General features: G+C 45.2%; 4 protein-coding genes and 2 long non-coding RNA genes across 15 annotated transcripts; 1 reads left to right on the top strand and 5 right to left on the bottom strand.

The window, feature by feature from the left end:
• Positions 1–1,332: 1,332 nt before the first annotated feature.
• On the bottom strand, positions 1,333–9,072 carry LOC140647494 (uncharacterized). Its single transcript, XR_012040789.1, has 3 exons — positions 8,906–9,072; positions 6,567–6,844; positions 1,333–4,668 (listed from the first exon to the last, which is right to left on the bottom strand). It is a non-coding gene; the product is annotated as an uncharacterized lncRNA (long non-coding RNA).
• A 10,896-nt stretch (positions 9,073–19,968) lies between these two features.
• Positions 19,969–26,751, bottom strand: LOC140647493 (uncharacterized). The gene is made up of 3 exons (XR_012040788.1): positions 26,522–26,751; positions 22,778–26,391; positions 19,969–22,577 (listed from the first exon to the last, which is right to left on the bottom strand). It is a non-coding gene; the product is annotated as an uncharacterized lncRNA (long non-coding RNA).
• Positions 26,752–28,969: 2,218 nt separating this feature from the next.
• GDF6 (growth differentiation factor 6) lies at positions 28,970–42,493 on the bottom strand. Its single transcript, XM_072852153.1, has 2 exons — positions 42,035–42,493; positions 28,970–31,692 (listed from the first exon to the last, which is right to left on the bottom strand). The coding sequence occupies exons 1-2, from the start codon at positions 42,369–42,371 to the stop codon at positions 30,833–30,835; spliced, it is 1,197 nt and encodes a 398-aa protein (XP_072708254.1). The 5' UTR covers positions 42,372–42,493; the 3' UTR covers positions 28,970–30,832.
• Positions 42,494–77,208: 34,715 nt separating this feature from the next.
• On the bottom strand, positions 77,209–82,489 carry UQCRB (ubiquinol-cytochrome c reductase binding protein). 2 transcript variants are annotated; one of them, XM_072852152.1, is made up of 4 exons: positions 81,993–82,297; positions 81,011–81,082; positions 79,057–79,223; positions 77,209–77,889 (listed from the first exon to the last, which is right to left on the bottom strand). In XM_072852152.1, exons 3-4 carry the CDS (start codon positions 79,216–79,218, stop codon positions 77,812–77,814), a joined length of 240 nt encoding a protein of 79 aa, XP_072708253.1. In that variant the 5' UTR covers positions 79,219–79,223; positions 81,011–81,082; positions 81,993–82,297; the 3' UTR covers positions 77,209–77,811. The 2 variants fall into 2 exon arrangements, with proteins under 2 accessions (XP_072708253.1, XP_072708252.1); XM_072852151.1 differs by lacking the exon at positions 81,993–82,297 and adding an exon at positions 82,366–82,489 and having other exon boundaries at positions 77,212–77,889.
• A 1,349-nt stretch (positions 82,490–83,838) lies between these two features.
• On the bottom strand, positions 83,839–102,015 carry MTERF3 (mitochondrial transcription termination factor 3). Of its 7 annotated transcripts, none has more exons than XM_072852144.1 (8): positions 101,861–102,014; positions 100,966–101,320; positions 98,639–98,791; positions 97,436–97,625; positions 92,473–92,620; positions 91,136–91,207; positions 88,161–88,322; positions 83,839–85,894 (listed from the first exon to the last, which is right to left on the bottom strand). In XM_072852144.1, exons 1-8 carry the CDS (start codon positions 101,933–101,935, stop codon positions 85,700–85,702), a joined length of 1,350 nt encoding a protein of 449 aa, XP_072708245.1. In that variant the 5' UTR covers positions 101,936–102,014; the 3' UTR covers positions 83,839–85,699. The 7 variants fall into 7 exon arrangements, with proteins under 7 accessions (XP_072708245.1, XP_072708249.1, XP_072708244.1 ...); XM_072852148.1 differs by having other exon boundaries at positions 100,966–101,122; positions 101,861–102,007; XM_072852143.1 differs by having other exon boundaries at positions 100,966–101,335; positions 101,861–102,003.
• Positions 102,016–102,044: 29 nt separating this feature from the next.
• PTDSS1 (phosphatidylserine synthase 1) lies at positions 102,045–134,857 on the top strand. 3 transcript variants are annotated; one of them, XM_072852141.1, is made up of 13 exons: positions 102,048–102,396; positions 107,781–107,872; positions 109,423–109,467; positions 111,708–111,832; positions 114,936–115,094; positions 118,653–118,804; positions 120,800–120,941; positions 121,911–122,023; positions 123,556–123,621; positions 128,125–128,224; positions 129,407–129,475; positions 130,008–130,077; positions 131,429–134,856. In XM_072852141.1, the coding sequence occupies exons 1-13, from the start codon at positions 102,218–102,220 to the stop codon at positions 131,536–131,538; spliced, it is 1,422 nt and encodes a 473-aa protein (XP_072708242.1). In that variant the 5' UTR covers positions 102,048–102,217; the 3' UTR covers positions 131,539–134,856. The 3 variants fall into 3 exon arrangements, with proteins under 3 accessions (XP_072708243.1, XP_072708242.1, XP_072708241.1); XM_072852140.1 differs by having other exon boundaries at positions 131,426–134,855; XM_072852142.1 differs by lacking the exon at positions 114,936–115,094 and having other exon boundaries at positions 102,045–102,396; positions 131,426–134,857.
• Positions 134,858–142,008: the final 7,151 nt, after the last annotated feature.

The raw sequence follows: 142,008 nt of genomic DNA, 5'->3' as shown, positions 1-142,008 counted from the left end.
AAACTATTGTACAGTGGAGCAGGAAGCAACAGGTAATGTTTAGAGGAATTAAATTATTTTTGGATCTGATACTGATAATCAGTTTAGGCGAGGGGTATCCAGTGCAAATTTATCCAACATTTTTAAAAGACTGGGAGCACTCAAGAAGCAGATAAGTTAAAGTGCAGTATAAATGAACCATTCATGAACTCAAAGACTTCCTTGCCTGCATATAAAGCACATGAGAGCAGACCTTGTTGCCTGTCATCCTGGACTTTTTTTAATTAACAGTTGTGAGCCATTGTTGTGCAGTATGGCTGATACTGGCGAGAGAGCTTTATGCCTTTTACAGAGGAACAGAGAGCATATTAACATTTGCAGAGGAACAGAGAGCATATTCCCAGAAATACAGGAGAGTACTGGATATCATTCCATCTTCAAATATCTGAATTTCATCCAAATGATAATGTGAAGCCTTCACATGATATTCATCTATTAAAAACTGAGGCACTGGAAGTCAGGCTGATGTACAGCTATTTAAAACAGCTGCTAGAGCAATGCTTATTTAATTAATCTAAGCTTTGTGTCATTCTAGATGTCTGTGGACTGGTTCCCATCCAAAGCTATGCCACTTTTTGAGAGTGGCCACTATAGTGATCCAAACAAATACAGACCAGAGCCCCCATCACCTGTTCTAGGCAAAAAATGCTGGAATAACAGCGGTGTCAGTCAGTGCAGCTCTCTGCTCTCACAGCGTGTGTTTATTTACGAAATACCTGGGTCTGCAGCCCTCTCTGCAGGTCTGCTTGGCTGGAGCCCTCCTCTGCAAGGCTGTGCCGGGCACTGTCACCGGCCAGGCAGCCGGAGGGGAAGCAACGTTGACGCTTCCTTTCCAAGAGGGCAGGGGAGAAGAAAGAAAGCAGGCTCCCCCAGTTATCTGGTAGAAGCAATAAAGTGCTTTCTACAGCTGTCAGGACAACCCAGGGAGATCTACCAGACAGCATCAGCTCGACCCTGTTTTCTGTCCCAAAGCCGAACAGTTGACACGTCAAAACCTTGCTGCCAATGCCTGCACCAGCCCAGGTCTCCATAGGGGCTGATGCTGCAAGGTGCTGAGCACCCTTGAGCAAACAAACGCCTGGAAACCTTTTTGTCGGGACAGCACAATGCATTAGAAAGTATTATTTGCAGTCAACAGGGCACAAAATGAACTGTTATTTCCATCACCCCTGTTTTCACTGTCACTGTGTCGTGTTTGCATTTCATATGCATGTATTTTCTATGGGGGGTGTTTATCTGAGGTGCCCTGTCGTCTGCTCAAGGCAAAGCATTAACCTGGAACTATGTAACCAGACATTTGCTGAGCGAGGAGCAGCTCCAACATCTATTCCTCACATAGCTCCAAACAGCTATTGCAAATAAGGGGAATATTTGTTTGTGTGTGTTGTTTTCAGCTGGCCTTGCTCTAAGATATTATCAGTACACGTGTGTGGAGGAAGTTTGTTAGGACTGAGCTTGCGCTGTTGGGGAACCTGAGAAACGTGAGGGGAAATCAAGGAAAATTCTTAACAGATGCAGCCTGAAAACAAAGAGCATTTTTTTGAAAGAATGCAAAGGAAAAATCAGTTATTTTCTGAGGATCTGTTACGCCATGTCTGGAGACGTCAAAGTGTAAAACAGTTTTAATTCAACTTCAAGTGAAAATCTTGACTCAAACTTTAACACGGAGCTGCCACCAACATCTTCATTTTATAACATGTAAAGTACACATGCAACCACAGAGCTATTAATTTCCATGCGCAGAAACTTTTGAAGGCACAACACCAGCTGCTTAAATATGTCTATAATTATTCACGCATTAACACCTACTGAATTAGCAGCATTAGCACCTACTGAATCATCTTGTACGCATTTAAATAAATTAAGGCTGGGATTCAGTCACGCTGGCCCAGGAGGCTGTTGTTGCTGGGCTTAGGGATGCAGTGCTGCTTGACCTGCCAGGCCTGCAAAGGGGGTGAAAGATGTTACAAATGCCTTTTTAAAAAAGCCTGCCCTCAGCGATGGCAGTTGGCACTGGAATTTATTCCCTCTGATTCCTTGTTTTTGTTTCAATTGAGGAAGATTCTTGTTGCCTTTTTCTTTTCCTTCTGCACTCTTTTTACTAGGCCCCATTAGGAAACTCTCATTTCTCCATCTGTCTCAGAGCTTATTTTATGTGGAAATATTTCAAAACTCACGCAGCTCTTGTTCAGCCCCATGCAATTGAAAGAAGTTCAAAGTTGGGCAGGGCACCAAGTCAGCAGACATTAATAACATTACCTTGCAACCATTCAAAACCTGTCATTTGTTAAGTCTGTCCCTCTCTCATTCCAGCAGGCATAAATCATGTGTATAAATGAGCTCCTACCCACAAAGGAGAGCTGATTTTAACATCTAAGGCTGCGCTGTCACCATCAGAATTCTTTTTTTTTTTTTCACTGTTTTTATTTTTGAGTCCAAAACCAGAAGGGAGGCAACTCAATGCCAATACACCCCAGGAACATTTTGGGAAAAGGAGATGAGCAACTTCTGCATGAGAACCTCAGCCCTCCCCAGCCCTTCCCACTCAGATCCCACATACACATCCAGCACAGCAGAAGTATCCTCCACATCCCACCGTCAGCACCTGTATCAGCTGGGTGGGGAGAGGGGCTGCCCAAGGGAGGGCAGCGGGTGTCCACATTGCCCGAGCAATGACGGGGCTCCGGAGGGACCGTCCTCCCCCACAACTTCTCCTGCTCTTGGCAACTGCTCTTCTAGCACTGAAACGTCTGTGTCCAGTGGTGTCCTTCTGCAAAAGTCTTGACAAATCTGACGAGAAAGTAAATCTTTACATCACCACACCACGTTGTCATGGGGCTGAGGGTTGTGGGTCGCAGGAGAGGTTCCCACCTGCCAGGCAGCCCCTTGTCCCTTCCCTTGCCCCTCTCCTGCAGGCACCAACCTGCTGCTTCCTATGAGATAGCCTCACAGGCAATGTGGACTGATCCCACAAACTGAAACGCACAAAATTCCACTTAAAACATACATAAGAGAAAACTTTTTTATGGTGAGGGTGGTCAAGCACTGGCACAGGCTGACCAGAAAGGTTGTGGAGTCTCCATCCCTGGAGATACTCAAAGCCCAACTGGGCACGGGCCTGGGCAACCTGCTGCAGCTGACCTTGCTTAAGCAGGGGTTGGAGAAGACAATCTCCAGAGGTACCTGCCAGCCTCAGTTATTGTGTCACACTGTGACCCTGTCACTGTGCCTCCCAGCTGCCCTCAGACACCGTATACCCGCTGCGTGCCTCCCACCTCTAATGCAACGTTCCATCTCTAGTCCAAACCATCCTGCTGTGGCCAGAAAATGCCCTCTACTGTGCTGTGAGGCAACAGCCCTGAGAGTGCATTCCCCCCAGGCCGGAGTGCCTGCTGTCCTGCAGGTCATGGGAAGAGAGGAGGCATCCTTCCCTTTTTATGCTTTCGTGTATACACCAACTCCTTGCTCACCTCTGGTGCCCACAACTCGAGCCTGGAACCAGGCACTGGAATGACCTGGTGCCCAGGGCTGTGGGCACTGGAATGACCTGGTGCCCAGGGCTGTGCACAGCCACAGCCCTGCAGCACCGCCGTTCTCCCATACAGCCTCCGAGCAGCACATATGGTTGCAGACGATCATGGCAAGTGCTGTCCTAACCACAGGCTTCCTGCCACGAGAAATCATAGTGATTGGGAAATCATAGCTTTCTGGGACAAACCATTGCAAAGCAGCTCTTCAGAGCCTGCTTTGAGTCTTTTATCCACTGATAGGTCTGAATCACTCTGGCTGGCCTTTTCCTTTTTGAAAGCCACTTCAAACTGCTCTTTTTGTTCATACTCTCAGCCATGAATTTGATCTAATCTGCAAAAACACCTAAGGATGATTTTTGCTTCAGCAAGCATTGTGGAGTCTTCCTCCTTAGAGATAGTCTTTTCTATTTCACTGGAGCTAGGCAAGCTGACTCCTCAGGGCTCTATGTTATAAGTTAAGAAAGTGCTAAAAACCATCCTATTTATCACAGTAAAATCCAGGTACCATATGACCACTGTGAGTTCCAGTGTCCTTCTCAGAGCCATAATGCACCCTCTGGAGTCCTCACTTCAGTCTGTTTCTGCTGACAAGTTTCAAACCAGTTACAAGTTTCAAGTTGCTTCAGCTCCTTCCTTTTAGTGGAAAATCTTCTGGGGAGTATAACAATCAGGTTACCAAGAACCTCAGCAAAACCTTTGCAGACTAAAAACGATGCTTTGTAGATGCTGCCTTCAACAATTTCCTATCTAAGGCTTGTTGCTTTGCCTTTTTGGGAAACTTCCAGACACTGCTTTCATTTTTTTGTAAAGCCTCCAGCTCATATTTTATGTCCTCTTTTAATTCGTTCTCTGAAGTCTCCAGCTGCTTCAAGTCTTAATTCCTACTGCAAAATCCACAGGTCTTGTTTTATATCTTGTTTGTGATTTCTTCAGGTCTTTTCCTAACTCCAGTCAGGCCATTTTGATATCTCCATCATTTGCTTCTTCTCAGTTCAACGAGACCATCAACTCACAAGCCCTTTGCCAGGACTGCTTTTCTGCCTGACTCTGGGGTTGTGCTTCCCAACCCAGGCAGCACTGGGACTTCTCCTCCTCGTTTCTGTTAAGAAAAGTAGATGGCAGAATCAGGGATTTCACTGATGTGATCCCGTTCAGTTACAAAAATAAAAAGAGAAAACATGTTCTACAAACACATTTGGACTCAAAGTAGGAAGATACGATTTCTTATCTATTTCTGGCCCCCACTCCCAGGCAGTACTCTACTCCGGTCTCTCTCAGGATCACATTACAAACACTTCCCTCTGGCTGTCTTTAGCTGAACGCTGCCCTTTTTGCCTACTTTTCTGGTGATCTGGCTTCATTTTTCATGTCATGGTTCTACCGCAGGTAACACCCGGTCACTTGTTACCTGCCCCCAGTGAAACCTCTCTGCCCACAGAGCTTCCCTCCCCCCAGCCCTGCCTCCTGTCCACCGTTTGATCAATGAATTTTCTTGTTTTGCTTGTCATATACCTACAACAAGCTTCACCATTTCTAAGAAGTAATCTATAGGATGATTCATGTTGTTTTGTGTTATGACTAAGCCTGGAGTTTTCCAGCCCTAGGAAATGTCCCTGGGTGAGCAGCACCTTTGCCATCAAACAGCTGTACCCAACATGCCCTCTTTCCTACCACATCAAAAAGGGAGAACTGGAGGATACTCTTACCCAAAGGTAGCAGTCATCTCACTGCCTTTTCTCAGCTATCCTGGCAGAGTTTCTAGAAATGGAAATAATCTGTGGCCAGAAGTAACTGAGAAGAGGGATGGAGACACAGAGGAGAGGAAGGGTGAGGATGAATTCATCATTTGTTGTTTGTGGTGTCCATGCCAGCTTTCAAGGAAATCTTGTATCATGGCCTTTGCAGTCACAGGCTGTATTTGGACAGTCTGGGTCCAGCCAGTCCTGGGGCATGGACGGGCGGGAGTGCAATGGGGACAACGCTCACGTCTCGGGGCAGACTGCCAGGCGACGAGATAACATGGGCACTTTCCATGACAAGCCACTTCTGCTGGATCACCCTGTGCCCACCACCCTCAAGGGTCACCTAATGCTGCTCCTCCTTATGACCTGCAGCAGAGTTTGGGCTTGCTTGGGTCTACCTTGGGCAGCAGCACCATCTCCCAGCTCTTCACTCAGGCCATGTCCATGCAATTCTGGAATCTCAAATCAGGCACTGTCCTCCACAACTTCCTACTGCCTCCCACCAAGGTGGAACCACAGATCCATGTCCTACACTTGTCCCCCTCACCACCCCTAAAAGGTAGGAGCACATCTTCTCATGCCATCCTCACCTCCTGACTACTACACTTCTTGCTTTAGCTTCTGAACTCAACCCGTCCTTCTCCTCAGCCTGATATATAAATATCTGCAAAGGTCCAGGCAGCAGTACCAGCGCTGGACTCTGTCAAGGCACCAGCTTTTACTGGAGAGAAAAGACACCTGCCCCACAGCATCTGTAAGAGGCCGTATCAGAGTTAACAGCATCCATTGCCCCTAGCTTTAAGCTTTGAAGTGCTTTGGTGTCAGTCAGGGAGCAGTTTGGGACCCCCTGCTTCTCAGTAACCTATTTGCAAGTCTTTCAAAGATAAATATATTCCCAGAGCCAGATGTACAGTTTTTACAATATCTGCATTTTTACTTTACCCTATACCCTGTTCCTACTAGCCCAAAAGATAAAAAGCTGACTGCTACTGTCCTGGGAAACCAGAAGCTGACTGCAGACCCGATAGAACACAGTTTTCCTTTTCTTCTGAGCCTTCAGTAACAAAACTGAGTTTTGCACGGCTGCAAGAATACCAGAAAAACAGTATCAGATGCATCCAGATCTTAAAACACCCTTCTTCCACCCATGCAGGCACACACATACACAGAGCAGAGGCCAAGAGGAACAATAAAAAGCTCTGTAGAAATATTTATTTTAAAATAGAAGCTGTAGCTCAGCTCCGCACTGACTTACAGGACAGTCGCCTGTGTTGCTTCTCTGCAGGGGCCTGTGAAACATTGCCTGTAGCAGCCGAGCAGGCTGACAAAACCCTGGCGGTTCCTGCAGGGTTGGAAGGACTCAGCACAGCGCTTCTCGCAGCCAGGCAGCACCACCACTCCGTATTGACATTGGCAGCGCTGCACAGGTCCATCAGAGGGACGGAGGGAAACTGGTGACATCATGCAGCCTTCATCCCACCACGGTGACCCACATCAAAGGCAATTTAATCACTGCCCAGAGGAATGGACGTTCTGTAACACACAATGAATCACGTTTTGAAGTCCTTGGAGGTCAGAAACAGCTCCTGGCAAACCCAAAGGAGGAAGATGATGTGGATGACAACCCTCTACAGCAGACCCCAGAGAGACTGTAACCCTGATGATGAACTAGCCCCCTCAAAGGGTTAGCCCTCGCATTCTGTAATAGCTGGCTAACGTGGGGTTATCAGTAGCTCTGCAGGGACACTGATACACACAGCATGGTTATCCCAGGTGTTAACATGGCTCAAGAAAGAAAATCCTATTGTAAATATCCTTGGTCAGAAAGGATTAGGACAGTTAAATCAGTTGAAGATCCAAGTTGTGTGATTTAGCTGAGCACAGCTTGGTATCACAACAGTGCTCTAGGCTGCCTTTCCAGTCCTATCAATCCACGTCTGGTGGGTAAAAGCACGGTCCTTTAGCCACGCTTTCCACCAACAGCCAGCTCCCCTTGCTCTCCTTGCTTCAGCAGTACTTCTGCACCACCAAGGGTGTGATCATAGAATCATAGACTCACTTAGGTTGGAAAAGACCCTTAAGATCATAGACTCCAACCGTCATGGAGGACCATTACTTCCCTGGCTCCATCACACTGCACAGATGAGACCTTGGAGGCTGTATGCTGCAATCACTACATATCTACATCCTATTAGCATCTTGTGGCAAGCCCACTTGGCAAAGTCAGACAATTTGGCCTAGCAGCTTTAGAAGAGGTAGGGAAACCAAAGACTATGGCCAGATACAGCCACAAAAACTCATTACTTTTTTATGATTTTGTTAATAAAGAACATGTGTCTGAAAGGTTATCTAGCACTGATCAAGTTAAAGGTTGCCCTACCCCTGCTCTAGAACTGTATAATGTCTAATTGTATCTCAAGGCTAACTTGAAGTTGTACATGGCCATTTAAATATTATTCATTGTTGTCCACTTTTGCATGTATCAATTTTTACTTAAATGCTTACACACCCGCACACATACACACTCACATATATATACACAAATAATGCATTCTTTATGGTTGGATAGCAAAAAAACCATAAATTAAAATGTTATGAGACTCCCTTGTATTTCTAAACCTGTAAAATATTAATTAAAAAATTGCAAAATGTCCAAAATATGCAGGGGAATATAGTATTCCTAAAGTTCAGTCCTATTACTCACTGCTAGCTAGGCCTGTTCAGAAAACCAGAACTCTATTTCGTGCAAAACATGAAGGTTATCATATTTCATTTCTCTGTAGAATAAAATAAAAATACAACCTTCTCCATAAAAGTTTTCATGAAAAAACAGACTCACAAGACATCTGATGGCCCCACAGAGTGATCTGGACTCTCTAGTTTGGCTGGGGACTTGAACCTCAGTCTCTGATATCCCAGGCTCTCTCCAAGGAAAGGTGAAATTCCTTCTGGATGTGAGAGACTTACTCAGCAGCTTCAGCTAGGTACTGCTGTGTTTTAGCAAAATGTTCCACAATTATATTTTTTGACGAATCTGTGATTCTGTGAAGCATTTCACATTAAAAGCCTTGCTCAGCTGGACAGCAAATGCTTTATTCTGGTTAGTTCTTCGGATTAACTCATTGGAGACAAGGCTTTTCTGTCCATGGGTACCACCTCCACTTTAGTACATCTCTGGGAGGAAAGGTCATAAACACAGGAGAGACACAATGGGAATTTCTGGATGTCTGAAATCAATTGAATGTGTGTGGGAACCTCTTAGGATCCAAGTGGATCCACTCACTGGTGCAGCTCCCCCTCTCAAATCCAAGCCCTGCAAGGCCAGGGAGATGGTTCATTGGCCATGTACTGCCACCGTGGGCTTCCGAGCCCCACCAGCTGAAGCCACTCTGGATTCTCAGCAGCTGACAAAACATTACTTGCAGGTACTTCAATATATTGAACATAGTGAAGAGCAGGACATTTGTGAACAGCTGCTTGGGGGACAGAGGTGAGTGGAGACCTTTGCTTTTTTTTATGAGTATATTGCAGCTGCTGGCAGGTCTCTGTTCACAGTTGACAAAGGAGCAGAGGAAGACAGAGGTTGTTGCTTACAGAGGGGAGGAGGCCTGTGTCTGCATCTGCAAGGGATTGGGAATCCAGAGATTATTCACCGCAGCTGCAAGCTTCATCATGGGCAACTTCAGCAGAAAGTTTTCCTACGTGCCAAAAAGATAATCTCAGAGTGTTTAGTTGTCCCTAACTGTACTGAGCAAAGCAGAAATGTCATGATTTCTTTGATCAACCGTTCAAGGGAGTACTCGAAATGCTGAGGTTGTTTGCAGACTCATTTTCAGCTGAACCTAAAGAAGGTAAGGGCAGAGCCTGTTCAGAACTGATAGTTACCATGTGGTGATCCGCTCTCCTAACAATCTTCCAGACAGAAAAGTGAGGATTTTCTCTATAAACCTGCCAAGTTGCAGCTCCCCTAAGTCAAGTGAGAGAGCTCCCATTTGCATAAACCTCTTTGGAAGACCTTCTGTGTGTGAAGAGGGGTTTTTTTCTGGTCTGGATCTGACCAAATTGGAACATTGCAACTGCCCAGCAGACTCACTCAAATTTCTATGGCCATCTCAAAGGCAAAGCTGTTGGTTTGAGAGGAGCAAGGGACAGATTTCCCATTGACATCACTTTCCCGGCTGTGACAGGAAACCACAATGTCTTTATTGTTCAGGTGTTTAATGCAGTCAGAGCAGTCAGTAATAAAAAATAACGACTCTGTGTATGTATCACAGACCAAAATCCAGTGATATGCAATTCTGTGCAGTCCTCAGGCTTCCTCCATGCACTGCTGTCAAAGTCGTGTACCTCTGCTGTGCAATTCTAAAACATGTCTTTTTTTCTATTAAATTTAATTGCCCATGGCTTTTCCTGAAGATGGTGAGAAGATTTCTCTTCTCTAAGGACCTCCACAGAAAGCAAATATTGCAAAACAAGAATCCAGGATTATGCTGCCTCCAGGGACTCCAAACCACACCTACCTGTGGTGCACTGCTGCCTTCACTGAAATACCTTCTCAGAGCTCATGTCTTTTACTACCACTGTTAGTGTGAATCCTCCCAACCTTTCTCCTTTCCTGTGTGATTTGGCCAGCTTTTTCAGAAAGGCAGGTTTGCAAAAAGTTGCACTTCTGAGGGCATGTCTGCGCTCCTGGTTAGACCTAGACCCAGTCCTCAGGCCTGCAGACAGTACTGTACACATTGCACGACTGGGTCTACTGTGGGACTGGCCCCACAGTACATCTATCAATAACGCCCTTGGCCATGCCCTGTGCCATGATCAGCACTGGGCCAGGAAGCCCTCTGCAGTCCTGGAAAACAACTTCAGCTCCCTTTTAGAGAAATACTGAATAGGATGTGCGTTCACTTTTCGACACAGTAAGTAGGATTTCATTGCCTCAGCACTGGTGTTTAGGACTATTTCAGATGCCTCAGCCAGCCTCACCTGGTCCCCAGCAGTTAGCACAGTCTCCCATAAACCTTCTCCCCATCAACCACCAGCTGATGTTCCTGGTGTCTCACGACCTCTCAAATGGCACTAGACACCTACGGTTGGGAAACTGCACTGAGCTGGTTGGTGGCTTCCCTAGGAAACTCCCAAGGGGGGTTAGATCACACACCTAAATGCTTAAATAGGGACTCATGGTTTAAGGCTGAGCTACCCATTTTCTAAAATTATTTGGAAGTGATTTTGTTGTCTGACTCAGTTTGTAAATGCAGACAGCAGTGAGTGCATCTGCTTACATATAGAATCATAGAATCATAGAATCGTTTAGTTTGGAAAAGACCTTTAAGATCATCATGTCCAACCGTTAACCTAGCACTGCCAAGTCCACCACTAAACCATGTCCCTAAGCACCACATCTACACGTCTTTTAATACCTCCAGGGATGGTGAGTCCACCACTTCCCCAGGCAGCCTGTTCCAATGCTTGACAACCCTTTCAGTGATGAAATTTTTCCTAATATCCCATCTAAACCTCCCCTGGCACAACTTGAGGCCATTTCCTCTTGTCCTATCACTTGTTACTTGGAAGAAGAGATGGACACCCACCTTGCTACAACCTCCTTTCAGATAGTTGTAGGGACGGACAAGGTCTCCCCTCAGCCTCCTTTTCTCCAGGCTAAACAACCCCAGTTCCCTCAGCCGCTCCTCATTCCCTCATTCCCTCCCTGTTCTCCAGACCCTTCACCAGCTTCGTTGCCCTTCTCTGGACATGCTCCAGCACCTCAATGTCTTTCTTGTAGCAAGGGGCCCAAAACTGAACACAGTATTCAAGCTGTGGCCTCACCAGTGCCAAGTACAGGGGGATGGTCACTTCCCTAGTCCTGCTGGCCACACTCTTTCTGATACAAGCCAGGATGCTGTTGGCCTTCTTGGCCACCTGGGCACACTGCTGGCTCATATTCAGCCAGCTATTGACCAACACCCCCAGGTCCTTTTCCGCCAGGCAGCTTTCCAGCCACTCTTCCTCAAGCCTGTAGCGCTGCGTGGGGCTGTTGTGACCCAAGTGCAGGACCCAGCACTGAGCCTTGTTGAACCCCATACAATTGGCCTCAGCCCATCGATCCAGCCTGTCCAGATCCCTCTGTAGAGCCTTCCTCCCCTCAAGCAGATCTACACTCCCACCCAACTTGGTGTCGTCTGCAAACTTATGTATGTGAATGTTTATCTTGTTCTCTGTATGTGTGCCTGTCAGTGAGTGTGTGCATACCAGTCCCAGCACACAGATGACACTCAACAAGCACCAAAAGCAGGTGGAGATAGTGCAGCTCCTGGCTTGGCTCTAGATCTAGATCTGAACTCTTTCAAAGTCAGGAGGTGTTGGGATCTGAGGTTTTGCAGCAGACATAGCCCTGCAAACCTCAGCTTCACCTGCTCCCTCCTGCTGCCTCCCACCATGGAGCAGCAGAGGAAAGCAGGGAAAGCTGACTTTGCCAATTGGGCACAACCATGCATGAGGGGAAAATTCCTCCCTGGTCCCTGCAGGGGAGTTCGTGTGCACACTGGTGCAAGAGGTCTACTTACCTCAATCTTTGCTTGCCAAAGATTACACTTCCAAGTGTAATTAATTGACATAAAATTATCCAGCCATTTTTCAAATCCTAACCCATTGTTTGAATCGGTGACCTCCTGTAGTACCAAATTCCACAGGTTGACTACATACTGTGTGAAGTAATATTTCTATCCATTTACTAGCCATTAATTTCTGGCCTTTGGGAAATCTGAAATATGTCTGATCATGTGAACGATCTTGAGCCATTCATAGTTGTGTGTTGTGCGAAATACATTTGCTCGTTTAACTAACTCCCAAGCTTATTTGGCCTTGACTTGAGCACCAGGCAAGACAAATCAGCCCAGAAAGCAAGAGAAATAGCAAGAAGCAAACTGCCAGCTGTTAGATGAGCAAATGGGGAGCTACAGAGATTCCCAGAGCCAAATTCTTATCTTATTTATGCTAGCATAAATCTAAAGTAACTGCACTGAATTATTCTGGATTTACCCTTCTGTAAAAGAGATCAGAATCTGACACTCACTTTGGAAACTTCCTTCCTCCGATTTCCATTCTTGCTAGAAACAGAACGAGACACCAATGTGCCACAGCTTTTTCAAGTATTTCTTTACAGAAAAGGATCAAATAACCAACCAAAAAAAAAATCCTTTGCAAAACTTTCAGTAATCAAAAGAAATCTCACAATTTTACAAATCCAGAGGTGGCAATGCCAAGACAACTAGCCACAATTAAAGTTTTAAGTGTCCTTTGTCTCTTTGTCTGGCCCATACAAGTACCTGCTGTAAAATCCAATTGTGGGTCTCCGCTGATCCTGTGGAGCTGAATTTGATGAGTGGGAAATGCAGAGAGCAGGAACGGAGATGTTATAGATGAAAGGGAAAGAGTTGCAGGCAGGTTCGAGTGTGCACTAGAAATGCAAATGCTTACTCATTCTTTGCTTTTTCCCATCTTCTTCTTGTCCCTTATGACTGTATCATAAGGCTGCTGTGAGAGAGAAGCAAAACGCAAATGTTGCAAAAGAAATACGGGGCAGGCTGTAATGCTGACTTATGTAATAACATGTTGTTACAAACCAGACTGTCCTGAAAAGAATATTACTGCTTCCCTCATTTCTAGTAAAGCCCCCAGCTTCACTTTTCTAACACATACTATTTTATGGCCAGGGCGTTTTATGCAAGACATGCCTGATTTGCAAAATTAGGTCTGAAAAGTTTCTTAAACTATTACCTTGCAAAACATTCTGGGACATTTAACTGAAATGGCATCACTCTGTTTTAAAACATTATAGTGTTAAATAAACTTGACCTGTAGCACCAAAGCACTCATTTTTCTCCAGCTACATCATACCCCTGAAATGCATATGTACGTATGTAACACCCTGACTTCTCCAGCTGAAAGACAAATGCAAGCCCCCATTTAAAAATAATGATGCTCCCACCTTTCCTCTTGTCACGGAGACTAATGGAGGAAGAGGCTCTAAGAAAGAAGTGGCTTGATCGTAACTACCGATGGAGAATGAGATTGAACGAGACAGGTATTTTAACATACGCTTGTGCTGGGAGTCCAGCTCCCACTTCTGCAGCCCCCCGGCTGGCAGTCAGCACTGCCTGCACGTGTGCACTGGGGAGAGGGGGGCAGGAGCGGGGCAGGGGGGTCACACCGGCGACGTGGGGGTCAGAGCACCCCTGTGCGACAGGGCCGGGGGCAGCGAGGGGAGAAAGCTGCCGGCAAGGCGTGGGGCGAACCAGGGACGCTCACCATGGCGCAGCCAACGTGTGCGTGGCCTCCACCTCACCCTGCCCCTAACCAGGGCTGCGGGGGTCTTGAGCTGCCTGCCAGGAGCTGTCTTACAGCCCTTGCAAAGCTTGGTAGGGCAGAGTCCCTCATCCCTTCCCCCTCTCCAGACCCTGCCAGCCGGCCTTCCTTCGGCACACTTTTTTTGGGTCGGAATTGAAGAAGAGGAAGGCGCAGCTCAGCACAGTTACCCAAATGGCAGAGCTGTGCTGTGAGGACCAATAAAACTATTAGCTGCTGGCATCGAGCCAAGAATCCATTAATGACAGACTGGTATCTCTCCAGGAATGTAAAATGTTTTACTAAATAAACATTAAAAGCAGGAAGCATTCAACTTCTGTCACAAGGTAAAACTCCAGCGTGATTCTATCCCAAGGAGGGATAGCCAGGAGGTGAGCAAGAAAACTTTGTTTCACTGATAAAAAAACTATTTAGTACCAGGAGGAGCCGGTGAGATGTGATTTATAGTGCCTTACACAGCGTGATGAATGAGGCTCGACGCTTTCGTGGGATCAAGTCACTGACTATAAGGAAGGGGAAAAAAGGCAGCAGTCTGTGAGGGCAGAAGGCTCCATCATGCAGGATGATACTCAGAAATCAGCTCACCAAATTTTGTACCTTTTTCTGGCTATACAAGTAAAACTGAGAATGAATGAAAGGAGAAAAGCTTTTCTCCTTTGTTAAAAGCCTGCTAGGCTTTTTTTTTCCTTTTTTTTTTTAGTCTGGGGATCACTTCAGTGTGCTTGCACTGTTACACAAGGGAAACATGATGGAAAAGTTAACGTTCCCTTCCCCCAGCACATGAAATGTCCAATATGGATGGCCCGTATCAAGGTCCGCCCAGCACTAATATGTGAGATCTCCATTTGGGGGCAGAAATTACTGTTCTTTAAGCCAGCTGTCCAGTCTGACCCCAAAGAAGGTCCATGCCAAAGGCAGAGCACTGTGGCATCACTGTGCTCTTATTTGAGGTTTTCCAGTAAAAGAGACCTGAAAGATGGAAATAAGGATATTTAAGTTCCCACAGTCCACAGAGAGGCAACTTACTCTCATGTAGCTGAGACACAGATGGAATCCATCTCTCAGGATTCAGGAGGAAAAGAAAAAGCATGGTTAGATGGCTACAGGTTATGCATTAGAAGGATTATGGTGTACAGCAGGTAGAAGGCATGATTAATAAGGCTAAGGGAAGACTTAGATGTCAGGCAGCCAAAAGGAAAACACACAGCAAGACATTTTGAAGACTATCAGAGGCAAGACACTTGTAAGAAAACCTGTGGCTCCTCTAACCTCATGCAGAACCAAAGTCATTGCAGGAAAGTAAAAAATATGTATATGCTGCCAGCTAGAGCATTGCATAGAGATAAAAGGGCCTAAAGTGTACCGCAGTGCCCAGTGTAAGCTAATCTCATCCTTGTTGGAAAAAGGATGGGATTTCCCACAGAAACTGAAGTCTGTGGTGGCAATACCAGGTGCAGTCTCAGTGCTGGCCAGGGTAGACCCAGCTGCAGGAGTCCCACTGGGTGCTGTGCACCCTGTGCAGCAGCTCTGTCTCCAGAGGGCTCGCGGAGCAGAGTTTCTCTTGCCCTGCAGCCTGGGAGATAAGCTGTCCATGTGACAGCTGGTACTCCAAACGCGCACAGCCTCTTCCATCCAGGGCTGCCCCAGAGAGGGGACCTCTTTGGTGAGTTCAGAGCCCCAAACTCTTAGATTCTCAGCCCAGATCTGAAACTACTCCTGCAGCCTTGACAAATGTTCTCGTGTCTCTGGTTCCCATGCCCTGTAGAAGAAAAGTCTTCTAAATCATCTTTTTACACCAGATAGGGTCTTGACCTTCCCATCCAAACCTGAAATTAGAGAGCACACAGAAACTGGTCTGAGCTTGAGGCAGGTGGATGTGGTCTCACCAGCAGGCTGTGCGCGAAAGCCACCTGCAGCACATTTCCATCCAGCCTCCAAGCCAGCACAAGTGTCTGTTTCAGGAGCATACTCAAGGCATGAGAAGGCAGAAGGAGATGCTCTAGTAGGGTGAAATGCAGCCTGCCATCCCCAAAGGCAGCTTGCTGCTGCCAGGGGCGAGGGGAGGAGCTGCTGCTTGAGCAGAGGTTGACAAGCAGTGGCTTGGGGGGCTTGGGGGGCTATTTGCAAGGGGACAGGAGGGAAAAAACTCAGAGGAGGAGCAGCACAGAGTCTAGATGAAGTCCTGTGGCTGTTGAGATGGGACCATCCAGATCTACAAGGTGCAGATCACTTTGGTGCACTTTGGGCTAGAGGCAGGGGTTAGCTGAATGCTGACATTCATTGCTTGAAATTTTATTCCCCTATTTGCTCTCTGTTGGCTTTTACACAGGATGCTCATCTGCACAGACATGTACCAATGGGCTTGACTACGGCTACATCTATGTGGGAAGAAAAGAGTTTAGAGCCAGATCCTCAGCTGCAGTAAATCAAGCAGCTGTGGACTCAGGCCAACAGAGACCATACTTGAGATCTCCCAGTTTCTCCTCTCAAACTGTTATATTAAACTAAACATAAGATTCAGTAGCTCGCTATCTTTGCCTTAGTTTTGCACTCTGACATTTTGTCCGACTTCACGTGCCAGGGTAAATACAAGAAAGATGATCACACCAGAATTGCATCCAAATTGTCAGTGACTCACCCCCTCAGACAACTACCTCTGTAAGGAAATATGGGGATAGTTTTCACCTCTCACTGTTTTAGGAAAGCAGAGGCATAATCCACGTGGTCTTGCAGAGATATCATCCCTGGAAGAAGACCTTTATATTTCTAGAGAGCAAAAGAAAGCAAGCTCTGGTTACGGAGGTAAGAATCCTTGGTCCGCGGTGTGGTGTGCTGTTTTTCTGTTGCACACACAAGGTAAAACAGAACACAAAACCCCAACCTGTATCATGTTATGCCGCAGTGTGCGGGATCTCTGAGCCAGCCCTGCAGGTACGAGGGGGCCTGGGCAGCCCTGCTCAGGGGCCATCTCTCTTGAAGCTCAGTGGTGAAGAGGTGGTGCCACCCCCACAGGGCGCTGCCTGCATGGGACTGCCTAATGTCAGGATGGGAAAGCCAAGGCCCAGCATCCCCCCACTTTTCGGGGCTTCTGTAGGACACTGCCGCTCTCCGTGTCACCTCAAGCCACCTGAAGGCTGCTGTCACTTGTTTGGTAGTTTTTGCAGAGCTCCGTGCGCTCTGCAAGGCGTTGGTAGGAGGTGTTGCTGCTGCCCTTTCCATGAGCACACCTGTGGAAGGGGCTGAGATACAGCTTGTTCCAGCAACACAAAAGGATCCCTTGGCACCATGGGCACCTTCCACTGGTGAGGCAAGCCAAATAGCAAGGTGCTTTGCATAAGCAGACTCAAGCATAGAGTGGCCTTTGCAGCATTCAAGGTCTCGTACCTGGGATCAGAGAATGAGTGCTGTGGCACGCCATGACCTGGGCCCAACCACAGCCACCCCATGAAGGCACCCCCATCACCTGCTGCACCCAGGAGGGCACTCCACACCCCAACCCATTCCTCTGGGACTGGTTAAACTGGCTTTTATGCCCTTCTGACAACTTCTCAGGTGCACTGCATGAAAAGCATCACCTCTACATAAGGCTCAGAGCCAGCATTGGGGCCCTTGACTCAGATTCCTTCTGGACCCCTCCTTCAGTGAGGAACGGGTTGGAGATGAAAAAGAAAAAGATCCTGTTTTCTTCCCCTGAGAGCTTACAAATGGTACAGAAGCATGTACTGGCCCAGGCTTCCTAACTCCATAGAGATAATTCCTGCATACAGCCCATCTAACAAACAGATGAGCAATGGCTGTGGCATCTGAAGGTGACTGGTGGCTTGCTGTTCCGCAGCACTCATGGGAGGCTCTTTGGTTTTCACATCTGGGCCAAGCTGTTACATTTGTATGACCTTTCAAAATCTGGGGAACTTTCTGTGAAATACACAGGCAGCCAAATATTTAGGTCTGCAGAGTTACTGTGGGCCATTATTTACTTATCGCAAACACATGGCTCAGGAGAGACAGAGCTGTCCAAAGTTTGGCTTACATGTCAATTCTTCACATTAATGTACTTTGTCTATCATTAAAGAGCAATACTATTTTTCTCCAAGAGCTTAGTCAGAGTCCATTTTTGGTGGGAATAGATATCCAGCTCCCTCACCCTAAGGTATTGACCAGGGCTTTCCTACAGTCCCAATGACGGCAGCATCTATGTGCTCTAATTCCAGATAGTCCTCCCCCTGTAAAAGCTGTCCCTGTCACAACACCACCAAAAGGGTTAGGGAAATTGAAGCTTGCATCTCCTCACAGGGTCAATAACAGCACATTTCCTCCATGTACCACACTTATTTCCCTGCCTGGCGCAGGTGATATGACCCCCCCCTGCCCAGGGGGCCACAGAAGGCTTGCCACCAACTGAGCCTCACACAGACCTTCAGACAAGACTTGTCTGCCAGCCCTCAGCACAACAGTGTGTTTCACCTCCCGGGAACCCTCCTCCAGGTGAAAGGTTTCATGCTTGGTATTAAAAGGTTAAAATTGTTTAAGAGCTCTTAACTTCGTTATCCCCAAGGAACAAATCCAATGCTGGTTGTTGCTGGTTGATTTTTGGGTTGCGTGATTTGAGAGGCTTTAAGGGTGCATGACACACAAAATGTTCTGAGCATCAGAGCTGCTAAAAATCAAGTATTTTTAAAGGTGTATTTCAGGCTGGGGACACAGAAGCAGAAGACCCTAATATTGCTTCTGTTCGTGGCATCAGTTGCTCAGCGTTGTGCATAGCTGCAAGCACTCAGAGTTAACCCTTTGCTGTGTAGCCTTTGGATAGCTTCCAGTAACCATTTTATTCCCAAGGTCGCTTCAATGCATACACCACGCTTTCCAACAGGCATCGCTCTTCCTTGTTGATTGCATTCCTCACTTTCACGCAAGATGCTGTTCGCAGAGCTCGGACCTGCTTCGTTGCCCTGGCACACGAGCCATCATCTTCACACGGAGCATTTGCCATCTCAGAGAAGTGACACGCTCACCTCCTTCCAGCTTCTCCCACCCCGAACGGGCAGCAGAGCTTTCCTCTGCAGGGTCAGAGGACCAGGGAGGGCCAGGAAAGGGACGTGGCGATGAGCTCTTTGAACTCCCTCCACCGGAGCAAGAGCCGCTCGCAGTGCCTAGACACACTGCAGAGCCATCATCACCTCCTCCCGCTACCCCAGGGCCCTCAGGGAGACCCCACAGGCATCGCCCGGGGGCATGTCTGAGCCAAAGCCTGAAGCAGAGTGTTCATTACACTTAACTGACAAATGCTATGCCTTTTCTGCTCACTCGGTGTTTATGAGCAGCTCAGTCCCTCACACACCTCTGAGCACCACCCCTGCTTTTGCATTTTGATCTGATCACAGATATTCAGAACTGGGGCTGTGCTGCTGAGCCACTGCTGGTCACATAAGTGACATGATATCCTCCCTTCTCCCAGCAGAAAAATGCAAATCCAATGCACGAGAGCTCTGCAATTTGCTTTCTACCTGCTCTTTTTCTTTTTTCTTTTAAATTGTACATTTGATATTGTTAATAAGATTAACATTTTAAAATCTAAGGGTTTTGTTGCCTGTGGAACCCAGACTTCGCAATAATTGTGCAGGAAGGGGACAGGAATGTAACTACATTGGATCTGTTGCAAATTGCAACATGTAATGACAGAAAACGTGCTGCAATTGCCACACTCTCTGTGCTGGACAATGTTTGTCTTTGTGTTACTGTTTTCTGTCCTCATTGCAGCATGAAAAAACTTTTAGAAATATTCAGCGTAATTACAGCATTTGCCACATCGAGATACATCGTAGGCTATCTGCAAGAGGGAAATACCGAGCTGCTCCAGAGGTCTCCAGCACCGGAGCCACCTACGCCTGCCCTCAGGTCACATACATATTTCTCTGCTTCCCACAGCCTTCTAGGAGGAATCTCTTTGAATTTCTGAAAAGAGGGGATGGGTTGCACCGTGCAAGTTGTGTCAGGTTAGGTCAAGCAGGAGCCATCAGCGCACTCGGAAAAAGCCAGCGTGGCTGAGCGTGGCACCAGGGTTTATCGCTCAGCCGTGCCAGGAAGGTGTGCTCAGCGCAGGAAGGTGCCGACCCTGCTCCCGGGGCCACCGACACTTCCCGGGGAGCCCTGTGGTGCACCAGGGACCAGCACATTCACCTGCACCTGCTTCCTGCGGCACTGGGACCACCGGGTCCCCGAGCATCCTGGCTGCCGCAGCAGCTCCTGCTGAGGAGGGGAACAGCCGCTGATTTTGAAAAAAAATGAAACAAAACCACACTGGGGTGAGGAGGGTTGCTAAGTGGCTGAGTTTTTAATGAAATGAAAATGCTCACTTTGTTTATAAAAAATAACTTCAAGTCTTTAGGACTTTGTCTTTTCTCATTTTGCTTGGTGCTTGGTATTGAAAAAATGGAGAAGGCAGAGATGAAAAGTCACAGAAAGTGGTATTTTACCTCCATCCTTGCAAAAGCTTCTTTAATACCAACAGTGAAAATTTTTCAGTGATATTTTTCCCACATGAAAATCTCTTTTATTCTTCTTAGAAATCTGTCTTTTCCAGTGGGAGGAAAGAGCTTTGCGTCATAAAAATTGTAGCCATTTTTATGTACAAATGAGAAAGCAAAAAAAGGCACTGGGGAAAACAGGGTTTTTGCACACCAGAGACAGCCTCCACCTTCGCTATCAGCATTTTGCCATGTTAGTCTTGGAGGGGGGTGAATTGAACAAGCAGGATTTCAAGGGTACCGCGCTCCTGAAGAAAACGCAATTTTTGTAGCATGATGAGAGATTTGGGATCTGGGAGTAGGAAGGGGTGACTAACGTGGAAAAAGCCACAACTGGAGAGGGAGGGGCAGGAGGAACGAGCAGATGCCATCATCTCCAAGGGGGCTGGGGGACTGTGCCCAGAGAAACCACAACATCCAGACTGGTAGGTGGCTGCACAAGGTCTTGAAAGTAAAACTAAGCACAAAATGAACAGAGTCTGCAAAGGAAAAAGCGGAGGGAAGGGTGTGAAAGGGGGGTGTTGTTAGCCTGAGCAAAGGAGAGCGAGCGATGGTTATTTACTAGCTCTGTGCTTGGCTGGGACGGAATGGAGCGATGTCAGAGCCTGGATGGGTGCAAGGGAGCAGAGCGGGTGATCAGCAGGCATGGAACAGCAGCATTGAAAAGGATGGATCACTGCAGGGCAATGGTTTATACTTGCTTCATTATTTAAAAGTAGGCTGAGGCAGGTAATTACTCATGAGTCTGACCACGAGGTATTTAGCAGTTGAACCACAGGAGAAACTGCACGCACAGCCTACCTCTGCCTGGCAGGAGGCATAAGTTGATGATTAATACAGCTTAAGTCACTTACAGCTCACCTCTCCATGGGCCTGTTTTCCTTGAGGAATAGGCCTGCTGCGTACAGCTCAGCTCCTGCCAGCTTAGGGATGCTGCGAAATGATGCCCACACCTTGCGAGGACATACAGGAGCAAGGCAGAACCGCAGCCCCTCTGCCCAAGAGTCGGGGGCTGGTGCCTGGAAGAAGTGCTGCGGCCTGAGGCAGCGTGGGCTTCGTTTCCCCCAGGGACAGGAAAGGAGAAGGCATGGGCATGCCAGCCCAAAGTCACAGCCATGCAAAGTAGTCCAGCCTGTTTGCATCCGTTGGCTTCTCAACATGTACTTGGGGGACAGAGCTCAGCAATAGCTTTTTTTTCGGTTGTACTTTGCCTGTTGTGACAACAGGAGGCTTAATTCTGAACAGCATTATGAAACCAGTGAGACAGATGTAAGTATTAGCTGATACTCAATACCAGGAATGACCTGTCTTTTATGTCCTCTCACTGTTCTGGTAGAAGCCTACCAGAACGCAGGACACATGTTTTCCAACTCAATAGCAGGTATCCAGCTGGAGAAATGTGTTTCCCTGAATTATGGCCATATGCTATATATCCCACTTCAACATATCATATCATGTTCCATCTGCACAGAATTTGACACTGCATAAAACAATCATCTGCTTTGAATTTGAATGCATATACTTCCTCGCACAAAACAAAACTCTCTTGCTAGGCTATGAGTCTAAATGCCCTGGAGTTTCTAGTGAAGCTTGTGCCACAAGCAGAAAAGACCAGAAACAAAGCTGTAGGGAGGAGAAGGCATTACCACTGGGCTGTGCCATCTGAAACAAATTCCACCTTCACACCGAGGAGTTTGTCCTGGCGGCTGCTGAGAGTGGACAGAGCAGAACCCGGAGCAAGAAATATTAGCAGACACGCTAGGACTACCAAGCTATACAAAGCATGATATGTAGGAGTACATCGTTCAGGCTTTCTCTAAGCTGCTCTAGCCCTTTCACATCTGTAACAGTGCAATACTTAAAAGGCAGCTAGAGACTAGATGTCTCAGCAGTTTCTAATACTATAGCACTCAGAAGTATAGAAAAATTCAGAAAATGCTCATGCATGTTGAAGACAGCTTCTCCTTGCACAGACTAACTGCTATGACAAGTCAATCGGGCAACACAGAGTATTTTTTGGTTTTTTTCAAGAAAATGTGAATGCTTTCAAATTGTTTGCCACACTTCCAATGGCCCCAGGGTGATCCCATCTGCCTCACCCCCTCAGGCATTCATCTTCTCCTAAGGAGGCCCATTCCTCCTTAGGAAGAAATGTGAAGTCAGAAATACTTGAGAAGTCCGTAAATGATGAACACTTCTTCTTCTTTATTTCCTCTTTCTCTCTCAAAACCTTTCAGCCAGACTTGCTGTAGCTGCTTTACGTTTGATGGCTCTGCTGCCTGTTTCGTCAGTGATGAATTTGTTTGCATTGCCTCCCAGCAGACCAGCCTTTGGCAGAGGTACATCCCAGGTTAAATAGGTTTTTAGACTCTAGTCTAAAAGAACAAAAAGAAACAGCAACTGAATGATAAAGAAGGGTCAGCACAACTTCAGCACTGTTAATGAAAAGAGTCTGCTCACAGGGCTTGGTGTTAGGTATTGACAAAAGGGGACAGGAGTATGTTTTACAGAATTCCAGTTGTGGATGACGGTAGTCATTTATTTCATTCTAAAATAACAGAACAAAGCAACTAACATTTGGGAGCCTGCGGCATACTGGATGCTGATCTTCTTCGCTAGTGAAAGACGTACGTGAAGGGACTGATGACCAGGTACGCTGTATTCAGTTCACAGCTGTGCCGAGGGCCTGCAGACACACCCAAGAACCACTTCCTCTCAGGTCCGAAGGACTTCAGGTTCAAGAGGGACCACAGCTTTCTGTTGCTTTTATCTGGCTGATCACAACAAGATCCAAAACACCTCTCCAGAGATCTTCATCTGAACCAATATGAATAGTAAATGACAAACAGAACGCCAATGCCAAATTAAAGCTCTTGAAGACATAAAACCCAGTCTCTGAAAAGTATTTGGGAGTCAGCCGCAGGACACAACAGTGCTGGGTGCAGAATATGTGCTGGAAAGTGGAGATAACTGGTTTTAGGCAGATTGAGGTTTGGGACTTTTTTGGACAGCATAAGCATCAACAGCAGATCACGCCTAGTGAATTCACAGCAGCCCATCAAAACAGCACATTGTTGTCATGCCATGAGCCATTGTCTGGTTTATGATGGCAACAAGAAACTCTTGCCCAGCGCAGGACTCCACCGGAGTGGGAGCGAACAAAGTGTCTCTCTCATTCTGAAGCATTCAGCTGGCTGAATTAAACAGAATGCCTTATATAAAGTTATGGGAGACATTTATTCCACTCTGCTCAGTACTAATGACAGCCCAGCAGGAGTACTGTCCAGTTTAGGTGCCACAATAGGCATCGCAATAAATCCCCTTTTTCCCATTTTAAGAGCAAAATTCAGGCCTGTATTTCTCAAGGGAGTTAATTGCAGATGAGTGCATAACAGAGTTTTTAGGAGTACCATAGCATCCAGTTCTCCTTGGTCTCAGGCAGTTTATGATGAAAAGACCTCAGGCGCTGTGGCACTGCAGAGAGGGTTCTGTGCACTGAGCTCCACTCCTTCCTCTTCCGATGGTGAGGGACTGAGCAAGGCCCATCCTGGTAGACATATTTGAAAATACTTCTCAGAGCATAGAGACAAAGAAGCCAAAAAATGCCATGAGCTGCCCAGTCTTACATACGTATCTGTTGTGCCCAGATGTATTTAGGTGCCAGGCCCTGCTGGTCAGTCTGTGATCAGCAGACCACCAATGGTCCAGAAGACATCAGAAAATGATCTGCAAGAGCGTGACCTTAAAACTGGACACAAAACTTTACCTGAGCTCTCATCAGTCCAAAGCACTACAGAGCATTTCCCACATCTAACATCCCAGTTATTATATCCTGGAATATCCTGGGCAACAGCATCATTTATTACCTCATATTCAGAATTCATTCCACTATAAAGCCCTTATTCTTTCTTGCAGAACCATTATCTAGCCAGATTTTGCATCTTATGCCTGAGGTTATCCTTCCTTAAGTGTAATATTGTGCACTTGTTGCTATTACATTTTACTGTACTTCTGCCAAACCACCCCTTTAATGTAGCAAGATCATTTGGAAACCCATTTGCTTAAGTGCTCGAGTTTCATTTCACTCTTATCAAAGAAGTACATTAGACTAGTTCAGTATGATTATTTATCTGGATAAATTCATGTTGGATGTTTTTATCACGTTATCATTCTGCAGTTGCTACTATATGAAGCACTTGAATTTTTTGCAGTATTATTCAAAGTGTTTGAGATATCTGAGACAGGTTGGCTGATCTGTAATTCTTGGTACCTCTTAATTCTTCTGCATGTTCTTAAATACACATGTTAATATTTCAGAAATTACTGTGGTTAGTTCTTTAATTATACCAGAGCAAACGTCCCCAGGACTTCCTGCCCTGAGTACATACACTTTATTCAAATGTTCTTTCACTTCTTTTCTGTGGCCTGCGTTTCAATTCCCTTGCTAGCTCTAAGTGTGTTCGGCCTCTCATATCAGGTGTCCCCTACTTGCAAAGAAGGTGTTTCACACTTCAGCCCTCTCTGTTTGTCCTTTGTTCACCATCCCCGTGAAGTGATAACCCTTTTCCTTCTTTTCTTCTCATTTCTTTTTCTGGTCCCTTTTGCATTCTTTATACTTCAGCCCTTCTCTTTTACTTTTCCTAGTACAGTGTCTTTGCTCACTTTTTGTAAGGTGGGTTTTTGTTGTCAGATAACCAAGTGGCTCCTGCCTCGGCCTCCCGATTTCTTCCAACGCTGTCCTCCTTGCCAGCAGGATAGCTTCCTTCGGGATCTTTAAAGAAGGACTTTTTCCAAACTGGCTGTTTCCTTAAGCTCCTTTCTCCTTTTGGCTCCTCCACGCAGAACCTTCCCTATCAATTCCCTAACATGAGGAAATCTGCCTTACAGGAGTCATTTAGTCTTGTTCTCCTCCTCTCAATCCTCCTTTTCCAGACACATGAGCTCCAATTGTGTTCCAGTGTTTCTCTTTATTAGTCATATCTATCATAGCTTATCTGGCCATGTCTCCTGTAACTGCCTCCACTCTTTGAAACAAAAAGTTGTCCCAACACATTCCAAAAACTTGAGGAACTGTCTGTGCTCTGCTGTTGGATTGTGGGTTTTTTTTCTTACAGCAGATGTCTGGTTAGATAAAGTCCTCAATTACCACTACCTCATATCCTCAAGACACTCCCAGTAGTTGCTCAAAAAATGTGACATCGATGTCCTCCTCCTCATTAAGTAATCATTAGTAGATCTTTACAGTTCCTCTCTATTTTATCTCCAACAGCTCTGTCTCTCCCCTCTTTCTGGCCTTCTACACATTCCTAATATACCAGATAATACTCTTCCCTTTTTTCCTGCCTGTCCTTCCTACACAACTTATACTCTCTCTGCTAATATCGAAGTGCTGCAATTTATTCCACTGAGCCTGTGATGCTGATTAAACTGCCGCCTTTGTTGTGTCCCAAGACTTCTAGTTCTTCCTGTTTATTCTCCATACTCTTAGCATTAGTGTAAAGACATCTCAGATGTTTGGCAGTTTGCCCTTACGTTATCCCTTTTGTTCTTCTACGGCCCTCCTGCAATTTCCCACTTCCACTCTAGAAATGCGTTGTCAACCAGACCTCCAGTTTTCTTATTCACCTGAGGTCTTTCCTGCCCACCCAGTTGAAAACTGGTGTCCTAGGAGTCTTCTCACTTGTTCTTCTCTAGTAATAAAATTATCACATTCTGAAAAACAATGGTTTTTTTCACTGATTAAACAATGCTCCATAGGATGGAAATTCTCCTAAGTCTTCCTAAAAAATGGCACAGAAAGTTGTTAGTAGGAAAGTGGTCTTATGGGCTAGAAGTCCCCAGTCCGATTCCATACTTCTCAGTTCCAAAGAGAGGGCTGACGGCATACATAGTCTAAATGAACGCCAGTTTTGTCAAAATGCTAGTACATGGGCAAATACAGGGTCCCATACACTGCGTCAGGCTGATGCCGTGCGAAATTAGCTCCAGTTACAACCTTGGGAGAACCCTTTCTAATTCCCAGCAGTACAGTAAGCTAAATAGTAATGTATATTAACTAAGACAGTGGTACTTTTCAAGGCTGCAGTCATCAAGAAATAGGCAGTTGATGAGCATAGCAGGGATAATATGTTGACTCTCCTCCCTCACAATTATGAACAGCTGGAACATCCTCAGTTTACGAGTCTGACACTGCAAAGGAACAAGAACAAATATTTGGAAATCTAATCGTATAATATAGCTGAATGCTGACAAGAGGACTCCATTCTAGGGGAGTATACTCCTTTATAGCACATGGCCGCTATGTGAGAGAACAAATTACAGGCTATTGAAATCTGCTGTCCTGCTGCTCAGTCTCTGAATGATTGACAAGGGTGAGGTTCAGTCACTTGACTTCCTTGAAGCTTCAGATGTGCTTCTGAAACAAAGATTAAGGGGTTATGAAGGAAGATGTTTCATACAATGTGATCAACTCTGTCCCTCAGCTAAAGTTTGAGGTTAAACGTTGAGGTCTAAAAAATAAACATGCTTATTTTATACATTTCAGTAAAGACTGACCTCTCATCTACGTGGAGATAGTGAAGAGGAAGACTGGATCTACTGTTCATGGGGGGGTTTTCAGCATTTTCCCACAAAAACCATTTGCAAAAATACACCCCTCCCATAAATCATTGTAAGAGCGAGTCTGCAGTCCAAAAAGGAGGAGCAGTACTTACAAAGTAAGGGCTTAAGCCCCATGCTATTTTTTCATTCAAATACTCAGAATTTAATTCTTCTGATGCATATCTAGACTTCAAAGATGAGCCAGTCATTTTCTTGCATTTGAGCAACACAGCCAGCGCGATGGATGAATTGTGTAACGTCTGCTGATATGAATCACACCATCAGCCAGATCGACTTCAGCTGTCTTCTGTCCGCTGGTGTCTATTCCCGCTACTTCATAGATTCTGCTCCCTCTTCTGGCCAGCAACATAATAAAAGAAATCATTTCCCCTTTTTAAATATGATTTTGAGCATGGGGAGTTGAGAAATGGAAAAGAAAATTCATATTACTTTGGCAGGACAAAGAGATCTGAGCTGTGCATCCGCTGAATTTCCATATTTGGATTTCTCTGTAACAAAGGCTTGCAGTATTTGTGGTAAAAGCTGAAAAAATAATTACTGGTATTTTTTGTTCAGTTTACTGGTTAGCTCCTGGGGGGAGGGTGGGAGAGAGGAAGGGAGGCACAAGGAAGGAAAGACCATCGATCAGCTTTGCTGTATCTTTTCACTTCTCCTTCTCGGCACCGTAGTGCTCCTTCTCAGTTTTGTGCAAAAGAATATTGCAGACCTAAAAAAGGAAATGAGCAGAGATCCCATCTTTAGGAATAGCAGACTTGCCAAAATGGGCTTAGATAATGTTATATTAGCTATAGCATCCAGAGCACATGCTGAGAAAGGCCAGTGTTTCCTCTCTTTCCGTAAGCAAAATCCAAAAGGTTTGTCTCCAAAGCAGATACTGCAGATTCTGACTATTTTTGCCTTTTTTTCAGGTCCTCTCACTTCCCTTGGAGGTTAACAAGCACAGACCAGACATTTGGGACAAAGAGCTTTCAAACCTTTTCTGGCCATTAAAGATGTCACCAAAAATTCAGCTAATGTAGGAGAAGGTACAAACTGCTCTACACTGTACATCCAAGACAGCAAAATCTTCTCTCTTGCCTCTTTGAGGACTTCCTTTGAGGAGAGATTTCTTAGGCCTCCCACGGTTGAACTTTGTCTGATGAAGCTCCCCAAAGCCACGACTGAGGCGGAGCAGAAAGGACAGCTCAGTGACAATACTGCCTGCTACCAAGCATGCGATGTACGGGCTTGCAACAGAAGCGATATTGGTTTTTACACGGAAAGGAAATTGCATTGAAAACCTCAGTGTATGGTTTTAGCTGAAGCATTGTCTGTACACGTGATAATTCATTTGCTCACTAGACAGCAAAATAACGAGATGATTCATTCAGCTTTCGCTACCTGTGAATTTTGTAAAATTTCAGATTTTTACATGGTGTTCATTTCCAGCTGATGGCATCTTAGGTATCTTGACTACCTTTCCTCAGAGAGCATATTCCAGCCTGTTAGGCCTCCTTTTCCCATTGCTTTCCTTCATAAAGAGAGCGGGAGCTTGATCCATAGCAGAAGACTGAACCAGTGTGGTCGGAGCAGCAACCAAAGTTCACACCAGTCAGAGCTGCAAACAGTTAACCCAGCTTTAAAATTAAAGCTCTTTTTGAAGCTGCAATTTCCAAATCTACTATTAGTCATGAACTTGAAACACTATTAAGTACTAAAAAGAAATATTCCTCATGCAGTTATACCAACTCTAAGGCTGGACTCTTCCACAGGTCTCTCAGCTGCTGCTATTCAAGCACTCGGGCCCGATTCTGCAATCCTTTGTTCAAGCACCAGTCCGAGGGAGTGAAAGTTGGCCAGAGAAAAACCTGTGTGATCAGATCTTGTGATGTGGTAAAAAAATTCCGCTTTCCATGAAAAGAACCTTGTTTTCAAACACATTCCACAAGGTGAGCAGCTCTTTCAGCCCTTCTGCATATAAGATGAGGCTTTTTTTTTTCCGAGAGTGGGGCTCACAGCCCCCACGCTGCCTGCACCACCTTCTCCGCATGCAATGTTGCGAGAGAGGAGGGGAGTCCTTCTCTTACTGAAACAGCTACTCATTGAATAGTTCTTCATTATCTAAGAGATAGCCAGGAAATATTTAATAAATATATTACCCATTGCATCAAAATAAATATCATTTATAAAACATTCATTGTCTTTTGCTCGTCATCATCATACAGTGTATATAAACGTGCCCAGTACAGATGAGATTTACAAATGTTTGCCTGAATTCTTCCCCTTAAAGCATTCTCCCACTTACAGTAATCATCGCATAAAATGCATAAAAACATAATGCAGCTTTATGCCACTGGCATATACCAAAGATGAAACTAAAGATCTTGTGAGAGTACAAAAAGTCTTCAGACTGGAGGAATGGCTCTAGGTAAGTCTTAAAGTGGCACTTGCTCCAACTCAACTCTGCAGCATTTTAGAAGTGGAGCCAATGTTTACTTGAGAACTCGGAATTACTTAACCAAATAATAGAAGATATAAAAGCAAGCTGACTTTTTGGAAAAAAAACACGTTTAATAATACAGTAATAGTTGTAGTATCGTCCAGTAAAGGTGTATTGTAAAAATGTTCTGAATATTAATTCACCTCAGATAACTTTAGAGTTGTAAATACTTGCATTATAGTGAGGTAGACAGTAAAAAAAAAAAGTTCTTTTCTCCATTATTAGCACAGAATTTAAATCTTGTAATAATATCTTAAGGAAACGATAATGTTAAGTAAGGATGAAATATTTGATTAATGCTTAATTCTGTACAACTCAAATATAAACTTTTAAAAATATTAGAAATTATAACATTTCGAGTGCATATAATGTTTTGTACATTAAAAAAAGAAATGCATGTTGTTCATCTCCATTTTGCACTTTTCAGTCTGTTTAAATAAACAAATATTTACAACTTTTATATGAACAACAGTGCATCCAAAGCAAAATGTGCATTTTAAATTATTGCTCCTGGTCGAGTCTTTTTATTAGCATTTTATATTATTATTCTCTTCTCTTTTTTTTTTTTTTTTCCCACCAGTTTGTAGCTCTGCGAAACCAGATAAGCCAACAATTCTAGAAATCACTGGGGAAAAGCCGGAAACTACGAACATAATAGTTACATTAAGAAAGGGCTAGGCATGCTTCGAAGTGCACTTTCCTCAGGTGAAGCCACAGCTGAGACCAAAGGTTGGAAAGAAACAGAAATCTTACATAAGACGCCTTCTCCAGCACAACATTTGCGTGTAATACTGCTGCAGGTTGCGAGGGCTGCCGAGCTAGAGCTACCCAGAGATCTGGCAATGGCATCCTTGCACCCTTCGTGACATCCGAAGGAGTTTCCTTTCCAATCCACCCAGGTGGTGCTTTCTGTAACACTTCGCTCTTCACAGTTTTTCATTGCTGTCTTAAAACAAAACCTAACTGGTAATTACAATCTTGAGCACTTCCCCCCCCCCCCCTTCTCTTTCTGTTTTTTCCTTTCGGGGGGGTGGGGGGCCGTAGGCTATTTCTGGCTGGTAATCTTGCAGGAATGTGAAAGAGAGCGGGCAGAAATGAAACAGCCCTCTCCGGAGCAACTTCAGAGAGCGGGAGCAGGCTGCTCCCTCTCCCTCCCCCGACTCTTTTTGTACTCGGTGAATTGCCTTCACCCTTGGCGGGAGGAGGACAGATCGCAGATAAACCCCGGGGGAGGGAGGGGAAGCCGGCAAGGCACCCGGCGGGGCCCTCGCCGCCCGCCCTGCCCGCTCGCCCTTCCCCGCACGGCAGCCGCGGGCGGGCGCTGCCCGAGCACCCGCCGCCGCCGCCGCGGGCCGCTGCCGCGGACAACCGGCGCCGGGGCCGCCGCCACACGCCGCTCCGGGCGGCCGCCGCCCGCCGGTCCCGTCGGCCCAGCCGCGCTCCGGGCGGGCGCGGGCGGTGCCCGCTCGCCGCCGCCGGCGCATCTCCGCCAGACGCAGCCCCGGCTGCCGCCGAGGGGCGTCCCGCCCGCTACCTGCAGCCGCAGGACTCCACCACCATGTCCTCGTACTGCTTGTACACCACGTTGTTGCCCGCGTCGATGTAGAGGATGCTGATGGGAGTCAATTTGGTGGGGACGCAGCAGCTGGGCGGCGTGGAGCCGGGGTCCATGGAGTTCATGAGGGTCTGGATGATGGCGTGGTTCGTGGGCTCCAGGTGGGAGCGCAGCGGGAAGTCGCAGACCCCCTCGCAGTGGTGGGCCTCGTACTCCAGCGGGGCGATAATCCAGTCGTCCCAGCCCAGCTCCTTGAAGTTGACGTGCAGCGGCTTCTTGCTGCAGCGCAGGCGGGACTTCTTGCCGTGCCGCTTGCCGTGCCGGCTGGCGAAGGCGGTCCGCCGCTGGCGCCGGGGCGGCGGGCGGCGGGCGGCGGGCGGCGGCGCGCCCAGCTCGGCGCGCAGCTCCCCGAGGAGGCTCCGCCGCCGGGCGCGGGTGAAGACCACCAGCAGCGCCCGCTCCTGCGGCGGCCGCGTCCGGCGCCCGAAGCCCAGGCCCCGCAGGTCCAGCCAGCGCGGCGGCCCGCGGCCCGCCGAGGCCCGCAGCTCCAGGCACAGCCGCTTCCAGGGCCGCGGCTCCCGCAGGCCCTGCCGCACGTCGAAGACCTCCCAGCCGGCGGCCGGGGCCGCCCGCGGGTCCAGGGCGCGGGAGTCCAGCGGCCGCGGCGAGAGGCAGGGGAAGAGCTGCATGTGCAGCGGGGCGGCGGGCGGCGGGCGGCCGCGGGGGGCCCGGCGGAAGAGCCGCAGCTCGGCCCCCACCAGCTCCTCCGTCTCCGAGAGGGTCGATACATCAAACACATACTGCTGCCGCCTCAAGGGAGCGGGCGAGAGATCGTCTGCGAGATAAAAAATAATTACAGTCAGTTGCGCTCGGGGGGATCCGCCGAGAGGTCTCCGAGGAGGGGAAGGGCGGGCGGGGCCGCCGGCTGCCCGGCCGGGGCCGCTCCTGCCCGCCTCACCCCCGCCCCCCAGCCGGGGCCGCCCCCGGACCGGGACCAGGGGCTCCGCCGGGAGCCGGGCCCGAGCCGGGCCCGGGGGAGGGCGGGGAGAAGGAGAAGGAGAAGGAGAAGGAGAAGGAGAAGGAGAAGGAGAAGGAGAAGGAGAAGGAGAAGGAAAAGGAGGAAGAGGAAGAGGAGAAGGAGAAAGAGAAAGAGAAAGAGAAAGAGAAAGAGAAAGAGAAAGAGAAAGAGAAAGAGAAAGAGAAAGAGAAAGAAGAGAAGGAGAAGGGAGAAGGAGGAGAAGGAAGAAGAGAAGAGAGGAGAAGGGAAGAGAGAAGAGGGAAGAGAAGAGAGAGAAGAGAAGAGAAGAGAAAAAAGAGAAGAGAAGAGAAGAGAAGAGAAGAGAAGAGAAGAGAAGAGAAGAGAAGAGAAGAGAAGAGAAGAGGAGAAGAGGAGAGGAGAGGAGAGAAGAGAAGAGAAGAGAAGAGAAGAGAAGAGAAGAGAAGAGAAGAGAAGAGAAGAGAAGAGAAGAGAAGAGAAGAGAAGAGAAGAGAAGAGAAGAGAAGAGAAGAGAAGAGAAGAGAAGAGAAGAGAAAGAAGAAGAAGAAGAAGCGGAAAAGGAGAGGAGGTACGGAAGAACCCGCACCAGACAGGAGACCGCTCTCCCGCACCAGAGGCAGCCCCTGCTCCACGCATATCCTCTGCCCGTCAGCCCCACCAGCAATGTGGGACTGGCAATGTTTGTGTGCTCATGTACATTACGCACACGTATATACATATACACATATATATTCTCCATCAAGAGAAAAACCTGGACTTCTTTTTTGACACATTGGTGTACGAAGTGCAGCGCAGAAAGCAAACCAGATTCCCCTGAGCTGCTTTCCAATAAAATGTTTACAACCCAGCAAATACAAAAATTCCCAAAGCCCCTGGGTTTCCCCAGAAGCTAGTAAAGCTTGTGTAGGTTTCAATAGTAAAAGTGTCACTGGAGCCTCTGTTCAGCAGCCCCTCGCCGTTTTTCCAAGCTCAGCCCGCTCCAGGGGTAGAAACGGAGACTAAAGAAATAGACAGCCCCCTGTTATTTATTGATATCAAAGGTCATTGCCATGCCTAATCAGTGTATTTCACAACCTCGGCTCTACCTGACAGGTCTGGGGGAACCTCCCGGAGGGCAGGAGGGACAACGGGATGATTTATGCAAACCAAGACCTTCAGACGCGCCGCAGCAATGTAAAAATCAATGCGGATTAACGTGCGGTTAATCAGTGCGGATTAGCATACTCGAAAGTCGCCCTGCGTCGCCGCGTGTTCCCCCAGACGCCAACAGGGAGATGGAGCGTGGACAGGGAGTTCACTCCGGGCCACGGGAGCCCACGGCGGAGCCTGCCTGCCGGCCGAGCACCGGCATCCCTCCCGCCCCGCGGGGAGCCGCCGTGGGAGGCCCCGCCGCCCGCCCGGGCCGCGCACCCACGCGGCATCCCCGGCTGCGGAGCTGGGTGCCCGCCGGGCACAGCACGCCTGCCGTGCCCCCGGGGCGAGGAGGCCGGAGCGCGGCCGCTGCCCTCCGCCTCGCCCCGGCGTGGCACGGCGGGTCGGTCGGGGAGAGGGAGTTCACGGGCCGGAGCCGCCCCCGCTCCCGCCCCGGCCGCGCTGCGCTGCGCTGCGCGGGGGCTGCGCGCCGCGGGGAGCGGTGCGAAAACAGGTCAGTCCCTTCGCGCATCCCGGGCAGTTTGGACCCAGGCCTGCCGCCTCCCTGCCCCCGCCGCCCGGCGCAGGCTCGGCGGTGTCCCCGCGGCGAGGCCGCTCCTTCCCCGGCGAGGAGCGCACAGCCCGGAGCGAGAGGGAGCCCGGCCGGCCGCGCACCCCGCTCGGGAGGGCCCGGGGGGCAGTCTGCGGAAAACACGCACGCAGCCCGAAAAACGTCGTCACAGCCCCGGGTGACGACAACAGCTGCTGAAAAGAAAAGCGAAATCCAGCGGGAGCTGCCTACGGGCGCTGGACGGTCTCGGCAGCGCTGCAGGGACGGAGCAGGATTTGGCCCGTGGGTCGCTTGTAGGTTTGGGGGTGTTTTTCCGCCCATCACACGCTTGTGGCCGGGGGCTGAGGTGCGCCTGGGTGGCGGGAGGAGGGTACGGCAGCCCAGGAGAGCTCCGGGGCCATTGTCCCTTCTTCAGGGGGGTCCCGGGCAGGACTGGGGGCTTCAGACAGAAGGGGATGTGCATCCCTCGGGCAAGGACGCGCGGGTGCCCTTCCTCCTTCTCCTCCTCCTTCTCGCCTTTGGCTTCCCCTGCGCCCAGCATCTATCAGATGCCCGGGCATCCGACACGGCGCAGCCGGGTCTCCTGGCCCCGCCGAGCTGCCTCCCACCTTCCTCCAACGGCTCCAGCGACCGTCGGGGAAACGAGATCCGCGCCTCCCCTGCCTGGGCCCACCCCCGGCTTTAGGGTGTGGGCAGAGCCGGGGCTGGGCACAGCTCCGCTTTTAAGCCATCTCTCTGCTTGGGGGGGCTCAGGCTTGGTTTCAAAGGGAGATGCCCGCCCTGTTTGATACTCCCCTGTCGCGATGGGGTGGAGGTGGGGGGAGCGCTGCCTCCAGCCCTCTGTCCCCCCGGAGCAGACACCCCACCCACCCGCCTCCCCGTCCTACTCCTGGCCGGTGCCCCCGCCCTGGGGCCCCGCGTCCCTGCCAGGGGGCAGGAGCAGGGTGGCAGTGGCCGGCCGCCCGGGCTTTCGGGGAAGGGGAGGACAGCCCTTTCCAGAGGGGTGGGGGGACACGCGGTCCCCCCCGGGAGCCCCCACGCAGGCGGGCGGCTGCGGCGCGGGGACTCGGCCCCCTCGGGGGTGACATCCAGGCGTGCGGGTTAGACGGGAGGGAAGCGAGGGGAGGCTGAATTCCCCGCGGGCCCCCGCTGCTGAAAGCGGTTTATAAAGGGGCTGCAGACCCCTGTCATGCAGCGGGGCGGGGGGAAGCCGGCTCCGGTCCTGCGGGTGTCAGCGGCTTGCTCAGAGGGTGCGCCCACAAGGCGCTCCCCAGCAGCATCCTTCGAAGCTCCAGCTCGGCAGAGGTTGAACGCGTTGCACGGCCGCTCCGGCTGGCTCGGTGGCATGGCACGCTGGGGACACGGCCGAACGGCAGAGAAATGTGCCCCCGGGCAAGCCGGTCTCCGAGCCGGGTTTGGGCAGCACCGACTCTGCGCTGGAAAACTCCCGCTGATTCCTGCAGCTGCCGGCTGCCGCTCCTCGCCCCGAAAGGGGCAGGGCTGCCGGTTGTTTCAAATAAGCAGCTTTGAATCCGATCAGATAAACGCTATTTATTCACTCTTGTAACCTAATAATTCCAGATGAATACATAATCCTAAACCAGCACTGGCTCGCTCCCAGCGCAGTCGAGAGGGTGGGAAAAGCAGCGGAGGGCGGGGAGGGAAAGCGGTACCTCCGGAGCCTCCGCAAACCGGGGAGAGACGGGTCTGGTTTGGGGACCCTTTGTTCCAGCGAAGCTGCCGCCTTCCCGGCACACAAAGAGCGGCAGCAGCGAGGGCGTGGGGACACCCTGGCTGTCCCTCTGCCTCCGTGTGATCCCTCACGGGATCGGGGCTGGTCCTCTTCCGTTCTCCTTTGAACCCAAGGAGCGGCTGGGGTGAAATCCGGGGCTTCTAACAGCCAGCTCGAGACCTGCCTTTTCCTCAGGCCAGCTGAGGCTGTCACGATCGTTATTCCCGTTACCGAAATACTTGGAGAGAGCAGCAAAGTCATCTCACATCCAGCCGGGCTGGGGAAAGCCACATGCAGAAAACGCACCGGAGAGGGGTGTTTATATTTGTAACGTTAATTTAGATGACTGTTAGTTACGCAGTAAGTATTAGTTGTATTTCGGCTCTCCGTTGTTTATTTTTTCGGGCGAAGATGAAGTACCGGGAGCGGGAAGGAGGGGGAGAAGAAGGGAGTAGATCTACCTGGAACTTCAGCATGTGTCAGCGGTGGGGGAGAAGAGCAGCCCCGCTCCTCCCTGCCCTTCCCACAGCGCCCGGGCAGCGGCGTGCCCGCTGCTCCGCCGGCCGGGCCGGGCCGGGGGCTGCGCCGGGGCCCCGCCGCCTCCTCCCCCGCTTCCCTCCGCTCTGCGGTGGCGGCGGTTTATCGGCTCCAAGGTTAAATGAACGACGGGGTTGGGACGTTTCCTTTAACTCTCCGTGCGAACCCGCTGCCGCTTCCCGGGCTCGCTCTCTCGCCGGCAGCCTGGGCTTTGAGGCGAGCCGGGGGTTAACGAAGGCTGCACAGAGTTTCCCTTTTCATGGCAGATCAGGTACTGGGCTCCCAGCCAATTCATCAGGGCTCAGATCTTAACTTTACATCACTGCAAATTATACCCAAACCACATTCAAGAAGAATTTTCCCATTCCCAAATTCTCTTTCAAGCCATATTTAAACTCGCAAACCAAAAGCACATTTGCAGTTTAAAGACCCTTTGCAGGAGCTCGCTCAACAATAATCTGGAAATTAAAACATATATCCCTCGTAATTGCGAGGGGCTACCCACACGTTGTCTGCAGAGTCGCAGGGCTGACAGGTATTCCTTTCGGAGCATTACCCGAGCTGTGGAAACGAGGGGCTGACTCTCCATGTGTGGTATTTCTCCGGGTTTCAATTCCGCATCTCCCAGCGCCTGCCTCGCCGTGGTTTTTTATTACACCGCATGATTAGATTTAAACGTTTCGTTCGCTTCGCTATCGAGTAACTGGGAAAGACCACACCTTCCTCGGACGAGTTCGCAACCCTGCCAAAACCCCGGCGAGCTGATGGAGGGCTGTTTCCATTTTTTTTCCCCCGGAGCGGGGAGGCACCTGGCTGCGACATACCTTTGATCACCGCTTTACCGTACCTGCGCCGGGAAGGCTGCCTGCCCTCGCCCCGCTCCCCTGCTCGCCGCTGCCGACGGCCGCTTCCCGCCGCCTCCCCGGTTCCCACGAGCGACGCTCGGCCCTCGGGCGCAGAGGGACCGCCGCAACACCCGCGGGGCATCCCGCGGGGATCCGGGCCCCTCGTCTGCAGGCATCGCCCCGGGAGACGCGCCGAGGCGGAGAGGGGCTTCCTTGGAGGGTTTCTACCTGCTGTAACAGACGCTGACTGAGTCCCCTTCCCTTTCCCCGTTGGCGGCCGTTTCGCTACCCGAAATACTGCGATCGAGGAGAAACCACCCCTCCAATATTATTCGCGTTGAGAAAATCGGACTGCATATTCCCAGCGCTCGGAGCTAAGACATGGAGCGAGGGGACGCTTTGGAGGATATTTCTGAGCCATACATGGGGAAGCGCCGGGATACAGCAACACAACATACAGATCTGGCCACAACTAGCAAGGACTGAAACGTCCCCTTTCGCTCAGAAACCAGACTCCAGGCACGCAAGGACGCCCAACCTCACTTCCAGCCTGCCCCGAAATCGCAAGGAAACGAGCATTTCTCCGATCGGCTGCTTTTTTTCTATAGGACTACGAAGCGAGGAGGAAAATGAGAAGGGCGAGGCGCCCGCCTGCCCCGGGCTGCGCCGGGTTTTCTCCCCGCGGGCCGCTCGGTTGGGGCCGGCCCAGGCTGCGGCACGGCATCGTCCCGCGGGCGGCGGAAACTAAACACCCCCGAAGCGGAGAGCTCGGTCCTACCGTTCTCCTTCCCCCCCAAAAAAAAAAAAAAAGAACAACAAAAAAAAATTAAACGCGGGCCTCTTAGCAAGCCCCGCAGGGGGGCTTCTGGATTTAAAAATTAAAAATAAAAAATCAGGAGCCACCGGAATGGCTTGATAGGCTTTAATGACTCCTTCTCGTTAGCAGAGCGGCTCCGCGGCCGCGCACCGCCCCGCCGAGGTACCTGTGCCGCGGAGCGGCCGCGGGGCTCCGTCTCCCGGCGCTTGCGGGCTCTGCTTTCCCCAGACCTCCCTCCCCGTCCCGCTGCGCTTCTGTGCGCAAACCCCCGCGCCTTCGCAAAAGGAAAAAAAAAAAGAAAAAAAAAAACCCAAACAAAAAAAACCAAAAAACCCCAAACAAACCGTCCGAAACCCCCGATTTTCAGCAGGGAGAGCCGAGCCCTGCGGCCGCGGCTTCCGAGGGGACGCGCCGCGCCGCTGCCCGCTCCGCCCGCGCCCCAGCCCCCGCGCAGCGCTGCGCTCCGCTCCGCTCCCTCCCGCAGCTCCCGCAGCGCGGGGGGGGGACGAAGGGACGGGAACCAAACCCCTGTAAATATCCCTCAGTGCAGGCAGCGCGGAGCCGCAGCCGGCTCCCCGACCGCCGCCTGCCCCCGCGCTGCCGGCTCCGCGGGCGCGGAGGCCCCGCCGCCGGGCCGGGCCGGGCCGGGCCGCTCGCTCCTTCCCCGGGCGCACGGCGGGGATGAGAAGCGGCTGCTTGCTGCCGCGCTCCGGCCGTCTGGTCTGCATTAGTGTTTTTATAAGGGGCTCAAACAAATCGAATACAAGGTCACCAAATAATTAACAGTTGTGAATTCCCTCCTTCCCCATTAAAATACTTCCCTGCTTATATTTCATTTTCCTTCTGCCAACGACAACACTGCCTGGGCAAAGGCGCTGCACAGATTACACTGTATTGCAGCTTTCGGTCCACCCAGAAACCCGCTGTTTTGCATAAACATGTTGCACTAGATGAACTTCAAGTGGGATTTACGCTCTTCTCTTCTGCCACATGCACAGCCGGGCCACTTCCAGCTTCTGCACACGGGATCCCCCCTTCCTCCTGCCCCCTCTCCTCACCCCCTTCCCGACCCCAACGGCAAGAGCGAAATAACGATGGTCGGACCCCTGCCCCTCCGAATCGGCTGCCTCTCAACGGGAACACGAGACTGCACAAAGAAAACGGGGAGGGAGAAAGGAGACGATCTCGACCCATTTCGGTTTCCCCGTCCCTTAGGCGCGGAGCTCAACGTTTCGTATGCGGGAGCCCGGCCGCGGTACCGCGGCTGCGGGCAGCTCTCCAGACACAGAAGGGAAAGGCGAGGTGAACCCACGGCAGCCGGCCCCTGTGGCATTCCCTTCCCACGGGAGATCCCTTTGAAAATTGCGCTCCCTCGCACCCCGGCTATTTCTTTTTTGTTTTCGGTTTGTTCCGGGCCGTGCCGCGTTTCTTGCTAGCTGTGGATTTGCTTGTTTATAGCTCCCTTCTCCAGCTCCCTCCCGCTCTCTTTTTTTTTTCCCCCTGCCTGGTGGAGTCCTTGCAGCTCCTAATTGTCCTGCCTTACTGTGGAGCTCCAATGCTGGGGGTCCTGAGGCCAGCGAGAGCACCATCTGCGTTTTAATGAGTTACTTCATGTGCCAACAGTAATTTTCCTACATTCAGCTAGGTCCTGTCTGATCTTGCGACCGTAACAAGGGGGAGCGAGTGAGGGGCGGGAGGGGGTGGAAAAGAGGGAATCGCAAACGCTTTCCCCCCTTTCTGCGCTCTTTTTCTACCCCTGGGAAAAAAGAAAATTATATATGTGTCTATATATAATGCGGTGGTGTGGCTTTCCTCCTCGCGAGCCAGCCTGAGAGCGATCTCGCTAGCTTCAAGCGGGAAGGGAAGAAACAAGAGGCGGTCGCTGGTGCGGGCAGGGAAGCGCTCTGCCCCGCGGGCGCGGAGGGCGGCGGGACGGGCTGGCTGCGGGACGGGCTGGCGGCGGGACGGGCTGGCGGCGGGGCTGCCGCGGCCGGGGGCGGCTGCAGGAGCCGGCAGCCCAGCTGCCTTTCCCGCGGGACGCTCTCACGGACACGCAGGCACAGCAGCCCACGCCGTGCGGGAAGGGAATTTCTGGGCAGGACTAAAAGCTGCTTCGCGCTCCTCTCTGGGCGATTTCTCCCCCCGAAATCCTGCGACGAAGGGTGCCGTGCGGGCAGGAGGGACGGCCACTGCCGTCCCCCGGAGCTGCCGCTTAGGTAAAGAGCAGCCCATCTAATTGGGTCAATTTGGGCGGCTATATTGTCTGCAAATGAATTGACAGAAACTTCCCCCCCTCCTCCCCGCTTTCCCTGAGCAAAGACTGTTCATCATCAGCACAACTCCAGCTCGCCAATTAACTGGGCTAGGAGCCCACGGGGAGGTGGGCAGTAAAATAGCTACCACTTCAGAGGAACGGAAGCTCTCTTGAAGTTTTTTGGTGATGTGCCATTGGCTGGTCCGCTTCATTATGAGAGACTAGACAATATTTGATATGTTATGACATGAACACTCAATTAGATCACTGAGTTGAAATACTCCAATCAGTGGCTTGATGCTAAGCAACCCTCAGAAGGTCCAGCAGAAGGTCACAGCCTGTGACACATCAAATCAAAATCAATGGGGAAAAGTGAGGCTTTTCCTTAATCAAACCAGGACTTCTGTTAGCAAATCACTTCCCCCGGAGTAGAATCTCCCATGCAGCGAGATGAGCTAAATTTGTTAAATTAACTGTCTTTCTTCTGGTTATCAAGAATAAGATGATCTTGAGCGCGGCTCTATTCCCTCGCGGCTCGCAGAATTAGCACCCCGTTTCCCCTCCGGCGGGGAAAGCGGGACAGCTCGTTTCTGAGGGCAGAACTTTCGAAACCGTATTTCTAGAAAGCGAGTCCTCCCCCCCCCCCCCCACTTTTAACAGCGTCGAAGAAAACAACCCCCATAAGGCGAAGGCGGAAAGCAAAAACCTTGTGTCCCCTCTCCCCTCGAGAACGGCTGGGCTCTTCCGACCGCGGGGGGCACCCGCCGTGGGCGCTTCCACGCACCCACCCGAGCCCAGGGGGGCGCGATGGGCACCGGGGAGGGAGAGGAAGAGCGCGGCCGAGCCCCCTCCGCGGGGGAGGACCCCCGAGCCAGGGGTGGCGATGGGGCAGGGGGTGAGCCAGGGGCGCTGGGGAGGCGGAGACGCTGCCGGCCCCGGGAGGCGGCGGAGAGGGCTGGTTCGGGTTCGGTTTGGTTCGGGGAGCGAGCGGCTCCCGTAGCTCTGGGGAGCCGGGAGGCTTCCCCGGCGCTGCGTTTGGCCCCGAAAGGGCTGGGGAGCGGGGAGGTCGGGGGGCTGCCCCGGCCCCGCGGGACGCCGCTGCCAGCCGCCGGCAGGTACACGGGCAGGGGCCGCGGGGGGGCCGCGGAGGGAGGGGAGGGTCTTCGAAGCGGGGGGGGGAAGGACAGAATGCACAGCCTTCATGAAGAACCTGTTAATTAGACTGTCGTTAATGGCTCGCAAACCAGGGTAACGTAAAAAAAAAGGGGGGCTTCTGGAGGGAAGGGAGATTCTCTTTTCCTCGGGATCGCCGGGAAATCTCCACCCGCCGCCCCGAGTACGAGCGATAAAACAACGAGAGAAAAGCAAAGCAGGGGCCCGGCCGGGGCTGCAGGTCGCCGAGTGGTCCCGGGAGCCCCGCGGCACCGGTGCCGCCCGGGGGGAGCGCGGGCAAGGCCTGGGGCCCGGCCGGCCCCGGGCCCCGCCGCCCGCCCCGTCCTCTCCCCTCCTCCGGGCTCCCCGCCGCGGGGCAGCCGAGGGCCCGGGCGAGCGGACCCCGCTGCCACCCCCGGCCCGGGGACGGGTGAGGGCCAGCCCCGCACCCCCCAGGCTTGCAGGACGGAGGATGCGGCCCCGAAGCAGACGGCGAGCCCGGGCCGCCCCCCGCCGAGCCCCGGGACCGGGGGTCACCTGGGCTTCAGGGCTGCCTCCCCGCCAGCGGAGCCGGCTGCCTCCCAGCCCCAGCGCTTTCAAACGGGGCTGGTGCTCCTCCAGGTAACCCCGGTAAAGCGACCCTACGCGAGAGCAGCTTTAGGCAGCCAGTGTTTGCCCTCGGCCAGTTTGAACTTTCTATTTGCCTTACAGCCGCAGCGATAAGAGCGATCCTTTCTCCGGCAGGCGGAAAGAAAGCAGAAGAGCGATTTTTTTTCCCCCGAGGTTGCATTTGCACCCAAAGTGCGCCTGCAAAGCTGGGGCGTGTTTCCCACCACCCTGCGATGAGTCGGGGACGAACACGCGTGTTTCTCGCACGCAGCATTTACGGCTGTAGCCGCCCGGGTTCAGCGCCGCGGGGCAGTTTGCTTTAAAATAAAACAACGCTACCCATAATTTACCGAAAGATCCACTTTTCTGCAGTACCGGGGCGGGGGGGCAACACCAGTGACCGATGCAGCGCGCTCCCCCCCTCCCCAGCGCCAGGCTCCGCGGGACGGCAGCCGCGCACCGCAGAGCGCCGCGGGAAGGGGCGCCCGCAGCCCCGGGGGCACGGTGAGGGGCGTGGGGGGGCAACACTTACCTCGTCCCCTGTCTACAAAGCTAGTGATGGTGTTGGCCGATTTGGACGACTGAAAAAAGCTGGCGTTGATGCCCAGTTTCTCCGCGATGGAGTAAGTCCTGAACAGAGACAGCATGTACTCGTGGGGTTCCACCCGTGGGAGCGTCCGGCCCACGGCGTGTCCCTCTTGCCGCGGGCGGTTCTCCCGTGGGGACCGCGGCACCCTGCGGCCCCGTCCGCCCTTGGAGGAGGCGGCAAGCTCCGAGGCGGCGGGGAGGGAAGCCGGGAGGCAGCAAGGTAAATCCCAGAGGAGGCTGGCGAGCAAGGCGGCGGAGAGCAGGGCCCGGCGTGCATTCATAGCGAGAGGCGGCGGCGGTGGGGAGGAAGAGGAGGGCGGCCCGACGTGCGGCTCCGGCGGCCCACGGAGCGGCGCGGGGACTGCGCGGCGGCGTGGTGCGGAGCGGGGACTGCACCCGGGCGGGCTCGGCCCGGAGCAGCCCGCCCCGCCCCGTGGGTACCGCCCCGCCGCGGACCGCCCCGCGGGGGCGGGCTGGGTGCCCCCATGGGGGCACCCAGCCCGCCCCCGCGGGGCGGTCCGCGGTGGGGCGGGACACCCCGCGGTCGGGTGCTTGGGGGTCCCTTCGCTCCCGCCTCGCTGTGGACTCCACGCGGGAAGTGGACACGCGGGCCGGGGAGAGATGCTGCGCGTCTTGCTGCCACCCGGCGGGTACCGCTTCTCGCCAACCGACCGATGCTGGGGTGTGTTCAGGTGCCTCTTGGGCTGCAGTTTCGGGTGCGGGCAGACTCGTGCGATGCTAATGATCTTCCTTCAGGCTCTCCGAATTCCCACGGCGCGTGCCTGCCAGGTCTCTCAAGAAGGAGGATTTGGCAGAAAGTGGGGGTCTTGCCATGGGATGCGCCAGGGCCCAGCTAGCGGGCAGCCTTGGGGCAGGCCCTGCCACTCGTCAGAGAGGGAAGGGAAAGCACAGGAGCAAAGAGCCGGAGACCTTCTGTGAGCCAGAGAAGTTCTCCTTCTCTCAAAATCCGCACAGCCACCAAGAGGGGACCATCCTGAGAAGAGCACGGTGCCAGGCTGGGGCCTGGGAAAAGGCAGCGCTGGGCAGCGCTGGGCAGGCAGCACTGGCAAGATAAGCAGGGCAGCCTGGGGCAGGCACGAAAGCCTTCCCTAAGCAGGGCACAGATCCTCCTTGCGCTGGTCATACAGAAGACCGCAGTGGAGCAGAAACAAGAATTCACCCACCCCTTTTTATTTGGCTTTTCAGAGATGCATCCTCCAGTATAAGACTGGTGTCAGCTCTCCAAATGGTTTCATCCAACCACCTGTCTAGGGTTCACAGCCATGGACAAAGCATGGTAGCAAGCTTGCGTTACCCTACGTGTCCTGCTCCCTCCTTGCTTCTTCCTGACCTCCTTCTCATCCTCCTGCCTGAACCATGGCACTGCTGCTGCTGGCAGCCACAAGCCACCCTCCTCCGCTTCCCCGTGTTGCTTTCCTTTGCCCTGTGCTGAGCTTCCCTCCTCTCCTCTCCTGATCTCCAATTCTCCACTTCTTCTTACCTCCTCTCTCTGCCCCAGCTCTGCCACTGGTGGATTTTCCTCTCATTCCAGCAAAAGATGCTGCAGCCTGAGGGTCGTGCAATGTTTAGCAGTGAAAGCTCAATCCATAGCAAATAAAGGGAATCTGGCTTTCACCCCATGTTGAATCTGACATCTCTGACAGCGTTCCTCCATCAGCAGCTGTTCTTCATGGGCCATGCAGTCATACATTGGACTTTCTTGTCTTTTCCTCTCATTTTCCACCAAGAGAGGGCAACTCATGCCTGGGCTTTTGGCACCCCTCCCAGTGTGACACACCCATCAGTGGGATGAGGCAGACCCAGCCAGGGCATATGGAGCAGGCATCTATCCTGGTAGGTCCCAGTTTGCCTGTAGGGACCTCAGTCCCAGCGTGCTCGCCAGCTCTTGGGGAGAGATGCTAGGGGACATGAGGACCATGAAGGGGATATTCAAAGCAAGTGAGGGACTCAGGTTCCAAGTGACCTGGGCTGCATCTCCACTAGGGAAGAAGATAACTCCAAGGCAGGGGCTCACGCATTGCCCTGCAACCCTCCACACATGGCTTAGCGAGCTCCCTGGTGTAGTTCTGGCCCATGCCAGCTAGCACTTTCCCAGCCAGTGGAAAAGGCCTGTTACACGTTATGGCTTGTGCCAGGGGCTGTCCCTAGATGGCCATTTGGATGTGACCATGTGGATGTGGGACACATCGTATAGCTTGGATTAGAGAACGGGGCCCGTCATTGCCTTGGCTTCTTTTTGGTAGGATAGATGTACTGCAAGGTGCTGGCAGATGAACTATGAAGAAACAGGGCTACAAAAGAGTATCAGTGACAGTGCAGAAATGAGGCAAGTGTTCTGCAAAACCAATTCCCACATCGCTCCATCCCATTTTTTCACCGCCTTTTATTTATCATGCTTTCACTCCTCCTGCCTATCCTCTGGCTTCACAGCCACCCTCCTGAGCATTCCCCTCCCTTTTCATCAGCTGCTTTCTGCTCTGGGACCTTCCCCCCTCCTCCTGTCCCTTTGGCTTCACTTTTCTGATGTCTCACTTTTGTTACTTCTGCTCCCCTTTGCCACTCCCATCCTTTCTGCTCTGTACTTAGCATTTTGGCTATTTTTTCTTGCCATGACCCAGTTCCTTCCGGAGCCTTATCATCACTTTTTTGTTTCCTTCTGCCCCTTTTGTGCCCTCTTCACTTATTCCACGCTCCTGCCTGCTATCTCCAATCAGCTGCCCAGCTCCAGTTTCTTCTCCGCCAACTTCTGCCCAACCCTAGTCCCCCAGGCTCTTTCTTTTCTCTCCTGCTGCATTTCATTGTCCTATTTTCCTTTTCTGATATTGTTTCCACTTCCCACATCCCCTCCTTGCAGTCCCCAGTGCTGCTGCTGCACGGCTGCCCTTTCCCACTCCCACCCTGCTGGTTTCCAGAGTCCCCTCACTGCTCCTGGAGTGTCTGTTCCCTTCCTGCCTTTGTCTCTTGGTCTGTCTCTCCTCTTCCCTCTTTGTTCTCAGCTTTTTCCTCCCTTGGCCTCCTCCTTTCCCAAGGGAAAGCGGTTTCATACTAATGCAAAGCTGCAAGGGTCGAGTGGTCTCGAGAGCAACTTCCATCAGCCCGATTGCATTTCTACCTGCTGCTTTTGCGCGTTTTAACACATTCTCTAAAATTGACTCGGACGGCTGCTTTCCACCCTCGCTTCTTTATCAGAGGCCTGACTCAAAGCCCTCTGCAGCCAACGAGGGTCTTTCCCCTGGCCCTGGAGACCTTTCAGGCAGGCTGGGGAAGGCGCACGCCCTGTTGTTATCACCCCAAGACAGCGATGCTCACCAGATGATAGTGTACACAGGTAGTAGTAACAGCCATAAAATAGCCTGTGCTGCTCTCCTGTTTCTTGCAGCGTTAGGCCCCGTTGCTCAGGGTGTCCCCTTGCCATTTCGGAAGACAATGCCATTGTTCAACACAGCTAATTGCCAGGACAGTCACTTAAGGGAACAACAGAGCATAGGGAACTGAGAAGATGTAGCAATTGTGGTGCCTTACGCAGCTACGCAGTCAGATCACTGCGAGGGACTTGAATATATCAAACCATCTTAAGAAGTTTTGGTTTTGATTGGCATTGAGAAAACCGCGTGGAACTGGACCGGGGAACCACCGGCAGGAGCAGGCACCTCATGGGGCAGCACAAGAATGGATCAGCCCCTGTGAAACGCTTGGGATCCCGGCTTTGGAGCTCAGCAAAGGATGTAATAACAGCAGCAACAAGAAGAAGAAGAGTAAAATAATAGCAGCCACCAGAAAAGGAGAATAGCATTTTTTAAAATTATTTCCTTGCCGGTAAAAGTTGGCCAGATTTCAGTTTATAATTGCATTATAAATATTTTGTAACAATTTTTAAATTTCAAAAACTAAAGCAATTTGGAGACTGCAAAACTGCAGTTTTAAAACCAGTTTCATGAATTTCCTTGCACTAGTACATGCAGATTTCACATCGTTCAGATTTTTTCCTTTCTGTGAATTTGCTGTTCTGGGGAAAAGAAAAATCGTCAGAGGCAAATTTGAAAGCCAGGAGACAGCCAAAATAAAATGTAATTTTTTTTCCCTGGAAGTGTAATGGCAATTTCTCTTGTTATAACCATAAAATGAGCAGCAATGTTGAGGACTAGTGTCAGAGGTTAAAATTCATCCCTGCACAAGTGGTCAAGCCAAGGCCTAAGCATCACTCATTTCACCTCTGGTTTGTGGCCTTTTGGAAGACTTACTGTGGTGCATAACTGGCATTAGTACAGAGCTGATCAGTTTGCAGACAGTCCTTCTTAATATCTTTTATTTTTTTACAGCTAGGTTGTGGCTTATTTTAACATGAATGATCCATTGTAGGGGGCTTTTTTCTGCGAACCAAAATCATTCTCTATTAGGATGACTAGAAAATGTACCCACTCAAAGTATGGGCTTCTTCCCTCTTTACCACAAAAAGCTCAGAAAAGGCTGTGGTCACACCACATAATCAGGGGGTAGGGATTCCTACTGGCAGAGCAGTTAGCGTAACGTTTTCTGAAATGCCCATGTAGTCCATATGTGCTGGTTTTCAGCAAAACACCAGCCTCCACAAGCCTTGGCTTTGAAAATGGGACTTGTCTTTCAAAGGCCCTGGATCTGAGGCATTAAACTCTCATCGCTTTTAGCTTCAACTTTTTTAGCACCCCTGCCTCCTTGCTGCAGCGCTCGTGAAAATATTGTTTTTCAGTGCTCCATACTAGCAGGAATATTTGTTTTCAGAAGGTAGATTTTGACCCAGAGGTTGCTTCCCCTTCCCCAGATGGACCTTCCCTCTTGAGTAATGTGCCAGCTCCTCTCCCTGCCTCCCTCCTGGCCGGGTTGCCCTGCTCTCGGCTGAGAGCATCCTCGGGGACGGAGCACCAAGCTCCCTTCTCTGCTGCCTGCACCCTGGACCATCACATTAGCCAAATATATATATTTTTTGCTTAATACAGCAAGCCATCATTTTTTTCTCAGCATATTTGTTTCAGCCTGCCCGCTCTCCAAACTGTTAACATAAACCTCGAAAGCCTAAGCGGACCAAGAATTTTAACTGTCAAAACTATGGCATGTGAACTAACAGGAGGTGAAGGAGCATACCCAAATAAATGGGGTTGCTTTCGGAGAGTCTGAACCAGGTCTTGCATTGTGGTCCTCCAAGGAAAGTTCCGTTTCGCTTTTCAAGCATCCTGCGAGGGATCTGCCCCTCTCCCAGAGCCCCACGGCCCACGGGGTTCTTCCAGGCGAGTCCCCCACGCTCTGGCTCAGTGGAGGCTTGTGCAGCCCCACAGCGTGGGGATGGGCTTTCCCATTTCTCTTCCTTTTGCTCCTGCTTTTGGCGGTTAGTCTTTTCACAAGAAAAGTCGGGGGAAGTAGCAGGGCTAACCCTACACGACACTGTTGCTTTTTGCAGCGTTTTATTTTGCCACGAACCAGTGGCAACGTTGCTTCCCTGCAAGCTCTCTGCATTTTTGTCACTGTCTTAGATTAGAACCATATTGTCTCTCGCACACAGTGAAAAACTTAATATATGGGCACGAAGAGTGAAGCCACTCCTGCATTCTTGGTGCGTCAAAACACATCCTGACGTCGGCGAAACAAACTGCGGCATATAGAGCAGGAGAAAGGGAAGAGGTTTGCAAGAGCTTTCATTCGCTCTGGCGTAGAAAATTAAAATGATGTAGGAAATTGTCTTTCCTGTTTAGGATAGATTTGGTTTTGAAAAATTACTGCTAACTTTGTAAACATTAAAATAGAAGCAATAAAGATGTGAAATTTCACACAGGGGATCTACAATGTTTGTATAATTATAAGCATATGGTTACTTTACATGAGGTCTCTGTTATACTTTTATTTACTAGTGCTTGGGGAAAACAGAGGTTCTCAAATTCAGTGTTTATTTACATATATAGGGAATGTCACAGTCCCCATTAACCTGTCATAATCTGCATTTCTGTCTCGGAGCTCCAGCTATATAAACCGAACCCCCAGTCATACTATCATTTCTAATTTGTTCAGCTACACTGCTAACTCAGACAATTTCTGTCATTTCTAAATAATGTATATCCTGCTGCCGGTGGCAGGATGGGAACCACTTACCGCCTTGGCGCCTGCTCATTTCAGCTCTTGGGGAGCTAAAAGCGAAAGGCTGTTGCTTCGATGCAGTCTTCTCTCTTCTGAGGAGTTTGGTGGCACTTTAATTTATTGTTTTCTTTTTAGTCTGACTTTCCACTAAGCTGCGAACCCAGCCCCGGAGGACACTCGGCATTTCTTCTTCGGTGCAGAGTATCCACAATTCCTAATTTTGTAGGACACAAAAGGACCTCAGCCCCAGCAGGATCCAGCCCTCCATTTGTGGGCTGAATTATACTACTTGTTGTCTTTAATACTTAGTGGCCGTATGTCTATACTCTTTGCTTCAGTGCAGCGAGTGCAGGAGCTCATATAGGCAGAGTAACTTCTGATCTTAGAAAAAATGTGGAATAATTTGCAGACATTTCTTGCACTTTTACATTCTACATAAGGATACTTACAGTTTTCATAAGCTAGATTTAACTGTAGGTTTTGGGGTTTTTTTGAGGTCAGTACCTCAGCTCAGGCTTCCAGCTGTGGCTTTGCTCAGGCTGGTGCTATGAAACGATGCTCACTGTCACGAATGATCACAATCATACATTCTGCCTGGAGAGGGACATGGACATACAGCAAATTCCTTTTTAAAAAAGATGAAGGAGTCCATACAAAGTGCTGCATCATCACAGTTTGGCCTAACAGCATGAAGGAATTTATTTGCATCCTTTTATTTTACAATTCCTTTCTCGCTCCTCTCATTTCCCTCGCTTCCCTCTCATCACTTCAGCACTGCATGGGCACTTCGAGCACGGCAGCCAGGTTTTCTTGCAGGCCCTGAGATGACTTTAAGGCATCTCAGTTACTGTCCTGTTACCAAGGTCAGGATGCAGACAAGCAGCTTACCTGAGACCCCGAAGTTGTGGGTACCAATCTCGTCCGTACTCACACTACCTCAGGAGTTTCGCTCCATCTCTCCTTGCTGCTGTTTCTGCCTCATTCCTTGTTTCAACTGCAAACTCCTCAGGACAGGGGCTGCTTCCCACCATACCACTGCTATTTAATTTTTTTCTTGGTAGGGAAAATTTAATTTTTCCTTATATTTATTCAGTTCACAGCAGTCCACCAGTGCCAGCTCTGCTGAGCCCACTGGGTGTTGTTTACCGCCTTCCTGGGCAAGGCCCTGAAGCCGATTCCCCTAAAGAAACCCCTTTAGGAGCAGCGTAGGAGTCTCGCCGCATACAGACCCGAACCAGGGGGGTGCCAACCGAGCAGCCTCTGGCAAAGGAAACCAACTCCTGGGAAGTACAAAATTCATGTTGACCCTGGTCAATGCTTTGGTGTCGGAAGGAGCCACGCTGCAGCAGACCCCAGGCTGGGGACATTCCCTGATCTGTGGAGGTTATGCCTGAAGACGGTGGCAGGGGAAGGGGAGGCACAGACTGAACCGTGTGATGGTGACAGCTGTCATGTTAATTCCACTTTTTTCCCCATTCTGTTTTTCATTGGGTTTACTGAGGAGGAGTGAAATACATAGAGGGGAAAAGGAGGGGATCAAGGAGGGAGAGGAAAAGGCAGGCTGGCAGCGGTTTTATATCAAAAGGTTAGCTGTGGCTGGATCTTCTCTACTAAATAGAGGGGCACCCTCAGTGTGAATTCTACTCCAGCTCAGAAAACATCCCCACATGCTGCAAGTGTTCCTTTCGCTTTGCATTTCCATTTTTGCATTTTAAAACCTCTGAAATTTAAAAAAGCCACTTTTCCTGTCCCTGGTGCAGCATGAGAGATGGTACAGCGAGGGGAAGCCACTGACTTTCCCTGGGGAAACCGTGAAAGTATTTCTCCAAGGCGGCAGTGCTACAGCACACAGCCCACGCCGGGCTGCTGCCACGAGAGCTTCCCTGGCACGCAGACCGGCACCCCGACCCGAGCCAGCCATGGTGTCCACGTCCTTCCTCAGTCCCAAATTAACTCAGTTATTTTGCTGAGTAAAAGATGATTAAACAAGCAGTAAGATGTTATCGTTAGAGGCTTCCTATTAAACTGTGACTATAAATACTGGCACAAGGAGGATAAAGCTTCCTCAAGCTAAGCATGTTAGCAGCTAATGTTTCCTTAAACATTGTCCACAGAATGCATTGGCTGACCAAAATGTTTATCAGTGCTACCTCTTAGGAAACCAAAACGGTTTATTTTCAGTTCCCCTGACTGCTCTATATTTAGTACACTAATGTGGTTACCTTTTACATAAAACTGCATCATTAAATAGATTACCCAAACAATTTTCAACACCACAAAGGCAAAAGACTAATACAAAAGAATGCCGAGGCTGAAAAGGAAGCATTCACCAGCCAGAGCACAGCAAAAACCTCTCGCCCATAGCATATTTCAATTCCTTTTCAGCTTAATCATAATTCTGGATTCCCTTATTTGAAACGCTTGTTCTGGGATTAATTAAATCAGCTGGTCTGATCCTTGAGCTACTGATGTGTACACTTACTCTTTCTTAAGGTAGGGTGGGGTTTTTTTCTATATACAGGAGCAGCGGTAGCAAGCCAGAGCAACGCCAGCGTGCCGTAGCAAACAAAGAGCGCTAAAGCAGAAGTGGATGTCGGAGCGTGGCTCCTCCTCGCCAATGCCAACGCTGCCCTGGCACAGGGAATCACGCTCCTGCCCCTCCTACCACCACGCGTGCACGGCTGCTGGCATGGGCAAACACCAGCAAGGCAGGAGGATACCGTGAGCCATGGCAGACTAAAAATATTAGTGCATTTAAAAGCAGAAAATGTGGGCATTGCTTTTATCCTGGGTATTTTATCTACGCCAATCGGGCAGCAAAAAAGTCCTTTGGGAAAGCTAAGCTGAAACTGTGCAAACAGTGTAGATAACAACCCCCATGCTCGCTGCAGATGAAACAGAGATGTATGTGCAGTACTTCGGGAGGTGCTGGTTTGCCTCTGAATTTCCGAAGTCCGGAGAGATTTATTCATTTTGGACCTGAGCCCAAAGCCATCCGTAGGCAAGGGGAGGCTGGGGCAGAGGGTCGACCCTTTTATGGCAGGGCTGGTCTACGGTGATCGGAAAAGAGCTGCTTCCGTTCAGCCCGCGTCTCCTTTGCACAGGGAAATGCACAAATGGTGCATTCCATAACGTCTTGCTGACGTTACTGGGAATTATGTTTGCAGTTTAACTTTCTCACGTGCCAAGGTATCCCACAGGTAATGACCCGGGTGTGTGTATATGAATTAGTTCTTAAAGCTGCACGCGTTTCTCCTCTTTATAAAAGAAGACCAGGCACTCCATAACTGCTAAGTATAGGTTGTCTGAAAGGTGTTTTATTAACTAAAGTTGGGGAAGAAAATGAAACTGAAAAGAATACGACTGCATATTAAACTACGTGAAGTGGTCATGACAACCGGGGATCTCGGTATCATAAAATTTTAACAGCTGGATGCAATCAATGGGGATTTTCCATTTTTCTTTTTTGTTAAGCTTAAGAAAGAAAGAGAGAGGGAGAAAAAAAAAAGAAAAGCTTCATTTTACTCAAGCAAACTCTTTATCCAGCCCAGCTTTCTTTGCTTAATATCAGAAGTAGTCTTTACTTCTCTATAAATCTCAGCCCTGCCTGCACTCGGCTGACACCATCCCCTTCCCGAGGCAGGGATTCCACAGCAGGAGGTGTTCAATATCCCCAACAGCAGCACGACAAGGAATGGAAACCAGAGAAATGCATATTATAGGGAGACTTCCCCAGAGTGCATACAATTTTCAGAACTTACCAAATAATTAATCAACACCAAATTTTGCCTCAAAATTCATCGAGACTCATTTGTGCCTGAAATCCCGCACCAGTTCTTCAGCAAAAGGACGAAGTTCCAGGGTAAGTCAATAGAAACACTTTACTGTTTGGCTGGGCATCTTCCATTTCATCCCATGCAATCACAGCCCGGGCTTTTCCTTATATACATTTCTTTTGCTCTAGCACTGCTTCCTTCTTGGCGATGTCAACACTTGCTTTGAGGTAGCTGAAGAAATATTTCACAGACTGAGCTTTATCAGAGCTATAGAAAAGGAGAGCATTGGCCAAAAATAATGTAATGGGCTTCTTACCAAAAAAATTAATGCATATGTTTAGAAAACAAGTCCAGAATTGTATATAACTTACTGGAATCATGTCCCTTGATAGCTCCATCGAGGACTGCCTTATTCATTCAGGGAGTAACAGGATATTATTCAGCATAAGTAAGTTTGATGGCTCTCAGTCTGGCTTGTATGGCTTTGCTCAGGCAGCCTTACAAACAAGCATGTTTCCTCAGTTTGTTGTTGTTTCCGTGTCTGTTAAAATGCAAAACAACTCCAGACTTCTGACTTCACCTTCCCATGGTTATATGTGAATGTTTGTTTATTAAAATAACTTCATTTTTCATTTACCAATGCCTCGTGAAGCCTACAACAGCATCCACACATCTGAAGAAAATCTGCTCTCGCTGCATTTTCAGTCCATCCAAACCCCACTTGTCTCTGAAGTCACAGGTTTTCCAGGGCAGAGGCTGGGTTCTGGATAAACTCCTAAGCCCCAGTTTTGAGAACTGCGGATGGCCCTTGCCTCTCCTGAGGGACTCAGTGCTGTGCGCTCATACCGGGGCTCAGAGCAAGGCAGGACGGAGCACTGAAGCTGCAAAAAGAGCACATGTCAGCCTGGGGAGTTTTCACCTTCAGTCTCCCAATTCCTTCAACGTGTTGCCCTAAATCTTGTTTTCCATGTTTCTCCCACAAAAGCCATTTGGAAACACCTGTAGGAGGGCCAAAATAAACATAATCAGATGGTGATTGGAAAATGTCATGGGCTGCCCTTTGCCCAGGTGCCTGGGAAGGGAGTGGAGCACATCACAGGGAGACCTGGTAGTGCCCGTAGCAGTGACCTGTGGAGAAAATGTCTGGTGGGCGACGAAATGCTGGCTGGACTCAGTGACTGCTGAGAGCTGGGACGGGGATCTGGTCTCTGAAGTTGGGGGAACGTGTCTGGACTGTGACGGGCTTCTGAACTGTGTGCTTGCTTCAATACCAAATGTCTCTGCACTAAAGTGAGCCATTGCTAAATGATATTGTGAAGCTGCTGCAAGTGTCTTGGGCAGAGATGGGAGCTCAGCGCCGCCAGCACAGAATAAAATGATCAGAGGGAAGAGTCAAGAAACACGCTTGTCTATAGAAGACCAGTTCATAGTAGGACCAAACCACAGTGGTTGAACTACGTGATGTATTTTAGAGGCTAGTACGAGGCACTGGGCAGTGAGAAGGCTTTTTCTTCTATTCCAAAAGAAATTCCTACCTCAGAGGGTCCTTGGGAAAATCTGAGCCTTTCCATGCATCACTCAAAACGAACTAACAGAACCCAAGTGGAAAAGCCAGGCAGCCTCTGAATCAGCCCTCCTGGGGGACACGTTCGATTGAAAATAAGGATCATACTCGCACCTGATGTAAATCACCAGAGTGTCCCAGACATCAGTGGGGTAACACTGCATGCGCTATGTAGGAACTGGCCCATAGGCTCCGAGCAGACTTTTTTTTCCTTAAGGCCAAGACCGCCCCTGGCACTGAGGGGTGCCCAGCCTGGGGAGGGGGCACACGGGGTAGCGGCTGCCTCTCCTCACGTGTTTCCTGACCTCCTCCTCACACCTCCCCCTTACAGCCGGCCCGCAGAGCCCGGTGTACTCCAGGAGGGCAGGGGCGGCCCCTTTCCGCGCTGCCGGCCGCTCCTGGGACAGCATCTATCTTTCCTTCCTTCCTTCCTTCCTTCCTTCTTCCTTCCTTCCTTCCTTCCTTCCTTCCTTCCTTCCTCCCTCCCTTCCTTCTTTCCTTCCTTCCTTTCTTCCTCCCTCCCTCCCTCTCTTCCTTCCCTCCTTCCTTCCCGCCCTCCCTCCTTCCTTCCTTCCTCCTTTCCTTCCTTCCTTCCCTCCCTCCTTCCTTCCTTCCTTCCCTCCTCCCTTCCCCTTTCCTCCCTCCCTCCCTCCCTTCCTTCCTTCCTCCCTCCCTTCCTTCCTCCCTTCCTTCCTTCCTTCCTTTCTTCCTCCTTCCCTCCCTCCCTTTCTTCCTTCCTTCCTCCTTCCCTCCCTCCCTCTCTTCCTTCCCTCCTTCCTTCCCACCCTCCCTCCTTCCTTCCTTCCTCCTTTCCTTCCTTCCTTCCCTCCCTCCCTCCTTCCTTCCTTCCCTCCTCCCTTCCCTTTCCTCCCTCCCTCCCTCCCTTCCTTCCTTCCTTCCTTCCTCCCTCCCTTCCTTCCTCCCTTCCTTCCTTCCTTCCTTCCTTTCTTCCTCCCTGCCTCCCTCCCTTTCTTCCTTCCTTCCTCCTTCCCTCCCTCCCTCCCTCCCTCTCTTCCTTCCCTCCTTCCTTCCCACCCTCCCTCCTTCCTTCCTTCCTCCTTTCCTTCCTTCCTTCCTTCCCTCCCTCCCTCCTTCCTTCCTCCCTCCCTCCCTCCCTCTCTTCCTTCCCTCCTTCCTTCCCGCCCTCCCTCCTTCCTTCCTTCCTCCTTTCCTTCCTTCCTTTCCTCCCTCCCTCCTTCCTTCCTTCCTCCCTCCCTTCCTTCCCCCTTCCTCCCTCCCTCCTCCCTTCCTCCCCGCTCCCGGGGCTGGCGGGGGCGGCACGGCCGGGCCGTGCCCTGGGCGACAGCGCCACCTGGCGGCCAGAGCGAGCCGCGCCGCTGCAGCCGGATCCGGCCCCGGGGCGGCGGGGGGACCCCCGAGCAGCCCCCAGCACCGCCCTGCGTGAGCTGTCCCTGTTGTCGGTCCACTCTTGACATACAGGCACACACACACGCACGCACGCCATTCTGAGTGTCTCCTGAACGCCTCTGTGGCAGTCACACAGGTCTCTTTGGGGACAGTTCACTTGATTTTGTTTATGCTTCCTGGGATGGGGCTGTACCGCTGAAGTGCCCTGACCACGAAAATCTCTGGCCTCATTTCTGTGCTCCTTTGTTCTGTATGCTCATTTCTGTACTCAAAGCAGCAGCCCGCAGACTGGTTTTTCCATACGATGCTTGCCTTGCGCACTGCAAGGATCAAACAGGGATGACAGCAGAGACATGAAGCAGGTACAGAGAGCATCCGAGGTGAGGAAAGAAGACGGTAAAGGTTGAAACAGCAGGCATCCAACCTGGAAATCACACAAGCCATTCATCAGGGGAATGATGAGATAAGGGCTTTTCTCACAATAATGAAGAGGAGAAATGCAGGGCTATGAAAAAATTGAAAGTTATTTTCCTACACTTAGCATAAGTCCTGAAATCATGAAGTTTGGGGGACAGCAGCTCAGTATGTGCTGGTCCATGGGTGTTGTCAACCTGATGGGTGCAACAGCTTACCCGAGGGACTCCTGTGGCCTTTGCTGCAGGTGCTCTTGCAGAGAATACAAACTTTCTGAGGATTCATGCTTTTTTGCATGTCCTCAAAGGACAACTAATAAACCCTGCAAGAACTCTGCCTGAGACTACAGGCTCACAAAGGTACGCTGCAAAATGATAAAGCCAGGGTGAGCTTCAGGAGTGGTTCTGTAGTGTGTACAGACCTGAAACCCATGAGCACGTATTCTCACGAGGCTGTGCCGGAGCTAAAACTGTGCCCTGTGTGTCACTCACCAGTGTCAGAAACACCACTTGTGTTTCCAGATTACTCTTTGTTGATGGTGTAATGTGCTAAACTCTAAATTGTGGCAGATAGAGTCACATTATATTCTGTTTTGTCACCCCTGCTAGGTAGCAATGACTTCCAGCAAACTGCCGAGAGGCTGACACCTCAAACAGGCACTGTGATGTCTAACAGGGCCTCTCTTGTCTGCAGGACCTATGAGATATATAGCCATAGCATCGTAACGGTCTGTGAGGTGACACATATGGCTCTGCACCTCCGCTCAGCGGCCAGGAGTCAGGTGCAGAAGTGAAGTTCCTCCGTGGCACCCGAGCCCTGCAGATCCCTGTTTTCCACTGCTTGGATAGATTTCCTCTTGATGTAGAACGGCCTTTTAAAGATTTTTTTTTTTCCCTAACATTCATGTACATTTTGTCCTTTCAACTTAGTGATAAATGCAGCAGCCTGCTTTCCGTTTTCGTGATGTGTTTTGCCCATGAACTTAATCTTCTCATCAGATGTTCAGAGCTGCAGAGGCACTTGGAAAGCTCTCAGCTCACATGCGCTGCCCCAGACCACACCTTCTCCTTGAGGAATTCCCAGGCTTTCAACTTGAGACCGTGATCTCGGTAAACCCTTGTCTGTGATGTCTGGATATTTGTAATGCTTCTCATTGTTCAGGATTTAGCACCGTCCAAGTGCACGGGGCGGCTTGCCATTCACTGGCAGAAATGTGCCGGGCTTCCTCCAGCAAATCTTCCTCACCTCCCCACGCTCTCCTGTGCACACCGTCAGGCTGTCAAGGAGGGCTGGGGGCAGGAAATCATGGCCCCTCAGCAGTCAATAGCAAACTATCTGCCAGCTTTTGCTGAGTCCACACCATGCCTTCCACACAGACGTCTCACCCTGCTGCCCCCAGCAGTGCTTGGGCAGCGTCCCAGCTTGGCCCCCAACGAGGACTTTGGCTTCTCCCTGTTGTAAGCTGCATCCCTCCATGGCAATGGCAGATGCTGCCGTGGCCAGGTGGAGAGCATGAACCTCGCTCGGTGCCGCTGTCCTGCTGCGTCAGCCACCGGCCACCTCTGTTAGATCCAAGGAGCTGCACAGCTGTGGACCCTGAAGGAGTTTGTGGGTGGGAGCAGAAAGGCATCGCTCTTAAACATACTCGCTCTGGGCATGAGAAAGATCGCCTCTTCAAATTGTGCCTGGACTACTCGGTGCTTCATAAGCTTTGGCGCAAGAAAAGGGAAAGCCTGGGAGTTCCAGTGAAAGAAAAAAGCCCACGGTACATAAATAAGATTTAAGACTAATGGAGCTGTAAGAACAATAATTGCAGAACTACATGCTGGTAAATTTTTATCACACAATAATACATATGGCACCAGCAAAGAGAGTCTCTGATTTCTTTGCTTAAGCATATAAAGTACCACACATTTATAAAAGCAACCATTCCTATTCTGTTATGCTGTTCGGAATGTGTTTGAAAAGCACATTAAAGCGTGGGGAAGTGTCCAAAAAAGTTGGATCAGTCTGGTTTATGACTGACAGGAAAGGCCAAGCAATTATCTGAACTCCTGATGGGACAATTTTGTTCAGATGTATTTTGGGGTCAGGAGGCAAGGATTTCATCAGCGAGAGTTCTTCAGCTTATGAAACGTACAATGTGTCCAAAACAAGGTCTGAAGTTGATTAGACATAAGTATTCAAAAGGAAATGATTTACATGACAGCCCTGGATGTATCGTCCTCTCAGTAAGATCTGACCCAGCAAGGCTGAGATAACTTACTTATGAAATAGGACTTGTGGACCCAGCTAAAAGATTCTTTTTTTCATTATAATGCTTTGCAGGGAATTAGTATATAAATCTTCATGAACCAGGTGAAAATATAGGAACAGTTCCTCAGCTGGTGTAAATCAGCATACCTCCACCCACTGCGCTGGTTTACATCAGCACAAAACCGGGGCTGTGGTTTCTAAATGGGCTGCAAGGTTTTGCTGTGTTTGGATGCTATTTGTCAGGTGCTTTGAAAGAGGCATTTTTGGGCATTTTTACTCCATTTCTAAGTAACTACCATGGACAAATGACAGGTTCATGGATTTTAGTGGAGCTCCTGGAAAACAATGCCAGTGTAATTGCGCTCAGCATCCAGGTTGCCTGAGCTGGCTGGGCTGCCCGGGCAGTACCCGGGTCTTTCCCTCCAATGAAGCACATGCCACACACATGCACAGCTTTGTCACAGCCACTGGGCCCACAAGGTCTGCTCGGGAACAGATGCCAAAGCCAAAAGAGATGGCTCCCTTGTCACATGGGGCTTTGCCACGATGGGCACGCTGCGGACACCTGCAGTTTGGCAGCGGGCAGCAGGAGGATGGGGTTTGTGTCCAGTGCTGCATTTCCCTCTTCTTTATCACCTGGAAGACATATAGTCTGAGTGCCTTCATAGGGAAAGATTGCATAGAAGGTAGTTAAAAAAATTAGGTTTTCTGCATTTTCTCCTCTTCCTTCTTTTTCCTGTTACTTTTTTTTTTGGTAATGCAGTAGACAAAGCAGCCTATTTGCAAGTGTTTTATCCCTGGTGTGTTTAAACATTGTTGTTTATTTCTATGCCTTTTGCATTTTTGTCTTCAAATTCTGGCATGCACGTGGAGTTCACTGTGAAAGATGGAGAAAGGTTATTTTAAAATTTGAACAGGTTCACTTTTGTAAGCTTTCTTCTTACAGGTGAGATCCCTTTCTCACACCTTCTTAGAGGGCTTTGTAAAGGTCCCTCATGCTTTTAGGAAGACAGGCTTGATTCCTCTGGAAGATTTATTATGAGTCACACTTAATCAAGGAACCAAGAAAGATTCATTTTTCGTGCAACTTGTACAGCATCATCACCTGAGAGACTCAGCACTAGTAAATCTTGCTGGCATACTATGAAGGGTGATCCCAGATTTTCAGAGACTCCCCAAATGCAAACTGAAGGGATACACTGCTTTATGTCTCCTTCCAAGCTAAAAAGAAATATGTTTGGGAAATAAGTCCTTTAGATGGTAATTTAATTTGGGGCAGATGTGCCCAACAGCTATGACATCACCCTAAAGCAGGTCTTTTCTCCGTCTCCACCCCCCCCAGCTTTACAGGAAAGATACAGAACGTAAAGGGATTTATCAGGTGTCTTATCATAAATGTGCTTTATATCCTGAAGTACGTCTGTGAGCTGGTTCTTATAGGTAAAACCAGCTGTTAGCTCCGAATCAGGGCAAATAAACAGAAAAAAAAAGACTGTGCACAGGAAAGAAAGAACTTCCAGCAATCGTGTGTGTTGTGGGAAAGAGGAATAAAATCAAATATACATCTCATTTGTCTTTAAGCATATGAGTTCTTTTGCTATCAGAACCATAGATGAATTTGCTTTCATCTGAAAGTGAATTCAGCTCTGGATTCAGCAGCAAGCAGTACTTCTTGCAGTGAACTTGGAGAGACCGTCTTTGGCTGATAAATCAGGCTCCATCCGTTTAATCATCGGCAGCTCTGCCGAGGCGGCCAATGCAGATGTAAAGTAATGCTGCCTGTTGTGGTAGTTTTGGCTCTCTGAACACCCCTCCTCAAAACTTCCACCCACCACCAAATTCACTTAGCATCAATTAACAACTACCATCATGCCTGAGGGACGCGTGGATGGCAGAAGTTAGGTGCCAGGGACCTGGGGAGTGCCCAATTAATGTAGGTACCTCCTGGGAGGAGACAACCCAGAGACTAAATCCCAGCCTAGGGAATTTTCGAGTCTAGAAAATTCACCATCTAGGTGAATTTTTGAGTCTGAAGTCCCAATTTAGTTGAGTTCTAGGTGGCCTAGATCTTGCCCCTATTTCACACCAGGAGAAATATATTAGAAGGAAGAAACACAGGGCTTCAAGATGTAGCACACATAAAGGGATTTTCTAGCATCCTTTTGTAGGTGTAGCATGCAAGGGACTTTGTCTTCATTTTCCATAGGTGTATCGGGAAGCGCAGTCTTTTCTCAGAGGTTTTTTTATGTTATGCTTTATTTTGGTGTGATGGTCTTTAGGTTTTCACAGAGCAGTAAAGTCCAGCCTTTTGACAAAAAATGCAGAGACCTCTTGGCATGGGGCAGCGTGTAAGGAGGAACATCTAAGACGCCCCATCACTTCAGCTGGGTGCTTGTGTCCCACCATGCTGAACGTGCTCCCATCACATGACAGAAAACCCCTGTGCTTTCACCACCCAAACCCCACATGTTTTGTTGGGTAAGGGGGAAAAGTGCCTGCCCTGAGGAGAAAGGCTACCAGGACAAAGAGTATTGCTCATCGCTGCGTGGCGCTTGCTGGGAGAACAAGATGGCTCATGCTGGTGCTAAGAGGGCCAGGGGAAGCTCTTCATGTCCATAAAAGTGTAAATATCTGCTTAAATGAACAAAGAGAAGGGAAAAATGCTAAATGGAAAAAAAAAAAAGCTAACTGCAGTACTTGCTCTTTTTGCTCTTTAAATATCTGCAGCCAGCAATGCTCAGAGCGAGTGCCAGGGATATGAAAAGGTTGATGAAGGGCAAGCGCCAGCAGTCTCAGCCTTTTCACACTTGTTGCTGCTGAATCATACATAACTCCACATAACTCCACACAGCCCTCTTTGGGGGTGTGCGAGTCTTTGCCAAGATAGTGAAATCTTCGGGCCAGCGTAGACTTTTGGAGCGTGGAGAGCTGCGTTGACCACGCTGAGGGAACTGGGGGGCAGGATTTATCCAAACATGACAGAAATACGTGTATTTGGGGGAAAAAAAAAAAGAGATCAGGATAAAATTAATTTTTACTGCAGCCATTTAGGTCTTGGCTTTGTGAGAAATGTTTCAAGCCACTGCCTTTCCTTAGGTGGGTCAGCAGGCCAAATCCAATGATAAATACAAAACTCTGAGATCATTATTCCCTTCTTGGATTTTAACTGATGAAAAGCTCCATTCTGTTTGGCTGGGCTGTGGTCCAAAGCCCAGTGACCACCCTGCTGCAGCAAAATGCTGAATTAGGGTATTCTTGAAAACCTAAAACATCACTTATGCTTTTCCTGATAGGAAACAGAAAAAAGTCCACCGTGCCTCTATCTTTAATCGTTCATGCCCTCGCAATCATCTTCCTGTAGGCTTGATGAAAGCCTCTTGCAGTTGAAGGGTGTAGCAGTAGGGGTGCTCGGTGCCATGGTAGATTTTGGTGCCAGGGTAGATTTTCGTGCCAGGATGTCACTCCTGGAAGGCAGGGGCAGGCTGGCTGCCGGCCTGGCAGCGCGTGGGCAAGGCTGCCCGAAGCCCGTGGTGGGCTGGGGTTGTGCCACTGGCTGAGCAGTGGCTAGGACACCCCTCTCTTGTGCTTTTTGAAGGTGTCCACCAAAATCTGGGTTGAGAGCATCGTCTTCGGTGGTGTCAGCAACACTGACTGGACCTAGTTTAACGTAATGTTTTGCTTCCACAGGTTTTAATCTGGGGCCCGAGTTCAGTGCATTTTCTGAACAGTCTTAAACACTGGTTTCCAGTCGTCCTGTATGTTCAAGCTGGAATATTTTAACGTTAAACTCCACCTTACTTCTGATTTTAAGTGGGGATGAGCGTTTCAGGACAAAAAGAAACCCAAGCCCCTTAAACCTACCCACCTCCACTGCAGTAGGTGAAACTTGCTTTCCACAAGAATTCCCAAGCATATTATGGCAAATTTCCCCAACCTTTCTGCAGCTGCGCTGGCAGGGGGCCAGCAGGCTAAAGGCAGTATCAAATTGAATGTAAAGGTGCAATATACATAGCCCAGAGCTACCAGCACAAAAGGCTCTGCCCCGGATCCCGCGGCTGCAGAGGCCGCCAATGGCACCCAATGCACACCCGGCCCCGGGCAGCCAAAATGTGTATTAAAAATTATTTGCCTCTTGGCTTATGATGAATAACAAAGTCCTGTCGCTCCTGGAGCATCTTCTTCAAGCTTGTGCCCGAGGAGCACAGCCAGCCTTCCCCTGGGCTCTCCCAGAGGATGTTTCTTCTCCCGTGGGGGGATCCTCCACCGAAGGAGGTTTCCACAAGCTTTCCTTCCCTGTGGCGGTCGCCTTTCTTGGTCTGGGTAAAACAATGTCTCTCAATTTTCTGAACTCCCTGCAAGGGCTGCATGGAAATGTTAATCCTGTCTTGAATCAAGGAGAATGATTTTTACCTTGAAATGGCAACAGTACGACATCCCTCAGCCTTTCCAGGGCTGGGGGTGCTGCTGCTCTCACTGCTGGCTACCAGAGGTGTTGGGTTGTGGTTTGGAGGAGGCTATGGACGAACCCAGGTGCGGATGCAGGACAAGGGAAGGAGCCTCGGGACAGGCTGCTGCCTGCATGGGATGCTGCCTTGCTCTCCTCCTTCCCTTCTTAGCTGTTTCCTTGGGTGCTTGGTAGTAGCATTACAGACTCATGATCATTGCAGACTCCAGCATTTATCAGCGGTAAGAAACTGTATTTAACAAAGCATTTTTTTTACAGTTTTAAAATAACAATTGCCAAAAAATTCCCTGACCCCAACTGATGCCTTGCAACTGGTGGGGGACAAGGAGTCCTCCTCGCAGCCTGGCACGGCACGGCCAAGGCAAATCTGATTCAGAAGAACAAAGGTATTTCCTCTCCTTTCACTACAGGCAGGGAGCAGCAATACGTACCTTGACTAGAGCGAGGCATTTGAGTGCATCCTCTGTGATGTTCTTATAAGGCCAGCTAAGGAAATACAGGCCAGATGAAATCATTAGTCAGTGGGTGCACATGTGGTTGAAAAACATGCTGAACTTATCACGGTTTGCCATCAAACTGAAAATTCATTTTTAATGGGGTCACCCAGGGTCTGTCCCGGGCCTGTTTCTGTTTGATATTTTCATTAGTAACTTGGATAATGGAATAAAGTATGCTTATAAAATTGGCCCATCACACTAAGCCAGGAGGATTGCGAGCATATTGGGGCCCAGGATTAAAATTCAAAATAGCGATGAAAAATCGGAAAGGTTTTCCAGAATCAACAAATGGAACCAAAGAGAGACACGTGCAAAGTGCAAGGAGGTCAAAAGGACTTGTACTGAAATGGGGGGTGGCTGACCGGATGGTAGAAGAGACCTGGAAGCTACTGTGGGGTAAGCACAGACCGGGTGACCACAGTGACACCCACGAGTATACCCACGGGGACGGGAAAGCCAAGGGCTGGGTGGTAACTTCATGGCACTGGGAACGTCTCAGCTTGAGTGCTGCATCCAGCACTGGGCATCACCTTTTAAGAAAGATGTAAATGAAATAGAAAGCCCCGAGAGACCAACAAGGGTGTTCAGAGGTTTATAAAACCTGACCTGTGAGGGGGGTGAAAGAACTTGGGGTTGTTTAGTCTAGCAAAGAGAAGATGGATGGGACCGGAGGGAGCAGGATAACCACCTTCAAAGATTACTGTAAACAGGATGAAAATCAGTCGCCTTGATGTCCACTGAGAGTGGGACAAGGAGTAATAGGTTTAACTGGAAGGAAGGGAGATTTAGATTAGATATTAGAACAAACTTCCCAACTATAATCAAAGATAAGCCTAGGAGCAGTCTGTCTTTGTGGGCTGGGGGAGCGCGGTCATTAGACGTTTTTAAGAACAGATCAGATGAACATCTGTCGGAGACGGCCTATTACAGCTCGTCTCACCTCAGCACCAGGGAATAAGCCACACAGCCCTACCTTGCTGGGCTTGCTTTATCTTTCCCTGCAGTAATTTGCTGGAGTTTTGCAGGAGCTGAGGGAGCTGTGTCGATAACTCTTGGTCTGCTCCTCGGGAAGCAGAGCAGCTCCGGCAGGAGGAAAACCCAAACATCTACCTGGGACACGAGTAACATGAGCATGTGGTGGCTGGTACTTACACAGGCATTAGCCACAGCTGCACGTCTTTGCTTACAGAGCAGGCAGAGCTTCATTTAACTTCAAGCTGTACTTGAGCTTCCTTGCTCAATGGGATCCTTCCTTAAAATATCTCCTAAGGCACCTGAAGGAAGTTCTTCTCTCAAGCCTCATTCCTGATGTTTAAGCAGGTTTGGTACTTGGAGGTGTCTCTCACAGGAGCCATCTAACACCACAGTACTGGGGTTATAAATTGAGTCAATCTCCACGACACAGTTCCTAATTAAAGTGCTAAAAAGTAAAACATCAAAGCTGCAAATGGCAAAGGCAACCACACTGCTTTGTACATCAAACTAATTGTACACCGGTAACTCATTGTCTTCCTATTTCCCTACCTTTTTTCAGTGTGATACAGCCTGTGATAAAATGTGCTTTAAAAAGCAGATGGTTAAACAAGATGTGCAATCTGCTTACTATTATAGCTTCTGCCCTGAGCTGTGAATCAGTGCCTCTTCACTGCAACAGTCTTGGATTATTTGAGCATATAGGTTTGTGTTCTAGGAAACAGTAAAAATTGTCTACTCAATGATAAATAATTGCTTCTTCTTTAGAAGCACTTGTTATCACCTCCTCATACTGAATATTTTTAGTACGAGCAAAGTATCTTCTTTTCAGCTCCCTTGAGACATCTGCTCTCCATATGGCGGACTTGCCTCTGCTTCCACAGCCTGTTTCTGGGAAGGAGACTCCTGATATGATAAGTTGGAATTATATCCAGGTCTTCAACCACTTCACTAGTTCCTGATTCATGTAACTGAGCCTAGCAAATTCTGCACAACTGTACACGTTTTAATCCCCCTTGCCTACCTAATTTCTGTCGTATTGCTTCCACTGTCAGCAAGCCGCCCCTAAAACATCAACGTGAGGTTGTCGGTGGCAGAGAACCACTTAGGAGCCAGCACTGGTGCTGAGCCCACTTAGGGTACATCGACCCACCAAGCCGTCCTGCTCCTCTGCTCCTCAAAGGAAACCCGCTGGAAGGCAGCGTGGTCACCCCATCCTGGCTGTGACAGTGGGGCCGCTGGCACGGGAGCACAGCCCCTTTGAGCATCCATGCCAGCTCCTTAGCACTGCAACTCATGCAAGAAAAATGGGGCCATCCCACAGCTATGGGCCACACTGTTTGCTTTCTGTGGTTTCTAAACCTCATTCTGTGCAGTGAAGACTCCTTCTGCAATCGCACAGAAAGGGGACGGCATTTTTTTTTCCTTTGGTTTGGCAGCGAATGACAGAGGATGGATCAAGAGCTAAAAAATAATCACTCAAGTTTGTGTGTTGTGCATATATCTATAGTTACCCTCTTATTCCCCGTTGTAGCCTGTGATGTATGTGTACTCTCTGACCTCGCACTATAAAACACATGCACTATTCAAATATATTTCCTCATGCCTTACTATAGGAACTGTCAGTTTGAATTTTTCTAGAAGCTGTTACAGTACAAAGAGACTCAAAGCTCTGTCAAGTAATTCATTCCGCACAACAACATGATATTGCAGAGAACAGCGGAGGAAAACCACACAGCTGATATTTTAAGGGCAAGACCTTCGTAGAGAATCAGTGGACAGCACTGAATATTGATACCTCTGACTCGTAATGTTTGCATATTTTAATAACAGTCAAAGCACCCGTTCTCCTTCCATGCTTACAGAAATCGGGGAAGCGCCATACCAACTGATCGGAAGAAAGCCGTGTGCGTGGGGAGGAGCAGCACCAATGCCCCGCTGAGCTGCAGAGAAGTGGGGAGCGCTCCACACCAGGGGACCCCCCATCATGCTGACCCCCCAGCGCACCGCTGGTCTTAGGTTGTGCTGAATGAGCTGTGATTTCATCTTGAAAAACTAATGCTTTAAACTATCCACACGGTATTTCTTCCAAGATCTATAGCTAAAACTCCAAGGATATAATATGTGGCCATGAGAAATGCATCCAGCCATACTATCTTTTCTATGGTACATATTAAATCCTTCTTAGTTAGGAATAAGAGAAGTCAATTGTTTTGGCAGCTGAGTGCTACATACAAAGTACCCGGAGAAAAGTACTCCAGATCCTACTGAAAATACTAGGGACAAAGTAAAAGAAGAGTAACCCAGGTGAAAAATAAAACCTGAGAAAAAACCCCAGTGTTTTTCTTAAATTTTCGGTTAGTGAGGAACTAACCTACCTGTCTTTTTATCCTTTAAGTAAGATATATGGAACAAAGATTTTTTTTCTTGTAAATTAAAATAATATGTGGACTTGCTCTTTTGAGATAGCTCAGAAATCTGTGTTTTATGGAGATGCAAATAAACTTTGCATACGAAGCAGCAGATAGGGCACATTCAGCAAGCATGTTATCGCTTAGCTTCTGCATATAAGACAGTTTCTGCAGCTAAACAATATTAAATGTTTTAGTAATTCATTGCATCATTAAGGACCTAAAGGGCAAAGACTTGTCAAACTGAGTATGCTGCTTTGTCTCAACTTTTTCTACATCCAAGGTTACAGCAGGACAGTTCAGTGGCATGTTCCCAAACACTGAGCCACTGCCAACATTTTCTTAATGGGATTAAATTGTGCCTTGTTACTGCACAAAGACATATTTTAAGTATGCTTGGCCATTTATTTGATGTATGATTATCTTTGGCTGAATTATTATCCTGGATTTGTGAATAGTAAAGTCTTTATTTCATTACTTGCTGTAATTCTTCTCCTAAAATTTATCCAATTAGTGATAGAGATATTAATAGAATGGAGAAGCACGATGGGTCATTTAGAAGTTTTTCCCTTCTGTTAGTATCTCTATCAATAATTGAATAAATACTAGGAGAAGTGCAGCATCTTGATGTACTTACAACTAAAAAAAAATATTGAATTGATAAACAACTGTCTGGAGGGACTATCCTGAGACACCCTGCCTTACAGAACCAGAAGGAGAGGGTTACAGTCGACAGCAATACTAACCACAGCAAAACCAAGGCACAGGCTGGTCAGGGTCAGGGATCGGAGGCTGGGATGGGGATGGGGTGGGGATGGGGACGGGACTTCTGCCAAACTGGGCCTCTGGCATCTTTCTGCCACAGGCAATAGAGTAGCAGGGATCATCGCTCCGAACAAAGTCATCCTTGGGCCGTGATACAGGTGGTAGCCCCAGCCACAGCAGACCAAACATGTTGAAAATATTTCTGGTTGCTGCAAATTCTAGATGAAATTGTAACTAAAAGGCAGATTTTCCCTCCCTTGAAGCTGGCCAGACAAACGTCTACAGCACGTTCAGGTTTACCAGGCTCCTTTCCTCCCAGCTCACCTCTCTCCCATGAAAGCATCAGCTCAGCCTCCCAACCTAGCACAGCACAGGCTGCTTTCCCTTGCACTGCTGAGCAACCGGAGCAAGCCCAGGCACCAGAAACACATACTCTGCTGCAAAGACTGTTTTTGAGGTCTCATACAAAACAGTTTGGTGACTGCTGCTTTTGAGTCCCTGTAACAACAGCTTGTGGACAGAGAGGACCATATTCCACTGCCTCACCCTTGGCTCTGTGATGCTACTTCGTCCTCAAGCCGGGACCGGCATCTGGCCTGGGCAGCCTGAAGCAGGAGAGAGCAAGTCCCTGCTATGGAGGCAGTGGGGACTTCAGTCGGGATAAGCAAATCATGCGAGTGCTGCCTGTTGCAGAGGTGGGGAGGAAATTAGAAAGCCATAAGTAGACGAATTTGGGGCCGCCCAGGCAGGTGACACCCATGTGGGACCCCAGCCAGCAGCGCTGGAGACCTCTGCGTGCCCACAGCAGGTGGCTTGCTAGATAGCAGCAGCATGCTAAAGCCTTAGAATAGCTGCAATCTGTATTAACGCGGACACAAGCTCTTACTGCAGAGTTGTTAACCATCATAAAATGTGTTCTACAATAATTTTTGAGAACTCAACACTCACTACGAATGTATCACGACTGGGACTTGACACCGCTTGGCTCCTGCAATTGTTCAGCAGTTGAAGTCCTTCACTCGCTTAAACATTGATTTATTAAAGTCTTGATTCTGATCTTATTTCACAGCTATATAATTCAACTGCTATGATGTTATCCTGAATGACTTCAAAATACAATGCATAAATGTGGAAAAATTAGGAGGATTGCCAAAAGGCACACGGGCAGAACATTTATGTATTTGATTTTGATGCTGAAGACCATAAGCCTGATTCTCCCTTCCTGAAGACTGGTAGAAACCAGAAGTATATTGCAGTTACGATGGTAAATATGAGAGGATAATTAAGACAGTGACTTATATCACAGATCAATGTTTTCTGTCTTTCTAGTTTTATTCTAAAAACCTTTCAATTTCTGTGTATAATCACCAAGGGTGAGCATCGGTGACTAACCATGCTTTATAATGAAGCAGGGTCGCTCAGCTCCTTCCCACAAACGATCTGAGACAACACTACCAAGGTCTGCACTGCTAACAAGGACTGCACCACTTCCAGCGCAAAAGCCACCATTGGTAGAATTAAAACAAATTTATGGCAAAAATTAAAACATTTATATTTTAACATCTCCAGACTTTATTAGGTGTTCTTTATACAGTCATCTGGTATGTTTAAAGAGTGAGCAATCATATAAAAGGAAATATGGTCATAACTGATTGAAGTAATAAAACCCTGAAACTAAATAACATCTCATAACTCATTACACAGCATATATTAGATTTCATTACATCAGTATATGACTTAGTAGTAAATTCTCCTGTTGGTCATAAACCTCTAAAGTGTTGTCATCCTGAAAAATGAAATTAAAATAGAGAAGAAGACAATGCCAGGACGGTCCGGCGGTGCTCGTACTGTTACAGCGCAGCCCCACCTGGCGTAGGAGTGAGCTGGCCTTGATGGGTGATGCTGGGGATGGGCGACATGTTTCTCCTCACTGCTGTCATCCTGTCCAGGACGAAACCACCCCTTGACGCGGGGGACTGGCATTGCCAGGGGTTCATTTTTGCGTAGCTGACCTGCTGCTGAGCTTGTTATCCCCATGCGTTGATGAAGCTGCATCCGTCTCCGTCACTGGGCAGCCCCCGTGAGGGCGGTGGGCGAGTGCACCCTCCCAGCTGGCACCCTGCTCTGCCACTGCTCTGTGCCGGGGTCAGCAACCCCTCTGGGCTAGTGCTGGCAAAGCAGCGACGTGCCGGGAATAGAAGCCAGAGCCGTGGGCCGGGTGCCTGTGTTCGCTCTGCCGTGGCACCTGGGAGTGTTAGCTGCTGGGGCTGCCGCTCGCCGCCTCGGGCAGGGCACCCGAGGGGTCACTGCCCACCCGTCCTCCTTGCCCTCTGCCAGAGGCCGTGTCACCGCAGCGGCACAGCACTGCTTCTAATTTTCACCCACCGCTGTTCACAGCCTGGCATACTGCTGCGAGACGGCAGATGCAAGGCAGCAGCTCTGCCACATCCCGGGCTGTGGGGAGCCACCCCAGCTGCCTCGCCACCATGGAGGGGGCAAACGGCACAATGAGGGTGGCATGGCTGGATCCCAGCCGCACCGTGGGCTGGGGCTGTTGGAGGAGACTTCGGAGAACCAGCTTGCCAACCCACGTTACCCCACGGAAACACCAGCACAGGGGCTTTCCGAAATCACTCCTGTTTCTGAGGCTGAAGCATCTCCCAACGTTTGGGCTGCTGAGTCCCGAAGGCTCTTCAGGGTTCTGGTGCCTTCCAGTGTCCTTCAAAGGGCTGAGCAGAGGGTCGCTGGTGGCCTGAGCACACCCACCCCTGGGGAGGAGAGGAGCTGGGGCTCATTCCTGACATGAGCTCACCAGGCCTCCTGTGCCCCACACCCATAGCTCCTCCTGTGCTCTGAAGAGCAAATGCTTCACAGAAACTGCACAAAACCACCTTTGATTGGGGGACGGACTCTGGTAAGTGTTTGAGCTGCCCAGCTACAGCATCAGGGACCTGCTCCCCATCTTCTTGCAGCCCCCAAAGTCTTCAACACTCGTGCTGCAGCACAGCACCGACACCTCCTCCAGCTGCGCAGCCCAGGTCCGAGCAGGAGACCAGCCCTGGGGCCAGCTGAGTTGTTACCCCCGGTCCCCCTTCCTGTTTGAGTGTCAGGGCTGGCATCTCCTGCTTCAGGACCAGTTGGGTTTCTGCTAGTGAGGTAGGTGGCAGGTCCCTCACTTCAGGCTGGGAGATGCCACCAGCACAATTGTAGTGGTTTAACCCCAGCCAGCAACTAAGCCCCACACAGCCGCTCACTCACTCCCCCCTGGTGGGATGGGGGAGAGAATCAGAAGAGGAAAAGTGAGAAAACTCGTGGGTTGAGATAAAGACAGTTTAATAGGTAAAGCAAAAGCCGTGCACACAAGCAAAGCAAAGCAAGGAATTCATTCACTCCTTCCCATGGGCAGGCAGGTGTTCAGCCATCTCCAGGAAAGCAGGGCTCCATCACACCTAACAGTGACTTGAGAAGACAAATGCCATCACTCCAAACGTCCCCCCCTTCCTTCTTCTTCCCCCAGCTTTATATGCTGAGCATGACGCCATATGGTCTGGAATATCCCTTTGGTCAGTTGGGGTCAGCTGTCCCAGCTGTGTCCCCTCCCAACTTCTTGTGCACCCCCAGCCTCCTCGCTGGTGGGGTGGGGTGAGGAGCAGCAAAGGCCTTGACTCTGTGTAAGCACTGCTCAGCAGTAACGAAAACATCCCTGTATTATCAACACTGTTTTCAGCACAAATTCAAAACACAGCCCCATGCTAGCTACTGTGAAGAAAATTAACTCTATCCCAGCCAAAACCAGCACAACAATTTCTGAGCATCCCTGGGATCACCCCACAGCGAGGTTCTTGCTGGGGGGCTCACCCGCCACATGCAGCACACCAGAGCTCAGGCATAAGGTAGGCTCTGAGACACGTCCACGACACTGTCCCAGTGGCTGTTACTGCTGTGGGTATCAGCTATAAACAGTGGATCTTCTCTTTGATTCCCCAAAAGGCTTTTATGTTTCTTTCTTTGAGAACCACCCTCCCCTCCTCCATTTGACAGTTTATAATTACCCAGAGCAACCGATCAGCAACTGTGCCGTTTGCAACATCTGGGAGATCTTAAGGCAGATCCCAGTCCAAGCTGCACTGATGTAATTGTTTTGCTGGGTGAAGGATGATAACTCTCCCCACGTGTGTTTATACTCCTTCAAAATAATCCAATGGTTTTTTTGAAGCTCACTTATGTCAACACGTGCTTTATTGTGTCGTATGTGTTTTTAAAGTGCTGGATGGAAGCAGCTGCAGGAGAAGTCCCCTTTCAAAGCATACCTCCTCATGTTCTTTTTGGAGTAGCTTGTTGAATCACTATAAAGTATCAAGGCTTTAATGGCTGTTTTGAAGGTGTCCAGCCACACCAATTAGTTTGATATATGTATGAAAAGCTAAGTATAGAAATGAATCAAAGAAATCCCCGAAAGCTCAGGGGTGGAGGTGGCTACACCCCTCCTTTCCATGAGAAACAGCAGAAGCCTGCGATCCGATAAGAACGAGGCTGTGCAAAGCCAGGCACTCTGTACGCCAAGCTCTGCACCAAGAACCAGCACTAATGAATGGCTGCAAACCTATGAGTTGTCTTGCAGAAGACGCTGCTCCCAGCAGAAGTTGTCCTCAAGACCTGGGCAACGGACCGGCTGGATAACAGTGCTCCTTGGGGTAAGCCAGGTGAACCTGGGCTACCATGTGCAAACATTAAATTACAGATCTAAACATCTAATCTGTCATAATTACATCACCAGTCCTATAATGGAAATAGCAGTCTCTCTGTAAGACAGCTGTACTTCTGAAAGGAAATACGCTGTGTTACTCTTTCCCTGGAATTTCTTTTATTGTTTTTGTGAGAAAAATAAAGCATCTCTGGCTGCTGCCAGCGTAGACCCAGGTCCTGACTTTGCCCTGCCATAGCCTAAGTGCTCCTAGGCAGGGATGACTGCCTCCATAAAGCTCCGAAATGCTGATCTCACCCCTCCTCTGGTACCTCGGCTTTTGCAACGTGCAGAGCAGAGCTGAGCCAAACCTCACCTGGCAGCAGAATACATTTTGCTTTTTATCAGAGCCACCTCCACGCTGCCGTGACAGTCTTGTGAGCTCCAGCAGGCAGGCTGGGTGCCGAGCGTCACTGGAGGCCTGCTTATACACTGATGGAAAATTAAAGAAGTTTTCTTCCGTCTTCTTCAGGGTGAGACTGCAGCTGAGAAACATTTAGGATTTGGAGAATTTTTAGTTAATTGAAGTAAACCAAACATATCTAGCTGCTTTTATGACTATTTCATAATAGTATCTTTTTAAGCTAATACTCCACTGGGGAACACAACTTGCAGACAAAAAAGCCCCTCTGAAGTGCCTTGAAGAGATCTGAGCTTTGGACTCTGAACTTTGCTGCTTATAAACAATCATTTCAATCTGCTGGGCCGCAGTGGGAGTATGAGGCTTCATAAAAGGGCTTAGGTGTTGTAATACTGAGCGCAGCAGCGTTTAACTCCATGTCTCGCTATCCAGCCTCCCCGTGCAATCCAGAAGATTTAGACACAAAGAACCAGATCTGCACAGGCCAGTGGGGAACCACTTTAGGCACCGCTGAGGAGAGCGCAGCCCAGCTGTGCTGAGGTACCTCTTTCTGATCAGGTTTCAAGCCCCAGATCCCTTCCCAGCGCAGGAACTGAAGCAGCACACTCTCATAAAACAGCAACAGCAATTCCAGCACTTGCTTGGCCTTTGGAAGAGAAAGATCCAGTGCTCCTCTTTTGCTGCAGAGATGCGAGCACCCCAAACCCAGACCTGCCCTGTAGCTGTCGGGCATCCTCTTGTAATTGTTCTGGTTTCCATGGAAAGAAACAGATGAGGTCGGGCCAGAGGAGATGGACACTTCGGTCACATCCAGGCACTCTGGAGGCAGGACAAGGACAGCTTGGGCTCCGCTCATGATCCGGTTCAATGGATGATACTTAAATATTCTTTAGGGAAAACTTAAGCCTCAGTGAGTGCCATGAACTTGGGGTTCCCAAAGTTAGGACACACAGGCATCACCCTCTGCAGTGGCCTGCAAAGCACCCTGGCCTTTGTGAAACCACCACATACCTCTCTTTTCTCACTGCCCTACTCAGTGGTCCCATTCCCCAAAATACGTTCAGTCACAGGGTTTTTTTTCTCCTCCTTCCCAGTGGTCATCTTTGGTCTGCACATAAATGCCCCAACCTCATCTCACTCTCACCACACACTCCCAAAGGGGGCAAAGGGGATTGAGGTCAACTTATTTTCCCTACACTTCTTCCAAATTCCTGCACGTGGTTTCCTAACCTTGGGTCTATCCCAGTACCTCGCCCAAGCCCTTGGCCTAGCTCCTTAGTCCAGGTGCCCAGGCTGGCTCAGGGTTCGGGTACCACAGGAGAGAGCCGGGAAGGGCAGAAGCTGTGAGTGAAGACAGTCAGCTGGTGGGCAGTAATTGCCTGAGCAGGCAAGTGCCTTTAGGGAGGTGGAGTCAAGCATTGCCCTTATTTTGATGCAGCTTGTAAACCAGCTTAGGAAACAGCTCTAACCAACCTAATAGAGTCACAGTCTCTCCTGGTGCAGTTAATTACGCCTTCCAAAGCAGAACAGCATCAGCCAAAGGGGCTAATGGCCTCACTTGCACTCCAGAAAACATGTTAATCAGAGAACTAAAGCATTTGCAGAGAAGGGAACTGTGAATCCACACCTTTTTGTGAAGAAAAAGGAATTGAGCCCACGGCCTGCCAGCAGAAGCTAGCATTAAATCACCAGCAAGCAGAAGGCGTCGAGGGCTCCTTCTCCAGGCGCCATGAGAACACCCATGTCGCCAGGGAAGCAGAAGCGCATGTGATTGCTGGCACCCCGAGGCATCAGACCAGCCCGTCACCGAGTCCCAGCACCACCAGCTCCGAGGTCCTGTGTGAGCCAAGGACTATTTGACACCGAAGGACGTACAAGATCTTTGGGCCCTTTGGGCCTTAGGCTAGCTAAGAGAGGCCAAGAGAAGTGAAGTCACTCAAGGCATTCAGGTCAGCTGCACACCAGGTGGGACACAGAGCTCCAGCCCCAGTCTCACCCTGGAGCAGCGGTGGCTCAGGTTGTCTCTGCCTGCTCCGCACTGCAAGGGCAGCCCTTACCCAGGCCAAAGTTTCAGTCCATGAAAACTGACCGCAAGGGCGCAGCAGCACTGTGGGGAAATCCTGAAGATAATCGTTGACCTTTGCCGTCTAGAGAGAAAACGCTTCAAGTAGGAATGCGATTACCATATTAATGCTAAAACAGTTCCATTATAATGACAAGCATGATGTTTCATCAAAATTCTTATGAGATTTATATCTGCTGTAGTTCTCCTTTGGATGGAAGTTGGATGTAAAACAAGCATGTGTTTCTTGTTACAGAGCTGAAAAAAATCCATTGTTTCTGGGTTGACCGATTCAAAATTTAAAGAAATCAGTCTGCCATAACAAACATGATCTTCAGCAATCAAAACGTATTATTTTATTAAATACACAGTGAAATACAAGAACTTCAAGTGAAGCGCAGGTTCACTTAAAAGTGATGAAAATGAATTCAAGCTAAAACTGTCATCAAACCACAGGATTAGCAGTATCAACTCAGACTCCCTCTTAATTTGACATGCATAATTTAGATGTGCCAAAGATGTTGCAAACTCAAACTACAAAAAGACCTCAGTAATTTATGGAATCTGTGTAGAATTTATATCCAAAAAACTACATTAATGAAGACGAAGGTTTCAAAGTCAAGTTAGGAAATGCGAGATGCGCCATTGCCTTGTGCATTATGGTATGACCTTAAATTGCAGGTTTGCATTTTTCCCTGTAGGAACCCTTCTCTCATTCATTGAGGACTGAAAAGAGGAATTATTTTCAATCCTCTTCAGTGTACGGCTCAGCCTTGCTTTCTGCACTCCGTACAGGCCACAAATTTATCAGCTTCTTTGTAAGTATTTCTACATTTACCATCAGAGGAATAAGGACTGTGAGGTCTTTTTCAAATCTGTGAGAATCCCTGCGAGATTTGCTCCTGGTACCACCACCGGTAGTATCCATTGTGTGTATGGATTAATACCAACACTTTCACCTAATATTTTCAGAACAGATTTACTGAACCTAGACATAGATGTGATTACTATGCACTTCTGCAGATGTAGCCCCAAGCACCATGTATTAAGCATTTAGCAAAACAGTGAGTTTCTGTGAACCAAGTGTCTTGCTCAGTGTTACAGAAGAACCTCACGACAGGAGCAGAAAGAAAACCCGGTTCTCCAAACCATAATGCTCTTTCCTTCATCATCAGACTATCTTTTCATCTCTGGCAATTTGAGCCCCTTTACTGTTATCAAGCTTTTCCTTAAAATGAGGCAATTTTGCAGATAGCAAGCTCATGGCTGCACAGTCCTGGATCATTCAAAGAGGAGCACACAGCCTGCACAAGGAATACGGCAGGATCCCACAGAGCGCCGCACAGGTGGGATGGAAGCATTACAAGGAAATTACAGATCTGAAACCCCCTAATTTTTGCAAGTCCATTCCTTCCCATCCCAGATATTTTTAAGGATAAACACAAGGATTCAAAAATGGGAATCACACTGACCCTCGAACTTGTCACCAGCAGGATTCAGATCTTTCATAATGCTAGTAGCTCAGTGTGCACAGAGGGGAACACCAGAGGGTGAAATATGAAATGTCTTCCAAGTTACTAATCTATTAGCCAGTAGCACAAGCATCCAAATCTCTCATCACATACTCTAGATAAGAGTTTACAGTCTCTAACACAAAGCTGCTACAGCTCCTACAGTTCCCGGGCAACAGATATCCCTCTTACACCCACCTCCTTCCTCCCTGTTTCTCACTATTTTTAGATTCTCCTAAAGGTCTCAAAGAATACACACCCATCTTTGCCAAAAAACGATAAATGCTTTTTCCTTATTAATATAATTCTAAGATACAACTAAAAAGTGTTCACTGAACTTTTTCAAGATACTTCAACAGGAGACCACGGCACTTTATGGGAACTTAAAGTTAAAAATGATCAATCCAAGTCAGAAGCATCTGAAAACACGTCTAAGTGAAAGCTGCCAAACTACCTCAGCCTCAGTGAGCAGCTAAGCTCTTAACATGGCTTCCTTTCCTCTCCTCCCCTTGAACTGCTATAAAGATCACTTGGAAAGACTCTTCTATTACCTTCTACTACTCACCTCTGACTCTTAAAATGTTAAATTTGAGTGTAAAGACGTCAGTGATTTCAGGTGTGTTAGGCCAATGGGAGCATGGCTGCTTTGCACTCTACTCAAAGGTCAGTCTATTTTTAAGTGCCTGATGTCAACAAAACCCTTTTCTCTAAACCAAGTAATTTTTGAGAGACTTTAGAACCACATTAATCTTAATCCAAACCTATGGCCAAATAAAACAGATGCTGTCTTTCTACAAAATCCTAGCTTTTGTAGACGTTTGACCAGCTATGCCTTTCAAGCGCTACTCCCATTAAATAATTAAGCCCTCTAATATTATTCTAACAGATAATGAAATAGTTCTGATTCCATAAGAAAAATTAAGTATTCTAATAATTCCATAAATAGAAGTGTGAAACTTCAGGCCCTATTTGTCTCTTGGAAGAAAATTAGAAAGTTCTCAAAAATACATCAAATTATTACTATAGGAGATGAAAGAAACCTCACATTCTTAATAAAATCTCCCCACAGACTTTTAAGGAACATTGGTGATGCAGATATTTTTGCAGCATTGTGTTTTACCACATGAGGCTGTGAAGTTTTAAAATAAGTATTTCACCCAGGGATCACTGTACCCATCCTACACATGTAAGCAACTGAAGCAAGCAGGTGACTGTTAAGAACAGAGGGATGAGCAAAGCTAAAATATGGTTTCCATTCTAACTTCCAATCCAGTATTCTATTTATCTTGTCATGCCAATTCAAAACTACAGACATGGTTTGCTCCATATTTATGTAATTTTGTTTTTTTTGCTAAACTGCTCCAGCTTTTGGTCAATGGATTCTTGCATTTGGTAGACAAGCATACATAACAAGAAAAAACTAAACCTTGGGACTATCACACAAGATTGTGTACGACACAGAGAGGGCTATACAATAGACTTTGAATTTCACATGTAATACCAAAATCTGTCTCAAGTTAACACTACCGTTAAACTATGGAAGACTAAACTCAAGGTCTTCAGAGAGCAATGGACAGTATTTTCTGGATACAACTGAATTCCTTCTGTTTTTAAGCAGAGCCCGAATTCCACATGTATCTATAATGTTATTAAGCCTGATAGTTTAAAATACTTGATACCAATCACTGTAAACAACAGCATGCTTTAGGCCATGAAAAAAATATATGGGAAGTTAATTATGCTGTTGAAAGCACATCAGCATACCACTTTTACCCTTTAAATTGATAAAAAGTCTCAAGAAGCTTAAGTGAGACAGTCATTATGGTTTAATATGACAATAGTCTTTCAAGGATTAACAGTGTACATGGTATAAAAAGCTAGTGAAACATTTCCTGATTTTGTGATTAAGGAATCATCTATATTTTCCACTATTGTAATACGTATGTGCTTAGGATGCACAGAATATTACATTCTGCTGTCTCGTGATGCCATTGTACCATCAAGCACTGGTCCAGTATTGTTGTCTCCAGGGAGAAGTGATGAAGAAAATAAGCACTCCCTTTTTAATTTAACAGAGCAACTAGCACCAACAGCCTTGCATGTTTCTTACCTAACCCTACAACTGCAGAAAACAGCTGTACTATGAAAAGAGTAAGAATCAAAAAGCTGGAATGAAGACTGCATACCACTAAGCTAATATGTAACGTATATGCTCGTAGGAAAGATCTGAACATTAGCTTGTTAACATTTACAAAGAACTCTTCCAAGTAGATTTTATACTTTGACATGTTTATTTTAGTTGGATGAACATATTCAATGAACAAGTTGAAACAGTATTCCTCAGCCTCACATTTGCCTCCCTGTAGACTTCTATAACCAAATATTTAAAAATATCAGAAATATGTGGATATTTGCATGAAGTAGTTAAATAGTTATTTCTTGTTCCATGCTTCTCTTTCAAGTCTTTCACGGATTACTTCTTTTAGGTACGGTTCAAGATAATGCTTATCCTGAAAAAGAAGAGAATATATTTAAACTTACAGGGAGGTCCAGAAACATCTCAAGCCATTCCTACAGATTACTTGTCTCTCCTTCCTCCTCAGATTTGACTAAATCCCAGCCTAACAAGAATAAAAAGAAATCAAACCTTACTTACTCTGAAAAGGTAAACTTTGTATCTGCCAAGTCTGCAATGACTATTTCTTTACTGCAGCAACCACTAATTCCTAATGCCTCGCCAACATTAACAAGCAAAGTGATGCCTCCAGCTATACCTTTAGAAACAATGTTCTTTTGGCAGACACCCAAATGTAAAAGATCCACTTTAATTAGTTCAAAGTCCAACTATAATACTCTGGAGAAACTAATTTTGAACTTAACTTCTAAACAGCACTGTAAACTTGGATTCCATGGAACACCTTGACCATGTTTAACACTTAGAAGCCAAATTGCTGCTTAAGGAACTATGCAGCCACTTATTCAATGCAGCAGTTACCGAAATATGACCACTAACACCACAAGAAACAGCCTCTGCTTATATAGAGAAACATAATACCCTTACACCATCCTAGAGTCAAGAGTTCAGTGATAAGACTCCCCTCCGCCTGGTAATTTGGAGAAAGCTGAGATGAACAGTAATGCAAAGTCTGTGAATCAATCGACTACAAAAAAAGAATTAGTTACATCTGAAAAGGAAGGTGTAGTTTGTTTTTCAAATTACAAGATGACACTTTTTTTAATGTGAGATTTCCCTTTAAATTATTCTTCCTTGGCATCTTCATGAATAAAAGCTTTGGCTTGAGATTATTCTATAAAATTAAGAAATTAATCAGAAAAGCAAGAGACCTTTTATAAGAATTTCCAAGCTAGTTACAGTATATTTCTGTATCTGAGAGATTAGAAGAAATATTTTGGCTGAATACAAACAATGTGCTACGGCTCCGAGCTGTAGCTTAAGCCTTTGTCATCTTGAGCAAAATGTTATAATTTCCACTGAAAAATAGAGATTTTTAAACAGTGACCAAAAGCTGTGTTTTCCAAAGGTATCCTACGAGTTACACACTCATTTACTCATTATAAAGAGCATGTAAGCACCTCTTCAGAGACTGAAAATCCCAAAGAGCAGTCATAGCAGTGCCACTTAAGACCTCCACCTTGGAAATGCTCCGTGCACATACCTCTTCATACTTCACCCACTGGTCTTTTGGAAGGATCTGATGTTTCAGGCTCAAGTCGAGTGCTCGCTTTATGCGAAATATTCTTTCATTGTAAAGATGTTCTGGAAGTCTCTTCAGTGCTTCTTTTACATCATCATCTTCATACAATGTATCATCTCGCATTAATCCTGCACCAAGATTTTACAATATCACTGAATAAATGTTCTTAAGTAAGATTTAGGATTGACACGGGTGTTTCTACATAACACGGGCAAAGCATTTCCAATGCAAAATTATGAAGAAAAAACAAACCAATCCAGGAGAAGAGAATCACTAATTGCTCACACTGAACAAACTCTAAACACTGGCTTACACATTCTTTATTTACTTGTTTTTACTCCTTTTCTTAAGGAGGAATGGGGAAAATGGGTATTTGATTCATTGTGTTTCACAAGAGTATATATATATACAGAACAATAACTATTCTGGATCTGAGGGGTGGACTTATGCTCACCTAATTTTATGTCTGTACTTAAGATGAGTGTCTAGGTAAAGGGTTTAAGAGCTCTGAATCCATTAAAGTCAATCAACCACAGATGTGACTACTTCAGTACCAAGGAATTATTCTCCAAACTCCACTGTGCACAGTGACTAGATCTCCATCGACTATATTAAGCTATGGAAACCTGAAGCTAGATGTCTGTGCCCAAGTTGGTTCCCTCCCACCCCACCCCAAATCAGAAGTTAAATCAGGGAGAATTATCTAGTCTTCTCAAAGCCAAGAACACACCCACACTGTTTGTGGAGCAAAGGACTCCTGAAATTCAACCAACCCTGCTTTAAGTTTCAGTATTAACAACATAGGACAAAATGTGACTTCTGTAACATTCCAAGACTGATGCAGATTACAAGAGTATACCTACTGACTTGCGGTTAAAGGTTTTGATCTCATGTGACTGAGTTAGCAGTAGTCTCCCAATAAAACAGAAATGTATTTTGAGCCACATATTCTTGAATTCAGTTTTGCAATTTATTTCAAAGGCGCAGGGAGCATGGCTGCTAGTTTAATCACTAGATTAAATTCTGTGCTTCTCCTCAATTTTTAGTTGCACTCCCAGAAAAGCAGCAAGTAGTATTAATGCCTTTAAGAATTTCAGCAGACAGATATAAAAAGAGGGGCTAAACACTGCATCTCTGGAGGAAAGACCTAAGCTTATTCCTCTACAGTTGTCTTGCAATTTTTTTCTAACTTCCCCAGGGCAGGTACGTTAACTTCCTTTAAATGATTCGCTCATAGTGCAGTCAGCAGTAAGTTACAGCCTCTAAATATTCAGATTCTCTGGTCATTCAAGAACATTTCTGCCATCTAAATAGTTGAAACAAACTTGGTAACAATTCTGAACAAATTGAAGACAATACCATCAAGGCAACCTCCTCTACTTAAGGAAACACTATTTTCACACCTCCTTCACCACTGTGCAGGCCAGAGGGACATCAAGTAAAGTTATGGTGATACAAAGAGCAGAACTAACTAAATCCTTTTTTGCACTTTGGATACTTTGCATAAGTATTGAAGACAGACTGACTGCTATCAGTGGGAGTCTCTCCAGTTTCAAGGGCAGCCTTTGGGTTAGAAGATACTGGCCAGTGAAACTGACTTGGTGGGAAAAGATAAATAATCAAGCTTTCAGGACTGCTTTGTGAAAGTTTTTCCAACTGCTCCAGCTTAACCTTAGCTGTTATAAGTTTTCACCGAAAACAAGAAGAAACACAGAAATAACAGAAAAGTCACTGATTCATTACTAGGTAGCAATCATGATGACTGAAGCTATTGGTGACTTTTCCCCCACAACAGTAGCTAATTTTGCTTAAAAAGACTTATGCCAAACTGCACATACATACACTAGTTATGAACCATAACTAGTTTGAGGATTGTTACATTTGCAGAGTTTTTAAAACTTGATGAAACACTTACCGAGTTTGTTGAATCCAGCTGCATTATAATACCACTTGCGAATCCTGTCTAACAGGCGACCACCTCCTGCAACTGAATGTGACCATCATCAGTTGCAGAGCAAGATAAAATTCAACATTTACACACTACTATGACAGTACACAAATAATTGCTGGCCTCCTTCATGTGCAGTAATACAACACTACATCATGTTTGAATTTGAATATATATGACTTGGCCTCTCTGCTTTTCAGTATCCCTTAACTGCCATTGAACAGGTAGAAACAGTGCTTGTTACGCACCACCATTTGACCTGCATTTCACTAAATCTGAACATTAGACTGTTTTAAGACTTGGAACAATGCTAACAGTTCACTGTCAAAACAGCACCAGCACTTTTAGGCTCCATAACTCTTACTTGAGCTAAACCCATAATGTTCTACATAAAGCAAAACCATCATGCTTTTCAAATAATTTATCTAAGTTCTACAGCTCTCACTATAGGTTAATTCGATTTCAAGGCCAGCACATTACTATGTTATTAACTTTCTGCTCTCCTCTCCAGTTTCTTAAATACTATTCCAGAGCTTCCTTTTTCAAAGAGCTGCGAAAGTCAAATGGAAAGTCAACACTAAAACCTCAAAAAAAAAAAAATCGACTTTAAAAAGAAAAAATAAAACACACCACATGTAGAACGTTAATCTTTCCTTAACCGTGATTCTGGATAGCAAAGATGTTTTTACATGTAACGCAGCACAATGCAGTACCAAATACCATTAAAATAACTCAACAAGGGGTCCAGAAATCCAGAAACAGCACAATAAGGGCAATGCAGCCAGGGCAAGCTATCTTTCATGACTTTAAGTCAGTTGTCACCCCATAAGACCAGTGCTACGTGTGGTACCAGTACGCCATCAGCACACTACCTCATCAGGACTTATTCCTCCGTACTTTAGGGCTTGAGAAAGAATAACATTAAACCAGCTAAGCCTGGAGTCAGTACCTGGGCAGGACCGCGATCCCTGAGGCCCCTCCGGAGCAGACCAAGGGCACCTCCAGTGCTCCCAAACACCCTCTGCCCCACTGCTCCCAGAAAACCTCGGTATCAGAGCCAGGCTCCCTGCGCTGAGGCCCAGACGGAGGGGCTGCCGCTCGGGAGGGACGGCGAGGAAAGCCGCCTGCCAGGGCCGTGCCAGCGGTACACTAGCTGCGGGCGCTGTCCCCGTCAAGGGCACACGGCGCACACTGTCCACCGGCTCCCCAGCTCCCCGCCACAGCCCGCCTCGCCTCCCGGCGCGGGACAGGGCGAGCCCAGCGCCGCAAGCGCGACGGGCACAGCCCCGCACGACTATCCCGGCCGCCCACCGCCGTCTCACCGGACGCCCTCGCCGCCATCTTGACCTCGGAGCGGCGCGCTGCCTTCTGGGTAACCCCCAGCGTCCCCGGGGGCCGGGGGCAGGCCCGCCAATGCCGCCTCAGCGCTGGCGCATGCGCCCCGGCGGCAAGAGGCGGCGCGGCGGCGGCCCGGCAGCGCTGCAGGTCCCGCTCGCCCGCAGCTTTATCCAGGCGGGTGGCGAACATCCTCAGGGACGGAGACTGCCCCATCCGCCTCCGCCGCGGCGGCCTGTCCCTGCTTCAGTCTCCCACTAGGCTGTCTTACGATGGCGCTCCATCGTAACCGCCGCGGGACGCCGGGCTGCTCTGAGGCACCTGCCCTTGGGTGGAAAGAGAGAGAGAAAGACGCTAAGGCGGGCGTGGTGAAGCCCATGACTTACGATGGTTTTAACTCGTGCTTATAGTGTTGAAGAATCGGTAATTAAGCCAAGATTAATTAATTGCATCGCTCAGAACAACGTAACGCAGCTCCCTCACAGTGCGTGTGCGCTACGGCGCCTCGGCAAGCTGGCAGTGACTCACAAAGGGCAGTATTTTGCCACCATACTCCCAGCCGTGGCCTTCGCTAGCGGTGACCACGTTCTCACCAGCAAACCTGCGCGGCCGTGGCTGTAAGTGGGAGCCTGCGGAGTGCACGTGAACAACCACTGGCCTGGGGTTAAGGTAATCCGGCCATCACTCAGGGCAGCCAAACTGGTAGACCAATAACAGCAAACTGAGGGGTAAAGGCGAGTATTTGCTAAAATGAGTGTGTGGTTGTAAAGCACAGTAAGCAAAGCATCAAGGCAACTGCAGAAAGAGGCAGAAACCTCTCTCTGCTCAGGTATCACAGCTGCCAGGTGAGCGGCTCCATTTTCTGAGGCACAGATCACTGCCTCTCCCCAGCAATTCCTTCAGACACAGACCACTGCATTTTTAGAGAAATAAAAAAAATAGGTGGAATTATTCTAGAAATATTGCTACAGTAGGCAATTTCAGTCAGAAAAGCATGCGGCTGAAGGCGATAGGCAGGCAAATGGCACAGCTCAGACTGCACATCAGCAGCTTGCAAAGTGTCTTTGCCATATTGTACCCAGGAAGCCTCAATTAATCAACATGCTCAATCAAAGGCTGCTAGCCCTTATCAAGAACAGCAGACTACAATAAGCTTGGTAATTCTAGGACAAACATTTTTTCTAAATATTTTTTTTCACCTTTAAAGCCAAAAAGTATTTGGCACAATCCTCAAAAAGTTCTTCTATCCTCTCTCCCGTTTCCTTTTAGCACTCCCATAAAATCTTTTGCTTCTTTTCTTCATGGTATTTCTGGGAAGCTATTTTGGCATAAGCTCATGCATTTATCACTTCAAAGAAACTGGTTTAGCTCTGGCAGCAATAATTTTTACATTTAAAAATATTACAGGAATTAAAAGCTCAAAGTTTAAGACATTCAAAATATACATATTCTGTAATATCATTTATATTATAATGGTTGGTCACATGGTAATATAGATCATGATAAGGACAGTAGAGTAAATCTGCAAAAGCAAACTCTTTGCTTTAGCATTACAAACCCACATACTTTCTATTAACATTAATTTTTACAAGATTGTTTGAAGATTATAGTTTGCTATTAGCATTTAATACAGTAAAAATCTAAGTAAGTATATTGAATTAGACTTAGATATTTTTATTTGAAAGGAAGGAATGGGGGAAGTGTTTAGCCATCACATTTCAGCCACCACTTCAGATGAAATGTTACGCATCTCCAGCAAGAACAGTCTACTCAATAGAGGGTTTCAAGTGATCTTCCCAGGCCAACGGAGTGGGAAACATGAGAACAAAAGAGAGCATCTCAGATATATATTGCAGACAATGAATGTGGCTTTTTACTGTGTTTCAAGTGAAGATGCCCCAGTAAATCATTTTGCACCCTGCTTGTTTGGACAACATTCCTTTTCTTGGGTGTTGTAATTCAAATTCCAAATTTTTATTTTGGATAAAAGACCCAAGTCGTGATCTAGAGATTACTACTATTCTAATTCGTTAAATGTCTCTTTAACCTTACTGTACTTCCCACCTACTAGGGGAATTTAACCTTTTGAATTTTATTCTTCTGTCTGCATACAAAATCTTCTTCAAGCTCTTACACTTCTGTGACTCAAATTGGTATTTTAAGCTCCAACACTAAGCTTTTAAAATACTGAGACTTTTTCATTAAATAAGCTTAAATCCAAATGAAAACATCTGGATTTCAGTTTCCTGAACTATTTCAACAGAAAGAATGGAAACTTCTAAACAATAAACTATCAGACAGTTTGCACTTGGGTTTAGTCAGTTTCTTCACTTTGACCAAATACACTGAAGCATTTGATAATTTGGTATTAATGGAATTTGTTTACTGATAGGATTAAGTACTTTTAATACTCTTGCAATTCCTAATGTTAGCATTTACTTCAGTTGCTGTAACTGAGCAAGATAACTCTGTCAACTAAGTATATACTATAGCCTCTTCTCATATGGTTACTTGTATAGTAAAGCCATACAAATCTCATTGGGGTGGGGAAAAACTGCTTCCCCTCCTCAACAAGGGGAAGAGCAAAGTGACTTAAACTAAAACTATACATGTCCCTGAAATGTAGAAGGAGCTTATTTTCTTTTTGTAATTTGCCTACATTCAGTTTGCTGATTTTCTTTCATATGTCAAACCAAGTTTCACTGCACAGCTTTTAGGATATTAACTTCAGCAGCCAGCTTCACAAAGAAACACCTTTGTAACTTGTTGAAAAATGCCCTTTTGCACGAGGGGCTTCACCTATGTAACAATGTACTTCTTTCTACTGTACAAGGAAAAGAATACCATTATTAGCTGTTAAGATGAAAGCAGGTAATCACATCACTTCTTCACTACTATATTAGCTTGTTATTCTAATTTTTGGGAGGGAGGGTGAGGGGACAAGACAGAGGGTGAGACAAGGAATAAATCACTAGCCAGTTTTTCCATCTCCCAAAACTCTGAAATTATTGAAAGAAAAAAAAAAGAAGAATCCACTTTAATTTACTTTTCTGTTAGTGTGCTGCATCATTCACTCTCAATTAAGTTACCAATTAATTACAAGGATTGTATCAGCAAACAACATATAGTCACTTAATCCTCCAAAATATATTTTTAAGTCACCATAAAGAATATTACTGTGAGCCTTTATATCCTACAAACGTTTCATAAGCAACAACTTCTTAAACCAGTAACTAAGTTAAGAGACCATAAAGGGGAGTAGTTTTATACAATATGTTTATTTCATAACTTTATTCTATTCCTTTTTACATGTGTTACTAATTAAAGTGTTTTTAAGAATTTTTCAAAGTCCTGTATAGAAGCTTTGGCAATCTCTGTACAAAACACCTCATCGGGCAAGGATACTAGCTGGTCCAGAGAGATGTAGCTGGGTTGTGCTGGGTCATACTGGGCTCTTCCCAAGAATGTAAGAAACATATGTCTCTCTTTGATTCGTAATAGCTTTGAGTTGAAAACCTAAGAAAGAAAGGGAAGAATCTTTTAGGTTTTCTAAATTTCAGACTCTGATGAATCTAAAATAAGAGCATTTTTTAGACAAACTGAAGATCTAGGTACACCAGGTAGGTTACATTTATATATAAATTATCGAAATTCTAAATATATGCTTCAATACAATATGATGAGGTACACACACAAGGGAAATCAAGAAGTGATAAAACTCTCTTAAGCATGTTAGGGTTTTTGTTTATATATGATAACTGTATTACTTTTGTGTAATCGCAGCCAAGAAAGCGGAGAGGAGACATTCAGAAACAGGGAGCAAGAATACCTAAGCATTTCCCTATACTATCAGAAGCATTTATTTATACAGTCAGATTCAGATGAGCATTGTTATAAGGATGAAATGAACAGGTGACCACACGCATAATAGACACAAGCGAATTGCACAGTGGCAATGCAAAAGGTGAGTGGCTGCATCACCTGTCATAACACAGCCAAAAGGCACAGGGTGGTGGTTCAAAACAACCATTTTGCTGCTGCTGCACAGCAATGCCTACCTTTGAAGATACCTGTCACAAAAAGAATTCTAGACAGTCAAAGGCGAGAACAATGGTAAAAGATATATGAAAGAAATCAGTGGAACATCTGAAAAGAGAGAGGAGTGGGGAAGACGAGATGCACAGTTAAGAAGTCTTAAAAGCAGAGATCTAACTGCATTTCTGAGCAGTACAACTGAAGAGAGACGCTGCTTTAAAGCGGATAATGGTGAAAACATGAATGCTAGAGCAATGAAAGCAAGCAGAGTTTTTACTAAAAGGAGAGACTACACTACTGAAGGAAGGATTTCATGAGGATGCAAACTAATCTGAACTAGGACAGAAAGCAAAACTACTGTTCTTCCTCTGCTTTCCTTGAATTTTAAGAGGGAGTCAGAAGACGGGAAAAAACTGTAACCACCGTTTACGGAGCTAGCTGACAGGAAGGACAGTTACAACAGCAGCTGTAACATCAGAGAGGATTTGACAAAAAACCCTGTATGCCTCTTATTTTCAGCATTACTGTCATTCAGGATAGAAGCAAGAACAGATGGAGACAAGTATGCATTTGTGAATGCACTAGTTAATGGCCAGACCATATACAGACTGAGTTGCACTAGCCATATCCTGGAACTCACAGTTTTTGAGGGGAAGAACAGGGAAGAGAGAGGGTGACTGCACCAAGAACAAAGAGTAGGAGAAACATTCCACTTACGCTTCCAAACAAAGGGAAGAGAAATAATGAGGTGAACCACCATGAAGCCAACAACAAGACAACTGAGAAGGAAGTAAGCAAGACTTGTGGTCGCTTACAGGTCAAAGAGGGCAAAAGTGACACATGGATTGGAGTTATAGCAAGCAATCTTGTTAAGTAGAGATATATTAAATAGCCAGATAAGTAATCAAAGTCCTGGGGAGTAGTTTTATTTCCCCATATAATTTTTGCTTTTTAGCCAGTTAGATTAGACAGTTAGATTCCCTACTAGACTTGCTTTAGGAAGAAACTTATTGCAGTTCAGAAGCTGTAATCTATTTTTTTTCTTTTTTTCCTTGTAAGAAGGTAGTGTGACTGCATGTCAGCATTGGATGAAGTGGCTAATGCTTTCAACTTTTAATTTGTGAGGGAATAACAATAATGAGGAGATAGAAAAAACAAAAACTGTCATCAAGAAACTAACCTATTTTCACTCCTGTGATTTTTTAGCTATTGCCGCAGCAATAGGAAGATCAATGAGAATCTGTTTGCCTAACAGACAGAACTTCTCTTACCTTTAAACTCTATTTTCAGATCCTAGAATCTATAAAATTTCTTTTTTAACGAGACATATCTGAAAGAAATGTTTTTATATATATGATATCTAATGAACAGATCTTCTGCATGATCTGTCTTCCCTTGTGTCTCTTAGCTAGGTAAGATTTCAGGACAAGGAATCCCTAAGGAGGCAGTAATCTCTCTTGCATGAATCCAGAAGAGATGAGCATGTCTATTTCTGTTGAAAACTTAAAAATTCACAAGACTGGGGTGGTGGTGTCACACGTGCCAGGGGGAGAAGGGCACTTCCACGCTGGAATCCTCAATGGTTGCTAAATTGCTAATAAAAGTTATCCCAATTAGAGTAAAAGCCACAGACAAGTTGAAGATTTCACGCGTGTCCTGCATACAGTGAGGCTCCACCTTCAGCACCAAACTAGTGAAGCAGCTGTGCAAAGAGCACCTACAATTTATTCCCAGATTAACAGCTCACCTGAGGAAAGCGAGTAAGCATGTGGTGGGGAATGCCCATTATGTTGTGTAAGTAGTCAAATGTCTGTTTGAGTCTCTTTTTACTTGCAGTTAAAATCTTGGGGGTTTTAAACACAATCTGTTGAATTTCATTACGTTGAAAACCAAGTTCAATCTGACAAACCTGAAAAAGAGCATAATTTTATCTTCAAAAGTCAGCCACAGCAAACTTAGCTTATCTTAACATGCCACTGAAATAAACTAATGCAAAATTCTTCTACCCTTTGTCACACAGCAACAAGAATGCAACCCACAATAATATCTGCCACTCCAGTTCTTCTCAAGTCAGACAGTGCAAATTATTTCTCATTCTGGATTAAAGTGTAATTTTTTATAGAGTATCCCTGAAGTAAAGATGACTTCTGTGAATGCTATGTATTTTTCAGTTTGTCTGAGATACGAACAAAAAAGCTCTGTCTCAGTATGCGTGGCAGTTACAAGCATAAAAATTCTCCCCTAAGAGTATTTTATCAGTTTCAATACCAAGCTGTCAAAAGCAACTGACTTTCTAGTTGTGGAGCTGTTGAGCTCTGTAAAACACAGCAATCAAATAGCTAGGGACTACTTTTGTTAATGTGTTTTTTCTTTTGCTAATATATCCAAGTTATATTTTTATATTAGGGATTACAATTTCAGTCCTGTAGTCTTCCACTGAAGTCTGTTGAACCTGAAAGAGATGTGTAGAATATGCGGTGTATTCAATTTATTTTACAGTTGGTTAATGTCTAAAGTAAGATGTCTTTTTCAGAGACTGGCTTGACTTCAATTATGGTTTCCCAAAAGGAAAACAAAACACATTTTTTCAATAAAATCATGAGCACTCCTCCCAAAGTGCAGAATGGCAAACAGTTCATGGAGTTGAGAAAGGAATTCAGCATACAAGAGTGTCTGGTAACTCAGCCATTTCTTCTATCCTCCAGTGACATTTACAAGCAGCTTGTTTTCAGTCATGAAGTGGGTGTGCTTGTCAGTCAACATAACCAGACTTTCGAATCCAACTCAGGTACTTCTTCAGTTGGCAAAAAGGTGGTGCTTTTTGTTTTTTCAGTTTGATGTGCCAAGACTGCAGCTCTTTTCCAAAACTGCCTGGCAAATACAAAGCGAAGGGCTTAGAATCTGGGTTTTGAAGCTACCTTAGGACTTCCAGATCCTTACAGGGAATTGTTGCTAGAGGTGACTATCATCAGGTCTTTCAACTCCTCGTTCTTCCTTATCTGCTTTATAAATACTTCCGTATCACAAGAAATACTAATCAACTAAGGCAGCATTCAAGTATGAAGAGATGTGTTTGCACTTTAGTGGTGTCTTCCACAGATCCGAGTTGGCGGAGTAACTTACTGCATTAAGATACACAACCAAGAGTAAGACCTGATGTTAGATCAGTGGAGATGTATAGCTGCCCCCACTGTAGAGGTAATTGTGGCAAGAATCTTGAGCTTTTCTTTTCTACTCTGTGAAATGGAACAGCTCTCTCTTGACATGAATGGTGAGCTCAAGTCTAAGTTGCTTTGACCGCACTCAGTTTGACAGCAAATATATTTAATACTCAGTAACACTCTAGACCACATATGCTAATATCCTTACTGCGTAAGCCCCAGCAATATTCAACATACTCTGTATGATTCCCACAACAGGCAGTGGTAATGCAAGCTTTCCAGTTTTACGCTATCAGTGAATCTCTAATTGTGCTTGACAAAACCTTCAGAGGATGGAATAAGCCATCCTTCAGCTCATTTACTCCATGATTGGTATCTTTTGACAACCAGTATCAGCTGCAGCAATTGTTTCTAAATAACAGCCCACTCAGATTGAGGGATACACCAGATCACTTCTGAACTGCTGGTATACGGTTTCACTTTCCAAGTACTGCCTAATCACCACCAGCTTAGGACATACAGGTCTGAACCCAGATTCTGAATCTGAGACATCGAACTTCCTGAAAGGCTGGAGCTTCTAGGTATCAGTAGATTCTAACAGTGAGGACCTAAAAATCCTTCCTCTCTCTCTAGAACATGTTAAAAATAAGGACGCTACCCTATACACTTTTTGGTAGATGGACAAGATAGTCGCATAGAACTGAGGATCTTAAAAACACATTTATTATAATATACTGAATCCCTAGCCTGTGGAAACAATGTTCATTAAAAAGAAAGCACTATTAATTGGAACAGTCTGCTACTTTCCAGTCTCCTCCCTTACCACACAATTTCAGACTGCAAGGTTCCCAGTGTTTAATAGTTTCAGAGCAGTGAGTCTGTCTGAAAATTATATATTTTAATTCATAGTTATGCATTATAGGATAATGGGATTTCTCAAATTGTTACACTACATCATGCTGTTTGGCCTAGATGGCTTTACAGCACAATAATTAAACCAATACACAGTTACATTTTCAAAAGGGAAAGGAGTCCCTGTGGATTTGAAGTTATTTACCCAACAGTTGTTAATAACGACCATCTGCTATCAGACAATAGGTGTCAAATGCACATTTTGGCAGACTAGCTACCTGCCAAGAGGAAAATAATCAACTGCACATTTCTTGCTCCTAAATCCTCATGGACAATCCAAGTTAGCAAAAAAACATAATAATTAAGGGGGGGGGGGGAGGAGGGAGCAGGCCCTATTTTCCACTCGTTGTAAAGAAATGGGTAACAATTTGTATCATCAGATAGCAACTTTTGGCAGGAAGGGACCCAGATGAAGTTTCTAACCTACATCAGAGTAGAAGACAGAATAAGATACTGCTCCACGTATGCTGTAAGCTTGCAAGCTATAGTGAAAAAGAAATTGTTTAACAAAATCCTCAGTTATTTTATATCTCCATTAAAATTATTAAATTATTTCTGTGCAGGATTCTCCTCCAAGGATTTTATCTTCTGACAACTCTTAAAGTATGTGGATATACAATACATTTTTAATATCTACTAATAAACTCACCTGAAGATTTTCTTTTACAGGCTCTAATTTGCCAGTCAGTAGCCTTGGAAGACGAATTACCAGATCCTTTGTCTACAATTAGGGAAAACACACAAAGGAAAGATTATTACTGAAAGCTTGTGTGTGAATCCATCTGTGAAAGAAAGATAGAGATCTCATAGAAACTTTTTTTCCCCCCCAGCTGGAAGAGGGATGCCCTTTCACTTGCACTTCATTTTATCTCTACCCCAAAGATGAGTTTGCATGAAGCAGCGGTATATTAAGATGCAAAAAGTTACTCAAATATGTTCATTTGGTAAACAAAAAATAACTTAGCTGTTTTAAAACAGACATGGAGTAAAAGCATACCCCAAAAGTAGAAAGCATGCTCAAGTGCCCAGTCTCTCTCAGTACTCAAGTTGTTTCTTCCCACCTTTTTTAAAAAAAGTAAACAAAACACTACCTGATAGAGGCTATAAAAAGATTTTTCAACTGCAGTGGAATTTGTCTATCTCAGGATCTGGTTAGACCATAGTATTATGGCAATACAAGAAATTACTCCACATTCCCCAAGCCATGTGATTACTTGTAATCCACCCTGAGTACAAGGCAGTAACTAAACCCTTTTCCAGAGGGATCTCTTATCTCAAGCATGGAAAGGCCAGGAACAGGCACTATGACAGCTATGACTGTTCAGCAAATAGAAGCCAACAGAAGAACACCAGATTCCACTTGGAACTTGACATTTATTGCAATCCCCAGCTACTGCAGGAAACCACTAACACTGCCCACTTATTCCAGGAAACTCCAGCTACTACCCCCTCTGAAGATCCCCGAGCATGGTGCTAATACCTGCTAAGCATGTAATGTGGTAAGCACTCACGAGCGAACCCAGGGGCTACTCTTGGTGAGCTGAGCATATGATTTGGCATTTAGTTTGAGATGATATTCACAGATTAGACTATTTTTCACCGATGAGTTAAGTATGTTACAGTATCTTGAAGAGATGAAGAGAGCCAATTAGTTTTCTAGAAGTTAAAAAAGCTGCTTGCTGTGTCAGAAATGGATTCAGTCCTCTGACCCACCTCAGATAATAAAACTGGACACACTCATGCTTGTTGGACAACAACCTGCGGTAGATCATCTGCAAGAACTGTACTTCAAGACCTCTGAATGTTAGATGTCCATATTACTTCTATACACAGTTAAAATCATGTTACCCTCCTGTAACCCTCTGTTACCATCAGTAATGTCACTAATATTTGTCAATAACCTCCAAATACTTGAAGTATTCATGTTGCAAGGCCTTAGAGTTGTCACTGACAAAGTACCTAAAGACTTCAGTGTATAGTCTTTACCTTTTTTACACTGAGGCCAAGTTCATTTTTGAAGAAACCCAGTCTGTTATCCAGTCTTTCCACTGAAAACAACAGCAAATATGGAGCTCTTGAGACCATCTGAGCAATTTCTGCCTTACCAAATTTTTTTGATTTTAGGTAAGCCACTCTAGAAAGAGAACAAAAACAAAATAAAATCCAGCGATGAAAATTTTATTGCCTCCATTTATTCAGTACTTGCTTAAATTCCTCAGTGATATCTTATAAATGGACAGATGTTCTAGCATTAACATGCAACCCTGCCAAAAATAATTAGGGGGAAATCTGCAGTTATCATAAAAGCAAAATACCATCCCTTCCAATTAATTACAAGTAAAATAAACCTCAGAGCAGAATGTCAATACTGAAGACAGATTTTAATTCCTTCCAGCTGTACTTAAGCAGATAACTATGTTAACCTACATTTAACTACCAGCCTGTCTCCTAGATTGCAAACACATTAATAGATCATCATAGGGTATGGACAAGAAGACATATACAGCCTTTTGCTATTTTAATGAATTCCATTTCTACTGCTGAAAGAACAGAGTACTATACCTCATATATCCCTGTTTTGCCAATAGCACTGGAGTAGAAATATCATGCAACAATGCTATCTGTAGAGACATTGTCCAAAAAGACATTTCTAAATCGGCTGAAGTTACTTTTGTTACAATAGGTCCCTACTTTCAGTCACTGGTCCAAGGATTTAGTTACAAAACATCTGGTTGTCAGAAAGGAGAAGGAACTGACTAAAGTTTTTATGTTTAACAGAGCTTTCTTTCTTTCCAACTCAAAAGTTTTTCCAAACTTTGTTGAATTCAGTGAAAGTGAAATCCTATTTCAAGTACTACTTGCAGTAGATTATTACCATAGCTCCCAGAAAAAGGAAAGGGGGGGGGAAATACAGCACACAAAATAAAGAGAGACATGATTAACCCACGTGCCACCATTTTCAAAAAGCCTGAACTACAATATGAAGAGGTTCCCTTTGGTTATAGATAAGCATATACAGAAGTATTTGCTGTCAGGTGAACTTAGAGCATACAAGAACTGAATATATCTGGCAGTAATTAAGATACTAAATAGATTGCAGAATATTCTGCAGAAGCAGATATTCAGCAAAAGATGGGCTGTGTGTTAAATCATGTCTTGTGGAGATAAAAAAATAAAAATACCTTCCAGTCATTACAACCTCCCTCTCTTTCCACAAACCCTCAAAAATGAAGTCATCACAAGCCAAAAACCTCTAGACAGAAGATCCAAGAACAACCTCTAGAGGACCAAATCCTAACTGAGCAGGCACCAACAACACAGAAGCCTAGGCTCCAGATAATGTTGACAGACTGGCTGCAGGAGCCGCAGAGACAAGGAGTGGTTCAGAGGGGGAGAAATGCAGAACACAACAATAAACAATTGGCCCTTCAAAAATTATCCCATTATGTTTTGAACACTGCAGCTTGGCTACACTATACTTCTTCCATTCAATTTTTCAAGGGCACAACTGCCAAGCATCCTAGAAACATAGCTAAATGAGCAGGTTAAAAATAAAACCTTTTGGTTGTTCTGACTCCCCTCCACTTGTTTTCTGTTAACAAGTCATTAAGATTCACACCTGAAGCATTTCTTTGCACCCTGGAAAGGCAAGAAGCTTAGAAGAGGGATTGCAAGATTCTAATAACCTGACTCTAGAAACTGGTTAAAGCAGCACAATCATCCAACCTGACCAGAGTTTGAGACAAATTTGTGAGTGTTGGCACCAAGGTTAGCCCTCGTTCTACTACAGGGGTCAGCAATTCTATGTAGCATGTTAACAGTTTTAAGTCATCATTAACAATACCGTAAAACAAAGCATCTGGTGCAGCTGCAGTACAGACACTGATTTGCAACTGTCAGAATTGTTATGAATTATGGAATGTTTTGACTTTTACAGTGTTTATCTGAAGTCAAATGCCAAATCTATTGAAATTTGTGTTTTGTTTCCTGGCAACGTGGAATCCATAGCAATAAAACGTTCCAGAGTGATGTAACCAATACCATGTCCATCTGCACCGAAGTGTTTATGCAAAGGTGATACTCAGCTTTCAAAAGACAGCTATCTGAGACACATTCACTTCACAGCCTGCCATACACCCTCCGCAGCACACTTACTTTAAAGCATTCACCAGTGCCAGAGGTAAAGTTACTGAAAAATCAAGCTGCAGAAAATGAAGAAGAAATTGGATTTCCCTGTTCAGCCTCTACTTTACTAACCAGACAGTGCCACAGGATAGTCACTGAAAAGGAAATCTGACTTCACAGGAGAGTCAGAATGTTTATCATAGCAAAAAATACTCTCTTCTGAAGAGTATAAGCAACTCTGACATCTAGACTCAAAACTACTGCTGAAAAATTACCCAGGTTCTTTTTGGATATTGTTTCTGAAAGGCCACTTACTGAACGGGAGGATGGAAGAACAGAAGAGAAAGAGGAAAGGTCAGGTCTCTGTTAGACATGAGTCCACTAAGGTGCCTGTTTCCAAAAAGCCGTATTTTCAGATTTCTGTCTTGGACAGCTACTACGTGCAAGAGCCAAGCAGAAAGACTTTCTTTTCTGGAATTTTTAAAGACCAAGACGTTTTGAGTTCATTACAAAGTGCACACACACACAAGTTGTTCTGTAAAAGAACTGTTGAATTAATGCAAGCCTGTCTGGAGTAATTTCAAGAATAAAAGTTCATTTTCCTGCAATTTTTTCTATAATCAACACACCTACTGGAAGTATGAATCAGAAGAATAAAGTAATTCAATTTCAGAATCAACCTTCTTATAGGTACACACCAAACAAAAACAGCTGAGTAAAGAAAGCTAGGATCTCTATGACTGCAAGACACAGATAAGTTTAAAAAAAAAAAAAGTACAACCCTATAGTCTGGTACCTTAAGTCTCTCATTTCTTAATGGGGCCCCACCTGCAAAAATCTAGACGGAAGTACTAAAGCAAAGGAATACAGAGAAGCTGTTTGTATCCATAAACCAACAAGGAAGAAGAGTAGAACACAGTTACAAGCCATCACACCATCCCTACGGCAAGGCACCTTTGCAAAAAGTGACTGTGGATTCATGAAAATATAAGATCAAAACCTACATTCAGTTATTTCAGATACATGAAGAATTAAGAATAACTTTTTTAAAAAAATGAGATAATTTATATTATTACAATACATTATTTCAAAGATCTTGAATATTTTAATTCCAGTTATTTAACTTCATGAAGATTTTTCTTTAGAAGTGAAAGGCTTTCTGCCACAAATACAAACCTCATCTTTAAAGCTCTAGAACTAGTCCTCCAAAGTTAACAATGAAAAACAGTAAAGACAGACTTCTGTGAACAGATATTAACAGTTACAACCATAAGACCTCAACTTGACCAGCATCAGCACAGGTATCTCAGTCACTACAGGATGAAGTCCAGCATCCTAGCTTAAGCCCACTGAAGGAACAGTCGAAATCTGCACTCATGCGGCCAAGATGCACCCATATGTGACAAAACAGTACAATGATGGTTGATTTCCAACAGAGGGAGAATGGACAGCTGCTATCAGTAACATCTTAGACCATGCCAGGTAGATCTGCTGCAGCTCCTCAATATTCTTGTTTTGACCACCTTTTCCCTTTAACTTGGCTACAGGTTTTTAAAGCTAGTTTACATTGCAGTATTATCCTGTTATATCTCTAGAGCTGACCAAAGTTATTTGTTGATTCCATTAGTGAAATAACAACTGCCATTAAAGAGGAAGTCCCACTGTTGGCAGAGAACAAGAAACACAATTACACAGTTTGATTCAGACAACTCAAATTACTGAAATCAGCAGACTTCAGTCAACTTCTGACACAAATCCCATTGCTTTCCAAGTCATTCTGCTGGAGAGAGAGGAATATGTGTATATAGTTATCTTATTTCTTCAGTCTTTTTCATTTAAGTAGCCTTTATATTCAGAATGCAGCATTTTCTGAAGTTAGTGTTCTCTAATAAGCTAGACTCCATGAAATACAGTCTGCAGTAGGCAGTATTTAGATTTAAGACATTAAAAAGAGCAGGGAGGAGGAGGAGAGGGTGATACAGAAAACAAAAGTTTGACAGTAGATGGAGAAAACAGCTTGTTTCCCCTACTGTCTCAGAAGAAAGACCCATAAACACAATGACTTTTTGTAAACAAAAAAATAAAAAATTTCCATGTTTGGTGTTTTTGGTACACACACAAATAAGCTTAAAAAAACAAAACTCCACAGGGCAGGTAACTACATAAGCTTTGGTCTAAGATATGAAATCTTCTAAAGAGACTGGTATTTACCCTTATGCACAGACAAGCTGGGTGACACTGAGGAACAGTCTAGGGCCATACAAGTGTGAACACACACAAAAATTAGTTCATTGTAGTCTTGTGCTCAGTTTGAGCTGGACAACAGGAAAAAAATGTCACCAAAACGTTCTGCTGCTATTAGCAGTAAACACAGAAGATATATGGTCCACTTCTTTTACTGCAGAATTCACAAGGTATGGGTAGACATATCATCTAGAAGAGTGGTTTCAAGGCATGACTGAAGAGGTTAATATTGTTCTACAAATTTAGGTAAAGCCTCAGGAACCAACATTTTGGAATCTAAGCTGACCCAGGGAAAGCAAGTGGCCTAGGATGGCAAGCTGCTTCCTCTGTGGCAGAAAGACAGGGATGAGCAGTACAATTTGTTAATGGACAGTTTTCAGATGGATCAGGATGTTGACTCGACTTATGATATCACCACATGTTAACGCTGACTGATGGGAAGGCACAGGAACATGGAGCCAGGGATCTAGTGAGAAGGGAAGCAGCAGCAACACAGGTTCAGACATCAAGGTTAAGCCAACTGGGAAACCAGACCTTCAAGCCAAGGGCTTAACATCCCGCTGCTATCTGAAAGGCTTACCTGGTTTCTAAAGCTTCCAGATCTTCAGCAAGGATGTATGGATTTTTTGTCAGGAACGGTCCCAGCTGATTGTCTTCTACACCCACATCCTTAAGAAACAGAAGTATTTTTCTTACATCTTTTTCAAAGTCCAAGGTCAGTAAGAGCTGACCTGCCTTTTGACGTTTCTCCACTTGGGATAAGTCAACTCCTACAACAAACAAAATTAGATATTGTTTTAATTAAACACAGACCCTACTTCCTATAAATGTTTCAGGAAGGCATGTTGAAATTTATAGGACTACTCCTTTTTTGCACTGCTTTAGCATGCTTCAATTGCTCAACACAGCAAGGTCACAACACCTTGTATACTGTGGAAAGATTCCAGATAAAACAAACAGTCATTTTAGACGCTTTCACTAAGTTTATTTTTTGAAGGAAGACATTTGCAGTGAATTCTGCATGTGGGGAATCAAGTACACTAGCACGTGCCACATGTGGAGACCTACTCTAGTTGCACAGAAGTATGTGTGCAAGGAATTCCCAACTCCATTATCCAAGGGAAGGGGACGATTTTGCAGTGAAGTGCCTTTGGATACTGGCTCACACATAGCAATTTGTTACTGCATGGAGCCAGATCGCCCCCTCTCAAATATTTATTTCTCCAACCTCCTTCTAGTGTTCCTTGCACTTTTGGGAAACAAGGAGGTGGCCAGCAACCTTGAATTCAGCTATCCTCGCACAGTCCAAGTGCTTTTTGATGAGAAGTAAGGTTTTCTTCCATCCCTTCCTCCTTGCCTCTCCAGTTTACTGTGCCCCACTTCTAAGGTTCTGCATAGCAACCGCTTTCCTTCCTTCCAAGGACAGAGAGCTGCAATTTCTTTTGCAGCAAATTAAAGCATCCTTAACCAGCCCAAAAGAAGAGAGACCAATCAAGTTACACAAAGTGCTGCTCACCTCTGGAAGCTGTGGGAGATGCCTCCTTATAGCATCCACAGCACTAAGGGACTAAAGCTAGCCAGCCTTGCCTTCAATATAGCATTGCTAGGGAGTCATGCAGTCCCTTCTCTTTTTCCACTTACCCTGGATAACGTTCTGCTGCCCTTAGTCATTGGTCACTGTTCCTGTTTTCAACTTTACAAGGCAACCAGTAAGATCAAAAGACAAATTACAGAATCTCCAAAGCTCCAGATATAGGCAAACCACAAACAAAATCACACATACCTAGGTGGACAAGTTTTGCCAGAGTTTCCGAGTGATCAACATAATCTCGGAGCGTGGAAGACTGAAGGGGAAGAAGTGGTTCTGCAATGATCTGTACGGCTGCTTCCTCAGAAATCTCCTCCAAAGCAGACGAAGGTGGGATGTCATCCCAGTCTAAGAAACAAATATAGAAGACCCAAATGCATTTCATGAAAGACAAAGCTGCTCCCACCAAATGCTTATACAGACCTCTTAAAATCCATTTCAAAATACAAGAACACTGTCCATGAGATGAACAGCCAATCTATTATTATTTGAAAACATATGAAAACACAGACTCTATTGCCAGTTTTTGTCTCTGTTCCATCTCCTGTCACTGCCCATCAACTCTTGCTCACGTGGCTGGATCTGAGCGTAGCACCCAGCAAGCCTGCCTTCACTCTGCTGCCTTGATCACTGCCTGCAACAGATCACACCACCTTCTTGAAAAATAATTTTCTTTCTGTCTTCACAAATGCATTCTTGCCTGATCATATACAGAGCAGATCATTTTTCATAACCTGACAAGCCTGCTACTTTGTGCCTCTTCTGAGTCTGATGCCTGAACTGCAGTTTTAACTTTCAAGGTATTTCACAGCCAACTGCAACCAAGCTATCGTATCTTATCCATTACAGAATGGCTGTTATCTGCCACCACCTCTAACAGCTAAAGAAGTCAAGCTCCATTTCCTACTCATTACAGTTTCCAAGTGAACATCATTATGCTTGTTTCTCCTTAAGTGTTCCAAGTCACAGAGCTCAGTGTCTTTTTAAAAAAATATTTCTCTAAACTGGTCTATTTTTCCATTGACAGGAACTCACAGCAGCTAGATCAAGTTTACTGTTTTGCAGGCTGACTGCTAGCATCCACCTCAATTATCAAACTGATTACTGATCAACACCCTAATTATAAACTCTACAGGATGGGGATTTTCTGTGTCCTGTACCTTCGCACAAGGACTTCCTAGAGACTAGGGTAACACTCTTCCACATCAAAAAAACAAAGCCACACCAGAACTACCAAAACAGGTTCCAATATAAGTAGGAAGATCCTATTGTTCTAGGAAGAGTTGCACAGACTAGCCTAATAGATGTTGAAGGTCTTGCCATTTCTTTTTCTCAAAGCCTCAGAAGCAAAAGCACAGTAAAACATTTTTAGCAACACTTACACCTTAAACAGTAATAAGAACTCTCCAGGAATCTATATGGATATCAAGCATTTCTTTTCAACTTGTTGAGAATCGAACCAATATAGACCAAGGTCCATTCTGGAAGCATAGATGCCCTTTTTTTGCCACTCTAAGTTCTTTAAACATCCTATCAGGAAACATACAGCAAGTTACACCACCCTCACCCCCCAAAAAAAGTTAGCAATTATATTTATTCCATTATATACACTGCCAACTGGGCAAAATGCTCCACACACACATATACAACAGTAAGTCTGCTGGCAGATAAAAATCTGGCACGTAAATAAACTGCACCGCAGGTGCAGACACATACAAGCTGGCTGACCTGTCAGTTCTGGTGCAGCACTGTTTCCAGAACCAGCTGCACAAACACACAGATCTCAGTTGCAGCTCTGAGCCACCCCAAAAATAAGCTCTGTAGGATCCAAGTTGGCTGGGCTCAAAGCAGAATCTGAACATACAAGACTGCTTAGTAATCCAGAGAAAGTTTCCTCAGCATACTAGAATTATTTTCAGAGAGTGGTATTTTTTTATCCTCACTTAGATATAAAAGTAGAGAAAAGTGAGGTAGTTTCCTCAGGGCAACACCACCAAGGCGACCTTGTATCTATATCCTTTCCTCAGGAGACAGTTTGACAGCATTTCTGATGAGGGCAGTGCTTAAGCAGGCTTCACACTCTGCTGCCTCCTGTTGTTCATCCCTGATTATTCAAGCGGCTGCTTTGTGCAAGCTGCTTCAGAGGTGGCTTCCCCCACTCCTGCTCAACAAAACCCCCCAAAAAACAACAAACCAACCCCTTTATTTTGTACCAGTAGAACTACGAGGGAAAGGCAAATGCTCAGTTGCTACAGGTAGAGTTACGAAAAGAAAAGCTCTTCAAACAGCAGCTCCAGACCAACATTTCTACTGAAAACATATCTTTATCTCAGCTTAAAAGTATTCTTTATATGCTAGAGTGACCACAGGAATTCTGCGTTAACTATGGGGCTAAAAGCAAGTGAAAGTCAGGAACTTCAAGGAAGTATTTTAGATAAACAGGCCAAAAAAGGAGAATCAAGGGTAATACTGAATACATGGTTTGGAGACTCAGGAGAAATGATATCCCTAAAGCCTCTTACCTTCACACAGTATTTTTGTATTCAGGTCAGGTAATGTTTCTGCTTTTGCTTGTTCCTGTTTTACCGGTGAAGGCAAGTTACTTTCGGGAGAAGAAAAGGATCCATCCTTGGCACTGTCAGGCGGAGAACAGCTTCCTACAGATACATGCCCGTATGCCTGAAATCTCCACGGAAGAATGTCATTTCTAGAGGGCAGCAGAGGCAGAGGGGCGAACCCACGACATGCCTGTACGGTGCTGCTGCAGCTCCTCAGCCTCCGAGGAAATTCAGCAGCACGGGCCGTTTGCAGGAGGCAACACCAGCGGGAGACCTGCCGAGCCCACAAAGCCATCTTCCACCTCAGCACAGTATCCTGCTGCGAGAAAAAGGGCTGCGGAACAACACAGGCGCTGCCTCACCTCGCCCGCAGGGCTGGGAGCGTGAGCGTTAATTCCCTGAGCATTAAAGCAGAAATTACTCGCTACAGAGCACCAAGTAGCTGCTTTGAGGCTTTAAACGCGTGACAAACGGAGGCATAACTGAGGAGAGGAACCGACTGTGAACGCCATCGCCCGCTGCCCTGTACGGCAGCCGTTCCCTTGGGAGCACGGGGGAAGCCCAGCCGGGATCTAAACCCGCCCCGAGGGACGGGACCCTCCGCGCAGGGCCGTCACCTCACACCCCGCCACAGGGCGGGGGGAAGCCGGGCCGCGCTCGCCACCCCTTGCAGGCCGCCCCAGCCCGGCAGCCTCTGCGTACACAGCCTGCGTGAGGGCGTGCCGCTCCGCACGCAGCGAGCCCGGCCCGCGGGAGGGCGAGGGAGAGCGCGGCCGCCCCGCCACGCAGCCCCGGCCCCCGCCACGCAGCCCCGGCCCCCGCCACGCAGCCCCGGCCGCTAGACCCGCCAAGGCCTCACCTGCCCCTCGCGCGGGTCCCGCGCGCGGCCCAGCCCACGTGCGTGCCCCCCCCGCCCCGATTCGGGCGAGACCATTCGGGGGGGAGGGGGGCAGGCAGCACAGGGCCCTTCCCACCGCTTGCTTGAAGGGGGCGGTGTGGCTCCGCCTCTCCCCCCCCCCCCGCTGCGTTCCTTCCTCCCTCATCGCGTGGGCGCGGAGCGCCGCAGGAGCGGCACGGCGAGCTCCGCCCCTCGGCCAGGCGGGCGCTGCGCTTCTCGCCTCAGCGGGAGGCGGCGCGGGCGGCCGGGCCGGGCCGGTGCGGGCCGCGCCGCCCCGGGAGAAGCAGAGCTGCACCGGGGCGAGGGGAAGGGGGCGAGATGGCGTCGTGCGTGGGGAGCCGGACCCTGAGCAAGGACGACGTGAACTATCGGCTGCACTTCCGCATGATCAACGAGCAGCAGGTGGAGGACATCACGCTGGAGTTCTTCTACCGGCCGCACACCATCACCCTCCTCAGCTTCACCATCCTCAGCCTCATGGCCTTTGCCTTCACCAGGTGCGCGGACCCCGGCGCCGCCGCGGGGATCCCCCGCCCCGCCCCTGGCTGCCGGCAGCGCCGCGGCCGCGCGTACCCGGCCCCGGGGCGGGGGACGGGAGGGGGCCGGTGCCGGTCCCCCGCGGGCGAGGACGGGCAGCGCGGCTCCGGCGGGCGGTGGTTCCTGCTGGGGGCGGGTTAACGGGAGACTTGGTCTTGGGCCGTGACTTGCTGTATGCTCCGCAGGGAGGGGCGTTGCATCGCTAGCCGGCTGGAGAGCACCCTGCTCGGGAGGCCCCCCGGAGAGCGGTTATTCTTCTGTGCTACGTTTACTGGGAACTTGTTGATCATTTTGTTAAATGATCTCTCTGTCTCTCTGTTAAAGTCTTTACTTAAATGAGTGTGTGTTCCAAGCAGTTGCCAAAAATGGCTTTTATTAGACTATCAGGGAGCCCAGCAATGACATTACTCAAGCAGATAATTTACCAAGTGTTCAGTGGACAGGAGTGACTGGTTTGTGTCATCATTTTCATACAATACACTTTGTCTGTGGCCAGTCACACGTTGGCTTAGGCCCTGGTACTGATATGCTTAGCCACATCCTTTCCCTACCACAGGAACAGCTCTGTGGACTTCGCCACTGCAGTCATTCATGGAAATAAAGCTAAGAATGGATGCAGTTATTTTCCAGAGCCTTATTGGTAAACGAAGGGTATAGCAGTGCAGTCTGAAGGGTATCTTGCAGTATTTTCTAAGTTGTGCCTACTTTTTATTGCCCCCTACTGAATGGGGCTGTGAAGATGGAAACATAATCCTCCTTTAGGCTAAATTGTGCAGTCTCTGGGCAAACAGTGATTACTGAGAGATTTTAGCTGAGTTGTACATAGTGTTTTAGTCTAATTTACACTTCTGTGACATTGTATGTACACAATCATAGATTTCAATGGCCTTGTTGATTAAACTCTGCATTCGACAGAAGAACATCACTATTTGTCCCTTGGCCTGATATACAATTCAGTGTGTAATCTTCTGTCTTATTCTAAGAATCCAAATGTATAGTTTTTATCAGCTATGAAAATAATGGTCAAAGCCTGGGTTGAGCTGAGAAAGGAGAATAAGGGAACATAAAATAGTGTAGCTGCAAATGGTCTGAAGTGTGCCTTTTCTTGTTTCAACTTGTGTATGGCCCCAAGGAAGATATTTTTGGTGAACACATCCCTTGTTCTACTTAGGTAACAAGATCTAAGCTAAGGTAGAATGTCCCAGGGATCCCTTCTTAACTGTTAAATCAGAGACATGTTTCTGTGCTTTGGTACAATGTTTAATTAGACACCTTTGCTACAAGTGCTCCTCTTGTCCTGTCTCCCCATGCCTGATCACTTTTCTCACTATAGGGTTAATTTAGGTCAAACTTGTGAGTTACTAAGGGATCCTTATCCAGACATTGTTCTGAAGGATTAATGGAATTAATCGCTCACCTTTGGGGGAGGAAAGGAATTTTGCCGTTAATTCTTTCAAGCAGAGGATGAGCCAAGCACCGATTTCAGAACTATGGAGCCTTCTAGGCCCAAAGAATATTGCTTCACTTCTGGGATGTTTGTTATCCAAGCATTTTTCCAAGAAGATTGCTAGCTTTTCTTTCCATTTGTCTTGCTAGTTTTCTAACTCTGACTTCTTCAGTTTCATTTTCTTCCCCCTGTCTGTCTCTGCTCTGCCTCACTTCCTGTGTTTAAATACCTGTTGACTTCTCTTTAACTCTTCTGTGTTTCTCCTCTTCATAGGTTGTGGAAGCTACTCTGATTCCCCCCGCCCCCTGCTATTTCCAACTATCGCAGGAGTTTCCTAAATCTCCTGGGTGATACCAGAGTGCTGCCTCTGTTGCCTTATTTGGGACACTACCCAAACCATATGTACTCTTTGAGAAGCTGGGAGGGAGGAGATAGTTCCCCACATGCTTACAGTATGTGCTCCCAGGTCTGGTCTTTCTATTCCCATCAACTTACTGCATTGAGTCTCTACTGACTGGGTTTGTATTTCCACCTCCTGGGCACAAGGCACTGCAGACTTCCCAGTAAGGTGTGACAAGTGATTCTTTGCTTCCCCTGTGCTGTCAGTTGTTCTGTAGCTCTCCTGATCAATTTGTTAAGCAGGGTATTTTCTGTGATACATTCATATGATGTTGTTAAGTGAAATTTATTTTTTCAGGAACTTCAGCATAGGCAGAGGAAATTCTGCTTCCCTTAAAGTCTTTCTTGTCTCTTCTATAATTGTTTTATGTCAGAAATATGTGGGGGTTCAGACAAACTTAGAATATGCTTTTCCCTTGGCTGTACCAAGCCATAACGTGGGGTCTCCCTTGGGGTCACTAAGAGCAGTTGATACTGTCTTTGAGCTGACAGATAAAGGTGAAGCTGAACTTCAGATAGCAATAATCTTCAGGTAGCAATAATAATAATAATCCAGAAAAAAAAAATGAGTGTCTTTAACTTCTCCATATTAAAGTGGGGAGTAGAGGGTATTCTGTTTTTTAAAGCACATCCTTCTAGTGCTTCTGACAATGTCTGCAGCTGCCTTGGTTATTTCCTGCTGAATGAGCCAGGCACAAGCTCCTCTGCTTCCAGCCTGCGCCCTGGAGCGGAGGCGTGGAGTGGCTCCAGCTTTCCCTGTCCTCTTCCTCCCTGGAGAGAGGGATGTGGCCTTCTCTGAGCCTGGAGACAACCAGCAGGAGGGCCGGTGGGTGCTGGAGGGGATATTTTGTGGAACGCAACAACAGGACTGAGGAAGCTGACCGATTGGTAGCTTCTGCTGTGAAGTTGCAGGGGTTTATGGAAGCAGGAGTAAGACCTACAAGGATGTAGGGCTGTTGTCTTTCACATCCCTTGATTAATGGAGTTGATTAAACTGGATTATTGTGCATTTAGGTTTGATTTGCGGAGTTTATGGAATTTTTTTTTTTTCCCCACGCACACTCTAAATTTAGTGTCCTAGCTATTTTTTCCTCAGTTGAGTATCCTCATTTTTTTTTTCTTCATGATGTAATAACTTACTAGTTTACATTTTTGTAATGTGCCAGTGTAATGTAGTGCTCTGGAGCTGGGAGGAGAGCAGGAGAGAGAAAAAGGTTATGCAGTTATTATGTGCTTTATTTTTTAAATTATTTCTTCTCCAAAAAGCCACAGAATTGAAAAATGTGCTGGTAAACTGGGTTTAAATTGAAAGCATTTTCATCTGTCCTCCCACACGAGCATTAGAAACCTTGTTTTTGCTGCATGAATGCTTATATTTCAAAGTCAGCATCAAAGTTCCTAAGGCTAAGTGAGGAGATGATTTAGCACATTTTCCTGATTGCAGCTTGTTGTGATTGTGTGTTTCCTCCAACAGTTATTTTGCTTCCCTGTTTCTTTCGGCATTCCCCAAAATAGTTCTTCCAGGCAAACACTATAATTCTTATTCTAACTCACGCACAGTAGCGGGTCTCTTGCTCCCACCTGTTTTTACCTGCTTCTGGCAAGAACATTGGATGTCTATCCCTTTTGAAAGGTATCTGCAAGCCAAAATGAAATGCCTCTACCACTCACTTGGAATGAAATGCAGTTTAACACCGCATACGACATCTTTGTTGATTTTTGGGGGGAGTGGTGCCAACATGACTAGGACAGCTTTCCTGAAGCTGAGTAGTACTCAGAATCCTGATATACAAAGGTGAGGGGTGAGGACAGAACCCACTTCAGCCCAACTGGTGTGACAATTGAGTTGTGTGATCACAGGGTCTTTCTCTTCTTTCTTGGCCTTGCTGAACTGTACAGTGATGTGACTCTAGTAATCTGTTCTCTCTTCAAAAAAAAAAAAATTCCCCCACTTGGTGGCACCCGTGACAGCATGTGCGTGTGTGTTATTTGCATATGTTAAAACAGGAGTATGGTTTTGCTGTGTGAGGCATCGGAGCCTGAGGCTCTGGCTGGGAAGTGCGCTGGATGGCACGAGGCTCTTGAGATTGCTGAGGGAGCCATAGTTAAGCTCAGGAGCTTGGGCTTCATAGCTCGCGTAAAGTGTCAGCCTGTGCAGCATGCCTCCTGGAAAATGACTGGGAAACCTGGACTGAGCTGGTTTAAAAAAAAAATGCTGTGGGGAGTCCCTGAGGCTTGCAGAGAAACCATTCATGTTTAATGTATTTTTTCCTGCCATACAGTTAAACTAACACAGTGTTTAAATGCCTCACAATGATGGAAGTCTGCTGTGGAGCTGTTAAGGTTCAATTCTGAGGGAAAGGGAAATAATTTGGCAAAGTGAGAAATATTTTATAACTGCAGCAAATATCTAATGTGGAGCGTATTTATGCTGACACAGATTCTTTACTGAACCATCCAGAAATGTGACAGATGCTCTGCCAGGAAGAGCTTTATCCCTCTAAAGTTTGCTGAGAATTTTTTCCTATCATGGGTTGGGAATAAATAAAGGAATATATTTAGATAGATAAATGGATCCTAAGTACATGAAAATTACCCAGATAGTAAAACTTTAATTTGAGTTGTAGTGGGAAATACATTATGAAATATTAGCTGTGCATATTGTGATAGTCTAAAGTTTGTTTCTATTGTATTACTGAAGTATCCTAGAAGCTGACTGCTGGTTAGAAGACTTGGGTGGGCTTTTTTTTGTTAATCTCGCTGCTGTACACTATATTCTACCTGCCTGAAAAGAAAGAAGAGCTCAGTCAAGTTTGCCTTGGCATTCCAAACTGAATTCTTAGGTGTCTCTTCTGGCCATAATATGATAGTAGCACAAATAATACATGGTATTTTATTCAGAGCTTTAGCTTAATAGATCTAAAAGCAAGTTGATATTTTTCCCTGGTTCTTTTAAGTTTTGCTGTGTCTCTGTTATACACGGATTCTAAGCTGCATAATCGTTATTTCCCCTCTCTCTGCGCTCACCTTGGGCATTTGGCATTGGGAACAGACCAAGGGAAGTGAAGGGGATTGTCAGCAGCACCAAAACAGTAGAGGGAAACCTAGGAATTGCATCCGGTCTTCCAGAGTTTTTGGTCTAGGTCTCTGTTTGCTGTGTAAAAGTACTTTTGATGATGTTTCTGTGAATGTTAAAGCAGGAAGATTTTTTTACCTTGTGTTAAATTTAGTCATTGCTTCTGCATTGACTTGTAATAATGCTTATGGCTTGCATGTATTAATTATATGTTTAACTGTCTTGTGAGAAAGGGATACCCAGAAGTGCAGAGTGAGAATCATTCAGTGCAGTTACTATCTTGACTTGTTATATAACCAGCATGCTTGTTTCTTATACTTAATTTCCATGTAGTCTTTATTTAAATAATATGATATCTTCAGAGCCTTTCGACTTAATCCTTATAATGTACTTTAACACTTTGATGTTGTCTGTCTCTTCAGGGATGATTCTGTCCCAGAGGATAATATTTGGAGGGGTATCCTCTCTGTGATTTTCTTCTTTCTAATCATCAGTGTTCTAGCTTTTCCTAATGGTGAGTAAGGTTTATACTGTTTATACTTCACTTTTTGTAACATGTGAATTTCTCTTTATTGCCACTATATTTATTTTGTTTTTTATTAAAGTACCAAATTTTTAATGTATTTTTTCTTTACTCTTTTGAATTCCTTTATGTTAAGGAACAGTCTAAAAATGGGTTGCAATCATACTGAGCAGAGATAACGGTAAAATGCAAGTTATTTATAGCTTGTCTGTATCTAACAAGGAAGTCAGGTTCTCAAAATCAGTGTCTCTATTTGCAGGTGCACAGTTGCAGCTCAGATTGCTAAGTAATGATGCTGCCAGATCCTTAAATAATGTTTAAAAGGAGTCCACCTCAATGTGTTTTAACAGAAGTGTCATTCTACAAATTCTCAGAGATATAACACCTTACATAAATCACCTTACCAGATGCTAGGGATAGTTACAAATGGTCTAAGTCATATTACAATGTAAAATCATAGTTGCTCAGTAGAAGGTTAAGTTGGACAAAAGTTTTGGTAATTGTGTGAGGAGCAGAAAGTGCGAAAAGGTAAAAACCCTTCTGTGACATTTAATTCTGTGGAAGAAATTCTGTCTTCCTGGTTTTTTTTTTAATTATTATTTATTTATTTTTAATTTTTACTTATTGCTGTCAGCAAGAGCATAATTCTTGGGTCAAGTCTAAACTGTCTCAGGATTGGCAGTGTTCAGGAAAAAACAGTGATTGTACTCTGGGCAGCGTTGTACTTCAGAATTGGGATGTGTTTTTCTCATATTTTAAAAATCATTAATCCATACTTTTCACAAAGTGCTCCCTGAAAAACTGAATGCCAGAGAAAAATGAGCTTTATGCATACAGTGGTGAAAGAGCAGTCCGCAGTGTGTGCTGAAAATACTTGTTCAGCCACTTCTTGCTACCTAAATGTATGATTCATGTTTAGAGGTTTTCCAGCTTCACCAGACTTACCTTCTCTGCTCTTCCCATTAACTGAGAGGTTTTTAATCTAATAAAGTCAGTTTAATCACTGGCTCTAAAGTAAATAATTTTGACACTGGTAAAGAGCATAGGTATCTTACTTCTTGTCAGAGATATGATACTCAGTTTGGAAGTTTTAGGAGGCCTGTTTGCTAACATTTCATGGTCATCTGAGGGCTAAGCACCATGTTTCTTTGCTAACACACAGAAATTTGTATTTGATGACTTCATTGGGAGCAAGCCGTGTGTGAGCTGTGGTCTAGAAACCAGATCAAGGGATCCTCAGGTAACACCTGATATGTGGTGTCCTCTGAGCAAACAGCATACTACTGTTCTGGAAACAACTTCATAAAAATAATGGAAAATTTTGTGTACACCCTACTAATTGGTAGTCTCCTTTTCCTCTCTGAAATCTGCTGTTACTTTTTTTTTTTTAAACACAGAGCCCCAACTTTCAGGTATATTACATAGTTTGATGGAGAACTGATCCGTGCTCATGCCAAATCCTCATGAGAGATATAATAAAAAATAGATTAAGTGGTTCTTATTGACTGTCTTCTAATAAGCTTTTTGTTTACTGTCCACAGGACCCTTTACACGTCCCCACCCTGCAATATGGAGAATGGTTTTTGGTAAGTTTAAGTTGTGTTTCTGACTTTTTCAGTGCTTCTGCAGGACCAGCTGTTTTAACATTCAGATGAATGGAATTGTCATGAAACATAATTGTGCATCAAACTTTTGTGAATGTCACTTCCCTCCCACTTCTGAGCGTATAATCTGTTCTTAATTATGTTTGGGAAAGTCATTGTAGTTACTCTGTGTCAGGATGGTGTAAATTAAATCACCAGAAAGGAATCATTCATTCTGATACTCTGTTTTAATCCTATTTTGTGCTTCCTAATCTCCTTCCCCAACACCCTTCCTACTGCCATCTCTTCCCACCCCAAAAAGATTTGGATTTTTTATAGCTACTGCATATACTATCTGACTTCTAACTAAATCCAGTTTAGTAGGGTGCTTCTTTTAATTATTGGCAAAATATGCTATTGCTTTATATGTTTATTAAATTGTATCATTGTATAGCTCAACATACATTTATTAATATTCTTAACATGTCTATATTCATATTCTTAACTTATAATTTCAGAAAAAATACCTGTAAATATTAGTTGCATTCACAGTTTGGAAAATATTAACTACAGAACTAAGTGAAATCCTGCTCCCTAAACATCTGAATTAATGGCAAAAACATAAGGAATTTTATTTTGGAATAATTCAAGGTTCACAGAGTGTATCCTAGACTTTAAGCACATCTGCAAAGAATTAGGCACATTTGATTTAAAAGGTAATCTGTTTCTTTTTAAGGGGACTGAATGTTTCTCTCTCCCACCACCTTATAAAGCTAAAAATAAGTAGCCTCCCAAAGTACCTGATTACTCATCTGTTGACATTGAGAGGATACTGCTGATTAGATAGTACTCCTTAAAGAATCCTGCTCCTTGTGAAGTCTGGGAAACACGGGTCCTACTGCTCATTTCAGGTTTCAGCAAATGTAAAGTAAAAGGTCATTCTCAGGGTTGATACTGTGAGAGCTTGACCCCTGTACTTGTGGGAAAAGGCAGCACGCAAAATCAAGAGCAACTTTTTTCCCTGTGTAATTCTGCTTCTTCTGGCATGGCTTATTTAGCCATGCTTGAGGTCTCGGACTGTTCAGTAGAGGAAAGGCAGGAGTAATGTGTCCTCAACATTTCAGGATGTACCCTCACCTGCAGGCTGTACTTCTTGTAGTAGTGTGGCATCTGTTTACCTGATGTGTTTTTAGGATGTACTGCAGAGGACAATATATATACTTTCTGTTCATGTGTGTGTACTTGAATGGAAGTTGTTCTCTAGCATACACTGGGGATTAATAACACGTGAGTTCTGGTTATAGTTTAAAATATCTTTTTAGAATTGCTATAGTTTATTTTGGATGGCAGATACTAAGTTTATTCACATTAATCTTTCTGCCTTCCATGACATTGCTGCAGGATACAAGTAAGTTTGAGTGCTAGACTATGGAAATGGTGTTAGTGTTTCTATGCCTCTTCCAAATGTGGTCTTAGATATCTGTGAACTTGTGAGTAATGTAAAGATATGCTCCCAACAGCAGCTTCATCTACCCCACAGATCTACACCTAGGACTCTTAACTTCTTACAAGTTTTTCTTTTCGAAAAAAATCTATATTCAGACATGGGGAGGAGAGAGGCGGTAGTCCCAAATGCAATAGTGTTTCATAATTTATAATGGTGTGAAAACAAATAATAGTCATCTTCATCTTTAAAAGCTTCAAACAGCAGATTTACTAGCTCACAAAAGTAACTCAAACATGCATTAGTTTATATTTGTAACTACTCTTTCTTGGCAGCATAGCTCAAAATTGCCAGGTGGAATTATTAAATTGATCTTTCTGTTGAAATCTGCATATAGGCTTAGGGACTTGCATTAGTGAGACCAAGAATACTTAAAGCAAAGGGACAGAGCTAATCCAATCCTGGGGTCCTAATGTATTTCTTACTAAAGAGCTTCCTGATCACAGCCTTGTACTACTCGTGTCTAAACTGATAAGACTGATTTTGTTTTGATTGGGTTCATGCAATTGAGCATATATTATATAACTCGCAACAGGAGGTGATGTGAAGGGCTGAGTGCTCAGAGATTACCATCTGACTTGTGTCTCTTAAGCTTTTTTGCACATAGCCACTGTATGTGGAAAACTCATTTGTGCAAACTGGGCATGTATAGAGCAACAGTTTGAAAGCAGCTTTTTGGACTCTGTGTCCCAAGGAGTTTTGTGAGTGAACATGATTTTAAAGCTGAGTCTTTTTGCAGGTCTCAGTGTGCTCTATTTTCTGTTCCTGGTGTTCGTGCTCTTCCTTAACTTTGAGCAGGTAAAAGCAGTGATGTACTGGCTGGATCCTAATCTTCGATATGCCACAAGGGAAGCAGATATTATGGTATGTATCCATGGCACTTTATTGGACATTTTGGCTACTTTAGGCATGCTTTACATGAGTGGGAAGGGATAAATCTGAATTTGCTGGCATGAGCAGTGCAAGTTTGTTCCTATACTTGACAGAGTCAACAAGCCTTTTGTATTAACTGCTATTTATTTACACTGAAATCACTTGGTGTGAAAAACAGTCTTCTCTGTATTTTTTTCTAATGCAGGTGTGCAGTCAGGAGTGTGAGATATGTTTGCACTGGAGTGGCTTTGGATTCCTTTAAATAATAGATATGAGCCTGGATACTGAAAGTAGACTTAGCAAGGTAGTATCTAAATGAGGCCTGTATGGTGTGCGTGTCCCAGATCAGTTTTTTTTGATGCCACAATGCTGCACTCAAAGAACTTTGGTCTTGATTATTGCTCTGAGCTTAGTACGTGACTGGCATGCTACTGAGTATGTGGAAATCCAGGTACAGCAACTGCAGGGCTCTGCTGCCTTCCAGTCACCCAGCTAAGCACTGGTGCTGTTACCATTGGGAAATTACTTCCATAGACCATGATTTGGAGTGGCGTGGAAAGCCAGGCTTGTTCTGCTACCTGTTGAGCAGCTTGAAAAGAGTTTTCAATATGGAGAACATTCCCCTCAGGTGAGGATACTAGCATAGGGAGTTGAGGTAGTAAAAGGAGGCCCGGGAGAATTATGTGAGGTATGTTGGGAGGCAGACAGGAGAGGGTGTGAGCAGTTGAGCACCAAGCATAAAAGGGTTACTGCATGGAGAGGCAAGAGTTGCCACTCTTGTCCTCTTCACTATCGCATCAAATTACTGCCCACCACCTGACCAGCGTGCTTCCTTGCCCTTGGGTTTGCGCATCTGCCCACAGTGGTCACCTGTTGTATAGTAGGTGCTGTTATGGGACTTATGCCTCAAGAGTAAGGGAATACGCCGATTGTCTTTGGCAAATAGCAATTCACTTCATATGCAAACTACCGCATAGCACCTAATCAGCAGTGGCTGCAAACTCTTGCCCTGCAGCACGTAAGAGGGAATGGAAATCTTTACAGTGCAGTAAGCTTACATTAGTTGACTGATAGTGAGGGCTGCATACAGGTTCCTTACCTGGAAAACTCTGGATGCTTCAGGTGTTGCACCTCAGCTGATCAGCAGTATGTGTTGTGCAGTTCTAGCATTCAGAGTAGGGCTGTGACTTTCTGCTCTGCAGGAGACATGTGGTGGTGGTGAGGCGTGGGCAGCCTGCTGTTAGGGTGGTGGGAGGACACATTGCTAAATGGAGCATGAGCATGGGGGTTAGTGATGTTGCTGAGCAACAAAGGGAGCTGAGACGAGGAGTCTGTTGATAAGTCAGATTCACCTGGCTCTCCTATCATTTAAGTTAGAAATAAATAGATTCAAGTCAGGGGAGGACAGAACCACAATATAGCAGATTCCCTGACTGTAGCATTCCCTGACTGGAAACTTACTCTGTACTACTTTGCAATCCTGATACTGTCACTTAAAGTTGGAGTAAATTTTTAAAGTGCAACTATAATGAAGGCTGCAGCTTGGTCTCTTGCACAGGGTTGGCAAAGTTGCTTGAGTATAAAAGAAAGTTCAACACGTTTCACTGTATGACTGGCAGAGCTGCAGCTGGAAAGATGAGATAGAGGAGAAAAAGCCCCAGTAAGAAAAAAAGCAAAAAAGCAAGAGCCCTGAAAAAAACCCTTACTTGTGGAGTAACCTTATTGTGTTCACTCATCACAGAGTTTCAGATATCATGGTGTAGCTAGGAGCCTGAACCTTCCATTGTGCATTCTGTGCTTCTCCTGCTGGCAAATGAGCCAGTTTCAGATCTCTTTGGGTATGTGCACTAAAGCTCAGCTTTGCCATCCTTAGAACAGGTGGTGCACCTTTCTCTGAATGACCAGGAGCACTGGCATGTGCGAGAAGCAATACCTTGTTTTCACTTCAGGGAGCACCAACAATAAGGGTTACTTACAGTTTCATAGTGGGACTTCACTGCCTGCTGATAGAAGTATTTGTGTGAAATTGTGCATTTTTCTCTTTAAGGAGACCAGGATTTAAATCTTTCTCTGCCATCCCCTTTTCAACTCGATCGTGGTTCATTTGTGCAGGATTAGCAATAGTTCTGGCCTGAAAGAGAACCCTTTCTTAATTCAACAGCACTGAGCAGTGCTGTGTTGTCACCTGCAGGTGGCAATGTATATTTTAGGAGGGTTGGAGAGCAGAGATTTTTTTAAAATGTGTGTTTCCAGTTGGGAATAGTTCAGTTTGTGCCCAGTGACAAGACAGAACCCCACAAATGCAGCCTCCTGATGGCATACAGTTGGGTTTGTTTTGTTTTGTTTTTTTGTTGGGCAGTTATTTCTAGCACTTGCTGTACAAGGTGATGAGAGAACACATTTCCTTTGTTATTGATGACTAGAATATTAATTAATATTTGTAAGGAATCTGCCACTCACCTGTGATAAAACAGTTGCAAGTTCCCTTTGGATTTTTGTTTTTTTTAAATTCAGCCTGGTTTTTTATTCAGCCCTGTGACCGAACTTTCTCAATATGAATGTGTTCTGGGAAATTGCTTTTGTGAGGAAAATAAGACACAAAGGATACTCAAATAAACATTGAGATGAGTAACATAACATCACAAACGGGTGAGGATTAACCACTGATGAGCCACATCTGATCACCAGACAGCATGAAAATGGGGAAAGGTGGTTATTTCAAATCAAGACCCCAAAGAAAAGCAAATAACTATTTTCTGGAGTATAGTTTGCTGGGTTTATTGTTATTGATTATATTGCTCCTGCTGTTCCTCTGTCACATAAGAAATACATGCTCCTTCAGGCACCAAGGTCTATTCTATCTCCCTTTAAGTTAGAGCTGTACTGTGATGACACTGAGTCTTAATACTGAAAGTTTTCCTGCAGAGTTTAGAAGGACAAGAAAGTGGAATAATGCTTATTTTAATTTACTTTTAATTTCGGGCTTGTTGCACTGGATAGAAAGAAGTTTCTTCATTCTAGTGTTTCTGAAGTTGCCTGTTGATTGAGGTGTTTTGTTGGTGGGTGGTTTTTTTTTTTTTTTTTTCATTAACAGGAGTATGCTGTGAACTGTCATGTTATCACCTGGGAGAGAATCCTCAGCCACTTTGATATATTTGCTTTTGGGCATTTCTGGGGCTGGGCTATGAAGGCTTTGCTGATCCGCAGCTATGGGCTGTGCTGGACTATTAGTATCACCTGGGAGCTAACTGAGGTAGGCCACCCATTTATCTTAATTATAAGCAAATGTATGAGACTTGAATTGTTCTTGGGGGGGAAGCGTGAATGTTACTAGAAGGATTATTCACTAGTTCTCAGTATAGATTTACATTTTAAGCCTTATAAACCAGATGCTGAGCAATTGATGCAGTTTCATTAGTGGACAACAGCAAGCTGGGGTTTAGGTATGTGACTTACTACTACTTGAATAGGAGGGAAGTCTAGGCCAGCCTATTGGTGCCATCTATAATTTGTTTTTCTGCTGTTATGGGAGTCAACACTTATGCTACTTCAGATGTTGACTAATATTCCCTGATTCAGAGCAGTTGTTCTCCCTTTTCACCTTGCAATATCTGTGATCTACTGTCATGATCCCCTTACCGCAAATACAACAGTATTACGCATTGTATATAGTTGTGCATACTGTACAGTGAAATGGAGTTGAGGGATCCCCGAGGAAGGTGTGAGGACCCATGAGAAGTCTATATGGAATGGCAAGACACAATTCAGTGTGGTGTTTTCTGTCATGACGCCTGAGTGCATAGCCCTTCTTTTGTTAAATTGTATCCCACAAGCCTAGTTTATATGTGTTCACTGACATAAAAATGTGATTTTTACTAGACCTGGATCTAAGCTAGTTCACACACAGTGTAGTCCCCTGCACCATGGTTTGGAAGACCACTGACTTATTTTTATTATCTAGCTTTACCACAGTTCTCCCAAGCACATGCTTAAGTCATTTGACTGTTGTCACTTTTAAATCCTATTTTGGATCAAAAAAAACCCCCAAACAGATACTTGACTTGATTCAGTCAACTGACTGTTGCTTGGACTGCTGGTCCTTATTGTTAGATCTGTTTTAAGAATTCAAGCTGATTAGTTGCTACTCTAAATACTTTCATTTGCATGTGACCTAGAGCTTGATTAGTAGAATATGTGTCACCTAAAATCCAAGGATGCGTTTCTATAAAAATGGGTTTAATTTCATTATATTCTTTGATTGGACAATTCAGAGAAAAAAAAAAAAGAAAATCCAATTTTTATCAGCATTTGGGACAGCATAATCTAACCTGTCACACTTAAAATACTAAGTGTAGATATAAGCACCTGAATTTAGTTTTTGAAATCATAGTTTTCTGTAAAGCTTGCTGTCTTGAGAATTCTTGGGTCATCTGACAAGGCATTTATAATGCAGAAACATAGATAAGGATTTAGTTGTCTAAAATTAAACTTCTGGGTTTGAAAATACTGGTGCCATGAGTTCCTTTTCAAAACATGTTTTTGTTCTGTGGCATTGAAGGATAGGCTGTTTTCTAACCTATTTTGAAACTGCTTAAGATTGGGATTTCACAAGTATCCATCCACAAAAACCAACTTTGCTAGTTATTGTATTCATTTTTTCCCCTCTGGAAAAGAATAAATTTGGATTTGTTTCACATGCAGTCTTGTCGTTCAGTTGATCATCACACAACCTTCATCTTCAATTTGACACCTCATGGGGTGTCTAGTATTCCCTGCTGTTGAAGGCAGATTATTGGAACAGACAATGTGTTGGGTAAGGTTCAACATATAGAGAGGTTATCACCATTCAAATGGATTTTTAATGAATTAGTTAATTCAGGAGAGTCATGAGAAACCTACAGAAGTTATCAGGGCAGTTACACAGGGATTTAGCTGTGCATCTCTTATAAGCATTAATGGATTTCAGCTGGCTCCCCCTTCTGAAATGGAACACTTGGCTCATGCTCCATACTATCGGATTAAAGTTGGGATGCAGGCAGACCTTGGTCTCTTGTTCTGAGGAAACAGCTAGCGCCTTAGAGATGGTCTGGCTAACACCTGTGCTCTGACTTCTGCTGCCTTACTATCTGTAACTTCCGGTGTCTTTGGCTGGATTATTGCAGATTGAGATTTGTCACCTAGTGCCCCTTTCAGGTTAAAGTAATTTAAAACATAAAAGGGAAACTGTAGCAGGATAATGAGCAACATTGTATAGCTTGAGTCCTAAAGAGAAATTTACATTTTCGTTTCTACAGGTTGAAATTCCCATAGTCTTGTCAAAAAAACCCCAAGTTGCTTTGATATACTTTTGCAAGAGTTTTCAAAGGAACTGTCATTGACAATATCAGTCACTGTAATTTATTATAAATAGACCAGTATTCATTCTTGCTGTATACAGAAAATCTTCTTGCTCCTTTTCCCACATCTGATTTTTTCAATATTTTATTTATACATTTGTTAACAAAAGATACTTTATGACAAAATCATACCAATAATCTTCCACAGACACAGTGTATGTACGTTAACTGACAAAAATTGTACTGGTTTTGTGGAGGTAAGAAGTTTAGTATAGATATTTAGTTTGCTATGTGTTTTGTTAAGAGTCTCCTTCAGTATTCCCAGGGGACTGCTTAACTGTCTTGATTTCCAGTCCACAGCTAACTTTTCTGGTCTATTTTTTGTGTTGCTGTGATTTTTCCTGTAGAATAGAGAATACAATTATTTTCTCTTAAAGGAGAATGAGAGGCGCTGAATCAATTTCTAGCTCTCAGTAAATTATCTTTATATCTTGCCTTAACTCTTGCCTGTTGTCTTCACTCTATCAAAAGTGTAAACTCGCCAAATGTATCTGTAAATACATTTAATTGCCTTACTAATGCCTCGCAGTGGTCTTCAGTTAAGTTGAGGATTCAGAAAGGAACAGATTGCTTCAGAGGTGAATGATTTGTACACTTTCCACGGGAATTCTTTAAGGGACTGAGTACATTTTGATATATCCAGATGGTGTCAGCTTTTCAGTCTGATGTTGGTTTATTTCTGGCCTATTTTCCAGTGTCTTAATTGTAAATGTACCTTCATCATTAGTGCTTACCAGAGACCAAGTAGGAAGGGAGAGTGGAATATTCTCTTAACTTCTTGAGCCGTTCTGGACCAAGTATAGCAGCAAAGCTTGTAGTATCTGAAATATTGGTGAACTCTTAATCTTTTTACAGTCACTAAATTTCCTAAAAATAGTAAATGTAAAAAAGAATTTTGAAATAGGACAAGTATTAAGTCCTGAACTCCAGCATGTGTTAGTACTGACAGTTGTTACAAATGCATCTGTTCTACTTACCACATCTCGTTGCTGGTTTAGAAAACATACTTCCTAAAACTATTTAGCAAAAATAAAACAAAGATTCTCTTCAATTTATTTTTTAAAGCACAAACCACCTTATTTTCTCCAAGAAATGCATTAGTTTTGCTTGTTTCAGGCGTTTCTATGAATGTTCTGTGTATCATCTTTGAGAGACCAAAAGCTGCATGATATCCTTATGTACAGCACAGCTCCAACAGGGAACGGTGAGGAGGAAACCTCTGATGTCTTGTGCAGTTCTATCCAAGGCCTTCTGAAGTTAATGGAAGGATGCCCATCAAATTTCAGTGATTGTGGCTCTCGTCCTCGAAGTATGACATGTACTGAAAAGCTGATTTTTGAATGTGTACTTAAAAAGTGAATTTTTATGAATTCTGTGCTGTTCCTCACCCAGAATCTTTTTGCTGTATTCTGTAGCTCTTCTTCATGCACCTTCTGCCTAATTTTGCTGAATGCTGGTGGGATCAAGTCATTTTGGACATCCTGCTTTGTAACGGGGGTGGCATCTGGTTGGGCATGGTAGTTTGTCGTTTCTTGGAGATGAGGACCTATCACTGGGCAAGCTTCAAGTAGGTCTAAATTAAAGCTTGATAAACATTATATTTGATGTTACAATATTAAATTAATTTCCTTGGGAAGTAGACCTTCTTTGCATATGTAAAACACATGTGGTATAGAAATAGCATGCACTCTGCATGTGCTAACAGTGCTATAAATTTATTTTAAATGTTAAAAATCCATCTCATCGTAATGCTACTGTACAGCATATATTTGTAAATATGATGATGTATATATCATTTTCCTTTGCAATCTAAGTTACAAGCATTGATGCCAAATGAAAATACAAAGTAGTAAAGCTGTTTGCATTTTCAGTTTATTTTATACAATTTAAACTTTGAAGAAGGCAGTGAACAAAACGAATTGTAATTGTTTTCTCATTATACAATGTTTTTAAACTAGATTTGGGCTCAGCTTGATGAGGCATTAGTGTGGCAATCTGTCAGTGCTAGTTGTAATTGCAGAAGCGGAATCAGGCTGACTGCACCTGTGCTGTGAATTGCCTTACCCCATTGCTGACCCTCTAAAATAAATGGAGTGACTACAAAATAAAGAAGCATTTGTTGTGTAAAAGGGCAACAACTTGTGGCCTAGTAAGTGTCAGTTCCTAGCTGTCCAGGTACCGTTTCTGCCATAGTATTTTGCATCTCTCCTGCCTTCTTCCCTGCCAGTTGGTGGCAGGCATGGTTATCTGCATGTTACCAATGGTATAGATGAAACAGGATCAAGTACAATGAATTGCCAGATTGCCTTGAGAGGTGGAAAAGGAGCTCAAATCTTGACTTTCAAATTTGTACCCTACATGAACTTATGTGCTGCTTTCTTTTCTTACTCACAAATTTGTTAATTGCTCTGAGAACCATCCAGCCTTTAGTCTCAGTTCAATTTTCCCGCATTTCAATTCAGGAAGAATAATGAGCATTATAGAGTTGATGGTCCCTCTTTTTTTAGAGAGTTCACTGAAAGTTAAAACAGCACAATATCTATGGCAGGACCAGTCTTTACTGTCTATGTGGAATAATTTTTCCTCATGTTCTTTTAAATGCATGAGTAGATTTTTTTGGACCTTTAACATGAAGAGGAGCTGCATAGAATGAGAAGCTTTTGCTTGTGCCCTTTTGTTTTTATTTTTTTGTTGAATAAACACGGATCTTAAAGATTAGAAGGTTCCCCCTAACCTAAGATCCCACTAGCCTAAAAGGACAAAAGTATCAGAAATATCAAATATGAATCTCCTTTTTTGTCCAGAAGGGCCAGGGAAATAACAGGGTGAAAACTGACTTCTAGCCCTGCTAGTCCTCCTTCAGAAAAGGAAAATGAGTTTTTCTTAGATTCCCTGTTCTTTGGATGCTGTTGCTCATCTGAATTAATGTTATCAAAAGCAAGAACCAGTAACGCATCTGTCAGATGAACCTCCATTCACATGCCCTTTCAAAAGGGAATTTAAAAGCCTTCTAGCTTTTAACAGTGTTATCGCATCTCTCCAGTAGATTTGCATACATCTAATATCAGAACAGCAGGGGTTGTATATGCTGTAAGTGCAGTATTTTCAAACCTGTGAAGCCAGCCCCTTATACAATTAATGAATCATGAATCTGACAGATTCTTGAAGGATTGATGTCAGTGAGCTCTAGAACAAGGAGTCTTTGGGATAAGAGCAGTGGCAGCATACACTAGGAAGAAATATCCTCTAGGTTTTCCAGGGGGGTTGCAGAATCACAATCCTTGTTTCTTTCCTTCACGGAGAGAATGATAGATATGTTTTGTAGTTAGTTACTGACTGAGGATAGAGGAGGGTGGGCTTTCATAGCAGAATGCACCCTGACTGAAATGCTTAATAGATTCTATTTCTTAATTCACCCTTGCCTGGTACACAGTTGTGTCTGTGAAGATCTTTACTGTCCAGCAAAAAAGTGTGATTGTTCTGAAACATCAGTAACATGGCTATTACTTTTTTTTTTTCTTGCATATTCCTTGTATGTACTCCAGCCATTCTCTTTTTCTAGGGACATTCACACGACCACAGGGAAAATCAAAAGAGCTGTATTACAGTTCACCCCAGCCAGCTGGACGTATGTCCGCTGGTTTGACCCTAAGTCTTCATTTCAAAGAGTGGCTGGAATCTACCTTTTCATGATCATTTGGCAGGTAAGAAATAAATTCTGTGAAATCAAAGCTGCCATCAGCTCAGTTACTTATTGGCTAGAAGATACTCTAATGCAATGTATGTCCATCATTGCAACACACAGTTAAATGAATTGATAATAAAGAATTGGTCAGGGCATTGTTCACAGGAGTTACATGATAGTTCACGAGTGTAATTACAGAATCTGTGGAAAAAAACTAATGTTACAGATTGCTGTACTGGCCATCAGATTGCTCTTTGCAATTGATACAGTTTTAAAAACTGCTAGACAGTGGGGTTTTGGGTGGTTTTCTGTTTTGGTTTTGTTGGTTTTCTTTTTTTTATTTCCCATTGACTGTTGGATGGATCACTGATACTCAGAATTCTGGCCTTGATCCAGCAAGACTCCATAGTATGATAATATGTCCCGACTGCTTTAGTACTTCATCAGGCAAATGCTAGCAGGCTTCACTAAAACCTAAACTTTTTTTCGTGGTGTTTGGTTTTTTTGTTTGGTTTTTTTTTTAATTTGCTGAATTTAGTCTTTAAAATGAGAAAAGAGGAAGGGGGTGGGGTTTTTCTGGTTGGTTTTTGTTTTTGTTTTGTTTTGGTTTTTTTTCATGATCCCTTCTACTCCTCTACGAAATTTGCCTCAGTCATTCATACCTGATTTTGGGTATGAAAGTTATCAGAAGACCTCTACAGTGTGAATTAGTGTCTGGTCCCTTAATGGGTTTCTGGAAGGAGAGCACGTACTTCCATAGAGGTGTCTAGGGGAGAATTCTTTGCTTTACTAGTGTATTCCTTGCTTGTCCTAGAGCAGGAATCTTAGACTCTTTAAATCCTCAACCTAACCAGCAGGGCTATAGTAGAGCATAAACAGTTTTCCTACTGTGTTTTAGTTCCCATATTAATCTTCATACATTTTCTGTAGTAATTCATTAAGAATTACTTAAGTTGAACACTATTAACTAACCTTTTTTTTTTTTAAGTTGACTGAGTTGAACACATTCTTTTTGAAACACATCTTTGTGTTCCAAGCAAGCCACCCTTTAAGCTGGGGGAGAATTCTCTTCATAGGAATCATCACAGCACCCACTGTAAGGTAAATTTTTTTCTTATGTTTAAAGTAGCTTGACTTCTAGGCACCCAAGAAATGTGTATAGGTTGTGAATAAGTACAGCACATTTCAAGAAATTTATGCTTTTGCCACCATGAAAAGAAAAATAATCATCACTTTTCAATAAAGTGTATTTTCTGCCAAGTAAACTAATAAGGTAAAATGTATATAAACATCTGTGTTTCCATAGGGATGCAGAACCAGTCTGCTCCATCTTCTATTTGTATAGCATCTGCCTGTGTTGTGAGTTAGCTGCATATGTTATCCTTGAGGACTGCGTGTGAAAGTATCCAAGTTGATGAGTCAGATGCTAACAAAAGTGTAGATGAGGAAAAATAGAGCTGTTGGTTTTTCTAACTGAGCTCCTCATTCTGTTTGTCTACAGGAAATAGAAGCATGTTATAACAAAAGATAGAGCATTACCGTATTCTGAGTAACAGAACAGTATATATGCAATGTTAACAGTTGTGTAGAAACATTAACCTGCTTTTAGTCGTGCACAGTATTTCATGTTGTTAGCAGTCCCCCCCCCCCCCTTTTTTTTTTCCCCTGTGACATAGCTGGAGGTAGACAGAATGCACACAGTTTTGAAGTTAGAGGCAGGGAATTTCCCGTTCATGAGTAAAGTGACATTACCTTGGACAGTTAAATAGCAGCTGTGCATTGGTTTATTCCTAAAATACAGCTGTTAGTGTCTCAAGTTATGCACAGTGATTTCACAGTTAACTAAATCACCTTAAACATCCTATAAGCTCCTGTATAGGTGAGCTTTTAAGTATTTTTATGGCACTTGCCAACCTTTAGAAGTCTTTATTCTTAAAGAATACTTGTATTGTTGGATTAATAACACTTGTTTTCCACATCTGTCAGTGGAAATCAGAGACAGACTGAGAAAAGGAACTTTGGTCCCACTTCTTTGGAATTCCCCTCTCTAAACTCTTAAAATTTAGAAGCATAAAGAGCATAAAGAACAGAGCAGAATGGTCTCCAGACTGTTTTCAAAATAGTAAGAAATTCTACTCTGTTCTTGAGAGGAAAACATGCCAGTGGTTAGAGCACTCACCCAGGATATGGAATAGCCATATTCAGTTTCTTTCAAGATTCAAACCCACATCTCTCAAGAAAATGCAATTGTTAGTAAATTAAAGAAACTGTGCAAAAAGTGGGGGATTCTCTAATTCTTTCGAAGCTGTTGCACTTTGCCTAAAAGAACTGGAGATTCAGTGGAGTGGCAGGAGACAAATATGTAGCTTTATTAGCTTACTGGTTTGGGTACTTTCCCAGTCCTTGCTGTCACGATTGTATTCTGTGTTGTTTCAAGCTATTTGATCTATGTGATAATCTGTCCTACTAGAATTGAAGCCATCTGGTAGACATCCAGCATGATTGCATGTGATTTTAACCATCAGCACTTCATTTTCAGTATAGATACATTTGTAACATAAACTTGTTTTCTAAATGTAAATACTCTGGGGACTTTCAACTTCACTGAAGAATTGTCTTGTTTCCCTTCTCAGGCAATACTATGCATACCTCACAGATACGCAGTGCAAGAGAGTGGGAACTCAGTGCTGGGTGTTTGGGTAAGTGTTCTTGCTGCATTCTTGAAGCACTTGGACAAGTGTTAAGTGTAAGTCCAGCACAGGAACAGGCTTTTCATGAAGCCAGTCCTTGTCTTGTGTTGGTTTTAGTATAAAGAACACTATGGACAGGTTTTCTTTTTTTTGCAAGTTCAGAGGAAAGGAAAACTCTGGATTTGGAGGTAGAACATGGGAACTGATGGAATGAGTAAGGAGAACAGAAGGAAGAACTAGAAATTGCTGGATAAAGCTAGGCTCCTTCAAATTAGCGTTGGCCTTGCTGTCCATATTCTCAGTCAGGTGAGAAGGATAAAGGTTTTGCCTCTACTGCTTGCCTGTCATTGGAGCAATGTTTACCAGGCCATCAAGGTGGGCATTGCTGCTCTTAGCAGAATCACAACAGAAGACAATGAAACAAACCATGGTTATCAACTATTTCTATTCTATTCTCAAAGAGGGAAAAGAATAACACTATGAACAATGGTTACCTTGGCTACAATCTCTTTCAGTGTGTCTCTTGGAGGAGACCTTTAAATGAAGAATTTGCATGATTGCTTCTGGTGAGAACTTCCTTCTCTAGATAGCTTGACTAAAATGTACTGTTCTGGAAACCTAAAGCATATGCTATTGCAGCGTTGTAAAAGCTTCTTGTAAATAAGCAGCGTAGTAGTGTCCCTTTTGATTTATGACTTGGAAGCTTACAAATTGGAAAACATAAAAGATCCTAAATCATGTCTTAAAGAAAAAAAATGTCTATTTTAAGAAACTATTCAAGAAGCTAATTTCTGATGGCAATGATTTTAAATTAAAACAGCCATTTCATTCTCTTTGTCAAGATTAGCGTATGTCTTATTTCCAGAATTGTCTGAACCATTTTCCTGTTTAATAGAAGAATCTATTACTGTTTTACATTGGAATAACATTTCAATGAGCCATAAAATACTCAGATCTAATTTAGAGACCGTGCTCTGGCAAACTTCTCACCTTTACTGTTAGTCTCAGGGATGTTACAGAGTTTTAGGAACAGTGCTGGGCTGCAAGGCGTGTTTCCAGGTGCACTACACCACCATAAAGAATACCTGTTTCTCAACATTTAATTGAGATGAGAGCAGAACATGCTGCAATGTAATTGAAGGGTTTTCTGTTCTTGTTTTAAATGTACCCTGGAGAACATGACACATGTCTCCGTGGGTTTGGCTGGGGTAAATATTCACTTCTTTCACTGACTTATCACCTTCCTGGATGAACCTATTACTGTCTTCAGCTCATGACCGTAACATCCAGTGGGCATACAAAAGGTAGTAACTCTATTCTTGTTTAGTTTTTCTGGTGCTGAGTAGGAGTTGATAATATTTTCTTGAAGCCTAAACCTCCTTACTTAGGGAGGATCCCCCTCCTCAAAACATGGATTATGATCCCTAAAGAGAGTCTGTAACATACACAGTCCTTAAAAAGGCATTGGATGTTTTTTAATGATCATGGCAGAGTAACCTGTCTTTCTGGGTTTGGTATGGATGGTGCTTTAGTACTGAAGATAACTAATTAATCACACAGTTAATATGACTACTTTGACTACTATGACTACTTAATTTACAATTAGAATCAAATAACCTTGTTCTGTGCATAAACATCTTACATAATACAGTTACAGATCAACTGTATTAATATTTTGGAGATATGCATTTGAATATAGACATATGACTGAAATCTGTATTTAAATTATTTAGGAATTGAGATGTTTATATGAAAAAGGAAATTTTCTCAACTATAGGTGGTAATTGTAGAGTCTTACAGAAGACACATTTTAAACAATTTTATAATTTGGGGGAAGAATTTTCAAGTTCTGCATTACGAAGAAAGAAAAATGAACTTCTGTTTCATCCAAGAGAAAGAATGTAAACAATCTTTTGCAAACTGAAGGAAAATATGATGCTGAATGTTTGTCTTCTGGCTCTGAAACATTGTTAAGGATTACTGAAACCATCATCCTTGGTTCAAAGCTCTCACTGAACACATTAATGTAATATATGTCAATAAATAGATGCCCAAATATCTCTTTATGATCACATAACAAGAACTGCAATGGAATATTCATCTACAGTCCAATCTAATAATGGGAAATGTGCATGGAGTAAGTATTCTCCTGGATACTGCCTGCTTCTGTAATCTGCTAGAAAAAACAGAGCAACACTAGGAGTTGCTGTTGTTTGTTGGAAAAGCAGCACTCTTGCAGTAATTTAACTATCCAGAATATAATTTCTGAAGGAATTAAAAGCAAGTGTATAGAATATTCATATCTGTGGTGATCAAGACACTCTTGTAAAGGCACAAATTGAATTTGTAACAGCCTAACCATGGGAATAATTAAAATTAGTGCCTTGCATTAGTATGAAACTGTGTTCTCTGCAACTTGACATATACTGTAGCATCACTCTCGACAGATGGACAGTAAGTGATGTAAGGCATGAACAAAGCTAGTGCAATAGGTCTGCTGGAAATTGCACCATTTTCGTTAAGATGAAGCCTTTCAAAAAGGAATATCTGTTAGGACGTTACAAGACCAAACTTACAGTGTCTTTAGTTCTCTTGAGTATTCTCATCACCATTCAGTAGGACACTAACACCTTTCACTGTTAGCAATCTTCTATCTTTTGATTTACCACTTGTTTAACTGTAATAGCTGTCCTATTGTACAATGCGCTTAACCCAAGTATTCTTGACAAGAATAATGGAAAGAATGTATAAATGCAGCACAAACAGCTGTACCATTTTTTGAGTCCTTGTAGAAAATAGCTTATTGTTTTGTTTATAACTCTTGAGTATATCATACCCTCATATGTTTGTTTCCTGATGGTGGTCTTTCTGTTCCCACTGCTCTAGTTCAGTTTAACTATTTTTTAATCTGGAGCTGGATCAGTAGAATAATATAAAACCAAGAAAGAAAAATAGTTGGTGACCCAACAGAGTAACACTGCTCTCAAGTTTTTACTAATGTGCACCTCATTAATTTACAGTATTGATCAATTAGGTGTTACTTCCACAATTCTAAGTTTTGGCCCCACTCATCATGCTGCAAGTCACATTAGATGGTGCAGAGAAAGCTGTAATTTTATTATTTGCACCAGGACCACCTCTGCAATAGCAGTGGTTAAGTCATGCACACATCTTGCATTTTTTCAGCTGAGTCACCATCCCTGGAGGAGTTCAGAAAACGTGTAGATGTGGCACTTCGGGACATGATTTAGTAGGCATGGAGGTGTTGGGTTGACGGTTGGACTAGGTGATCTTAGAGGTCTCTTCCAACCTTGCTAATTCTGTGATTCTATCTTTCCTCTCTCTTTCACGAAGGGAGCTGGGTCCTGTCTGCCAGGCAGTAGAGCTGTTTTTGGCAGCTCCCTGGTTGTGGAGAGTGCTGGTAGGGAATGCGTCCTGCAGTGTTGAGCTTGGGAGACCATAACACTTGACCTGATGTTAAGTGTGCCTGCACACATTTGAGGAGGAGCATTCATGGATGTGCTCATCATCCAACCATGACAACCTCAAAGTCACTATTGAACAAGTTTAATATTAAACTTTTATAAATTTAATAGTTTTCGTCATGATTTGCTTCAGCTTGAGAAGAGTCGATTTTCTACGCTTTTGCTGGACCAGTCACATTTCTACACTTGTATTTGTTAAAAAGGTGTAATTTTGTGTCCAGGACCTAGACAAACTAAATATATTTCCATGGCAGGTGATGGAAGTTTTGGATTCATAACCCCTTGTTCCACACCAAGTGGTGGACAAGCCTTCATAGCTTTGAGCCTGAAATGTAAATACCTGGTAATGGGTAGAGAGCTGGAGATACTTGTTTTGTTTCTTATAATGCCAGAGAGGAAAGTAGATACTGCAATTTTTCCTCTCACATTTATCCCCAAATCCTGTGATACTGTAGTGTGGACCTGAGTTTACACATAAACCAGAGCAAATGTGTACATTCTCAGAGAATTTGAAATGCTGTTTCATGTTAATTTTCTCATTAAAATCCATCTGAAGCAAGCAAAGTAGCCTATTTAGAATTGAAGTAAATTTACAGCCAGTAGAGAAGTACCCTAGAAACTAGAAGTACTTCTAGTTCACCCAACGGGGAGTCTATTGGTTGTTCAGCATGGAAAAGAAATTTATATCTGGTGAGGTCTGAAGCCCGGGGGTAGGTATAAACAGAAATTCTCTGCTATTGGCACACACTCCTGCTTGTTCTCTGGACAAGCAGAGGCTCGTGGAATTGTGAACTGACAGTCGATCACTTTTTGTATGCTGTTTATGCTGAAGAAAAGTATCAAAAGAAAAATAAATTTCCCAGAGAATTTCAGTGAATGGTGGTGTTGGGGAGGCGTGTGCTCACTAGAGAGTAGTGCTTGTTTAGAGCTGACAGTCTGGGGTCTGGGTTGTGAACATGTGAGTGAGTTAAATCCTTAGCGTTTGTAACCACTTTTCCCCCCCCATCTCTCTTTCATTTACCCACAGGGTTATTGCTTTCCTTGAAGCTATTGTGTGCATAAAGTTTGGACAGGATCTTTTTTCCAAAACACAAATACTGTATGTTGTGTTTTGGCTTCTCTGTGTGGTAAGTGAGATTTCTCATGTGAAATATAAAACATGGCAAAAGCATTGAAAGCATCTAAATAGCTTCCTCTCTGGAACATTGGCAGCAGGGGATCATTGTGGCGGAATGCTGGTAATGAGCTTTATGCACGTCCTAGGAAAAGCAAATGCTAGATAGTTTAGAACACACTTCGAAGGGACTAGAATAACTTTTTTTCTTATTTCTCGACATAGCAGAATATAGCCACTTTACCAGTGCTTAACAATGAAACAAACACTAGTTAGAGGGCGCTTTATCTTTACGAGAGAAAATGTCAGTTCGATCAAGGCTAACTTCGGTGGTGCTCACTATAGTGCTCACTGGAAAGGAACAGGAGTTAATGAATAGCATTAATAAGTAATGCGTGTTGTTTCACACTGAAGTCTTACAACTACATAAACAACCCTGCTTTATCAGGCAAATCATTCTCACTCAGCCTGCAACTTTCTGTACTTCAGTGTGATTACTGTAAATGCAGCATGAAATGGCCATTTTATAACAGTAAATGGATGTTTGTCTTGCCAGACTTGTAACTCCGATGCCAAACACATTTTTAATGGTCAGTGAAAAATAAGGCATTTATAATGGGCTGACAGATAAATACTTCTCCCTTCTAGTTGGGAACACAGTTTGAACAGGTGATAGGGAGTCATAATTTATTGTTCTTTTATTTAGCATGACCATTTTATTCCTGAGACTTCAGAGGAGAAAAGTATTGAATTGCTTCCTGGATCAGAGCACCACAAAACCAAACATAACCCAGCCTGAAGCTTGGGGCAGGGAGAAGGAGAATTTGTTTTTCTCCCAGACTGGTTTTTCCTGATAATATACCTACAAGTGCCTACTAACTGCCTTTGTATGATGACTGTACAGGATGAGGACAAAAATCGTACTGACAGTGTATCCTGCATGTGTGTGGGTGATCTGGATGTACTCCCATGCTCCCATTGAGGATTGGTCTGCATACCCCATGGTGGCAGAATGTATCTGTACCTTGAAGTTGAAGCACGAGTGTTACTCAACCTGACAAAAGATGCAGAGAGAAACAGAGCATGAAGGTCTCTGAATGAGGAATCCCCAGGGACTCAGAGACCTTGAACCAGCAAGGAATTTGTAAAAAGTTTTACAGATTATTTTCTCTTTTTCTTCTCCTCCCTTGTTTAGGCCTTTACAACTTTCCTGTGTTTATATGGTATGGTTTGGTACGCAGAATACTACGGCCACCGAGAAAAGGTACTTTATTAAGAAGCCTGTTTTTGTTTCATACCGAAGTTAAAACTGCAAAGCTCCTAGATATTAGAATTCTTTACCAGAGCTAGTATAAATGGGGGTGAAGGGGGATGGTCCAGAGTCTAACTGAAGTCAATAGAAAGAACTCTGAATTCAGCGGGCCTTGGACAGATCCCAAATTACACTGTGGTTTCTAAAGAATGCTGTCCTCTTAGTTACTCAAAATGAGTCTGTAATTTTAGCAAAGCATTCGGGGATGAATGGTTAGCTAATGTTCCCATTGTACAGGTGGAATGCTAGGGGAATATTAAGAATACTTGGTTACACAACAGATCACGTGACAAGTGGCGAGTTCTTATTGTATCATCTATGTTGTACTTTCTAACTAGGAAGGGAAAAGTCCTAAGCACTGGCTGAATTTTTTATGAGGACTTCTGCCACAGTTTAAATTTACAAGTGTAATTGCAAACAGGAGAAGTGCTGATGACAAGAACCACCAGCGTCCCAATGACATGTGTCCTTCTTGGTTTTGCAGACCTTATCAGAAAGTGAAGACAGCCCGTACAGTCCAGATGCTTCCTGGCTTCATTCTAAATTCAGTAGAGGTATTGGCACTTTTGCACTTATATTCTTGAAGTGGTAGCATTAAGGCTCAGCACTAGGAAGTGAGGCTTGAGAAACTTACCTTGGAGACAACTGGACTTACTTAAACATCCCTGCAGGAGCCATACAGATAAATCATCTGCAAAACTATTTTGCGTTATTGCCTTTTTTCTTCTAACTCTTGGAAATGTATTTATTTTTTAATGAAGCAACTGATTTTTTCTGCTGTTATTCCAGGCCATTCTTGAAGGTTTAGGGCATTATGCATTTCATAACTGTTGTGGACAGGTTTTCTCTCTGAACACTGCATGTTTGATTTGAAACATATGAATGTGAATTGTGCTTTTATTCCTGCTTGTTAAGAAACAGTCAAGAATGTGCCTTGGAGCTTGTGTTCTTACTGACACTTGCCTAGTCAATGCAGTGCTGATGGTCATAAGCAGCTTTCTCTGTCCTCCTTCAGAGAAGCAAAGGCAGCCTCCTTCTCTGACTTCTTTTCCCTACACTAGAGGTCAGTTAAGTTACCTGCCTCCTCCATTAACTCTTTAGTGTGGTCTTGCTTATTGGAACAAATATTTAAGATTCACACCTGGAAGTTATCTCTGTCAGAGTTTATGCTCCAGGTGTTTGTATCATTAAAAATATTTCTTATTTATCATATGCTTGAAAAGCACCTACAGCAGAGCTGCTTTATATTTCATACATGATTGTTCTGGATGCTGATATTAATTTATTCTCAGTTTAGTAAATCGGTGGATTTTTGTATTTTGGAGAAAAATTGCTTGCGCTCAAAATGTTTTTCCCATTTATATATGCCAGAGAAATCTGGCCAAGCAAATCTTTCTCTTTCTGTTACTTCATTAATTACAAACTTCAGCCTCTTTCATGTTTTGCTCTTGATTTCTTGTTTCAGTCCCCATTGTCTCCCTCTGCTTTCTCAGAGTCAAACATGGTCTGTCATGTGAAAGACTGAAACCAAGAAATGTAGTCTTACAAGGATCTGTGACCTCGCTTCCATAGTTCTTAATAAAAGAACTATGTTCTGCCAGTAATAAAAATGTGGGGGTTTAATTATTGATGTAATTTAAAATGGAGGATGTTTCACCACTGTATTCTGCTATAGCAAACTTCTGAATTTTTTTGGAGGAGGAAGAATTTTGCAGAAGTCTTAAGAATTGCTTTTTTTAAAAAAATAGGCCACTAGATGGAGTACGAGTATCAACCAATTTGTATTAGCCTGAAATAATCCATACTGTAAACACTGTAGCTCTAGAAAGCCTAACTGTCTTTTAGATAAGAGCTTGACAATGTCAAATATATATATGTAGTCAAAAAATATTTATTTCTCAGCAGGTGCTGACAATAGTCCACCAAAACATTCAGTCAATAGTGAAAGCCATTCGTCTAGAAGGAGGAATCGGCACTCCAAATCAAAAGTGACGAATGGAATTGGCAAGAAATAAGAATGGTCTTGGAAGATATCCTACAGTGTGACCAGAGGTGACAAAGAAAATCAGACCTGGCTCTGAATTTCCAAATAGAAGATTGATTTTTAAATTTAAAAGTTTAAAAAAGGAGGTGTTGAAGAAAAGGATGATCAAGATGGAGCCACCAGTGTAGTGCAAATCATTGCCTGCTGACACTTGCCATTCACTGATTTAAATCTAGTTTCTTCAACATGTGGCACCACAAGTTAATGAAGAGTATGCTGGAAAGAAAAGTAATTTTGTCATAGCAGGTACACTGTTTTGTGTTGAGGTGTTGCAAGTGCATTTTTAATATCTTAGTTGAGGACTTAAACACAAAGGTTAGTAAACTGATAATCAGTTGGCATAGTTGGTTGGATTTTTTTTGTTCTGTTTTACTGTGTTTTTGTTGTTTTCTAGAAGAGTATGCAATCCTTTGACTAAAAGCAACTCTGCCCTTTTTTCTCAGTCTCACAACTAAACTTTTCTATACAACAGTTAGTAAGTATTTAAAATTTCCATGCTTGTATCCATCTGCTTGCTTTTATGTAAAGGCTTTTTAGACCTGGTGAAAGGGTTTTACCAGAGAAGAAATGGGTCCAGGTTTCTTGTAAAGGATGCGAAATTGATCTTCAAACACAGTTCTTTTGTTCTGCATTGTCCTTCTGCTTGACTGTTACACATTTGATTTCTTTTAAGTTTTTAAAATACTTATATAAAAACCTGTTGCAAAGTAGAGGTCCATGCTTCCTGTCCTCAGAGACAGATGTCATGCCATTTAGTTGTTTTTCCTCCTTTACTGCAGTGTGTTTTGCATCTTCAAGTGCAAATATGTCATTTTTTCAGCTGTGTCACACTGTGTACAATGTTCCTTCCCACTCCCCTCTAATTTGCCTCTGCCTCAGCTGGAACCAGAAATCCCAGTGTCTTCAGCCTGATAGCAGAAACTGCTTTGAAGGCTCTGATGCCCTACTAAGCCTGGTGATAAGGCAGTTTTTTGCTGAAGTTGAGTTGCTTACTACTTCCATAAACATAATTATTTGTGAAGGCTTGCTGTAGTCTTTGGTGTCTGAGGGGCAGCATGATGTACTGTGATATACCATTGCTTTGGTATTTCCTATCATGCAATCAGATACCCAACAGCAAAGTCACTCTTTCTTGCAGGTTTTTTTGTGTGTTTTTTTGTTGTTGTTGTTTGTTTGTTTTTTAAAATTTATTAATTCTAACATCTAGCAAAGTGGATAATTCTCCAGCAGTGAACATAATGATTAAGTCAAGAGGTAAACAATCAAGAGCAATCAGTTCCTGTATTAAGTGATCAAAATGTTTTTGTGCCAATTAGATTTTGGGATTCATGGGGTTCAGAAGGGTAGATAGCTTAAGCAAGGATAAGTAAAACCCATTAGTCACTTAGTCTTCATAAGAAAACGGGATTTCCTTTTTCTTTGAATAATGTTACTGTGATTTGCCACAGGCTAACTACAAAAAAAAAAAAAGCAGCAGAGACTTTATACAAGTGTATGATACTGTAAATAGAAATAAGTATCCTGTGTAATCCCTTAATTCCTATGTGCCACAGATTATCAATGTTCTCAATGCACTCAAGTGTTGCTGCTGAACTCCTCAGAGGCCCCTCATTTGTCACCCCCCTTTTCAATCAAACACAAAGTGTACAACTTGGGAAGTAACATAGTAGAAGCTGCTATATCATCATTGCTAGAGTGACATTAAATGTTACATGAGAAAAAATGTTAGGAAGACTTTCAGGCTTTCCTACAACTACTTGGTTTTCATTCATACTATAGCAATTCCATGTATTGCCTCCTGATTTGTAATGTACTATATATTGATGAATGTATTCGTAGATTTCTTTGGATACTGAGACTTGTTACTTTTTTATTTTCTTGGTTAATAACTCAGTCTGTGTAAGACTGAAGAATGGCATTGTAAATTTTCTATCAATTTAATACCAAAGCAAGAGATTGGAAGTCTAATGGTTTTAGATATTTTAAGTACTGTGGTTTTCAAAGGTGGGAGCCTGTTTTGTACTTGCAAGGTGTATACACACCAACTATGTATACAAAGCTTACATGTGTAAGCAGATGCTGAAGTACAATATCTACTTGCCTGTGGGGACAAGAACACATTTTGTAAATGCAGACCTGGTGCTTACACTGCTGAACTGCACCCTAAAAATATTGGAAAGGCAAATATGAAGTGTCATCTTGTTGGAAGCTGACTTCTGTATGCTATTACAACAGCTTGGCCTTGAGGTGTTGTTTGACAACACCTTTAAAAATACTACCCATGAAGTCTTTTTACTTTAATTTTTTGTGTTTTTTTTGGTTTTTTTTTTGGTTTTTTACTACTTTAAAAGAGGGATGGCTAGGAAGAGAGGAAACTTAAGTAAACTATTCAAGTCCTGCTTGGGAAATGGCACTTTGTGTCCTCTGTCAGCAGTTCTGGCTGGAATTCACATGTGTTCTCACAAGTCCTCCACTGACTGACAACTGTGTTTTCAGCCCCATCGTTTTGGACATGAGCTTTGCACTGGCAGGCATTGGAAAGGTGCTTTTGATCACTGCTGTAAAATTAGTGATCTCAATTTTATTTACTGCGCTATTGCTGAATTCTGTATGTGTGTAACACCTACGATGACAAATGACTGAGCTGTTTAGCAACAAGTATCCATGTATGAGTTCTGCTGCTTGAACAGTATTTTGTAACAGTCGTGGATGCACTGTCCTGTTTTTAACTACTTGTTCTGTCACAGCCTCTCATTTCTACTTTCCTGCTTCTGATGTTCTTTCCGTTCTCTGTCCTCTAGTGATCTCCCCTGCTCCTATGGAGAGATCTGAATTGGCCCTCCAGAGGCTGTCCATCACAGATGTCAGTCATTGAAGGGAGGCTAATTCGGGGCAGCATGGTGTAAGCAGAGAGTAGTGGCAAGAACTTTTAGTAGTGGATTGAATAAAAATGGAAAGTTTTAAAATGCAGGTATACACTGAACCAGAGCTAGCCTTGAGTACTGGATTCCAGTATTAAAGTTGCTGCATAGATCGTACACCACATCTAATTAAATATTTGGAGTGTGATTTCAACCAGTGCTTTTGTTACTCTTCTGTGAAGATCATCATTTGATGTTCCAGCTCTTAAAACTTTAATATTTTTTACTTTGTTATCACAAGAGGACACAGATGTTACCATGTATTTAATAGTTTTTGAATAGGCTTGCTCTGTATTGATTGCAAAGTATTGTACCTTGCAATAACTCAGTAAATCAACCCATGTCACCAGTATGTGTGTTTGTCTGTACCTGCAAGGCATAGGAAATGATTACATACTGCCTTTAGAAGCTATTACATTTTATTCTATGTAATTGCATGCTGAAAAATGCAGTGGTTCCCGAGCAGCCTACAGTGCACACTAAGGTTTTGCTGTAATTTATTATTTCAGAGCAGCATTTCTGATAATATGAACAGATACATTATGCCTTCTGAAGTTTCTCTAGTATACAGGATAAGGCTTGTCTTAAACTTAATTATTCTTCTTGGATTTGTTTTACTATCGGATGGGTTAACCTTTGGTGGGTGGCCCACCAAAGCTGCTCTATCACTCCCCTCCTCAGCTGGACAGAGGAGAGAAAAAGTAACTATAAAATTATGGGTCGAGATAAGGACAGGGAGAGATCATTTACCAGTTACTGTCACAGGCAAAACAGATTCAACTTAGGGAAATTAATTTATTGCCTATCAAATTAGAAATAAAACCAAATCTTAAAGCACCTTCCCCCCACCCCTCCCTTCTTCCCAGGCTCAACTTTACTCCTGATTTCTCTACCCCCTCCTCCTCAGCGGCGCAGGGGACAGGGAATGGGGGTTGCGGTCAGTTCATCACACGTTGTCTCTGCTGCTCCTTCCTCCTCATGGGGAGGACTCCTCACACTCTTCCCCTGCTCCAGCATGGGGTCCCTCCCACGGGAGACAGTCCTCCACGAACTTCTCCAGCGTGAGTCCTTCCCACAGGCTGCAGTTCTTCACAAACTGCTCCAGCGTGGGTCCCTCCCACGGGGTCACAAGTCCTGCCAGCAAACCTGCTCCAGTGTGGGCTTCCCATGGGGTCACAGCCTCCTTCGGGCACCCATGTGCTCTGGCATGGGGTCCTCCATGGGCTGCAGGTGGATATCTGCTCCACCGTTAACCCCCATGGGCTGCAGGTGGATATCTGCTCCACCGTTAACCCCCATGGGCTGCAGGTGGATATCTGCTCCACTGTTAACCCCCATGGGCTGCAGGTGGATATCTGCTCCACCGTTAACCCCCATGGGCTGCAGGGGGACAGCCTGCCTCACCATGGCCTTCACCAGGGGCTGCAGGGGAATCTCTGCTGCGGTGCCTGGAGCACCTCCTCCCCCTCCTTCTTCACTGACCTGGGTGTCTGCAGAGCTGTTCCTCTCACATATTCTCACTCCTCTGTCTCCAGCTGCAATTGCTGTAGCACAGCAACTTTTTCACCTTAAATATGTTATCCCAGAGGCACTACCACTATCGCTGATGGGCTCGGCCTTGGCCAGCAGCGGGTCTGTCTTGGAGCCGGCTGCATTGGCTCTGTCGGTCATAGGGGAAGCTTCTGGCAGCTTCTCACAGAAGCCACCCCTGTAGCCCCCCCGCTACCAAAACCTTGCCACGCAAAACCCACTGAGTTGCAAGATGGTCTCAGGACAGACCTTCAAAGAAGAAATGGGACTTCCTGTAGAAGAACTGTAAGACAGGCTATTAGAAAGTGAGCTTCTGCCGGTATAATGGTGTCACTGAATATCAGAAACACTTTGCTTTGGCTCCCACTGCTGCCATAGTTTCCACAACAGCAGTTTCCAGTTGTTCTGATATTAAAACCCGATTGTGAGCTGTTCATTGCTCCTCTGTTGCTGTTGGCACTAGTCTGATGTCTAGTGTGTAAACTTGGCTTTCCCTTTTCTCCTCAGTTCCTTCTCTCTACAGGCAGTGAATATGGGGACTTTCTGCCTTGCTGGGAAGGGCTTTTCTTCAACTTGACTTATCTTTTTGAATACTAATTATAGAGAGCCCATAAATTCTGAGGTTGTAGTTAAAAATACTGGAAAAAACCTGAAGTGTTGGAAGAAACTTCCTTTAAGAAGCAACACTTGAAAAATGTACTCCTTTGTAAGCACGGGGCGCTGCTACTTTTGAAGGATCGCTCCTCGTTTTGTGTCTTGGTAGTTGCTGTTGTGGGTGGAGCTGTAATCAGCAGTGTCAGGGTAGGGTTAAGTGGTCCGGGCGGCTACGTTTCTGCTCCGTCGTCCTGTGGCACAAGTTGCATGCCATTTTGATAATGTGATTTGGCACAGACTGGAAACTAGAGCCAAAAGTTGGCATGGTACTGATTGAAATAGGTATTGGTGTCCATGCCTACTTTGATATGTGGAGTTCATTCAGTTTTTGTCAGTGGCATGGAAATTTACCCTGGAAGCACTAAACCAGTTCTCCCCCATATGCTGTGCTTGAGGAACTGCTGTTCTGGCTTACTTTTTTCCTTGGGAAAGGGAGAGGAGCACAGTGCTCTTTTCTGGATGCCTGAGCACTCACGTTCAACTACATCCTGATAACATGCCCTAGGCACTACTCTCCTGTGCCACTGTTTTCCCACTGGTATATCTCATCTGACCATGCTGGACCACTAAGGACTACACGATCCCAGGCTGGGGTTTAACCAGAGGTTTCTGAGCTGATTTTAAGCCTCATGTGCTCAAAATGCCTCCTGCAATATTCTGTCTCCCTCCCTCCAGGTCTGCTCAGCCTTCTTATCTACCCCTTGCCACCACATAGTTTTGTTCTCTGGAGCCCTAGCAGGGACTGGTCCTACTTTAATAAATTAAGGTAGTTCCCTAAAGGTGCAGTTTCACAATTGGACGGAAATGTGTTTTGGACAAACACACACCCCACATTACTCACTTTGTTCTTGCTTTTTGCGTGGCTGGTCAGGAATTGAGAACATACATTGTTATTCAAAGAAAGCGGGACTAGAAAGCCACAAGCTCTTCATACGCTGGGCTGAAAGCACAAGGACAACCAGACTGCTAGCTTACGCCCAACAAGATGCATGGTCTGTTATCAGTATGCCTGCTCACTCATCTATCAATGCTGTAGCTGCAGGTGTGCCTCGCAAAGGAGCAGCCCTGCTGCCCTCAACAGTCTAAATTATATTATGGTAAAAGCAAGTGAGTTTTAACTTCAATTCAGAAAAAAAAGAAAGGCTGGGAAAGAATGTAAATTGTAAGCATCGAATTCCTATAATCAGCAACAATGTAAGTGCCAGACTATCCTAAGCATACACATGGGTTTAATTTTCATAGTTTTCATGGCTCTCCGTTAGCAGATGATCACGAAATAACTGGATGTCTTATTTAATGTTTTTTTGGAGTAGGGGAATTTACAGCAGTAGCATTCCTATGGATGTTATCCAAAGTATGTTCCACAACTGCTGTGCCCTCCAGTTCAGTATTTCGGTGGTTCTTGCTTAAAAAAATGCATAAAATACTTGTGTGTATGTATATATACATAGATATCTACCAGATGAACTTTCTCATCAAAATGCCCAGGGCCTGGTTGAGTGTAGTCTCTGTGACAATGACTGCTGTGCGCTGGACATTTGGAAGCATCCAAGTCGGTATGTACCTCCATAACGTTCAGGAGAATTGGGCATTAATCTCGGCTGCAGCCCCTAGGTGATGCTATAACACAAACACACAGAGAATGTGACCTGGATTTTCAAACTTTGCTTCTAATTTTGGGCTGCTGGCTTTAGCCACCCTGGCTCAGTTTTAAAGACTTTATAACTCCTGTTGACTTTAATTACATGTGCCATACACTGCAAAGTGCCCGTGTTGTCAAACTTGCTGCAGAACAACAAAAGCAAAATAAAATCAAATGAGTAGCTTTGAGGAGGCTTTTAATTAAAATGTTAAATGATAGCTCTAGTCTTTGGAGAGCAAGAGCAAAAGACTTCTATTTTGGTTTCTACCAAACACACAGACTACCAATTTGTTGTCTAAGCGTCCTGGTTTCAGTCCACATTTGAAGGGAGCTCTACTCTCTCCAGAGGATCTTCGGGATGAAGCTCTGGGCAGGGTTCCTCTGGCGTTCCTCCTGTTCCCGCTGCCTTTTGTGTAGGGCATCGGGGTGGGACAGGGTGACCGCTGCTTGAAAAGGTGGTTTGGGTTTTGCTCCCAGGAACTCAGCTGGAGCAGGCCACAGTCTCCAGTGCTGCGCACTCGCCTGAGTTTCTGGCTGTAGCAATGAAGCTGTGAGTTTACCTGCTTGGTCAGTTGAGGCCATCCCTCATCCCTGCTATCCTGTTGGGGAAAGGGAAGCCACTGTGTGCAGATTATTATTGCTTCATGTCTTTATGTGGCTCAGAGTTTAGGATGGTTCGGTATGTTTCAGTAAGTGTTCAGAACTTCATACCATCTGGAAAGAATTCCCATTTTTTCCAATAAAAGCCACTGAGCATTTTTTTTTAAGATTTGGAAAATCCTGTTAGTCACAAACCTCAACAGGGCATCCAACCTGTACCAATTACTGTGACTTCTATCTATTAACACTGATATGTTCCTATTGGCTTAGGGGAAAAAAGCTCCAGATCATTTAACTTGTATGTGGCCAGCTGAGAGAAGAAATTGCAGCCCTCATTCCTTGCAGGAGGAAACACGGTGTCCTTGCTCTTCTCAGTGTGGTTCTGTACAGGGTCACCACCAGTAGAAACCTGTGTTGGTATTGTTGTAGCCTGACTTCAGTACTTGCTCTCACAAAACTGTTACTGGAGAGCAAAAAAAAAAAAACAGTGAAAAATACCACTAAAGGAAACATATTTCCATTAATCAAATAAATAATCTGGAAGAAAACCAAGACCTTTTATTAAATTAGCTGAGACATTTAGGTTTAGGGTTTTTTCCCTATGTACGTGCTGTAAGAGCAGTAGGTGATGCATAATGATGCGTCAACTTTTTAAATATTCTTATTTAAAACTCTTTACAACTTTTAAAATATTCTTATTTCTGCCCATTTGCTGACTTTGCCATATTTGGATCCCAAATCCGGATCTGCGCATTCCATTTGCCCACACTTAAAATGCATTTGGAATAGCAGGACAGAGATTGGGGTGGAGAAATCAGATAGAGCTGAATTGCAATTTCCTGGTGACGTGTTCTCTAAACATCCCAAAATATCTCTCAGGGTGAAGTGTTCCACTTGTTGACTTCAGGTTTCGGCAGCACACGCTGTTCATTCACTCCTGGTGCCTCTCACAGGGATAGTAACATGATTACCAGTAATGATCTTTCATGCTGTAGAGTTTTCTTCTCGCACCGCTTCCATGTTGAAGGAATTTCTTTGAAACAATGCATAGGACATTACAAACTCAATGGGGGGTGGCCAGTAAGTTCACGTTAAAGATTAGAAATGGGGACAAAGGTTAAGTGACTTGTCTACATTTCCTCAGGAAGCTGAAGACAAAGAGAAGAGTAAGGTCCCAGACCTTTGGTTCCCATGCTGTTACCAGAAAATTATCATGGGACTTGCTAAAAAAGGGAATCTGTAGTAAATCCAAGAATGTTATCTGCATCTCTTCATCCCTAAAAATGAAAACATACTGTGTTACACAAAGAGGGAACAGGAGTGAGGTGACACCCTCCCTCCATTCATATATTCTAGTCTTCGTTTTATTTTGCTGGCTTACTTCAATTTACCTACCTTTTCCAATGACCTTTCATGACCAATACCTCGGCTGTTGATTTAAAATTACTAACGGTAGGTCAAGACATTTAGGGCAAAGTAGAAGATCTTTGTATCTCCAAGGCATGCTGGAGCACCGTGGTTCTGAACCAACCTGGTGGCTCTCTGCTTTTCTCGGTAACGCTTGTAGTCTGATACATTTGACTTCCCAAGGGATGATACAGGCAGGCCGTTTTGTCTTCTTCACAGTTCACCAAGTCCAGCGATCCTGGTTGAGCCAGGGCTGCAGAAGGGACAGCAGCCAGCGGTCAGGAGTGGGTTTCTCGTTCTGTGTTTGAATCAGAACGGATTTCAAAGGGAAGTCTTAGCCCTTTGGAAGACTGTTCCTCCACGTACATGAAAAAATAGCAGCTGGAACTGTTCTAAAATAAATAACATTACAAACAGTGTTTTGGGCTCATGGGCTCCTTGCTGCTTGTTTGGGCACATGCAGGTGCCGTACCCATTCTCCCTGCAGAGCCGCACTCTCTGTTGAGATTCTCCACATCTGTCTTGAGGTGTGAGATTATTTTGGACCTTTTCCTTCTCTTGGGTGTGTCCATTTCTCAAGAGCCAGAATCAGTTTTGTCTCTCAGCTTACTGCGAGGTTGTCCTTATTTTGGGCTTCCACAGTGACCACCACTCGCTTCTTGCTTATCTGACCGTCTGACTCCTAGCAAGTTTCCAGAGGACCTTTCTGAGAAAAGCTGCTGTGATTCGCTGATAGCACAGTCCTCTTGTGTCTCTCTCAACAGCACATCTTTGAAATTTAGCTCTCATTAGCTTCGTTATGGAGACGGCTACGAGTACTCCTTGCGTGCCACTGGCTGTTAAAACTGGTGTGAAATCCAGGCTAAGTACATGGGCCACAACTCTGTGCCAAACAATCACAGTATTTCCAAGCAACTGCTGACTCAAAATTACACTGCCATAAATCACTTGGAGCACCAAGCACTGAAACATCAGTTGCCTCTCTGAAGACCTTGATGTCTGCAGAGCCCAGAGGTGGGATAAGGTAGGAGTCTGGCCACGACATAAATTTAAACTTTTTATTCTTTTTTAATGAAGAGCTCCACATTGTTGCAGAGAAACCTGTTTGCTGCGGGTTTGTGTGCCCAGGCACGCATTGCCTTCTTGCACCTGCATGAGGAAACTGTGATTTGTAGAAGTAGGTGATTTGGCACAGTCCTGCCACTTAAGGCACCTTAAGGCCCTCATGGTTTTGCATTTATCACAATTGCTGGGTGAGCTGATCTCCTTTGCATCATGCTGTTTTCCCTGTTTTGTTATAGCAAGAGTAAAGGAGATGATGACCCAAGTGAGTTTGTAGCAGGCTAAAAAGTTTCAACTTCTGCTCTTCAAATACTGTTCTCGAACCTGTCCAGGCCCTGGTGTTTGCTTCCATCAGCCACGCTCTTCTGCCTTGACACGTCAGAGATCTTTCATCAAGGACTAATTACTTTTTGTACTTGATAGGAGGTTGCCAACCATTTTAAAGTGAAAAGAAAAAGGAACCAAAATACAGCTTTTGTTCCTGGCTCACCTCTATCCTTCCATCTAATGTGATCCCACAAGGCTTCAGCTTTCAGTGGGTGACAGAGGTGTCCCGGTGACAGTCTGGTTCAGCCTCTGTGCTGCTTCGTTCACAGTTATTTTTTACTCCTCTCCCTCAACAGCC

Source organism: Ciconia boyciana, chromosome 2, assembly GCF_034638445.1.
Source record: "Ciconia boyciana chromosome 2, ASM3463844v1, whole genome shotgun sequence".
Classification (NCBI taxonomy): domain Eukaryota; kingdom Metazoa; phylum Chordata; class Aves; order Ciconiiformes; family Ciconiidae; genus Ciconia; species Ciconia boyciana.
The sequence above is the reverse complement of the archived record's forward strand: the minus strand, read 5'-3'. Positions and strand labels throughout refer to the sequence as shown.

Excerpts from the sequence above, each read along its gene's own strand:
- GDF6 (XM_072852153.1), bottom strand. The coding sequence starts at position 42,371 with ATGAATGCACGCCGGGCCCTGCTCTCCGCCGCCTTGCTCGCCAGCCTC. Across the intron at positions 31,693-42,034 it reads CTTTGTAGACAGGGGACGAG|ACGATCTCTCGCCCGCTCCC; the intron begins GTAAGTGTTGCC and ends TTTATCTCGCAG.
- PTDSS1 (XM_072852140.1), top strand. The coding sequence starts at position 102,218 with ATGGCGTCGTGCGTGGGGAGCCGGACCCTGAGCAAGGACGACGTGAAC. Across the intron at positions 120,942-121,910 it reads TTTTCATGATCATTTGGCAG|TTGACTGAGTTGAACACATT; the intron begins GTAAGAAATAAA and ends TTTTTTTTTAAG. Across the intron at positions 122,024-123,555 it reads ATCACAGCACCCACTGTAAG|GCAATACTATGCATACCTCA; the intron begins GTAAATTTTTTT and ends TTCCCTTCTCAG.
- MTERF3 (XM_072852143.1), bottom strand. The coding sequence starts at position 101,935 with ATGGTCTCGCCCGAATCGGGGCGGGGGGGGCACGCACGTGGGCTGGGC. Across the intron at positions 91,208-92,472 it reads TTGGCCTCAGTGTAAAAAAG|ACAAAGGATCTGGTAATTCG; the intron begins GTAAAGACTATA and ends CCCTAATTGTAG. Across the intron at positions 88,323-91,135 it reads CTGTAAAAGAAAATCTTCAG|GTTTGTCAGATTGAACTTGG; the intron begins GTGAGTTTATTA and ends GCTCTTTTTCAG.
- UQCRB (XM_072852151.1), bottom strand. Across the intron at positions 79,224-81,010 it reads AGCTGGATTCAACAAACTCG|GATTAATGCGAGATGATACA; the intron begins GTAAGTGTTTCA and ends ATCTTGGTGCAG. Across the intron at positions 77,890-79,056 it reads AGTGGGTGAAGTATGAAGAG|GATAAGCATTATCTTGAACC; the intron begins GTATGTGCACGG and ends CTTCTTTTTCAG.